This window comes from Chlorocebus sabaeus, chromosome 16, assembly GCF_047675955.1.
Source record: "Chlorocebus sabaeus isolate Y175 chromosome 16, mChlSab1.0.hap1, whole genome shotgun sequence".
Taxonomy (NCBI): Eukaryota; Metazoa; Chordata; class Mammalia; order Primates; family Cercopithecidae; genus Chlorocebus; species Chlorocebus sabaeus.
In genome coordinates, this window is record NC_132919.1 from 67,861,220 (window position 1) to 67,978,486 (window position 117,267).

The window sequence follows — 117,267 nt, forward strand, 5'->3', positions numbered from 1 at the left end:
GCAGCTTTGACCTCTTTGTAGAACCCTTGCTTCTTCATCACCTCCCGCTGTCCCCATGAGGCCCCGAACAGATGTGCGATAAATGACCACTCATTGGTTGATTAACTGAAAGCAGCAGGGATTGAGGTTAGACAGCCAGGATGGGGGCGGGGCAGGGGAATGTGTGTGACGGAGGACTCGGTGAGGGCCAAGCTGCTGCCCTGGGGTCGAGAATGTAGGGGCCCCCATTCCCTTTGCTCCTTTACCTGCCTTCATTCACTCTGTGACCCAGGTGTTTCTGGGGTGTTCCTCTCCTAGTCTCATAGCACTTACTCCATCCCCATCACCGCCAGTGGCCATCTGCCTTGTGCCAGAGGGCGTGGTGTTGGGCAGAGGAAGAGGTACCACTATCATCTTCATTTGGTGGGTCTGCAAACCAGGAATTGGTGCTTTCTTTATTTCTTTTCTTTTTTCTTTTTTTTTTTTTTTTTTGAGACCGAGTCTCACTCTGTTGCCCAGGCTGGAGTGCAGTGGCGCGATCTTGGCTCACTGCAACCTTCGACTCCCAGATTCAAGCGATTCTCCTGTCTCGCCCTCCTGAGTAGCTGGGACTACAGGCGTGTGCCACCACACCCGGCTGATTTTTTAAATTTCTAGTAGAGACGGGGTTTCACCATGTTAGCCAGGATGGTCTTGATCTACTGACCTTGTGATCCGCCCACCTCGGCCTCCCAAAGTGCTGGGATTACAGGCGTGAGCCACCGTGCCCGGTGAATTGGTGCTTTCTTTAAGCAGGGCTCTGTGGCAAGCACTATGGGAACGTTACCAAAAAGAGGTCCTGACCCAGACCCCAAAAGAGGGTTCTTGGGGCTCACGCAAGAAAGAATTCAGGGTGATTCCGCAGAGTAGAGTGAAAGTAAGTTTACTAGATAAGGAAACAAGGGCCAGGTGCAGTGGCTCATGCCTGTAATCCCAGCACTTTGGGAGGTCGACGCAGGAGGATCGTTTGAGCTTGGTCAAAAAAGTGAGCCCCCATCTCTACAAAATCAATTAATAAATAAAAGGAAAGTAAAGAAACAAAGAATGGCTACTCCACAGGCAGAGCAGCCCCCACGGCTGCTGTCTGGCTATTTTTATGGTTATGTCTTGATCATATACTAATAAACAAGGGGTGGATTATTCATGAGTTTTCCAGAGAAGTGGGGATTTCCCAGAACTGAGGGTTCCACCTCCTTTTAGACCATGGAGGGTAACTTTCAGATGTTGCCATGGCATTTCTAAACTGTCTGGCGCTGGTGGGAGCATCTCTTAGCATGCTAATGTATTATAATTAATGTATAACGATCAGTGAGGCCAGGTGCAGTGGCTCACACCTGTAATCCCAGCACTTTGGGAGGCTGATGGGGGCAGATTATTTGAGGTCAGGAGTTCGAGACCAGCCTCACCAACATGGTGAAAACCCATCTCTGCTGAAAAAGAAAAAAAGAAAAATCAGTGAGGGCAATCAGCGTCACTTTGATCACTCTCTTGGTTTTTGCGTGTTCTTACCTATCAGCTTCTCATTCTATCAGCAGGGTCTTGTGACCTGTATGTTGTGCCGGCCTCCTATCTTGTCCTGTGACTAAAAATGCCTGACCTCCTGGGAATGCAGCCCAGCAGGTCGCAGCCTCATTTTACCCAGCCCCTGTTCAAGATGGAGTCGCTCTGGTTCAAACGCCTCTGACAGGAACACATAAAGATGAGTGAGAACCACTGCTGTGTTCTAGACATAGTGATGTAGTTAGACTTTGTGTCCCCACCAAATCTCATCTTAAATTGTAATCCCCATAGTCCTCATGTGTCAAGGGAGAGACCAGGTGGAGGTCATTGAATCATGCGGGCAATTTTCCCCATGCTGTTCTCGTGATAGTGAGTGAGTCGTCACGAGAGCTGATGATTTTATAAGTTGCTCTTCTCCCCTTTGATCAGCACTTCTCCTTCCTGCCGCCTTGTGAGAAAGACGCCTTGCTTCCCCTACGCCTTCTGCCATGATTGTCTAAGTTTCCTGAGGCCTCCCCAGCCATGCTGAACTGTGAGTCAATTAAACCTCTTTCCTTTATAAATTACCCAATCTCGGGTAGTTCTTTTTGCTTTTTGTGTGTTTTTTGAGATGGAGCCTCACTCTGTTGCCCAGGTTGGAGTGTAGTGGCATGATCTCGGTTCACTGCAACTTCCGCCTCCCCGGTTCAAGTGATTCTCCTGCCTCAGCCTCCCAAGTAGCTGGAATTACAGATATGCGCCACCACGCCTGGCTAATTTTTGTGTTTTTAGTAGTGATGGGATTTCACCATGTTGGCCAGGCTGGTCTTGAACTCCTAACCTCAGGTGATCCGCCCACCTCAGCCTCCCAAAGTGCTGGGATTACAGGTGTGGGCCACTGCGCCTGGCCTCGGACATTTCTTTTCTTTTTCTTTTTTCTTTTTTTTTGAGGCGGAGTTTCGCTCTGTCGCCCAGGCTGGAGTGCAGTGGCCGGATCTCAGCTCACTGCAAGCTCCGCCTCCCGGGTTCACGCCATTCTCCTGCCTCAGCCTCCCGAGTAGCTGGGACTACAGGCGCCCGCCACCTCGCCCGGCTAGATTTTTGTATTTTTCAGTAGAGACGGGGTTTCACCGGGTTAGCCAGGATGGTCTTGATCTCCTGACCTCATGATCCGCCCGTCTCGGCCTCCCAAAGTGCTGGGATTACAGGCTTGAGCCACCGCGCCCGGCGACATTTCTTTTCAAAGGTATGAAAATGAACACACATGGCCATGCAGTGTAGAAAGCACATCTACTACCACTTCCTCCTGGATTGTCACCACATCCCTGAGAGGACCCAGAAGAGGAATCTGTTGTTTGCACAGGAGAAAAATGAAAGCTACAGTTTGGTTGACATTTGTGGAGTACCTGTTATTTGTTAGGCACTTAGGTTTACCTCTGCGACAGGACAGAACTACAAGTGGCCCTGGCATCTGAGTCAATCCCTAGATCCGTTGTCTGTCGAGTGGGGCTGGGTTCCCACATGGGTAGCAGCCAGAACAGGTCCCTCCAAGGCCATGGTCCTGTGGGAGCTCAGACCCTTTTAACTAGGGTTGGAGCCTGGCGCCCTCTGGCGGCAATAGCTGCAACCTCTACCTGCCAAACCCAAGGCCAGCCTGAGACCAGTCACCAGTTCACACACTTGTTTTGCAAGCAGAAAACCTCAGTCCAGAGAAAGGCCCGGGCTTGCTGAGACAGAACGACTTTCATATTTGCCTTGCGGAATGTAAGTTGTCTGGTGAAGCAATATTGCTCTTCTTGTTAACAAAAATCAAAATTGGGAGGGTTAAGGCAGAACACTGATGTTTGCTGAGCCTTCCTTTATTCTCCCTATCTTGAGATGGGTGTGATGAGCTCATTTTACAGAGAGGAAAACTGAAGCTTTTCCTTCTGTAGAGAGATTAAATCAATTACTGTAGAGAGGTTAAATCAATTACTTTCCCAGGCTCACACAGCCAGCCAATGGCAGAGCCAGGATTTGGTCCCAGTTCTGTCTGACTCTAACCCCACCCTGCCAGATCCCTGGAGTTTCACCTCCAGTCCCCTGTTCCCCAACAGTCCCCCCATCCCCCAACTTCTTGGTGTACTGATCTGGGACAGCAGAACGTCAGCAGTCATAAGTCCTTAGCTCCTGTACTCCGTGTCACGGTGTCATTCAGACACAGCCAGTTACCACTCCTTGCCCTAAGCTGGGGAGGGAGACTGGGGGTTGGGAAGAGGTGCTGGGCAGGGGAGATTCAGGGGCTTCTGGTGGGGATGGATTAGTGGGGTTGAGAATCTAAGCCAGAATTTGGGACCTCGGTAGCTATGAGATCTTCAGCAAGCATCTTTACCTCTGTGAGCCTCAGGTCTCTCAGCCACAAAGTGGGAAATTCTACCAATACTTTGACAGCCCCACTTAGGAAAGAAACAGTCCGGGTTTGGAGTTGGATTTTGGCGTTAGATTTTGTTTCAAACCCTGAATCTCCCACTGACTGGCTGTGTGGTTTGGAGCCAGTGATTTGACATCTCTGAGCAGATTTCAGATCCTGAATCTGTAAAATAGGTTGTTGTGGGGATTTAGTGAGGTGACTGAGCTGGAAGCACTTTGGAAAATGTGAGGCTTTACAAATGATGCTGGTTTTTAGCACTTCCCTGGAATGGGGGCTCTGAGATGGGGAGGGAAATGGCTACGGGAAACTGGTACCCCCCTCAACCTTTCCCCTGAACCCAAGCACATGAGTTCTCATTCTGCATTCTATGCACCCACCAAATGGGTTTCTCCAAGCCTGGTACCCCACTCCTTTCCACCTTGCCTGAGGACCTGAGGCGCCTTCCCTCTTCCCACCTTGTTCTAGTTGCAAGCTTCAGAGGATGGCCTGAGTTTCCATTCTTCATCCTGGAGGCTCCAGCTGCAGCCTCAATCTTCCAGCTGCAGCTTCAATCTTCTGCCCCGAGGGAATCTGTTGGATGATTTGGGTTGATCCTTGGGAGGCAGGAGAGCTAGTTCCAAGGCCTGTAACCAAAACCTTTCAGTCACTCTGAAGTTCCAGAACCCCATCTTTCTTGAAGCAAGCCTGCTCTGGTGCCCAAAGGGAAGGAGTGTCAGGGATGGAGGCCCACAGGAGACTTTTCTTGTGGTCCAGTTTTGTCTGTTATGCTGCTGGTCTGCACCCACAGCACTGCCCTGTCCTCCTCCTGTCTCTGGCCTCAGATACTGACAATATCGGGAGACAGTTGGAGGAGGGGCGAGGGCTGTGGAGCGAGAGAAGCTGACAGGAGGCGGGGACTCTGGGGGGCTGAGGGCTATAAAGCGGCCCAGCCGAGGGCAGGGGCCCATCCGGCCTGAGGCAGGTGCTTGTTTGGTCTAGTACCCATTTACTCTGGACTCCAGGTAAGCGGGCTCAGCCTGCCTGGGGCTCTGGGGGCCTCCCCCAGGCTGGGGCCTCGGATGGAGAGGAGTTGGTGCTTCACAGGGCCAGGGGCCTTGGGAGGCCTAAGGTCCTGCTTGGGTCTTGCTTTCTGCATCTGGACAGACCTGTCACGCTAGAAGACAGCACGTATATGTGCACACTCGTGTGCATGGCCATGAACCGGAATGTGTGACTGTGACCTTGTGAGTGACTGGGGTCCCTGTGTGAGTGCCTTTGCCGGTCTGTGCAGGACGACATGGGCAATAGCATCTTCTCCAGGACCCATATCTGTGTCTCTATTGCAGGTTGGAGGGCCAGACCCACAAGGTCATGGATTTCTGTCCTTGGCTTCCCAAGTTCATTCTGTGTCCCCCACCCTGTGGGTGACCTGGCATGGCCTTATTCCCACTAGCTGCTGCCTCCTTGGAGCCATGAGGCCCTGGATGTCATGAGTCCCATGTGTCCAGGACTCATGTCCCCATTTTCTCTGCTATGCTTTTCTAACTTGCAAGGCGCTGGCCTGCTGGGCTGCTCACAGGACAGGCTGTCCGCGCCTTCAGAGCAGTGTCTAGGAGGTGGAGTGGTCAGCTTGGAGTGGCCCTTTGCTCTGCCCCCTTGTCCCCAGGCTTGGAGAAATGGATGATGGGCTAAGGGGCTGGGTAGATGGACCCTGCTTCCTGGGCACGGGAAATCTGCAGCCCGGGCTCTCCACCTCCCCTCTGCTTGCTCCTCAGATGGCTGCCACACGCCTCTGCCTTTCCCTGCTGCTCCTGTCCACCTGTGTGGCTCTGTTACTACAGCCACTGCTGGGTGCCCAGGGAGCCCCGCTGGAGCCAGTGTACCCAGGGGACAATGCCACGCCAGAGCAGATGGCCCAGTATGCGGCTGATCTCCGCAGATACATCAACATGCTGACCAGACCTAGGTGTGTGCCACAGTCGGGGAGAGAGATCCAGCCCCTGGGACCCTGAGCCCACTCCACATTCCTGGCCACACCCTATCCCCAGCCCCAGCCCCAGCCCCTTCCAGGCCTGCTCTTGGGAAAACAGGGCATCTGTGCTGAACAGGCCTAGGCCAATGTGCCCTGGGAGACATGGTGCCTACAGGCAGATATGAAACGGGTGGGCTGGCACCTGGGCACAGTGCTTGCCCCTGCTGCCTCCTCCCTCCCAGGTATGGGAAAAGACACAAAGAGGACACGCTGGCCTTCTCGGAGTGGGGGTCCCCGCATGCTGCTGCCCCCAGGTGAGTTTGACTCCCTGCCCTGTCTGTCCAACTCCCTGGGGCTGAAATAGGGGTGGTGGGACCGAATCAGAGTTTGGAAAGGTGTAGTGGGGGGCGGGGTGGAAGAGGGAGAACAGGAGCCCAGAGCCAGCCTGAGGCCTCCTGAGGGCACGAGGCCTACCGCCTACACTGCCACGTTCTGCCCTGTCCTCACAGGGAACTCAGCCCGCTGGACTTGTAATGCTACCTTCTGTCTCCTACGACTCCATGAGCAGTGCCAGCCCAGCTCTCCCTTCTGCACCCTTGGCTCTGGCCAAAGCTTGCTCCCTGCTCCCGCACAGGCTCAATAAAGCAAGTCAAAGCCACAGCCTGTCCTGTGTCTCTGTGGACCCCTGGTGGGGGCAGCAGGAAGCGCCAAATGCATGGGAGAGAAAGAGGAGGGCAGGGCAGTGGAAAAGGGGATCATCCAGAACATTGGTGGGGTCATCAGAGTCGCTCAGCTCATCCTCTCCCTTTCACAGAGGGACAAGTGGTGGCCAGAGGAAGGCAGGGACTCCACTGAGCAGATGGTCCTGCATGGTCCTTCGGCAAGTCTGTGAAGTGGCAGTCTTGAATCTTCCCAGTTCAGCACCCATAGACCTTCCCGACATGGCCCGATGACAGCCCTTCCCCAAGTGCACCCCTCACCAGTGCCTTACTGCAGCCTAGGCAGCAGAAGCACCAAAAATTATACTAAAGCATCCTTGGCATGGGGGCAGGCGCACAGCCCAGCCTGGAAGAACGATTCTGGTGCTACAGCAGTCATGGCTGCATCCAGGGCCCAGAGCTGCCATCCAGAAGTTTGGAGAGAATGGGCTGCCCCGCGAGGTAGTGAAGTCCTGGGCATAGGAGGTATTCAAGCTGCTGTGGAAGGGGACGAGGCTAGATTAACTGAGAGTTCCAGCCAATCGAATCGAATCTGTAGATTGCACACTCCAGCCCTGTGAGGGCGAGGGCCTGGATCCTGCCCCAGGGAGGACTGCCCAGAGTCCCAGAGCACCCATCTCTTCCTGGCCCTTCTCAACCACCCTGAATAGGTGGGGACAGTGCGCGCATGCATGCTGTGTACGTGTGTGTGTAAAGGGGAGAAGTGAGGGAACTAGATGTGTCCGGTTCCTAGAATGGCTTCTCCTGCCTCCCCCACACGCTTGGCCTGGGTTTGGAGGCCAAACCCAGGGTTTGGAGGATGAGGGGTCCGCTTTTCTGGGCTTAGCACCTTGCACAGAAATGGAAATAGCACCACAGTTGTGTTTCTCCTCAAGTCCTACTCCATCTGGTGTGTGCAAATGACCTGGAAGTAGAACCAGATCCTAAAAGACAAAGAACTTCTAGAGGATGCAGCTGCTTGGCTCAGATTAATTTTTTGTTTTTGGAGACAGGGTCTTGCTCTGTCACCCAGGCTGGAGTATAGTGGCATGATCACAGCTCACCATAGCCCTGACCTCCTGGCCTCAAGCGATCCTTCTGTCTCAGCCTCCCAAGTAGCTGGAACTATAGGCACATGCCACCACACCTAGCTAATTTTATTTTTGTAGAGACGGGGTCTTGCTATGTTGCCCAGTGTGGTCTCAAACTCCTGGGTTCAAGCGATCTGCTCACCTCGGCCTCCCAAAATGCTGGGATTGCAGGTGTGAGCCACTGTGCCCGGCCTCTGGTTGATTCTTAAATCTAAGGGATGTCTGGATAGAGAGAGGGTTTTGCAAGAGAACGGTTTGGGTCTGGGAGAGGGTGTCTGAAGTCCCAGCATTTTCTCTGGCAGCTTAAGGGGATGGGTGGTGAATAGGGAGAGGAGTGGATACTTCTTAGGGCCAGGGGTTCACACCCTGGAGACATACCTGGATGTGAGGGTAGGATCAGGGCAGGGGGCTCTTCCCCCACCAGGTCTCTCTGATGGCCATGGGAGCCCCCAGAAGAGAGAGCTACCCTCACACCCAGCTTCTCAGGGACAGGCCCTGGCCAGGCTCCACCCTTTCTCCTGCTCTGCTCACCCCAGAAGGACTTAGAAGTCCAGGAGGCAAAGGTGGCCCCCTATATTCTGCATGCTGAGGGGCAAAGGCACCTCTTCTTGTTCCTGTGCCAACTCTGACAGCCCAAGCTGGGCTGTTTGGTAGAAACTTGAGCCAGGTGGCAGTTGGGGTGTGTCTAGCTGAAGCCCCTCCTTTGAGGTTTCTTCTCTCACCTCTGCTCTCCCTCCGGGTTAGAGCCCCCCACACTGGTGCCATCTGTGCAGGACTACCGGGGCAGTAAGTGTCTTCTCCAGGACCTGTATCTGTGTCTCTACCACGGGGTGGAGGGCCAGACCCACAGGGCCATGTATGGGTGACGTGGAGGAAGGTGGATGGGTTACCAGAGGAGGACCCCTAACAGCTGAGGTCTTTTTCTCCCACAGCAGAAACTCCAGAGTCCCCCTTCCCCTCCGATGGACTGGTCCCTCCCTGACCCCAGGCCCACAGAAGTCACTGAAGCAACAGAAATTTGTCTTTATTGTTTCCATTAAGGAGATGGGGAGGGGTTGAGGCCCCTCTCAATATAAAGGGGTTGGTGGGAGAGAGGCGTCTGGAGGCCAAGGCCCAGCCTGGAGCACGAAGCTCCCCCGCTGGGGCGCTGTGTCTCCCCGAATGCCCGCCCCCAGGAGCGTCCTCTCCCTATCACCCAAGCTTCCCCTAGTCCCGAGGCCCCTGGCTCGGTGCCGAGCGTCCAGGCTGTCCTACCTGGGGCCCCGGGAGGAGGTTGGTGGTCGGGGTTCCGAGGTATTCAGCCACTGGGGGTTCGTGGTGGTCCATGGAGGGTATTTCGTGCCTTTCGATGGGGAGGTGTTCGTGGCGTTCGCAGTTTTCTTGTGGTTTTTAGATTTCTTCGGGCTGGGAACAAGTCTTTGCAGTCATGAGGCTGCTCCCCGAGCCCAGCTCGGGCCACGATGTGCGTGGGGGTGCCTGGTGGCGTCCGTGTCCCCCCACCGCGCCCCCCCACCCCTCCACCACCTCTCCACCACCCGCTTTCCTCCCTACCTCACGCCCTCCGCCGGCCCACCTGCTGTTGAAGAGCTTCCCCATGTACTTCTTGAAGGAGCCTAAGTTCAGCCAACTGGCGGCCCTGGGCTGTGGCACTTGCAGCTCCTCGCCCAGGGCGCCCTGGGGCTGCAGCAGCAGCGACAGGAGGCCCGCTATGGCCAGAGCGAATACGCAACGCAGAGCCGGCGTCTGAAGGGGGCGGGGCAGACAGAGCCGCAGGCGGTCACGTGAGGCGGGGACTGGGGTCAGCTCTGGACCCGAGCTTGCAGGTGTTCCGTGCGGTGGGCAGGCTGGGGTACAGGGGTGCTCAGACCGAGGGACGCGTCTATTTCTGGGACACACACCAGTGCACAGACGCCATAAGGAACATCCTGGTGCCTGGAGGAATGATGCACACCTGGACATGCCCCGTGATGCAGGCAGAGCATCGAGGTGCTGTGGCTCACGCCTGGAATCCCAGCACTTTGGGAAGCCGAGGCGGGCGGATCACCTGAGGTCAGGATTTCAAGACCAGCCTGGCCAACATGGTAAAATCCTGTCTTTACTAAAAATGCAAAAATTAGCCAGGCGTGGTGGCGGGCGCCTGTAATCCCAGCTACTCAGGAGGCTGAGGCAGGAGAATTGCTGAAACCCGGGAGGTGGAGGTTTTAGTGAGCTGAGATTAGGCCACTGTACTCCAGTCTGCCCAACAGAGCCAGACTTCTTCTTAAAAAAAAAAAAAAAAAAAAAAAAAAAAAACAGAAAAGAAAAGAAAAAGAAAAAGAAAAAAATGAATGGGGAGACACACCCTAAGGTGGACGCATGAGGATGGCATAAAGCCATTGGTCAGCTCCGTAACCTCACCGGCCTCTCTCCCACAAACTCCTTGCTTGTCGCCCTCTTTTCTCCCTGCTGTTCCTGCAAAATGATAGTCACTCTGTTTTCTGCCTGGAAGACTCTTCCTCCAGACATCCTCATGGGCCAGCTCTGTCTCCCCTTGTAAGCATTAGCTCAAAATCTACCTTTTAAATGGGTCCTACCCTGCACCCCTATTTAAAATTGCAACCCGGTTGGGCGCAGTGGGATTACATGCCTGTAATCCCAGCACTTTGGGAGGCCAAGGTGGGAGGACTGCTTGAGCCCATGAGTTTGAGACTAGCTTGGGCAAAAGACAGACAGCCAGTCTCTACAATTAAAAAAATAAATAACATAATATTGCAACCCAACCCCTCATCTTTCTGTATCTTTTTCTTGCTCTATTTTTGCACTGTTTTTTCTTTTCTTTCTTTTTCTTTTCTTTTCTTTCTTTCTTTCTTTCTTTCTTTCTTTCTTTCTTTCTTTCTTTCTTTCTTTTTTTTTTTTAAGACAAGGCCTCCTTTTGCTTTTGCTTTCCAGGCTGGAATATAGTGTCGGGATCATAGCTCACCACAGCCTCAAACTCCTGGGCTCAGGCCATCCTTTTGCTTTGGCCTCCCAAGTAGCTAGGTCTACAGGTGCATACAACCATGCCCAGCTAAATTTTAATTTTTTTGTAGAGATGGAGTCCTGCTATGTAGCCCAGGCTGGTCTCAAACTCCTGGCCTCATGAGATCCTCCCGCCTCATCTCCCAGAGTTCTGGGATTACAGGTATGAGCTGCCACACCCGGCCTGTACTTTCTAACTTACTATATTCTGTACTTACTATATTTGTTGTCTGAGTCCCCTCCCAGCAGCATATCCTCCCTCAATGTAAGCATCATTAATTACAGCTGGGCTCTTCGCCTATTTTGTCTATTGATGGATTACAAGCACCTAGAACAGTGCCTGGCACTTAGTAGATACTCAATAGTACATATTAAATGAATGACTAACAGTTACACAGAGGAAAGCCAGTCTGAGGATTCACACATTCAATGCACAGAGAATTTTGTGCCTGCAACACACAATGATTCACAGACTATGGTGCCCATAAACATGATGCATACCCCCAGAGCTCCAAAGCCCCTCAGCCCTCTTTTAACCAGGAACTCCCCTCATCACCACCACCCCAAGCAGGAATAAGAAGCTGTAGTAGCTATCCTGGCCCTCAGAATGGCAGGCGAGGCTGCCCTGGCCTATCTCCTTCATGCCCTTAGTGGGCCTGAGGAGGGGCCCTTGGTGCCAGGCCCCATCCCCAAGCTCCTAGAGAATACAGCTGATGCGGGCCCAGACTTGGCCACCAGACATTACCATGGTGCTGGGCAGGTGCAGAGGAGCTCAGCAGAGCGTCACCGGCCCGGACCTGAGGCCCTTTATATTCCTAAGCATCCATGCCCCCTTTCCCTCTGAGGCTCCACTCCCAGCATAGCCTTCTTTTCCTCCCCGTGTCATGACCTGAAAGTCCAGAACAGAGAGAAGGTGGGGGTGGAAGCACATGGGCTACCAGCTGTTCTGACCAGGTCACAGTCCCTGCCGGGGGCCCAGAAGTGTGGGTGGCAGAGGCAGGGAGGCCTGGGGTATCAGGTAACTTTTTGCTCTGGGGTGAGAGGGGACTGTGCTTTTCCCAGGGGTTACTGTCAGAGTTTGGAAGGGGGTTATGCTGAGACCAGATACCCCTCCCCATCTGGCTAGATCCAAGGTACCTTTGCCTCCTTCCCCTGCAGGGCTGCTTTGGGGTCCCAGCATCCCTATTCCCTGCCCCTAGGCCTGCTGCCATGGGGAGGGGGTGGAGTTGCAGTTTCTGGTTTCAGGATTGCAGGCCCCGCTGCACAGCCTGGAGATTTTCTCAGCCTGCCTGACCATTTTGGAGCCCCTGAGGCATGACCTGCTGAGCCTTCTGGAGGGCGGTAGGTCTTGGCTGCTTGGATAATAGGCTTAGGCCTTGGCTGCCTCAGGCCACAGAGCCTCAGCTGTGTGGCTTGTCAGGAACCCTCTACCTCCTCAATATTGCTGCTTTTCTGGGGCAAGTTGTAAAATGTGTGCCAATTCTTCGTGCCTACCCCAACCCCAGAAGGGGCACAGTAGGAAGAGCAGGGACTTCTGGATAAGAATCCTGACTTCACTCCCTCCTGACTGTGTGACCTTGATTAGGGGACATTATCTCCCCTGAGCCTCCACATCCTCATCTGTGAAATGGAGCTGGTTGCATCCTGGCATAGGACTGTTGTGAAGATGGAGTTGGGTGATGTAGCTTAGCCTCTGGGCAGCTCCTGGCACATGCTAGGTGATTAACAGGCGTGAGCCCCTCCACTCATAGAAGAACCCCCTCCAACCTTTTGTTTTTGAGATGGAGTCTCACCCTATCGCCCAGACTGGAGTGCAATAGCGCGATCTCGGCTCACTGCAGCCCCTGCCACGCAGGTTCAAGCGATTCTCCTGCCTCAGCCTCCTGAGTAGCTGGGATTACAGGTGCCTGCCACCGTGCCCTACTAATTTTCATATTTTTAGTAGAGATGGGATTTCACCATCTTGGCCAGGCTGGTCTTGAACTCCTGACCTCGTGATCCACCCACCTCAGCCTCCCAAAGTGCTGGGATTACAGGTGTGAGCCACCATACCTGGCCCTAAAAGAACCCCTTTCTCCCATCTCTACTTGTCCCAGAAGTGTCTCATCTTCTGGCCTCTTCTTATTAAAACTTGCCCTTGGCCAGGCATGGTGGCTCATGCCTGTAATTCCAGCACTTTGGGAGGCTGAGGTGGGAGGATCACTTGAACCCAAAAGTTTGAGTATGCCTGTGGTCCCAGGTATTGGGGAGGCTGAGGTGGGAGGATGGCTTGATCCTGGGAAATTTAGGCTGCAGTGAGCCAGGATCGTGCCACTGCACTCCAGCCTGGGTGACAGAGCGAGACCCTGTCTGAAAACAACAGCAAACAAATATACAAACCAACCCTGCTCTGAGTGGGGGTGAGAAATTCAATGTCAATGTCACTGAAGTTTATGGCATGACTCAGTAGCCAAGTGAGACCAGGACCGCATTTCTATGGAGGCAAGAATCTCTAGAAAAAGAAATGAGAGTCCCGTGATACATTTCCATAGTACAGGTGGGAGGAGATATCTGGGGATCAGTGTACCCTAAATACCAGCACACAGGCTATTCCTTATCCCCATTAGTCACAGCCCAGTGCTGAAGAGCTCAAGAGCTCCCCTCCCCCAAGAGCTCAAACCATGTGTCCCTTGCAGCCTTGGCTGCCCATACAAACCCAGACTCTTCTGCAGGCACTGGAGGCTCTCAGGCCCTAGCTCTTCCAGACTCCCTTAGTCATTCCAGGAACTGTAGAGGGATACGGGGAGGGAGGAAAGGGGGAAGAGAGGAAAGGAAGCAGCTCAGAGGCTGCCTGCTGCTCTCTGAGGGCAGGAGGTGGCAGCCCTGCAACGGGCAGGATGAGTGAATGTGGCTTGAGGACACAGCTCCGGGTGGGTCTCCCTGTCAACTGCCTCTTAAACTCTGACTGCAAGTTCCCACTTAAATGGAACTTCCAAATTCACTGTGGAGTATGTGCCCAAATTCCCAGAGTGCAGCAGGCCAGGGGCTATGGCCTCCACTTTTCAGAGAAGAACACTGAGATGCAAAGAGAAGCTACTCAGACACCTGGTGCCGACACAGCTGGGGCTAAACCCACCATTTTGACTCCAAGTCAGTGTGTGACCATTTGGACCAGCCTATTTCTGAGGCCCCTGAGATAAGCCCCGTGGGCTTCCTGTGAGGCATGATGGTTCTCAAATATCATTCTCTGCTACCCACTGTGGAACAGACCCAATGATAGAGTGACCTTGAGTCTCCTGGCTGACTTGCCCCAGACTGACCATCCCACCCACTCCGAGACCACTGCTCTCCTCTCTGCTGGGTGTGGCCCAAAGCTGGCCTCCCACCGGCTCACTACTTCCTACCTGCCCTCCAGGGCATCTGGGTGCTGGTGACGTCCCATAAGAGATACAGAGAGAGGCCATTAGCTCGGATGCTGACTGTGGAGAGCAGCTGGCCTAGGAGGGGCATGGTTGCCCTGTACAGCATCACTGCATTTTTTTTTTTTTAATGTCCCATCAAAACCCTTTCTCCTTGGTGACCTGTGTTCTCCCTTCTAGACTGCATGCTTCCTGAGGGCAGCTGAGGTCTTGTTCAGCTCTGAACCTCCAGCATCTAGCACAGTGCCTGGCTCACTGTGGGCCTCCATGGATGCTTAGTGGGTGGGTGTAAGTGGGAGGGAGGCAGGAAGAAGAGAGAGAGGTAAAACGAGAGTGGAAGGGAGGGAGGGACTGATGGATCAATGGATGTGATGAACAAAGGGACAGATGAAGGAGCGAACAAATGCATGGCCTGGCTCATATCGTCGGGCCTGGAACCAGCTGCCGCCTGTCCTCATGTCTTCATGTGTCTTGTTTTGCGTGTGTGTGTGAAGAAGCAGAGGAAGGTAACTGGGGGACCCCCATCTCATCTGTGGGCTCCTCCAGGAATGGGCTGTCTTCTCCTCTCTTGGATCTTTCTTGCTCCTCTCCTCCCCCAAACCTGAGGCTGGGCCACACCTGGTCTTCAACTGTCCCTCATTAACTCCTGGGACTCTTCTCATTTGGAACTGTGCTAGGGTAGCAAGGGCAGTGTGGTCTGGGCACAGGTGCCAGGGAGAGGAAAAGGCGGCCTCTCCCAGCCTCCTTCTCCCAGAAGCCTTCTTCCCCCGCCCCCACCAGCCCTCCTCCTCCCATAGCCCACCTCCCCACCTTACTTGAGCAGGCCTGTCCTGCCCTCCAAGCTGTAGTTCCAGCGCTCCTGCTGGAACTGGAACTGGCACTCCAGGCTGAGGTGTACGGTGTCCCACAGGGTCTCAACCAGGCTAGGCTTCCTCCCACAGCGTTACTTCTCCCGCTAGGACAACTTCAGCAGGTTCACACTGCTTCTGGTGGGCCCTGCCCTGTGCCGGGGCCGCCGCAGTACCCAGTCCTGGGAAGGGCATCAGGACCTCCCGCCTGGTCAGGCAGGAGAGGGCGAGAGGAGGGAGACGGGTGAGCCTTGGGGATGGTGGTGAGGGGCAGGTGAAGGGAATGGGGCCTCCTTGGGTGCCCCCAGTGTGGGTGGAATATACGTCATTCCAGGGCCCACCCCAAAAGAAGTAACCTTGTTCTGGGACATCCTGGCCTCATAGCCAGGGTAAAAGAGCTAAGGTAGGCTGGGTGCGGTGGCTCACGCCTGTAATCCCAGCACTTTGGGAAGCCAAGGCAGGATGATTGCCTGAGTCCAGGAGTTTGAGACCAGCCTAGACGACATAGCGAAACCCCATCTCTACTAAAAATACGAAAATTAGCCAGGCATGGTGGCACAAACCTGTAATCCCAGCTACTTGGGAGGCTGAGGCAGGAGGATAGTTTGAGCCCAGGAGGTGGAGGCTGCAGTGAGCAGAGATTATGTGGCTGAACTCCAGCCTAAGCAACCGAGTGAAACCCTGTCTCAAAAAAAAAAAAAAAAAAAAAAAGAAAAGAAAAGAAAAGAAAAGAAAAGAAAGGCAAAGGTAGAACCAGGCAACAGTTCCTTTTGTTTGTTTGTTCATTTGAGATGGACTCTTGCTCTGTTGCCAGGCTGGAGTTCAGTGGCTCGATCTCCACTAACTGCAACCTCTGCCTCCACTTGAACCTCAGGTTCAAGTGATTCTCCTCCCTCAGTTTCCCGAGTAGCTGGGACTACAGGTGCGTGCCACCACGCCCGGTTAATTTTTGTATTTTTAGTAGAGATGGGATTTCACCATGTTGGCCAGGATGGTTTCAATCTGACCTTGTCATCCACCTGCCTTGGCCTCCCAAATTGCTGGGATTACAGGTGTGAGCCACCGTGCCTGGCTGCAGTAGCTCTTAAGGTGCCACATCCTGCTTAGATGTGGCACTTATGTTGCTGATGTGCCACTGGTCAAGGTAAGTCCTGTGGTCAAGCCAGGAGTGGTCAGAGAAGCCCACGTTCCTCTGAGCCAAGGGCACAGCTCTCCTGTTTGGAGCCACCTGCCTTAATCAGGACGTCTGACTGGATGCCACGCCCTCTCTGTATGCCCCAGGAGTTGGAAGCCTCACTGGAGGGTATGTGGCCTGACCGGGCCCCAGGTGCCCTCAGAAATCACCCATAGATTCCACACTCATCAGGTGCAGTCAGCCCACCATGGAGCATATCTCCGAAACCTCCGAGCAGAGACAGATGCTATCAGGCTCCCCCTGGCCAGCCTGGCCCTGGGCTCCTCTCCCAGACAGGGTGAGGGCAGGGACCCATTAATCATTAATCTGGGGGCAAATGGGTAATTTTCCAGTCCACCGGGTCTACACCCAAACCCCTCCCTGCAGCCTGGCAGGAAGCCCTCAGAGCCTTCGCAGGTCCAGAGCAGAACTGGATGTCAACTGTAGCTGAAGAGGCCACACCTTGACTGGCTTCTAGTGTGGAGGGCAGCTTAGGGGCTGCAGCTACCTTGCCCTCAAATGTCCTCCTCCTCACACTGAGGGCTGGTATGAATGGTGACTTCTGCTCACACAATTCCTGTGTTTCAGAAATTGGACCTCCCTGGTGGCAGCTGATTAACAGAGGGGAGAGCAAGCAGGGAGTGATGGAAATTTTGGCCAATGAAGCTTCATATCCTTCAAGACCTACCTCAAATGCCATTTTAAGAATAATAGCTATGATTGTTATATCATCATAGCTACATTATATGTCATATGATATGATATATAACACATTATTATTATTACTACTTTTTTTTTGAGACAGAGCCTCACTATGTAGTCCAGGCTGGAGTGCAGTGTCACGATCTCTGCTCACTGTAACCTCTGCCTCCCAGGTTCAAGCAATTCTTCTGCCTCAGCCTCCTGAGTAGCTGGGACTACAGGTGCGGGCCACCATGCCTGGCTAATATTTGTATTTTTAGTAGAGACAGGGTTTCACCATGTTGGCCAGGCTGGTCTCGAACTCCTGACCTCAAGTGTCCACCCACCTCAGCCTCCCAGAGTGTTGGGATTATAGGTGTGAGCCACCACGCCCAGCTCAAGCTGTGTTCTTGTCTGGGACTCCCCTATAATATAGAGTGGAGGCTCAAAGTTGGTTTGTCTAACTAAAGGCGTCATCCTTGATTATGACCTCTGACATCTAGAGAGTGCCAGAATTCCCTAGGCTGCCCTTGGGCCTAGGGAACTTCACCTCTACAAAAAAATTAGCTGGGCATGGTGACATGCACCTGTGATCTTCTTCCTTTGCAGTGCAAAATCTTATCTCTGCCTGCTGGCCAATCGGTCAGGAACATGCACCCTAGTGTTTCAATCTCCAAACATTAACATTTTGCCTAACAACCAAACTATTCAGATTCAGGTTCCTTTAGTAATGCCTATTTCCTCCCCCTACCCCACACAGCAAGTGGGCTGTACGCTTCATTCCCGTTAGCAGGACTAAACATCTCTGCTACACTTGGTACCAGGATAGCCGGTTGGAGGACCCCTAATTTTCTGCCTCCTAATACTAACAGTTGACCCATGTGTACTCACCTTCATATCCTGCTTTATCTCCCAAAGGCTGAACTCCCTTGTTCAGTCAACCACCCAGAAACACATGAATACTATCATTCTCCTCCACCAAGTCCAGTATCAGCACCTCAAGGAAAACAACTCTGAAGTGGAATGCCCACTGCTTCGAAACCCAAATGCTGAGTACAGCGCCCCTATTCAGAAGGAAGCAGCCAATCAACAACACCCCTCTTCCTTTTATATTAAAGTAAAAGGCAAAAATGTTAGTCCAAACTGTACCATGTTGTAAGCTCCCTGCTATTTTGCAGACCTCAGTCAAAGTGAAACATTTCACAGGGGTTCAGGCCATGAGAAACATCCTACCTAACCACCTGACCACAGGGCAGACAAAGCCCAACTAAAGAAACATCCCTGGCCTGGCACAGCGGCTCACACCTGTAATCCCAGTTTTGCCAGAGGCTGAGGTGGGCGGATCACTTGAGGTCAGGAGTTCGAGATCAGCCTGGCCAACATGGCGAAACCCCATCTCTACTGAAAACACAAAAATTAGCTGGGTATGGTGGTGCGCGCCTGTAATCCCAGCTACTCAGGAGGCTGAGGTAGGAGAATCGCTTGGACCTGGGAGGCGGAGGTTGCAGTGGGCTGAGATCACGCCACTGCACTCCAGCCTGGGTGAGAGGCTGACAGAGTGAGACTCCATCTCAAAAAAAAAAAAAAAAGGAAACATCCTTGTCATATCTTGCTGGACAAAGATCCAAGGAACACCATGATGACATCCTGCTGGAACAAGGGCCAGAACCACCTCATGATGGGAACATCTCATCAGTATCCTGCCAGGCAGCAAGCCCTACTGCCCAGATCCCTCTGCCCCTTACCTATCCATTGCCCCAGCCTGTAAGCAGTGGTGGGCTCTGGCATTAGGCTGGTCTCCCACTTCTGTAGGGTTTATGCTGGACGTAAAACCTGCATTTGCTGTTGAGCTGACCTCTTTCTGTGTGTGTGTCTTTCTTTAACCCTTGCTTTTTCTTCAAAACCTAACAACAGTAACATATGGTACAGGTTTGTAGCCTAGGAGTCCTAGGCCATCCCATATAGCCTAGGTGTGCTGTAGGCTACACCACCTAGGTTTGTGTAAGTATACGCTATGATGTTAGCACAGTGGTAAAATCACCTAATGACACTTTTCTCAAGCTCCTCACATGGCAGGCAACGCATGACTGCATATGAAAGCGCTTAAATAGGGATTAAGTTTCTAAATTAATCTCAAAAGAAAACAATCGTTATTTACTACATATGAAATGTTCTTTTTTTTTTTTTTTTTAAAAGAAAGGAGCAAAAGTGTTTCATTTCAGTGATAACTTAATCTGGAGCTAGAGTGTTTTATTTAACTTTCACCCCAAAGTTGCAAAGTGTTTTATTTTGAAGGTTTTCCCTGTAAAATAAATATTTTAATTCAATTTAAATAAAACCCACCAAGAAAACCTCAAGCTTTAAGAAGTCTCGCTTCCTGTGAAATGTGAGAGGAAGTCAGCACTGATTTCAGAAATCTGATTATAACAATAGATCCATCCCTAAATGAAGTGAATCTTGGAATCCCTTCCACTTTAAAACCATTACTATGCACCTTATGCCTCTGCTAGGCACTGGAGTAAGATGAAGCACCTTCTTGGAGTTTACATGCTGGTAATTGTGCCAGACAGTAATAAAATAGGTAAGTGGCTGTGGGGGAAGTCAGCTGTGTTCTTATTACAGTCGCATTTCAGGACATTATTTAACATGTTGACTTTAACAGCCTAAGCCTCTTCTCCATGTGTGCACGCAGGGTAGATCTCTGAAGGGTGGCGCTGTAACTTCTAGGGTAATGGCTGTGTTGAGTCAAGGCAGGATGACAGTTCAGCCTCCTCCCAGGCCAGTGCAAAGGGCTTTTCACTCGGATTAAAGCCTTCTCTCCCAGACTGAATTGTCCACCCCCAACACCCCTCCTACAGAAAATGTGGAGTCCTTGCTTATTCCCTGGCAGCCCTACCTAGTAGGGTGGTGAATTCGTTATCAAACATGCAACAAAAGATACTGAAAGTTTAGCGAAAATGGCAACATTTTGTAATAAATGACTGTCATGTGCGTCGTGCCTGCCACCAGAACTGGCGCCCATTTTGCAGGTCAGTTGCTCTCCCTGGAAGGAAGAGTATGCTCGGATTTCACCTTGGAGGAGGAAGAGTTCAGGCTGGCAGAGCCGGACTAGCACTTCTGAAGATCCTGAAGTGAGGTCCCGTGACTTCCTTGGGAAGCTCAACCTCGACCCTACCCCACCCGACCCCACCCCACCACCACAGGCTGCTGGAGTCCTGGGACCACCCAGGTCTGCGGCCCAAATCCTTCCTCACTAAGGGAAGGGGAGGGGTGTGCTGGCGGGGCCAGGGTGGGAAGGGGACGTTGGGCGGGATTGTGACATAAGATCGCCCTGGTGACAGGGAGCAGATCTGGACCGAGCCTAGTAACGGTGGCGTAAATAAAGGTGTCATAAAGGACGGGGCGGGGCGCGTTTGTCAGGTTTGTCTCAGGGCTGCCACAATGGCTCCCGCTCAGTGCAGGGCGCCAGCAAGTGTCATGTCCCAGCTGCATTTCTGGTGCCTATGGCCCCTCCTCACGTGGCAACTATTGTGGCTACTAGTCAAGGAGGCTTAGCCTCTGGAGTGGATCGAGGACCTCTAACCCCCTGCGGCCGTCTGAGCCCTGGTCTTCTGGCTCATCCTATCTCCCATGGGAATCTCCCCATGCACTTACTCCTCCGGCAGAACCGGGGGCTTTGATTACCTGGGGCCCTCCGCTTCCTCGAAGATGTCAGCCCCACCCCAGAAATTGACTGAGAATTTGGTTCGGTTCCTGGATATGGATTCAGCTGGAGAGCTGCCCCATCCCCCCACCAGAGCAGTTCTTGGCTGCACACCAGAATCTAAATGACAGACAGACTGGACAAGAAAGGCTCCCAAAGGTGGTTCCGATGCTCAGCATCCAACGTCACCCAGCGTTACAGTTCAACCTTTGGACCTGTGACTTACCATCACTCCAGAACCCACTATGGAGGTGGTTCCAATGCTGGACTGGCATCAGAACCAGACCCTAGTTCAGCCTCCTCACCTCAAAAGTAAGGTTCAAATTGCAGATCTAGGACCCTAGTTCAGCCTCCTCACCTCAAAAGTAAGGTTCAAACTGCAGATCTAGATCAGGCTGCAGATCATCAGGCAGATGAAATACTTGCTCCACCTCTAGACAGTAAGGATTCAAAAGCAGACAAGTTTATTGTTTCGCCCAAGAACACAAAGAAAGATCTAGCTCAGCATCGGAAACTTGCTAACGTTGTTGGAACTCCACACCGATTTATATCAAAACCTCAGCAGAATGAATATTCACGTATGAATATACTGTATCCCGGCTGCCTGCCCAGAAATCTGGGTGAACCCAGATGAGCCTCCAGGACTCCCTGAGCAAGTTGGACTTTGTCAATTCCGTCTAGAACCCAAAACTCAAACTGCAGAGACCCTTGAAGAAGAGACATCCAGTCCTCTTCACTCCATCAAGAAGCCCCAGCGAAGATTCCATGGCTCTCTGAGGAGGTAGAACCTTCTCTAACCCATCAGGAGGCCCCAGCTCTGCCTTCACAGTCGCTTCAGGGGGTCCACTCTTCTTCAACAGAGCAGGAGACCCCAGCACAGCAGCAACCTGCCTCTGAAGAGACTGTAGCTCCGCCATTGATACATCATGAGGTAAATATTCCATTGAAAAGTTAGAGTGAAACTCAGCACTCATGCTTGCCCAGTGTCACAGTCAAACCTGTGGATGTGGAGCTTGTGGTAACTCCAGAGCCAGGTAAGGAACTTACATCAAGCCAGGAACAGGCCGCTGCTCAGCCTCCAGAGCACCCTGAGGAGGTGGACTTTTCCTCAACCCAATTAGAGGCCCCAGCTCAGACACCAGAGTACCCTGAGGAGACGAAACCCTCTGTAACCCAGCAAGGGACCCCAGCTGAGCCTCCAGGTCCTCCTGTAGAGGCTGAACCTTCCCCCAGTGAGCAGAAGCAGCCAGCTCAGCCTTCTGAGTTTCCTGGGGGCGGGGGTTGAACCTTCTCAGACCCAGCAGGAGGCCCCAGCTCAGCCTCCACAGTCCTCTATGGAGAGTCTAGCTCAAACTCTACTGAATCATGAGGTATAGTTCAACCTCCAGGTGAGGATCAAGCTTATTATAACTTGCCCAACATTACAGTTAAACCTGCAGATATAGAGGTTACTGTAACTTCAGAGCCTACCAAGGAGGCAGAATCTACCCAAGCCCAGCAGGAGGCCCCAACTCAGCCTCCAGAAAAGGTGAAACCTGCAAGCCAACAGGAGGCTGCAACTGGGCCTCCCGGTCCTCCTATGGAGCCTGAACTTTCCCCCAGTGAGCAGGAGCAGTCAGCTCAGCCTTCTGAGTCTTCTGGGGAGGCTGAGTCTTCTCTAGCCCAGCAGGAGGCCCCAGCTCAGCCTCCAGAACATCATGAAGTCACAGTTTCACCTCCTGGTCACCATCAAGCTCAGCATTCAGATTTGCCCAGTGTCACTGTGAAGCCTCCAGACGTGCAGCTCACCATAGCAACAGAGCCTAGTGCAGAGGTGGGAACTTCTCCAGTCAACCAGGAGGCTACAGCTCAGCTCTCAGGGCCAGGTAATGATGTAGAACCTTCTGCCACCCAGCACAGGGGCCCACCTCTGCTTCCAGAGTCATTGGAAGAGACTGGGCCTTTAGCAGTTCAACAGGAGACTTCAGTTCAATCTCCAGAACCTATTAATAATGAGAACCCCTCTCCAACCCAGCAGAAGGCTGCAGCTGAGCATCCACAGATCCCTGAGGAGGTTGAGTCTTCTCTAATCCTGCAAGAGGCCCCAGCTCAGACTCCAGAGCTCCCTAATGAAGTTGTAGCTCAACCTCCAGAGCATCAGGAGGTAACAGTTTCCCCTCTAAGTCATGATCAAGTTCAACCTCCAACATTGCACAATGTCACTGTTAAACCTGTGGATCATGTGGTTACCATGACTCCAGACTTCACTAATCAGGTTGAAATGTTAACCCAACAGGGGGCTCCAGCTCAGCCCTTAATGTCCCCTGAGAAGTTTCAACATTTGAAATACCAGCAAGAGATTATAATTCAGCAGCTAAATAACCCTGAAAATGATGAACTTAGTTTAATCCATCAAAAGCCCACAACTCAGCCTCCAACTTAGCTCTCCTCAGACTTTGAAAGTTCATTGAATGATGATATTTTCACCTCTAAATCTATCTTCAATATTCAGAAGTAATTCAACTTTGCCTAATACCACTGTTAAAAATGTGGATATGGAGCTTACTCTACCTACAGCAGTCACTATGGAGGTTGAACTTTCTCCAATCCAGCAGGACAACCCTCCTATTCCTATTGAACAGGCTGACTTTTCTCTAGCCCAGCCTGATCTCCCTTCCCCACCTCTGCATTCTCCTGAAAAGACTGAATCCCCAGTCCAGCAAGAGGCCACAGCTCAGACTTCAGATTTCCCTAAGGAGGTAGAGCCTTCTCCAGTCCAGCAAGAGTTCCCAGCTGAGCCACCAGAGCCCCCTAAGGAGGTTGAACCATCTGCAACCCAGCAGGAAGCCTCAGGTCATCCCACGAAGTCCACTGAAGAGGTCAGTCCTCCATTGCAACAGGAGATAGCAGCTCAGCCATCAGAGCCACCTGAGATGGTTGAGCTATCTCCAGTCCTACAGTAGGCCCCAACTCAGCTTTTAGAGCCACGTAAAGAGGTAGAATCCTCTCCAGTCTAGCAGGCAATCTCTGCTCAGTCTTCAGAGCCCCCTATGGTGATAGAACCCTCTCTGACCCAGCAGATGATCTCATCTTTGCCTCCAGAGTTCCCTCAGGAGGTGGAACCATCTCTAACTCAGCAGGAGGTTCCAGCTCAGATTCCAGAGCCCACTATGGAGGCAGAACCTTCTCCAACCCAGCAGGAGGCTACAGTTCAGACTCCAGAGCTCCCTAAGGAGGTAGAATCTTCAAGCCAGCAAATGGTCCCAGCTTAGCCTCCAGAGCCACCTAAGCAGGTTGCAGCTCAACCTCCAGCTCATTATGAGGTGACAGTTCCAACACCAGGCCAGGATCAAGCTCAGCATTCAATATTGCCCAGTGTCACAGTTCAACCTTTGGACCTGGGGCTTACCATCATTCCAGAACCCACTATGGAGGTTGAACTTTCTCCAACCATGCAGGAGACCCCAACTCAGCCTCCTAAGAAAGTTGTACCCCAACTTCTAGTATATCAAGAGGTAACAATTCCAACACCAGGTCAGCATCAAGCTCAGCATCCAATGTCACCCAGCGTTACAGTTCCACCTTTGGACCTGGAACTTACCCTCACTCAAGAACCCACTACGGAGGTCAGACATTCTATACCCCTGAAGAAGACTATAGTTCCTCCAAAGTACCCTAAGGTGACACTTCCACATCCAGACCAGGTTCACACCTGACTCAAGTCACAGTTCAACCTCTGGACTTACCATAACTACAGAACCTACTACAGAGGTTAAACCATTTCCAACCATGGAGGAGACCTCAACTCAGCCTTCAGACCCGGGGCTTGCCATCACTTCAGAACCCACTATAGAGATTGGACATTCCACAGCCCTGGAGAAGACTACAGCTTCTCATCCAGACCAGGTTCAGACTCTGCATCGAAGCCTGACTGAAGTCACAGGTCCACATACTGAGCTAGAACCTACTCAGGATTCATTGGTGCAGTCTGAAAGTTACGCCCCAAATAAGGCTTTAACTACACCAGAGGAACAGAAGGCCTCCACAAGCACCAACATATGTGAGCTCTGTACCTGCGGAGATGAGACGCTGTTGTGTATTGATCTCAGCCCAAAGCAGAGACTCTGCCAAGTGCCTGTGCCAGAGTCCAACACCTACAATGGCACCTTCACCATCTTATAAGAATCACCTTTCCTCAATTGTCTTCTGTGTCCTGCCTCACGTGGCAGCCTTTTCCTGGGCGCCTTCCTGGGCCGCCTTTATCTCCCCAAGCCATACTGACAACTGACTCTGCTTTCACCTTTTCTTGTCAACTCTTCCTTCTCCTCATTCTCCTTTAATGTTAGGCCCCTTCTCCAATCTTTTGCTTGTGATTGCTCAGCAACATACATCTTAAATGTACAAACAAATTATTGAGTGAAAGAAGTGATACAGAAAATAGTATGTATAATATGATTTCATTTATATAATGTTATATAATGTTCAACATGGCAAAACTAAACTATGTTATTTATGACTGATATATAATAGGTAAAATTACATTTTATTTTATTTATTTTTGAGAAAGGTTCTGCGGTGGTGCAAACACGGCTCACTACAGCCTGGACCTCCCATGCTAAAGCAATCCTCCCATCTCAGCCTCTCCAGTAGCTGGGACTACAGGTGCACACCAACATGCCCAGCTAATATTTAAATTTTTCTAGAGACAAGGTCCTGCTGTATTGCTCAGACTGGTCTTGAACTCCTGGGCTCAAGCAGTCCTCCTGCCTTGGCCTCCCAAAATGCTGTGATTACAAGTGTGAGCCACCGTGCCCAGCAGAACTATTTTATTTATTTATTTTTATTTTTATTTATTTATTTATTTTGAGACAGAGTCTCACTCTGTCACCCAGGCTGGAGTGCAGTGGTGCTATCTTGGCTCACTGCAACCTCCGTTTCCCAGGTTTAAGTGATTCTCCTGCCTCCACCTCTTCTGAGTAGCTGGGATTACAGGCACACGCCACTACCGCCTGGGTAATTTTTGTATTTTTAGTAGAGACGGGGTTTCACCATGTTGGCCAGGCTGGCCTTAAACTCCTGACCTCAGGTGATCCACCCGCCTCAGCCTCCCAAAGTGCTGGGATTACAGGCGTGAGCCACTGCACCTGGCCAGAGCTTCATTTTAAAAGCAAGAATATTATTACAAAAGTCAGGATAGTGGTTACCTATAAGGGTTAGAGAGAGGGTTATGATTGGAAGGGGGCACACTGGGGGCTTCTGGGATCATTAATTTATTTCCTTGTTGCTGAAATGGTGAGAGACGTATAATCTCCATCCTCACCGAGTTGTCATCACCCTGGAGAGGAAGGAGACAGCCAAAAGAGACAAGTATTGTCTTGTAGACTTATTAGGTTCACACAGTATCGTCCTTCTCCAGTGTGCAAGGCGTTGTCTAAATAGGTCCAGTTAAAGCACTACAGAGTAGCCATCTTTTAAAAAAATTGTTGGCCACATTTTTAAGTTCACAGGGGAGGGGGAATGTCTCATCCTCTAGCCTTCCTGAGCCTAGGCCCTGCGTGAGATATGTCACCATTTCTTGGACACCATATTGAAACGAGAAACGTTCCTTTGTGCCCCTTGCAGGGCGTGGGACAGGGAGAGTGACTCGGTTCTTCAGTGCCCTGCTGCTCAAACCTTTAGGGGAGCATACAGACAGGCAGGATGTGGGGCTCCGATCCCATGGCAGTGTCTAGGGGTGAATGCTTACAGCTCCTGAAGCCCCAGTGGGCATGTGTTACCGTGTGCTCTTTTAGTTTTGCCGTCTATAGGCGGCTTGTGTTAACCAGCTCAACTGGACCCTCTACCTTGTCGCCAGGACAGAGGGCTTTCTGTATCCCAGGTTCTTGCCTTGGTGTACCGGAAGAATTGGATCACACCTGGGCTTGCAGAATGAGTGCAAGATTTTACTGAGTGAAGGTAGCTCTCAGCAGATGGGGAAAGCCAGAAGGGGGTGGAGTGGGAAGGTTTTCCCCTGGAGCCAGGCTGCTGAGCAGCCCGGGCTGTCCTCCCACTGCCCCAGCCAACCTTTGCCTCGTTCTGGCGGTTGGTGGCCTGCCCAGCGTGCTCCCCTCAACGCCCTCTCGATGTCCAGCTGCTTGTGTCTTCTTCCGCTGATCTGCTCCTGTCCATGTCCTTGTATGTGTGCCTGCAAGTGTCTCAGGGTTTTTATAGGCACAGGATGGGGGCGTGACAGGCCAGGGGAGGTCTTGGGAAATGTAACATTTGGGCTGGAAAATGAAAATGCCCGTCCTCACTTAGGTCCATGGGCACAGGCCTGAGGGTGGAGCCCTAGCCTGAGACCACACCCTCCTCTACCAGCACTCTCCTTCCCCAATTCCGTATCATTTAAAGGGACCACGCCCTTCCATATCATTTCCTCCCCTGAACAGGTACATCTAACTGTTGTTAGAATATGGACAATGACCGGTCTTTTGCTGGAGCATGGATGGAGCTAGAGGCCATCATCTCCAGCAAACTAACACAGGAGCAGGAAACCACATACAGTATATTCTCACGTAAGTGGGAGCTAAAAGATGAGAACTCATGATCACAGAGAAGGAACAACAGACACTGAGGCCTACCTGAGAGTAGAGGGTGGGAGGAGGAAGAGGAGCAGAAAAAACTACTGGGTACTAGACTTAGTACCTGGTAGTGATGAAATAATCTGTACAACAAACACCCGTGACACAAGTGTACCTGTATAACATACATGCACGTGTATCCCATAAGTTAAAAAAAAAAAGTTAGGCCGGGCGCCGTGGCTCACACCTGTAATCCCAGCACTTTGGGAGGCCAAGGCGGGTGGATCACGAGGTCAGGAGATTGAGACCATCCTGACTAACACGGTGAAACTTCATCTGTACTAAAAAAATACCAAAAAAAAAAAAAAAAAAAAAAATTAGCTGGATGTGGTGGCAGGCATATGTAATCCCAGTTACTCGGGAGGCTGAGGCAGGAGAATGGCGTGAACCTGGGAGGCAGAACTTGCAGTGAGCCGAGATCGCGCCACTGCACTCCAGCCTGGACACATAGCAAGACTCTGTCTCAAAAAAAAAAAAAAAAAAGTTAAATGTGCAATGTATCCCTTAAGTTGAAAAAAAAAAAAAAAAAGGAAACAATCTGGAAAAAAAGAAAAATGATAAATTAAAAAATAAAAAAAGAAGACAATGCTTCTAGCACCCCCATCATTCAGGAATTTCCAAGGGTTTTAGGAGCTTTGTGTTAGGAACTGGGGGCACAGACCAATATATATTTCTTCTTATGTTACACTACCCCAGATAGGAAAACAGAAATTACTCTAGCTATTTCAAACAAAAAGGGGTTGTATATAGGCAATTAGTGCTTATCATTGGAGGGACTAGAGGTGGTGAAGGTTGAGGAGGAGGGGGTTGCACCACTGGCTTTCAGGCTGCTTTACCACAGCTGATTTCCAGAGGGTGGAAGAAGTCAGGAAACTCGGGAAACCGCTGCTGAGGTCCTTGCAGCCCCTCGGTCCCTAGGCTGGTGACTGGTGGGGGAGTATGGAGTCCAGCTGACCAGAGCCTGCACATCTGCTGCTATGAGGGAGGAAAGGATGACTTCTACCTCCTTTCCACATTCCAAATCCCACGTGACTCCATTTTATTGGCAGCACCCCGCTGGCAAGGGAGCCTTGATGTGTGCTTCCTGGGCTTCCAGCAGCTGCACAGAAAGGGGTGAAATTGGTAGGTGTTTGGGTGTCAAAGGGTTTGCAAAAGAAGAAGGCGGGGAGTCTATGGTGGAGTCACATGGTGGAGACCTAACTCAGTCAGAGGCCTGGAGAGGTGTCACTCTAGCTGGGTTGCAGGTGACACACAATCATCCCGAGTTGATTGGAGAAACCCCTGGGATTGACCCGGAGTTTTTTCTGGAATGTTTTCACTGGAATGAAAGCTGAGCTGTCTGTAGGCCACATAGTATTGGAGAAAACATAGCCCTCATTGACAAAGGTTGCCAGAGAAAAGGTGTCCACAGGAAAATTCAGGGGTTTTCTTTGTTTGTTTTGGGGTTTTTTATTGGAGACAGTCTCACTCTGTCGCCTCAGGCAGTAGTGTGATCTCAACCTTCATCTTCCAGGTTCAAGTGATTCTCCTGCCTCAGCCTCCCAAGTAGCTTGGATTACAGGCACCCACCACCATACCCCGCTGATTTTTATTTTATTTTTTTGTAGAAACAAGATTTCACCATGTTGGCCAGGCTGGTCTTGAACTCCTGACCTCAAGTGATCCTCCCGCCTTGGCCTCCCAAAGTGTTGGGATTACAGGCTTGAGCCACCACACCTGGCCAGGAAATTCAGTTTCTGAAAATACACCTGTGGATCTCTAGCCTTGAACATCCTTGTATGCTGTTTTAAATGGCTGATCCTCAATGCCTCCCTTCCAACTCACACGCTTGCTTCCCTACATCAATCTCCCAGAAAAAGGGACCTATTGTATTTATTTTCTTTTGTAGAGATGGGTCTCACCTTGTTGCCCAGGCTGGTTTTGAACTCCTGGCCTCAAGTGATCCTCTGGCCTTGGCCTCCCAAGTTACTGAGATTACAGGCGCGAGCCACCACGACAGGTGAAGCCTATATTAAGCCCTTGTATGCTCACTCTGCGGTACTGCAGAGAGGGCAGGGAGGAAGCAGAGGTGCCCTGGAGTCTTCAGCTGGAGGTGAACAGGGTGCTGAGGATGGGAGAGGCCGGGAGCCTGGGGATGGGAGGCGGGACCGCACCTTCACAGGGACACTGCCACCCCTATCCCGGAGGTCAGGGCCTCTCGCCCAGCTCTGGCTCTGAGATCCTGGAGGAAGGGAGATGCTGTTGCGACCCAGAAGATCAGGGGAGGGCCACTCCCATTCCAGAAGAGTGAAAATCCTGAGCCTGAAGCAGAAGCGGAACCGGTTGGAGCCGAGGTTTTAAAGAGTGGCGTTGGGAAGAGGGTCTGGCGCCGCCCTGTGGACTGTTCCGGCTCGCAGGGCTGAAGGCTCCGAAGACCGCGACCTGCGAACCGCGGGGAGGTTCCACGCGGATGGGGGCCACAGCCCCCGCCGGAGCCCCAACACTAGCCCTGGACTTCTCCACCGACTTACGACATGAGAGCTCAATATCTCCTTATTTAACGCACTGTTGTATCAGGTCCCTGTCGCAGCCACTGGCCCTATACCTAATAAAGGAGCGGGTGCACGCATTGGGTTGGTGAGCTACCGCCACAGCAACGCGTCCTAATCAACCATCGCAAACGGCGGCTGTAATAAGGTTTTCGCAGGCTTGGGCTTCAACGCTGGGCCGGCCACTGCGCTCTGCGGCTCCCTGAAGGCCTGTGGATCGGCCAGGGGGCTCCGTTCTTTCTGGGCCGAGGCTGAAGAAGCAGCGGCTGCACCAGAGAAGGGCTTCTGGGTGAAGGTGGAAGCGCACGGGGCCCGCGGAACGGCCTAAGGCATCTTCAGGCGTGGGCTTGGAATTGGCAGGCTTTCATTTCTGCTTCATTCCGTGGCTAGTGCAAGCCATGTGGGCAAGCCCGAAGTCAGGGGGCGGGAAAGTACCCCCCACCCACAACGAAACCATGGCAAGCGGTGGGTGCACGTAGGGATGAGGAATGGGGCCAATAGTCTGTCTATCCCATGAGGAGCCCTGCTTTGGGGGTTGCACACTCGGTCTGCCCTTGCAGTGGTGTCTGTCACTATGAAGACCCCGCCACGGGTCGCCATCAGGTCAGGGACCCTGACAAGGTAAGAAGCACGTCTTCCTCTGCACACAGCCCCACTCCCTTCCCCCCATGCCTAACACAACACTCCCTTCCCCCATGCCTAACACCACAGTCCCTTCCCCCATGCCTAACACCACACTCCCTTCCCCCCATGCCTAACACCACACTGCCTTCCCCCCATGCCTAACACCACACTCCCTTCCCCACCCATGCCTAACAGAGAGAAAGGAGAGAGACAGTTCTTGAGCCCGGTTCTTCCTGCTTGAGCTTGGTGTGTCAACCAAAAGAGTCAAACTCTGTAAAATATTTGAAGGGATTTATTTTGAGCCAACTATGCATGACCAATGGCCCATGACAGCCTTCAGGCGATCCTGAGAACATGTGCCCAAGGTGATCAAGCCACAACTTAGTTTTACACGTTTCAGGGAAACATAGGACATCAATAATATATGTGACATGTAGAGTGGTTTGGTCTGGAAAGGCTGGACAACTGTAATGGGGTTGGGGAAGCGGAGGACTTCCAGGTCATAAGTAGATCCAAAGATTTTCTGATTGGCAATTGTGGAAATAGTTAAATTATTGTCTAAAGATTTAAAATCAACAGAAAGGAATGTTTGGGTTAAGATAAGGGATTGTTGAGACCAAGGTTTTATCATGCAGGTGAAGCCTCCAGGTGACAGGCTTCAGAGAGAATAGACTGTAAATGTTTCTTATCAGACTTAAAGAGTCTGTTCTATCAGTAAGTCCAAAAGGAGGGATGGTATAATCAGGCATGACTGGGCCCCCCTTCCCATCATGGCCTAAACTAGTTTTCATGTTAACTTTGGAATGCCCTTTGCTGAGAGGAGAGGAGGAGTCCATTCAGATGGTTGGGTGAGCTTAGAATTTTATGTTTGGGTTTCAGCTGGCATCCAGTACCCCTTCCCCCAAGTTTGGGGCCCCTCCCAAAGGAGATAGACCTGGGTCTCTCCTCACATCCTTGGGGGTCTCAGAACTGCAGACTCAAACCTTTGCCTCAAGGAATCCCTTTGATGATTTGCGTGAATGCTTGGAAGGGTTCAAACCTTTGGGAAGCTCGTGGGGCTGCTCCGGAGCTGAGACACAGCGAGTCTATCTCCCTCCATCCCCCTTTTGTCTTGTTCTCACCCTGAGGCTGCAGGCCTCAAGATTTTTGACTGGATTCTTCCCAAAGCCGGTTGGGGGTGCCCGTACTGTAATCACCTGATGGGTTCTTCCTGCCTGCTGCACAGACAAAACCAATCCACTGAGACCATGGCATTGCAGTAAAGAAAGAGTAATTGACACAAGGCCAGCCACACAGGAAACAGTTATTACTCAAATTAGTCTCCCCCAAAACTTGAAGATTAGTTTTTCAAAGATAGTTTGGTGAGCAGGGTCTAGGGTCTAGGTGTACAGGTGCTCCTGATTGGTTGGGCATACAGACATAGGGGTATGCAAAATGGTCCTTGACTGCTGAGTCTGCTTCTGGGTGGGGGCCACGGGACTGGTTAAGTCACAAGTCTGGGTGGAGCCAGAAATGCATAAAGAAACATCTTTCCTTATGCAGATGTTGAACAGCTGTGCTTACACATTCCTTTGTAAGGATAGGGCAGTCTCCCCTAAGTTAGGGGACAAAAGTGACTCCTAGTGATGGCATTAGCTCTGCCCCTACTCTCAGATACAATGCCAGGAACTGTGAGGACCAGAGGCCCTGGAGCTGCTGGCTGGGTGTGGTCGGGGGCCAGTTATCAGCCTCTCTGAACTCCATGTCTTTAGTACTAAACAGAAGCCCCTTTTGCAAGGTGGGCCCTGGGAAGCACTGTTGGGGCCATCCCTCGTTGATGGCCTCTTCCATCTCTGGGTTTTCACGGCTTTTTCAGGAGCAGGCCTTGCCACCCTGAGTGCCCTCCATGATCACAGCTACCTTCTGAGGAAAGAGGCCTCAGGGGTCCTCTCTGCATGTAGCTGCCTGGCAGGCCTCACCTGGCTGTACATGCGAATCACCTGGGGAACATTACAAACCACTGTTGTGTTGCCCTGCCCTCCAGAGATTCCGCACCTTGTATTAACTGAGCACCTACAGCCAGTGTGGTGACGCACACCTGTAGTCCCAGCTACTCAGGAAGCTGAGGTGGGAGGATCCCTTGAGACCAGGAGTTCAAGATTAAGCCTGGGGAACCTATTGAGACCTCAGCTCAAAATTAATTAATTAAAAAATACTGAGCACCTACTTGATGGCCAGCATTGAATAAGGTACTGGAGTTACAGTGATCATTAAGATATAATTTTTGTCCTCGAAGAACTTCAGTCAGGTGGGAATAGGTATTTATTGAATGGAATAATATTTCAAGAAATATCTACCAAGAGGCCACTTCTTGGAAATCCCTGTTGGGAAGAAAATTTTTATCTTTTTGATGAGCAGAGTGCAAAGTTGTCTCTTTAGATGGATGGATTTGGAAGGGAATTTAGTAATCTAGTTCCTATCCCCCAACCTCCCATTTACAGATGCAAAAACCAAGGCCAAACAGCTAAGTTTTTTGCCCTGGAGGAGGAAAGTGGCCTCTGAAAGCCAGAAGACTCTCACGTTACAGCATTCCTGCCGGTTGCTGTCAAGAGCTGCTAAGCTGTCCTCAAGTCCTGTGTCTGATGTCAAGCTAATAAAAGATTTAGGGTGCATTAGTAAAGGTATCTTAAGTCTAGATGCCTTCGAGATTAGATTCAGTCATGATGAGCAGCTAAGGATTAACAAGAAAGATTACAAATTGTTTTCAGGAATTTATTTCTTTAAACACTGATTATATATATAGTCTTAAGTCAAATTAACATGTTGTTTATGTTCAGCTGTTTTTGTGAGTTATCACGGTTTTGTCAATTGAAAAATAATTGATGGAAAACTAAGTCAATCTCTTTACTAAGCTTTTTACTAAGTTTACCTGCTAAGTGTGGGTCCACTACTCGCTTGCTGTGTGATCCTGGGCAAATAATCGAACTCTTCTGACCTTCAGCTTCTTCATCTATAAAATGAAGGTAATGGTAGTACCTGCAAAGCGAGGTGCAGTATCTGCAGTGGAGCCTGAGGCCAACGGCCTGGAGTCAAGCCCCAGCTCTACACTGACCAGTGTGATGCCTTTGGACAAATTACTTGACCTCTTTGCTTGTTTCTTTATCTGAGGTCTGCTGCCAAGAACTGCAGATTCCCAGTCTGCCTTGGGTGATGGTGGGTGCTCCTACAGTCTGTACTGGTGAGAGTGGGGACAGCCCCCCACAATGGCTCTGGCCTGGAAAAAGGCAATTTTGGGGGAGGGGTGGATGGTGGCTTCTCCCCTTCCCAGGGTTCCACATCTCCCCACACCAGTGCCTCAGGGAAGGGAGCTGGAAGTGGAGGTGCCAGAGAGCTTGAAACCCCTGTAGGGTGGCAGGGAATAGGCAGGAGGTCCCCTGCTCTGTCCCCAGGCACCTCAGAGAGGAGAGGTGCGCAGGGTGAGCCCAGGGTGGCTGAACCCCAATGAGGAGGACAACAAGAAGATCCCTGTGGGACATGGGGGAGGCTGGACCTGGGCAGTTGGTGCCAAGCAGGGCTGGGGACAGAGTCGCTGGGTGGTCAAGGCAGGGGAGGAGCAGAGAATAGCTCTGGGATGGGCTGTCCCGCATTTCTTTCCTGGCCAGGGCACGGCCTGGGTGCCCAGGGCTCCCCCATCATGGCTCACAAAGCATTTTTATCAGCCCAGGCAGTGGTCCAGTGGTCGCAGAGCCTGCAAGGTGGATATTATCCTGCCCATTTAACAGCAGGGAAAGCCCAGGACAAATGGCTTGCCTGAGGCCACCCAGTGTTCTCCACAGCCCCGGCCCCCTCTTCTGTCTGGGCTCCAATCTACTCTGTAAGCACTGCGTTGGTCCAGGACAAGTGGGGAGGGAAGCAGCATAGGATGTGTGCATACATGTACGTGTATGTGTATGTGAGAGTGTGTACAAGTGTGTGCGTATTTGAGTGTGTGTCTGTGTTTGTGAGTGTATGTGTGTGTCCAAGAGTGTCTGTGTGTCCAAGAGTGTCTGTGAGTGTATGTGTGTGTATGTGTATGTGTGTATGTGTGTACATATAAGTGTGTGTGTGGTGTATGTGTGTATCTGTGTGTGAGTGTGTACATGAATGGGTAAATGTGAGTGTATGTTATATATGTGTGCACTTGAGTGTGAGTGTCTGTGTATGTGAGTGTGTAGGTGTATGTGTGTATGTGTGTATGTGTGTGTGTATGTGTCTGTATATGTATGTGTGTCTGAGTGTGTAGTGTGTATATATGAGTGTGTGAGAGTGTGTATATGTGTGTATTTGAGTGTGAGTGCCTGTGTGTGTATGTGAGTGTATGTAGGGATATGTGTGTGTATATGTGAGTGTGTGAGGGTGGTGTGTGTATTTCAGTGTGTCTGTGTGTGAGTGTGTGTAGGGGTGTGTGTGTATATGTGAGTGTGTATGAGTGTGTCTATGTGAGTGTGTGTCTGAGTGTGCATGTGTATGTAGGTGTATGAGTGTGTATGTGTGTGTATATGAGAATGTGTGTATTTGAGTGTGTGTGCATATGTGTGTGTAGGGTGTGAGTGTGTGTGTATATGTGAGAGTGGGTGTGTATGTGTGTGTGTCTGTATATGTGAGTGTGTGCACACATGCAATGTGTATGTATATGTACAGCTCTCCTCCAGGTCACTAGTTCAAGCGGGGACACTCCTCTAATCTGTCTCCAAAGAGCAACTCAAGTGCCTCATGTGGTCCCCAGGGCGTCTAACTGGGTCTGCTTTGTGCTTTGATCCCCTCTTTAACTCCTACTGTCCAGAAGCTTCCTGCACTCCCTCACCCACTCCTTCATCAATCTCTGCCCTGTCCAGGGTCTATAGGGACACTTCAAATTATGGTTGGTTTGTAGGGGGGCTCCAGCAATAGACATTGGGTCATTGGGGTGGCTAGCAGGACTCCCTCTACTCCCAGAGTTTGCACTGACTTTTAAAAATTATTATTATTACTACTATTACTATTACTGAAATATTGGGGTATCCCTATGTTGCCCAGGCTGGTCTTGAGCTCCTGAGCTTAAGGGGTCCTCCTGCCTCAGTCTCCTGAGTAGCTGGGACTACAGGCATGCACTCCACACCCTGATGCACCGACTTTTGCAAGCTCTTCTCCACTTTGGCAATGGGCCACCTGTTACTGGTCCCTCACATGGTGCCCATATCAAAGCCCTTGGCGCTTCAGTGGAGGCACTGGAGGGAGAGGAGGAAAAGAGAAGTGGGTGGCACAGATGGATGTGGGCAAGGTGCCAGTAAAGAGTGTGTGGGCAGCGAGAAGAGGACATGCTATCTGTAACAGATACCTGGAGCTCCAGAAGCCCTGGGGTGGATCCTGCCTTCTGCAAGAGAACCTGAGGTCAGCCAGGACACATCAGACAGCCAGAGATAAGGACTAACCACCCACAGCCCACTGGCACCTAGCTAGAGCCTGCCTAGACCTACTCCCAGAATGGAACTGCATTTATGGAACACCTTCTGTGTGCCTGGCACGTGGCAGCCCCTCTACCTCCATCCTCTCCCAAAGTTGTTATCCCCATTATACAAATGAGGAAATTGAGGCTTGGAAAGGTTATTTAACTGGCCTAAGACACACACACGATGGGGTTGAGCCAGGATTTCAACACAAAATTGCCTGGTTCCAGAACTTCCCACCCCAATAGGGAAGTGGCCAGACTAAAATCAAGAGGCAAGGCAAAGTGCAATTGTTGGGCCAGGTGGAGGAACAGATGCTGCTTCCAAGAGAGGTTCTGGGGCTCTGCTCTCTAGAAAGGCAATCTGACATGAATGCGGGCCAGGCTGGTGGTAGTGGTAGTGGTAGTGGTGGAGGGGGCTTCAATTTCTGTCTTGAGGTTGCGTGATGAGCAAGAGGCCAGGAAATTTGGTCCTTCCCGGAGGTCTCAGTTTAGTCCTGGTGGCAAGGCAAAGCTGTCTGGATCCATTTCTGTTTGGATGCCCTGTTGAGGCAGGGACTAGGGAGGGCGGCACAGCTTTTCCTTTAGAACAGTGGTTTCCAAAGTGGGTGTGCACCTAGGGGTGTGCAAGATGGTTCTTTTGGTATGGGAAGACAAAATTGGAATTTCTATTTATAGTTAAAAAATTAATCCTGGCTTGGTGTGCAGTGACTCACACCTGTAATCCCAACACGTTGGGAGGCTGAAGCAAGTGGATCACTTGAGCCCAGGAGTTTAAGGCCAGCCTGGGCAACATGGCAAGACTCTATCTCTATAAAAAAATTTTAAAAAATTATCCAGGTGTGGTGGCACGCAGCTATGGTCCCAGCTACTCTGGAGGCTGAGGCAGGAGGATCGTTTGAGCCTGGGAGGTCCAGGCTGCAGTGAGCTATGATCACGCTACTGCACTCCAGCCTGGGCAACAGAGTAAGACCCTGTCTCAAAATATATTTATTTATTTATAAATAAATAAAAATAAAAATCCCTACATGTGTGATTTCTAATACACATACTAATTAATTGACTAACAAATATAGTTTATAGGTAAATATTTATATAATTTTATATAGTCCATTAAGGGCCCTACATTTACTTTTTTGTGTGTGTGTGTGTGTGACAGAGTCTCGCTCTGTCGCCCAGGCTGAAGTGCAGTGGCACAATCATGGCTTACTGCAACCTGGGCCTCCCGGGTTCAGGCGATTCTCCTGCCTCAGCCTCCAGAGTAGCTGGAATTACAGGTGCCCGCCACCACACCCGGCTAATTTTTGCATTTTTAGTGGAGACGGGGTTTCATCATATTGGCCAGGCTGGTCTTGAACTTCCGAACTCACATGATCTGCCTGCCTCGGCCTCCCAAAGTGTTGGGATTACAGGCATGAGCCACGGCACCCCACCCAAGTTTTTTTTTTCCTTACTGAGAAGTATAGTCCATAAATAAGGTTTCCAAAACTAAGCAGCCGCGAGTCGCAGGTGTAGAGGCGAACCACCGCAGAGGGTGGGTGTAGATAGACTAGGGATAGCTGTTGGTGGCCCCTGCTGGTCATTATAGGAAGTGCAACATCACTCAGTGCAAAGCCTTATCTGCTGAAAATTTGTAACACTCTTGAGTTTTATTTTTCTCTGCGCCTTGACTCCCAAAACTCTGGGCTGAACACCACCATAGAAAAATCTTGATTTTGGGGGAAGGAGAGATACTACCTGCACCCTTATGACCTCTGAGGCTGAGGCAAGGAGGAAAGCAGAGCTAATTACAGACCCCAGAGAAGGAGGACTCATTCCCCTCTTGAGGTAGGGGGCAGCCCTTAACTGCTAGGGGATGCATTGCCCAACCGCAAACCTGCTTCCCTTCCCAGCTACTCCATTGCCACATTGCCAACCATTAGCACCTCTATTCCTTTGGGGAACAGCTTAGGACACACTGCACCTTTATTATGGCATTCAGCTGTGCTACCAAGAAGCGCTTTTTGTATATGTAACACAGCCCTTCCTGACTTCAACCCCAGACTGTGAACTTTAGGAGGTCATGGCCCGTATCTATCTCAGTATCACAGAAAGTGGTACCTTGCCTGACACAGAAGAGGAGCATCCTATTCTGTATCAAGAAATGTTTCTTGTCTTTCTGTAACTGCACAAGGCTGTTGTGAGAATGAAACAATTTGTCAATTGTAAGGTCCTGAACAGATGTGAGAGGCTGGCATTCTGCAAAGCCTCTATTAGAGAGATACTTGTTGACTGACAAATGCAGCAGGGCAGCTGCTAAGAATAATGAGTTGGGCTCCACCTCCCCAGGTGGGCCAGAATCTGAGATCCCAGCCTGTCCTGAGTATCCTAAATAGAATGGAAGGTTTACTGTGGGTTACTGATTGAGAACTAATTAATATCTTATAGAGATTCAAATCCTTCCTCTTCCCAAATACAAATAGCTGCATGATTTCCAGCCCAGAGGTGGACAGGTGAGAGTGGAGGGTAGCCTTTATAATGGAAAGGGGAATTCTTCCTGAATTCAATTAGAAGGATTTTCTAGGCTGGGTGTAGTGGCTCATGCCTACAATCCCAGCACTTTGGGAGGCTGAGGCAGGCAGATCACCTGAGGTCAGGAGTTCGAGACCAGCCTGATCAATATGGAGAAACCCTGTCTCTACTAAAAATACAAAATTAGCCAGGCGTGGTGGCACATGCCTGTAATCCCAGCTACTCAGGAAGTTGAGGCAGGAGAATTGCTTGAACCCGGGAGGCAGAGGTTGCGGTGAGCTGAGATCGTGCCATTGCACCCCAGCCTGGGCAACAGGAGTGGAACTCTGTCTCAAAAAAAAAAAAAAAAAGAAAAAGAAAAAGAAAAAGAAAAGAAAAAAAGCTTGCAGGTAGAGGAGAGAGCTGCAAGCAATGAGCTCCAGGAACCCTCTTTGTTTAGAGACCAAAGCCTGTAATTCCTGTCAAAGCTATCTGGGGTCGATAACTTTCTTCTCTCAGTAAAAGCCTGGGGCACCTAAACAATGTGGTTTTCAGAAGTTTGGCCGCCTCTGTGGCTTTTCCCTATATCCAAACTTACACCCTTGGAATTCAGGGGAGAGCTGAGTCTTGGGACCTAGGGACCAGTTCCCTGCTTTCGGGATAGATTCCCATATCTGAGATTTCCAAGCAAGCTTCCAGGATGTAATCCATTTCTTTTCTTTTTGTTTCTTTTGAGACAGGATCTCACTCTGTTGCCCAGGCTGGAGTGCAGTGTTGCAATCTCGGCTCACTGCAGCCTCAGCTTCCCAAGTAGCTGGGACTACAGGCGCGCGCTGCCACGCCCAGCTAATTTTGTTCATTTTATCTTTTGTAGCGATGGGGTTTCACTATGTTGCTTAGGCTAGCCTCGAACTCCTAGGCTCAACCGACGCTCCCGCCTCGGACTCCCAAAGTGTTGGGATTACAGGAGTGAGCCACTGCGCCCGGCCAAAGATGCAGTTCATTTATGATCTTAGGAATCCAGTTAGCAAGGAAGAGGGATGACTCCCACATCTTGCTGAGGGTAACTGGACGGGGTGGCAGAACGCCGAGGTCGGATAAGTAGCGTAGCTGACCCCAAATGCCAGGCGCACTGCACAGAGCCTCCCGTATTTGGAGGCCCAGTATCTTTTACGAGCAGATCTGGGGTGGAGCCGGAGGCTGGGCGAAGGCGGGCCAGTGGGTTTAACCCTTTATTTACTTCTTGGGGCTGGGACTCTGAGGAAGGCTAGCCCGTTACTTCTTTATTCCATAGACAGGGAAATAGACCAGGCCTCCCTCACCCAGACCTAAAATAGGCTCTCGAATCCTTTCACGAAGACATTTCCTCTTTTTTGCAAATTTTCTGGAAAGTCTGGAATCCAGATACCCACCCTCCGAGTCCTTAAAAAGCTGTCCGTGATCCCGAGGCCTTCTGGGGCTGGTATCCTGCTTCCCGGGAGATAAAGTCTTCCTGTTCCTTTTCTCAATATGGAAGCAGGATAACCAGGAAAGGTGAGGCACATCTGGAACTAGAACGCGGGTCTAAGCCAAGAGGGGTGGGCGGAGTAATCAAGCCGGTCTCATTCGGCACTTTAACCATCGCCCTTTTAAGGGATCCTTGGGAGCCGAGGGACACCAGCGGGTACCGGTACCAGTCCTGCCTCCCTAACCCGTCCTAGTGGGACGGCGTCGTGGTCTGTGCGGTGCCTTCCAAACCACTACCTGGCTGCCCCCGTACCAGCTGCTGGGAAAGACTACTTCCTCCGAGTTGTGCCGGCCTCCGCGTTCTTCTCCCCTCCCCTCTCTGCCGGGCCTCCGCCCCCTCGCGGAGAGGCCTTGCCGCTTTAAGAGCCGGGCTAGCGATTGACAAGCAATAAACGGTGAGCGCCCGGCTGCGCTGGAGCTGCCCGGAGCTAGGGGCTCCCCGGGGCGCAGGTAGGCGTCCCCTGGCCCCCTGGCCACCACCCACCCCAAGACCTCCGCCTCCTTTTCGTCCTGGCACGGCACTTAGGACCCTATTCACTGGGTTTAAACTCCACAGGCCCCTTTCACCCAGGCACGTTCCCTCCCTCTCCACCCGCCCCCGCCCCTGGGCCCTCTTTCTGGGGTGCTGGTTGGGAGAACCAAGGCCCGCTGCCCATTGACGTTGGTCCGCGCCCCTGCGGTAGGGGCTCCAAAGTGGCTTCAGGCACCAAGGTGGTGAGCTGTGAGGGGCCCGGGTATCCGCGCGGCCTCCCTGGGGTCTGTGCGGGCTGGGGGGACTTGGAAGCCCGGCATTACGTAAGAACCGTGCTGTTAGCGCTTCCGGGGGTTGGGGAGAGAAACAGAGGTTGCGCTTTGTCCCGGTGGTCCCCGGTCCCCCTAGGCGGCCAACACCACAATCTTCACTGGGAGGGGGTCCCCAGAAGGGGCGCGCTGCTTCTCCCGCTTCCCAGGCTGTATGTAGCGGGGCGGGTCGGGAGCTAGGGTTAGGATCTGGAGACTTGGGAGGGGACAGGTGCCAGAAGCGAAGAGCCAGGGTTAGAAAGTTAGGTCAATTAAGCGGGGGGGGGGGGGGGGGGGGGAGGGGGGGATAAGGACGGGGTGGGGGTTGGTGGCTGGGGCAGTCATTTAGTGACCTCATCCCTGGTCTCCGGCGGGGCGCGCAAGCAGAGAGCCTTCTTTGATGGCTCGCAACACGCCCCCCTCCCCCAGGTCCTAGCGCCCAGTGTGTTAGGGCTGGGTCCGCTGGGGCAGGAGTGATCCGATTGTCCAAGCATGCACGTTCGCCTGGCTTTTCGACCCCATCCTCTGACCCTCAGTTCTGTCCAGGCCTCCCCGCGACCTCTCGCTCTTCAAAGCGCCTTTGTCAGACCTGTCTTCTCCGCACCTCTTTGTATGTGTACGGATGGAGGGATGGGTGGGAGGGAGGTTGGAAGAAACCTCTCCCTTTTACGGCTGGTCCGCTCGCCTACGGACACTTTGGGTGATGGGGATATCTCGGAGGCAGAGCTGAGAGGGCATCTGGGCCCAGGCTTTTGGAAGCCGAGGTGCAAGTTCCCAGATGCCTGGGTGCAGGACCTTGGCACGGAGCCAGGCTAGCTTGCCTGGCACTGCCGTTCTCTTGTGGGCACAGCCAGGCCCCGCCCTCTCAGAGGCTTGGACAGGCTTGGGGGAGCAAAGCCAGCCGATGCTGTGGGAACCGACTCCCCGGCAGAAAACCCAGGCAGGCTGGGCAAGACTTCTGAGCGCAGGGATTTCATACAGGATTCTCCCTGCCTTTTCCCACCCTCCGCGCTCTAGGGAAGGAGGACTTCTGGAGTCAAGAGTCTCTGACCTTATGAGGGAGAGCAGCAGCAGCCAGAAGGCTCCAGGTCATCAAGGCCTGGGGCGGTGAGGGAAGGGATCCCTCCTCCCTGCTCTCTAGAAGTAGAGATTGGCACCAGAGGCACGGGCCCGCACAGTGGATCCTGGGCATTTCTTCCAGCCGGGGTGTGGCCTGAATAGGGGTGCCCTTCCCCTTACTGAAAGCACGTTTCTTCCATGTCCTCAGGGGCAGAGCCGGGAGGAAAGGGAACCATCCCCCTCACTTTTGTAATTTCTGTCACCTGAGCTCAGGTGACCAGCTCAGGCCTGAGAGGGGAATGGGAGCAGAGAGGGTTTTATTGAAATCAGGTACGAGTCCTCTGGGAAGAATCCTCTTTGGGGGCAGGTGGAGTTGCTGTGGTTCCCTCATCCCCAGGACTCAGCAGGCATTCAGTCCTAAAGTAGGCACTGCCAGATGCTTCCCCCCACTCCCCACCCCTGCTGTGAGCCACTGCCTCCTGTTGTCATGGCAACTAGGAATTAGGGTTTTATCCAGCAGCACATGCCCAGGAAGGCAAAGGGAAGAAGGGTGGGGGGTAACCCCCTGCCCTCTCCTGAGAGAACGAAGGAAGCCCAACCTAGCCTGGGGAGGCCCTGGAATGGAAACTGGGGCTGTAGACTCCATGCCTGGTTCTGCCCAGAGCACTTGGTCTCCTTGTGCCAGCTCTGAGCTAAGAAAGGGAGAGAGGAGAGAGAGCCAGCCAGAGGGGCCATGGAGAGGTACATGTAACTTCTGTCAGCCCCCCGGATAAATGTCTGTGAAACATCGACGCTTTGGTAGGCCTAGGTTCCAGAAGCAAATAAAATCAATGTGGTTCTGGCTCTCAGGGAACCTACAGTCTGGGAGTACTCGTGTTTTCTACTTTGACTCAAATTCTGGACTCTTCCATTATTTTTTTAAATGACTTTTTTTTTTAAAGACAAGTTCTTGCTCTGTTGCCCAGGCTGGAGTACAGTGGCGCAATCATGGTTCACCACAGCCTCGACCTCCTGGGCTCAAGAGATCCCCCTGCCTCAGTCCCACAAGTAGCTGGGATCATAGGCACGCACTGCCACACCTGGATAATTTTTAAATTTTTTGTAGAGATGGGGGTCTTGCCAGGTTGCCCAGGTGGGTCTCAAACTCCTGGGCTCAGGTGATTCTCCTGCCTCAGCCTCCTAAAGTGCTGGGATTATAGGCGTGAGCCACCTTGCTCAGCCAAATTATGTTCTTACCCTCTAAAAATTGTACTTGTTCCTTCTTCAAACAAACAAACAAAAAAGACAGCAGGAAGAAACACTTTATTTATATACTTATTTTTGAGTCATAAAACCTGGATTTTCATTCTAGCTCTCCTTATTAGCTTTGTGATCTTGGGCACATCAGTTAACCTCCTTTATCCTCCCTGGTCTCCTCCTCCTCAGAGAAATAGGCGTGTAATACCTGCTCTTCCTGCTTCCCAGGACTGTTGGAATCATTGTTGTTCTCTAACCCCCACTTTCTGGGCAGCACCTTCTCCCCTACCTTGCTGACTGGTCCTGAAGGGGAGGCTCTTCCTGTTCCCTTCCCCATTGCTTTGCCCTTGTATCTGCTCATCCTTCTCTCTCCCCTCTCCAGGAGAGACGTTTCAGAGTCCTTGCCTCCTTCACCATGCCGGTTGCCGCCACCAACTCTGAGTCTGGTAAGAAGTGGGTGAGGATGTTAGCTTATTTCAGTGGTTCACAGGGTACCAGGCGAGGACTTAGGGGTGGGCACTTGCACAGGTCCAGATAAGGACCAACTGGCTCCACTGCTCTTCCATCCTACCACTCAGCCATTCCTTCTGGCAGCTGCTGTGGCCATCTCCTCTGTGTGGGTTCCTGTGCTGGAACGGAGAAGAGAAGGAATAAGACCTGTACCTGCTCCCCTGCTCCAGTGTAGGGCTGGAGCACAACTCACTTCTGTGGAGGGCAGGGGGATGCATGCTCCAGAGGTGACCCGTACTATTGCTGGAGGGCAGTGGCATGGGACCAGGGCTTTAGGAGGTGGCCTGGGAGCTGGGCCTTGGAGAATGGCTTGGGGATGGAGGGATTACAGCAGTACAGCCTGGGGCTGAGAAGTCCATAATCACTGCCCACTAGGCCAGCATGTGCCACAGGTGGACAGGTGGTACTGGGGGCCAGGAAGCTCTGAGTGAAGGAATGAGAGAATACCAGGTCAGGATACCTGGGCGTGGCTCTGTAGGAGACATTAGGACAAGGGAATGGGCCACTCAGATAAACTAGCAACGCCTCAGTAGCAAACTGCTTAACCTCTTGGAGCTCACATTTCCTCTTCTGTGAAGAGGCTGCTGTGAGACGCAAAGGCTGTGATGGGAGAGCACATTACTTTTAGGAATAGTCATACTTATTATACTGCTGTTGCTGCCACTGCCACCAAGTTGTTATTGTTGTTTTTAAGACAAGGTCTGGCTCTTTAGCTTAGGCTGGAGTGCAGTGGTGCAAGCTTGGCTCACTGCAACCTCTACCTACCAGCCTCAAGCCATTCTTCTACCTCAGCCTCCCGAGTAGCTGGGACTATAGGTGTGCACCACCATGCCAAGCTAATTTTTGTATTTTTTGTAAAGACAAAAATGTTGCCCAGGCTGGTCTCAAACTCCTGAGCTCAAGTGCTCCACCTGCCTCAACCTCCCAAAGTACTGGAAATTCAGGTGTGAGCCACTGTGCCTGGCCTGAGTTGTTATTTTGGCATTAACCCTGTGTCCTTGAAACAGTCACCTCCCTTTGAAGACCTGAGAATTCCCTAAGATGAGATGATGGGACAAGATCAGTGTCTTAACGTTTTTGGTTTTTTTGTTTGTTTGTTTTTTGAGACAGAGTCTTGCTCTGTTGCTCAGGCTAGAGGGCAGTGGTGGGATCTTGGCTCACTGCAACCTTCACATCCCAGGTTCAAGTGATTCTCCTCCCTCAGCCTCCCGAGTAGCTGGGATTACAGGCACCCATCATAATGCCCAGCTAATTTTTGTATTTTTGTAGAGATGGGGTTTCACCATGTTGGCTAGGCTGTCTTGATCCCCTGACCTCAGGTGATCCACCCACCTTGGCCTCCCAAAGTGCTGGGATTACAGGTGTGAGCCACCGCACCTGGCCTGTTCTTAACTTTTATTGGTCCTGAGTCACTTAGAATCTGGTGACAGCAGTGAGCCCTCATCGTAGACATATGCATCCATGCACAAAAGGTACATGCCACTCTAGGAGCTCATGGATTCCTGTAGTGCACGCAGGACCCCAGAAGGTTGAGTTCCCTGTGATAGAGGCTCTCTGAGTCCTGGGCAGCTGGGAATTGCTATGGTTCTGCTCTTGAGTTGTCTGAACTTCCCCCTGTCTGGATGCCTCCCTCCCATGCAGCTCCTTCCCTTGCTCGAGGCCCTGCTACTGCCTCTGCTAGAGAGGTTCCAGGGCTGCCACTTTGGGTAGAATGATTCCTCTGTCCCTCCTCTCTGAGAACGTGAAGGGAGTGAGCCAGGGTCTAAACTGTGGCACACTTGTCCAGGAAAGGCCTCTTCTTCTTGCAGTGGAGGGATGGCACCAATGTCCCCAGCTTCTGCAGCTTTGGAGGGCTCAGTGCCCCATCTCCCGTCCAGCCTGCTGGGCTCCCTGGGGTCTCCCCGCCTCTTTCAGCCTGCCTAGGCCCCACTGTAAGCTGCTTAGGGGTTAATTAAACCCACCCCTGAGTCCGTGCTTAATGGCCTGTCCATCGGGGCTGCCTAGTAAACCCATCAATGGTGCCTGACTGGGGTGTAGGAGGAGGAGCAAGCCCAGCAATTTGGCTTCCTTGTTGCAGACCACTTGATGGGGGCGTGGTGGGGAGGATGGGGGACAGGGAGTGGAGCCTTGGGGTGTGGCAGTGGGTTTTGCTTCCTCAAAGGACTCCTGGGGCTCCTGCTCCCCTTGTTCGAGGGGCTGCTTCTGGCTTCTCATATTCAAAGGAAGAAGTACAAAGTGTTTCTCTTCCTTCAGGCAGCCTCTGTCCTATCCCGAGCTACATTAGCTCCCAGCTTCAAAAATCTAATGCTGGGTTCTGCCCCTTATTATCTGGTGGTCATTATACTTCCCACAGGACAGAGAGACAGCTGTGTCCCTGCCTCTGAGTTCAGGCTCCCTTCCCTCCTCCTTCCCTGGGAGATCCCTGTCTTGGACTCTGTGAAGGGCAAAGCTGACAAGGTCCTTTTTCCGCCCTTCCCCATGGGTCAGTATGGTTGTTGGAAGGGAGGGAAAAGGTATAGGTGTATTCCTCTTGCAGAGAGACCCCATATCTACTTTGGGTAAAGTCAGGGGCCCTTTTCCTGAGAGTTGGGAGATAAATGGGCAATGGCACTGGGTTGAGAGCTTAGAGATCCTGAACCTGGCATCTCCTGATCTGTAGCCTTGCTCCCTCTTCCCCTGTCACCAGATTCCCTTCCTTCTTTGGATCAAGACTGGGATCTGTGGCTGCTTTCAGGTGGAGCTGTTCCTTTAAATCTCTCCTCCATCCCTGGGTTACTGTCCTGGTGTGTAATTCTGCTACCATGGAAACCCCAGGGGTGCAATGAGACCTGGTGCCACTCCTTGGGGAATGGCTGAGTGGAGGCTGCAGTACCCTGGTGGTGGCTTCTTGGGTACAAGATCTCAGAGGAATGGGGTCACCGAGGTGGAGCTGAATCCCTCCCTTCTGCCCACACTTTTCCCTGTGTGCAAATGTGCCCTCACTTTCCCTTGCTGGGGAACTGAGTTCCAAGATGCCTGACTTGCTTCCTGGGCATCACCCCCTTCATCAAGGGGAAGAACTCATAGGAGATAGGGGAGGGGAAGAAGCTGCTGTGAGGCGGGGGGTAAGCAGGGCTGGGGCACGGTCCCTACCCACAGCAATGTCACCCCTCGCCCCCTGTATCCTGCCTCCCAGTGGCTGGCCGCGGGCTGGTAGGGGGAGGCGTTTGGGGCTTGAGGTATTTGCCCCATGCCCAAGTGAGGCTGCCTCCCGGTGGAGGGCTGAGTCGTTCTTGGGGACTTCCTTCGATTGAGGGACCATTGTAAAGGAAGCAGGGCCTGGAGAGGGGACTGAGAGCAGAGGTCAGAGGGCATAGGCAGGAGTTGGTATGGGGTGTATCAGAGGAGGGACTTCTAGAAAAGAGGGTGCAGGGACAAGATGGGTCAAGACTTTTCTCCCTCGGGTCTCCTGAAGCTGGCTGTGAGGGGAGGGTCTCGGGGTACCTCGCCAGTCTTGAAGGGGCAGCATGCCTACCCCCTCCCCAAAACCTCCTGTTAGACGCTTCCTCCCCATCCCCACCGACACTGACATGCTGGGGATCGGGCCATCTGTGGGACTAGGGCTCCCTCCCACCACCTTTCTCCCACCCGGGTTACCGCCTGCTCTGCACAGCGCAGCGCCGGTCGGGGGCTTTAGCCAATCAGCAAGGCGATCACGGCAGCTGAGCCTTGCTATTGGCTGGTTCCTCAGAGGGCGCTCCCCGACTCCCGCTTTCTCTAGCCCCGCCAGGCTCTGGCTTGGGAGGCGGCAGACGGCGGTGTGGAGGACACTCCCGGAGTCCCTGGGGCTGGGGGCCGCCATGGCAGGCAGCCCAGGCAGCGGGGTCTCCTTGGAGGGTGTATCCCTGGGCTCTTCTGAGGAAGCGGAGCTCCAGAGGGAAGGTAGGGAAGGGTGGGCCAGATGGGGGCGGGGCAGCTGGCCCCTTAGCCTACCTTCCTCCAGCAGAGTTGGGGCATCTGGGGAGGGTGGCCTGGGAGAGGTCATCTGAGGGCACCTTCAGGAGAGCTGTCCTGGGCAGAGGGCACCAACTCCCTTGGCTCAGTCCTCCCCTGGATAACTGACGGAGGGAATCTGGCATACCCTGGCAGGGAGGGAAGGGTCCCTGCCCTGGCCTCTTTCAGAGCCCACTGGGGGCTTCGCAGGTCTCTGACCAATGCCAAGCCCTGGCCTGGGCAAGAGGGGTCTGAAGGCCAAGCTTGGACTTTTTTTCTGGAGAAGGCAGGGAGCAGGAGGAGGAAGGAGATGGGAGGCCAGGAGTCCCTGAACCATCTCTGACAGCTCCAGTTCTAGTGCCCCCTCCTCTCCACTCCTGTTCCTTCCTGGGGGAGGGGAGCACTGACAGGAGCATTGAGAGGCGCCAGGGGTGCATCCTCCCCCGTCCTCCATGGCTTGGGTTCTGTTATGTAGATGTAGGCATAGGTGGCATGGTGGCAGAGTAATGATACCCCCTGCCCATCTCTGCCCCCAGCTGGGCACATTCTGTTTCTCACTTCCTTTCCCCGGAACTTGCCACAGCCTGGAACTCCCACCTCTGCCAGTGAGTGAAGGCAGCCCCCACCTCCGATCTCGGGGGCGTTGTTGCGGCCCAGCTGCAGGTGTTATCATGTCCTCTGTTATGTCCCATTCCGGGCTGAGAGTTTGCTTATCCCTGTGATGACTTGGTGTGACCTTGGCCTTTGGGTGCCCACAGTCATTCCAGGCCTCCAGTGCCTGTTTCCCTAGCTCCTGCCAGCGTTCCAGGCTTCAGCTTTGACTTCCTATCATCTATGTTAATTTCTCAATTATAGATCATTGCCACTCAGAGCTGAAGGGCCTGTAGTCATCATCTAGCCCAACCCATCCATTTTACAAGCAGGAAAGACTGAGGCCAGTGAGGGACAGTGACTTGTACAATGTCACACTGAATTAGTGGTGCTTAGACTGGAGGCTCTGCAGGCCCTGGCTCCTGTGTGGCTGCCCGCTTGACTTTGGGCCTGTACTCAGGGACTTGCTCCAAGTACTGTCTGTCTCATCCTTAAGCCTGCCAGGTGCAGGTGGCTGAGTCCTGGGCTTCAGCCCATCTAGAGATTGAGTGAGGAACTTGTGGTTTTCTTTCCTTTTTCTTTTTCTTTCTTTCTTTCTTTCTTTCTTTTTTTTTTAACACAGTCTTATTTTTTAATTTTTATTTTATTTATTTGTTTGTTTGTTTTTCGAGACAGAGTCTCACTCTGTCACCCAGGCTGGAGTGCAATGGTGCAATCTTGGCTCACTGCAAGCTCCGCCTCCCAGGTTCACGCCATTCTCCTGCCTCAGCCTCCTGAGTAGTTGGGACTACAGGCGCCCGCCACCATGCCCGGCTAATTTTTTTGTATTTTTAGTAGAGACGGGGTTTCACTGTGTTGGTCCAGATGGTCTCGATCTCCTGACCTTGTGATCCACCTACCTCGGTGTCCCAAAGTGCTGGGATTACAGGTGTGAGCCACTGCTCCCAGCCAGAGACAGTCTTGCTCTGCCACCCAGGTTGGAGTGCAGTGGCGTGATCTCAGCTCACTGCAATCTCTGCCTCAGCCTCCTGAGTAGCTAGAATTACAGACCTACACCACTATGCCTGGCTAATTTTGGTATTTTTAATAGAGATGGGGTTTTGCCTTGTTGCCCAGGCTGGTCTTGAACTCCTGGCCTCAAGTGATCCACCCAACAGCTTGTGATTTTTCTGGTGCAGGGCAGGACCTGGAACCTGACACCTGCTTCCCTTTCTCCCTTCCCCCCACCTCAGAGTCTCTTCCAGCTGCCTGGAGCCTCCCACCTACTCAGGCTGGTGTTACCTAGGGTGGAGAGAACAGGCCAAGGAAACTGTCCCCTTCCTCAAGGACCCCTGTCCCAGGCATTCAAGGGCCTGGGGTGCCTGTGCTGGGCAGGGAGGGGAATGTTGTCGGGGAGGGGCTGTCTTCTGTGGGATATAGGGGTGGGGGAGTGGCAGGTATTGTGGTGTGTTTTAGTCTTCTGTACCCAGCTGGTACCTGTGTATCTCACTGCCCATACCTTCCCCCAGCCATGCAGCAAGTCCTGGACAACTTGGGATCCCTCCCGAATGCCACAGGAGCTGCAGAGCTGGACCTGATCTTCCTTCGAGGCATTATGGAAAGTCCCATAGTAAGATCCCTGGCCAAGGTACAGTGCTCCAGGGAGGTGGGCACAAGGGCACTCTGCCTGGGGAGGCACATTAGGGGATGGGGTATTAGCTACAGAGGGCCCTGGGAATGGGGCATGTGGCACAAGAGGGCCCCCTGAAGGGAATTGTAGAAGAAAATCATGCCCAGGTGGTGACCTGAGTGGCAGGTAGACAGGGCTGCCCCGGCACCTGTCTGGTGAGTGCGTGGGTGGATGTTTGGTGACCGCCAGCTTGTGGAGTGTATGATTGGTGTGGGCCAGCATGCACATGTTGGAGAACCTCTAGAATTCATCTTGCTTGTCCTTCTGCCTTTGGGCATTTTGTGTGCATGTCTTTCTAAGGTCACCTGCTATGTATCAGGTTGGGGAGAGATTCACTGAAAGAGAAAATTATAGGACAATTTGGTAATGACAGTGATAGAGGTGGATACACTAGGCATTTTGGGAGCATAAAGTACAGATGCCTAACCCAGCCTGGGGTGGGCAAGGAGGCCTTCCTGGAGGAAGGAGCACTTGAGCTGAGTGGAAGAATGAGGAAGAGGGGGAGGGCATTCTGGGCCACAGAAGAGCTTGAGCAGAAGCACAGAGGTAAGAAAAAGTCAGGAGTGTGCAGGGGATTGGAAGTGCTGGTGTGAGGCTGAGCCTCAAGCGTGAGACAATGCGAGCTGTGCAAAGGTTGGGGGCTGTGTGTGGGTGCTTGGGCGTCCTTCTGTGAGTGTCGTGAGTATCAGGGAGGCTTTACATGTGGTTTGTTTTTTTTTTTTTTTGAGACAGAATTTTGCTCTTGTTGCACAGGCTGGAGTACAATGGCATGGTCTTGACTCACTGCAACCTCCATCTCCTGAGTTCAAGTGATTCTTCTGCCTCAGCCTCCTGAGTAGCTGGGATTATAGGCATGTGCCACCATGCCCAGCTAATTTTGTAGTTTTAGTGGAGATGGGGTTTCTCCATGTTAGTCAGGCTGGTCTTGAATTCCTGACCTCAGGTGATTTGCCTGCCTCGGCCTCCCAAAGTGCTGGGATTACAGGCGTGAGCCACCACGCTTGGCAGGCTTTACGGTAATTAAGCAGGGATGTGATGGCCAAATGTGGGTGTTTTAGGCACCCACATGGAGAACTGTTGGGGAGTTATATCTGGAGTTGGAGAAGCCAGTTAGTGGCTCTTTAGTGGGTTAAGTATAAGATGCTGAGAGCCTGAACTGGAGCTGTGGTCCCAGACCTTAGGGTAAACTGGTGGAACTTGGTGTTTGGCAGTGAGGGCTAGGGGACAGCAAGGCACCTGGGGTCCTGCCCCAGGGAGTGTGGAAGGATGCCCCCTCTCCTGAGGAGGGGAGGTGGGGATGGTGCCCATGTCTGCATTGGAGGCAAGGCTGGGAGCTGTGGGAAATCAGACCTAATTTCTCGGATTTCTTGGTAAAGGTGGAGGAGTCCTCTCCTGTGAATTAAGAATCAGAGATGGAGCAGGAAGATTCAGAAGGGAAGGTCTGACTGGTCACTGAAGGGGAGAAGGAATTAAATGGATGGGGACCTCGACTGTCTATGTCAGGTGCCCGATTTCCCAGGGTGGGGGTAACTCCATCCAGGGAGGAAGAGAAAGGACAGGGGGCTTTCGTCCAGGGCATGTGCTGGCCTGGGGCTGTGGAAGTCGGATGCAGGGAATTGTGAAGGGAGCTGGTGAGAGAGGCTCAGAGAAAAGAGGCCCAGACTGGAAAGAGGTAGAACAGAGAGAAAATGGAGGTGAAGGCTCGGTGGCTCTCTGAGGTCACAGAGTATTTGAGGGGTAATGGTGAGGATATAGATGGAAGAGAAAAAGACCAAGGTCAGAGGAAGAGAGGTAGTAGGTGAAAGTTTTCCAAGGAGGACAGCTCTAGGGATGCCATGATAATGTAGGGCGGGGCTGCAGTGGACAGGTAGGTCATCAGTGTTGAAGACGTCCATAAATGGAAGGCTCAGGAGTGGGATGGGCTTGTCCACACAGCCATTGGCATGTAGGGCTATGGCAGGCATCAGGGTAGGGAGAAGACTGAGGCAGTCCACAGGGTTTTCAGTGCATGGTGGTGGAGGTAACCAGGAAGTCAGCAATAACAGCAAGGGTGGGGAGGAAGAAGGTACAGCCAGGTGATGGGTTTTCTATAGAGTGGGGACTCTGTCACAGCCTGGCTGTGTCTGGCCTGTAGTAGGAAGTTCTGGGGAAGAGAAAACTGAGCAGATTGGAGGAGATTGGAGAAAGGCAGGGTGCTTTTCATTCAGCAATTGAAGATCCTACTCATTTACTAAAAATAAAGACAAGAAGCTGGGAGTAGGGGCACGCACCTATAGTCCCAGCTACTCTGGAGGCTAAGGTGAGAGCATTGCGTGAGGCCAAGAAGCTCAAGTGCAGTTTGTGTAACATAGTGAGAGCTCGTCTTCAATAAATAAGTAAATAAATAAAAACAGGCCAGGCGCGGTGGCTCAAGCCTGTAATCCCATCACTTTGGGAGGCCGAGATGGGCGGATCACGAGGTCAGGAGATCGAGACCATCCTGGCTAACACGGTGAAACCCCGTGTCTACTAAAAAAAAAATACAAAAAACTAGCCGGGCAAGGTGGCGGCGCCTGTAGTCCCAGTTACTCGGGAGGCTGAGGCAGGAGAATGGCGTAAACCTGGGAGGCGGAGCTTGCAGTGAGCTGAAATCCAGCCACTGCACTCCAGCCTGGGCGACAGAGCGAGACTCTGTCTCAAAAATAAATAAATAAATAAATAAATAAAAACAAGGGATTATACATATTTCAAACATAGAGACGTTCCATGAAGGCAGGAATGTTTGTCTCTTTGATTCACTGCTGTATCCCCAGAGCCTACAAAATGCCTGCTCACTGAGTATTTGTTGAATGAATAAATACGAAAGAGTATAAAAAATAACATAATAAACTCCTGAGTACCCATCTCCAAAATGTTAATAATGTTTGTTTTGACTCTTGCCATTTCTTAAGAAATAAAAAGTATGAGGCGCACAGCACGGTGTGGCTTACAGCTTTAGTCCCAGCACTTTGGGAGACCGTGGTTGGTGGATCACTTGAGCTCAGGAATTCAAGACCAGCCTGATCAACATGGTGAAACCTTGTCTCTATAAAAAAATAAAATTAGCCAAGCATGGTAACATTCACCTGTAGTCCCAACTACTCAAGAGGCTGAGCGGGGAGAATTGCTTGAGCTGGGTAGGTTGAGGCTGCAGTGAGCCATGATCACGCCACTGCACTCCAGCCTGGGTGACAGAGTGAGACACTGTCTCAAAAAGAAAGAAAGAAAGAAAGAAAGAAATAAAATGTTTGACACAGTTAATGCCTCTCCTCCCCTTCTTCATTTTCACTGCATTCCCTTCCCACAGGTAACCATTGGCTAGAGATTGATGTCATTTCACTGAATGTTGGCTTATCTTGCCTGCATATGTGTTTAGCTGTAAACAATATACCTTGGTGTGATTTTTTTTTTTTTTAAAGACAGGGTCTTATTCCATATCCCAGGTTGGAGTATAGTGGACCCCTGTTCTATAGTGAAACAATTATAGCTTACTGCAGCCTGGAACTCCTGGGCTCAAATGATGCTCCTGCCTTAGCCTCCTGAGTAACTGGGACTACAAATATGTACCACCATGCCTGGCTAATTTTTAAATTTTTTTGTAGAGGCAGAGTCTTGCTGTGTTGTCCAGGCTAGTCTCAAACTCCTGGCCTCAAGTGATCCTCCCAGCCTCTCAAAGCACTGGTATTATAGGCATGAGCCACCATGCCTGGTTCTACCTTTGTTAGGTGTGCTTTTTTTTTTTTTTTCCCTGGAGTCTCACTCTGTCGCCCAGGCTAGAGTGCAGTGGTACAATCTCGGCTCACTACAACCTCCGCCTCCCAGGTTCAAGTGATTCTTCTGCCTCAGCCTCCCAAGTAGCTGGGACTACAGGCACGTGCCACCGTGCCTGGCTAATTTTTTTTTTTTTTTTTTGAGACAGAGTCTCACTCTGTCACCAGGCTGGAGTACAGTGGCACGATCGCGGCTCACTGCAACTTCTACCTCCTGGGTTCAAGTGATTCTCCTGCCTCAGCCTCCCGAGTAGCTAGGACTACAGGCACGTGCTGCCACGCCCAGCTAATTTTTGTATTTTTAGTAGAGATGGGGTTTCACCATGTTGGCCAGGATGGTCTTGATCTTTTGACCTCGCGATCTGCCTGCCTCGGCCTCCCAAAGTGCTGGAATTTTAGGCGTGAGCCACCGTACCCGGCCATTTTTGTATTTTTTTTTTTTTAGTAGAGACAGGGTTTCACCATATTGGCCAGGCTGGTCTCGAACTCCTGACCTCATAATTCTCCTGCCTTAGTCTCCCAAAGTCCTGGGATTACAGGTGTGATCCACCATGCCCAGCCATTATGTGTGCTTTAAAAATTTATATAAATGAAATGATAGTGTAAGGTGCTTCTGTTTTTGAGATTTCTATTTCATACAAGTAGTACAGCTGTCGACCTAAGTATAGATAGAGATAGGGAGATTCACTTGAAATGTTGTATGGTGTTCTGATACAGCAGTCCCCAACCTTTTTGGCACCAGGCACCAGTTTTGTGGAAGACAATTTTTCCACAGATCAGGGTGAGGGGGGTGGTTTCGGGATGCAGCTGTTCCACTCAGATCATCAGGCATTCGTTAGACTCTCATAAGGAGCACACAACCTAGATCCCTGGCACGTGCAGTTCACAGTAGGGTTGGCGCCTCATGAGACTCTAATGCCACCACTGATCTGACAGGAGGCGGAGCTCAGGCAGTAATGCTTGCTCACCTCCTGCTGTTCACCTAGTTCCTAACAGGCCACGGACCAGTACTGGTCCATGGCCTGGGGGTTGGGGACCCTGTTCTAATATATGAATAGAGCTGTTTGTTTATTGGTTCCCCCCACCGAGAGATGTGTATGTCACTGCTGATTTTCCTCTCTGAAAAACAGTGCTGCAGCATCCTTATATCTATCTGCTTCTGCATGCATGTGAGGGTTTCTCTAGAATGGACACTTGGCAGTGAAATTGATGAATATGTGCAGTTTTGAACCTCAACATCTGTAACTTTCCAAAGCGGATTTCAGAGTTGGGTTTATGAGACCACATCACCTCTGGGTACTTTAGCTATTGTCTCCACAGTGAGACAGTGAGATTTTGCTTTGGGATGGCAGAGTCTCAGAGTGAGACAGCCCTCTCGACAATACCCTTCAAAGCAGGATCCCCCTTGATAGCATTACTCTCTGGTCCAGTCCACTTGACAGTCCGCTCGACAGCTCTCTAATGATGGGTTTGCTGGCTGGCTATGTCATTCACTCATCCATCCGTCCGCCCATCCATCCATCCATCCATCCATCCATCCATCCATCCATCCATCCAACGAATACCTATTTTGCACTTACCACATACCAGGCACAGTGCTGGGGTTATGACAGTGAACTGCCAGATAGTTTGTTTTCCTGATGAAGCCCAAGTCTGTCTTCCTTTCACTGGACCCCACAAGCTCCAGTCCTGGGACCTCACAGTAAAGCCTAATTGAGAATGAACCATTGTGCTATGTCACATTGTAAGTAAACTCCCTTCTCTAGAAACATTTCTGGGGAGAAGTTGGTCAGGGTTTTTTCCAAGAAATTTCTGGTATGGTTCCGGATTCATAGAGCATAATAGAAGAGATTATGGACATTTCTTCCCCTCTGAGACCCCCAAAACGAGACTAATGGGCTAAGGCAATCCAGTGACTTCTCTCTCCCTGTGGTTGTGCAACAAACAGGAAGTGAATCTCCATAAAGGAGCCTACCTGAGCTCATTGAAAAAAAAGCCATACATTTCTTCTGTCCTTGTATAGGTGATCCTTTGCAATGTAAATTTGCCACTGCTCTCATCAAAGACAGTGTCTCTCAGAGCTCCCTGCATTGGACAATGGGACCTACTTCCTCCTTCTCACCAATTTTAATGATTTTGTGTACACAGACAAATTTCTAACCTAATAGACAAAGCACTGTGATTAAAGATCCAACTGCGAAAACTTGGTGAAGTGGCCCAGAAACCCAGAGGAATGAAATCAGATTGGAGCCACATGTGGTAGCTGTTGGCCTCCCTCCCTTACCCTGTGGAGCTGGGCTTGACTCTCTCTGGGGATGTGGCAGGCAGTGTGGGAGGGTCCAGGCTGGGTAGATATGGGACCAGGGAGGGGCAGGGCCTGAGGGTACAAATCTGGAGGGTTAAAAGCCCTAAGGGAAGTCAAGTCTGGCAGAGAGATCAGAAGTCCAGGCGGTTGACTGCACACAGCAGGTGGCGGCCCTGGCAGGTGGCTGGCATCTGGGAGGGCTGACATGGATCCAGTAGCAGGTGTTCCAGCTGCAGACAAGGCCGAGGTGAAGAATCCAAGGCAGGGAACATTCAGAAATTCAGAAAAATTGTTACTAATGGGGACATCTGCCAGGCAAGAGGCATGTGAAGGCTGGTGTAAACTAATTCACATGAGATGAAGAAGAAAGAACATAGGGCTTGGAGTCAGAAGATTCCACTGACCGGCTTTGTGAGTTTTGTATATCTGTCAACTTCTCTGAACTTGTTATTTCTTATGGAGGAATTTTTAAAAAATTAATTATTTATGTATGTATTTATTTTAAAAGAAAGATGAGGTCTCACTCTGTTGCCCAGGCTGGTCTTGAACTCCTGAGCTCAAGTGATCCTCCCACCTTGGCTTCCCAAAGTGCTAGGATTACAGGCATGAGCCACCATGCCCAGCTTAGTTATTTCTTTTGAGAAGTGGGGAGAATGATACCTATCCCTCAGAGTTGTGGTGGGGCTAGGTGGAGGTTATGGAAGTAGAAGTACTTTTTTTTTTTTTTTTGAGACGGAGTCTTGCTCTGTTGCCCAGGCTGGAGTGTAATGGCATAATCTCGGCTCACCGCAACCTCTGCCTCCCAGGTTCAAGCGATTCTCCTGCCTCAGCCTCCCGAGTAAGTGGGATTACAGGCCCACCATCCCCGGCTAATTTGTGTATTTTTAGTAGAGACGGGATTTCACCATGCTGGGCAGGCTGGCCTCGAACTCCTGACCTCAGGTGATCTGCCTGCCTTGGCCTCCCAAAGTGCAGGGATTACAGGCATGAGCCACCGTGCCCAGCTAGAAGTGCTTTTTGAGTCAGAAAGAGTTGTTATAATCTTAGCTTTAGACTGAAGTTCACAGGGAGGCCTCTTTCTGTGGGGAGGCTAGGGTGGAAGAGCTGGGAAAGCAAGACATGGCCCTAGAAGAATAGAGGTCTAGGGAGGTCACTAAGATAGGGGCTCTGACAAGGGGACATGACAAGCAGAGGGTGTAGTGGTGAGGCCAGTGTATCAGTTCACTTTTGCTGTGTAACAAACTATCCTGCTATGTAGTGGCTTAAAACAACTGTGATTTAATTCCCCTGATTTTGTGGGTTGGTTGGGTGGTTCTCCTCATCTGGGCTTGCTTAGCTGGGACTGGGTGGTCCAGGATGGCCTCACTCACATATCCGGTGTCTTAGCTGGGATGACTGCAATGTCTGGGATGGCCAGGCCCCTTTCCATCTGGTCTCTCATCCTCTAGTAGGGTCTCTCATCCTCAGCCACCTTCACATGGTGGTCTCACAAGCAAGGAAGGACAAGCCCTTAGTCACAAGCACTTTCTAAGCCTCTGCTCACATTTGATAATGGTCCATTGGCTAAAGCAAGTCACATCTATCAAACTCACATTAAAGAGTTCCTTTACTTTCTGACACACTACTCTCTGGGACATCTTTCAGCTTTTTATTTCACTATTTAATTATGAACCAGGGCTTCAAATAGGGATTCCCTGTCTTTTACCATGATCAGGGGCGTTGGAGTAGAGGGCAGAGGGAAAACTTTTCACTGAAATGACTGTGTAGTGTTTGCATCTGCAGCCTGCTACAGCTCTGGATTGGGAGGAAACAGAGCAGAATGCAGGCTGGCTCCACACGAGCTAGCTGTGTCTCCCACCCAAGCTTCTGGTCTACTATGAGCTTGAGCCCGTGCTTTGCTGAGGATGATTTTCAGAGCAGAATGAAATGAATGGCTACCACAGAAATTCAAATCACTCTTCTAGTTCTGGACCATGTGTCACCTAACATGAAAAAGAAGAATAAATTTTAGCAAAATAATAGTGAGTAAAAAAGTAGTAAGGGAAATAATTGTTCACTTAATAATATTAAGTGAAAAAAAATCAGGCCCCAGGGATGGATAAAATCATGATTCCTCCGTTTTTTTATGTCATAGAAAATGCATTTGGACAGACACTATTCCCTTTTTGTTAACTATATTCATTTCAGAAGTATGTAGAATATATACAGACACATTAAAACTCTTTAATTGGGAAGCCAAGGAATGACAAACACACTAAATCAAGATGGTGCTTTCAGCTGGGTGCGGTGGCTCACGCCTATAATCCCAGCACTTTGGGAGGCTGAGCTGGGTGAATCACCTGAGGTCAGGAGTTCAAGGCCAGCCTGACCAACATGGAGAAACCCTATCTCTACTAAAAATACAAAATTAGATGGGTGTGTTGGCGCATGCTGTAATCCCAGCTACTCGAGAGGCTGAGGCAGGAGAATCGCTTGAACCCGGGAGGTGGAGGTTGCAGTGAGCCAAGATTGCACCATTGCACTCCAGCCTGGGCAACGAGCAAAACTCTGTCTCCAAAAAAAAAAAAAAAAAAAAAAAAGGATGGTGCTTTCTGTAAGTGGGAGGGGTGAGTGGGGCATGTGGTTAGATGTAGGATATTGTCAAGAGCTTTGCTTTTTAGTTTGGGTGGTGGGTTTTCTTAGATCCTTGTTATATCATTTAAAAAATCTAATTTAGGCCAGGTGTGGTGGCTCATGCCTGTAATCCCAGCACTTTGGGAGGCCGACACAGGCAGATTGCCTGAGCTCAGGAGTTTGTGACCATCCTGGGCAACATGGTGAAACCCCGTCTCTACTAAAATATAAAAAATTAGCTGGGGGTGGTGGCGTGTGCCTGTAGTCCCAGCTACTCAGGAGACCGAAGCACAAGAATTGCTTGAGCCTGGTAAACAGAGGTTGCAGTGAGCCAAGATTGTGCCACTGCACTCCAATTTGGGCTACAGAGTGAGACTCCGTCTAAAAAAAAAAAAAAAAAATTAATTTTTTTTTTAGTTCAGCCCACTGAGGTGTTGGTTTTGTATTTGAATGAATAAATATTTAAAGTTTCCTCAGAGCTGTGAGGTCGAGCTTGGAGAGCTGTGCTTTCATATCTGTGGGTATAAAATGTCCAGGAGTGGCCACAGGAGGAGGAATGGATTAGCCCATGGTGGGAATGTCATTAAGTCAAAGATAAGAGGTAAGCAGCTTAGGAGGCACCCTGGCTTCCCCCTTGATCAAACACATCTCCTCAGAAAACTTGTCCTCCATCCATGGACCAGACGGTGCTAAAGTCAAAATGAGCGACCTCTCTAATGCTCACATCAGGACACCTGTGCCAGAGCTGGCTCCTGTTAACCCAAAAGAGCCATGCAAGGGTTGCCATGGTGAGATTGTTGCTGCCTGAGTGCCTTTGTTTATTCTTGACACTCAGTTGTTGGGGCTTTTATTCCCAACATTGTCCTAGGCACGGGCTGATAGAGCCAGAGCTGGGATGCCTCCCTCACTCTGGGGCTCCATGGGCTGGGCCCAGCTAAATGACTGAAAATCACGTAGGGCTCTGTGGAAGACCAACCCTCTGGGGCTTTTTCCTGTCCCCAAATGCTACTCCTTTGCCCCATTAGTTGTCTGTTTCCCCAGTAGGTTGTGGGTGTCAGTCTAAAATGCTGCCCACGTGGCAGAGGATGGTTTAGGAGGCTATGGGGCCATGTGGGGTGCTGTTCCCTGGCCTGTTTGGGGAAGGAGAAAGCAGAAAGGATCTAACCTTTATTGAGCACCTGCTGTGTGGTGTGCCAGGCACTGTGTCCATCTCACCAAATTCTCACAGCAGTCCTGTGAGGTGCTATTCAAATCTTACCATCTCATGGCTAAACAAATGTTCTATTATGAAAAAATTTAAAAATATATCCTGAACCTCTATCACCTAGCACCCCACTTCAACATTTAATAAGTCATGCATAATCTTATTTCATCCATACCTTCATCCACTTCCCTCTCTCCTCCATTGTTTTGGAGTACATCTCAGCCATAATAGATTGCATCTGCAAGTGTTTCATTGTGTACATAAACTACTGGGCTCAACTGAAAAGGATTCTTTTAAAAAGTTATACTACTATTCTTACACCTAAAAAAAATCAAACAATAGTTTTCTTGTGAATTTTTTAAATTAAACAAATTTTTAAAAATAGAAATGGGGTCTTACTGTCTTGAACTCCTGGGCTCCAGTGATCCTCCTGCCTTGGCCTCCCAAAGTGCTAGGATTACAGGTATGAGCCATTGTGCCCGGCCATGAATTTTTAATAAATGGTATTAGAACATCTGGATAGTAATTTTGAAAGATATCAAAGTATATTTATTCCTCACATCATGTATCAGAATAAACTCCAAGCAGATCAGAGATCTCTATGTGAAAATATAAATCATACACATCCTAGAAGAAAACAAGGCTGTGTATATGGGAAAAGCCCTCCCTTAAAACAAAACAAAACAAAACAAGAAAACAAAAAACTATGCCTCAAAATTCAGATGCATGAAAGATTATTACATTCACCCACATTAAAAACAATTTTTTTTTTTGAGCCAAGGTCTTGCTCTGTCACTCAGGCTGGAGTGCAGTGGTGCAAACAGTGCTCACTGCAGCCTCAATCTCCTGGGTTCAAGTGATCCTTCCACCTCAGCCTCCCAAGTAAGAGTAGCAGGGACCTCAGGTACATGCCACCATGCATTAAAATGAGCATTAAAAATGCTCAGGTGCATTTTAAAAATATTTTGTAGCAACAGGGGTTTGCTGTCTTACCCAGGCTGGTCTTGAACTCCTGGGTTCAAGCAGTCCTCCCTCCTCGACCTCCCAAAGTGCTGGGATTGCAGGTGTGAACCACCGCACCTGACCTAAATTTTTTTTTTTTTTGCATGCAAAAACACCACAAGCAGAGTCAAAAGACAAGTGGCAAACTGGGGGAAGTGATTTGCAAGAGATATCACAAAGGACTAATTTTCCCAATAGAGAGAAAACATTTTTTAAAATAGGGAAAAGAATAAAAACCAAGACCTGACAGAAAAATTGGGAAAGACATGAGTAGACAGTTCACAGAAAAGTATATACAGATGGCGCTTAAACATATGGAGAGATGTTTGACTTCACTCATAATAAGCAAAATGCAAAGTAAGCCCCACTGAGAGATCATTTCTCCTCCATGTGATTGGCAGACATGCAAATGTTTGAGCAACACTCTGGTGGTGAGCTTCAAGAATATCCCTCATACAGTGCTAGCAGGAAGGCAAACTGGCCCAAGTCCCATGGAGGGGAATTTGTCAATATCTAAGAAAATTACGTATGTATTTATTACTTGACCCAGCAAGACTTCTAGGAATTTACAAGGAAGATCTTCTCCACAGATATAGAATACTATGCCAGAGTCATTTACTGCAACATTATTTGCAATAGCAAAGTATTAGAAACAACCTAAATACCCATGGAGACTGGTTGAATAAATTACAGGAATCCAGTCATGCAATGGAGTCAAATGCAGTAATTAAAATAATAAGATGAGCACGGTGGTTCACGCCTGTAATCCCAACCCGGGAGGCAGAGGATGCAGTGAGCTGAGACCATGACACTGCACTCCATCCTGGGTGACAAAGTAAGACTCTGTCTCAAACAAACTAAAAATAATAATAAAGGAAGATCTCTATGCAGTTTCATGGAGTGATTTCTATGGCATATTTTTAAATAAAAAGCCAGAAAACAAACCAAATCAGTTAAATAAACAAAAGCCCCAAGGTGTCAAAGGGTATATACAGTGTTCTATGTTTTATGTAAGAAAGGGCAATTTATTTATTTATTTATTTAGAAATAGAGTCTTGCTCTGTTGCCCAGGCTGGAGTGCAGTGGCGCAATCTCAGCTCCCTGCAACCTTTGCCTCCCAGGTCCAAGTGATTCTTGTGCCTCAGCCACCTGAGTAGCTGGGATTACAGGCATGTGCCACCATGCCTGGCTAATTTTGTATTTTTGGTAGAGATGGGGTTTTACCATGTTGGTCAGGCTGGTCTCGAACTTCTGACCTCAGGTGATCCTCCTACCTCGGCCTCACAAAGTACTGGGATTACAGGCGTGAGCCACCTTGCTTGGCCTTTAGTGGTGATTTCTGAGATTTTGATACACCCATCACCCAAGTAGTGTACACCGTACCCAGTGTGTTGTCTTTTATCCCTTATGCCCCTACTACCCATCTCCGCTGATTTTTACTTAATAGATTTGTGATAGGTAGTAGCAGTTGTATAGCAATTCTGAAACTGCTTTGAATATTGAAGGACAGAACAAATAAGTAAATATATTGATGTTATTGGGAAATAAGTTCTCACTGAAGGAGAAGGGAGACACAAATATGGAATGGGGGAAGATGAGAAAAATCCTTTAGAGTTTGATTTTATTTGGAGCCATCAGTATCTACTAATGACTGCCAAAGAAATGATGCCCAGAAACAATGGGTACTGAGTGCCCACATCTTGGTTTCTAAATACTATCCCCTGCTAAAAGGAATCAGGGTTCTTTGGAGAAATTGCTGATTCCAGACCTGGGGTAGGGAACATATCAAATGAGCCTGTGCCAGAAGGGAAGGAGATGCTCAAGGACTGATGGGAACATGTCAGCAGGACAGAGGTGTGAATGGGGCTCCCACTGGACAAATTTGGGATAAACTGCATCAACGAAGATAGTGATCGTAATGGATTAGAACACACGAAATAAAAAAAAAACTCATAGTGATATCATGAGAGAGAGAAGGAGAGAAAGAGGAGTAGGGTGGTAGAGAGAAAAGAGCTCATTCTTTTTTTTTTTTTTTTTGAGACAGAGTTTTGCTCTTGTTGCCCAGGCTGGAGTGCAATGGCACGATCTCGGCTCATTGCAACCTCCGCCTCCCAGGTTCAAGTGATTCTCCTGCCTCAGCCTCCTGAGTAGCTGGGATTACAGGTGCCCAGCACTACCCCCGGCTAATTTTTTGTATTTGTAGTAGAAACGAGGTTTCACCATGTTGACCAGGCTGTTTTGCAAACTCCTGACCTCAGGTGATCCACCCGCCTTGGCCTCCCAAAGTTCAGGGATTACAGGCGTGACCCACTGTGCCTGGCTGAAAAGCTCATTCTTATAGTAGAATGCCAATAAATGTAGAAGGAATGATGGGAATTAGGTAATCACTATTTTGCAACCTCCAGTATAATAATTCATTTAGGCAAGGGTCATAAATTGACGCTGAATCCATTGGTGAAGGATTTTGGGGGAACAGAATAGTCACATAGTCTCAAAGTATGGGAAAGACACAAAGACACAAGATCACCTACGTAGAACTCTTGTCAAAAGGATTAACGTGAGTCTAATCATGAGGAAACAATCAACTAAATCTAGTGCTAAAGCATCCTAAAAACTACTGGCCTGGAGTCTAAAAATGTCTAGGCTGGGTGCAGTGGCTCACTCCTGTAATCCCAGGCTTTGGGAGCCTGAGGTGGGAGGATCGCTTGAAGCCCAGAGTCTGAGACCACCCTAGGCAACGTAGTGAGACCCTGTCCCTACAAAACAAAAACAGAAACAACAAAACAAAACAAAACAACAAATGTCCTGAAAGTCCAAAAGTTATTGGGATATGTTCTAGATTAGAGGAGAATAAAAAGATGTGTCAACCAAATACAACATATGATCATCAATTGGATCCTGAATCAGAAAAAAATAGAACTATAAAGGATACTTTTGGGACAAGAGTAGACATTTGAATATGGACTGTCTTACATAATATATTAATGAATCAATGTGCAATTTCTTGCAGGTGATAATGGTATTGTGGTTTATGCAGCAGAATGTCTTTGTTCCTATGAAATACATGCTGAAATACTTTGGGATAAAGTGGCTTGTGTTGTTTGCAATGATCTTTCAAAGATTCAGAGGGGAAAAAAAGGTCTTCATATATACTCTTGAAATGGAATTCCTTTCTTCCTGACCCACCTAACCTAACACTCCCCCCTGGGCTGGTCACTGGCAAAGGATTCCTTTTCCGTTTTCAGCGCACCTTGGTATGGAACCCGGACCCAGCAGAGCGACAAATAGGTGTGGGGCCTGCTCCTGGCACCATGTGCTGATTTCGTGTCCCCTCATTCACTGGGAACACTGAGTTGAGAGCCTGGAGATGCAAGTTCAAGTCCTAGTGACCCTGGGAAAGTTATTCCACCTCCCTAACTTCCTCATCCGGGGCTTCAGGGTCTTCAAGACCCCACCCAACCATGATGTCCGGTAGAAGAAGCTATTTTTGAATGCCAATGCATATAGGGTCCTGGGAGCTGGGGACAATTTGGTAACTTCTAATGACCCTCTGTGGCAAGGGGATGGAAAGGAAAGTTTGTCCTTTGGTTTCTTCCTTCCCTAAAGTAGGTCCTAGTCATTTTGGGGAAGAAAGGAGACAGCAAGGAAAGAATGTGCACGTGTGGGTTATTATTGTGTGTCAGTGAGTGAGGAGCTGAAGCTGGGGGCTGGGGTTGGGGTGGGGAAAATGCCTGGGGGCTGAGGAGGACCCTGCTTGGTGTCTCAGCGCTCCTGGGGAAGCTCCTAGCCACACCTGTTCTGCTTCCATCCCCAGGCCCATGAGAGGCTGGAGGAGACGAAGCTGGAGGCCGTGAGAGACAACAACCTGGAGCTGGTGCAGGAGATCCTGCGGGACCTGGCACAGCTGGCTGAGCAAAGCAGCACTGCTGCCGAGCTGGCCCATATCCTCCAGGAGCCCCACTTCCAGGTTCCTGGCCGCTGGGGCTGGGGTGAGGGAGCAGGAGGCGGGTGGACCGGGGCATGCTGCTGTTGGAGGGGCCGGCAGGAAGTTGGAGCTGGGATGGGAAGAGACCCAGGGCACTACCCCATTGTCCCTTCTTTTCCCACCACCCCCTAGTCCCTCCTGGAGACGCATGACTCTGTGGCCTCAAAGACCTATGAGACACCACCCCCCAGCCCTGGCCTGGACCCTACATTCAGCAACCAGCCTGTACCTCCCGACGCCGTGCGCATGGTGGGCATCCGAAAGACAGCCGGAGAACATCTGGTAAGGACTGGGCAGGGCCAGAGGCGGGGCTGGTGAGGGTGGGGGATTGAGAATAACCAATGAGGGGACAAAAAAGGCCAAGCGTGGTCTGAAGATGAAGATGGGGCCAGCTTTGTGCAGGGAAGGGCCCAAGCAGACCCAGGAGACCATAGACACTGCGCACTCACCTGTGTCTGCATCTCTCCAGTCTGCCCTCCATTAGTACCTGCTCTAAGTGAAGAATTTAGGCAGAAGGATGGAGGACGACTTTGTGAGTGCGGGGGTGGGTGGGTGGGGACAGGAATGGAGGTGCTATTAGGAGAGTATTTGAAGATTCTGACTTGGAGCAATCGGGTCCTCATCTTACACTCTCCCTCTGACCTCCAGGGTGTAACGTTCCGCGTGGAGGGCGGCGAGCTGGTGATCGCACGCATTCTGCATGGGGGCATGGTGGCTCAGCAAGGCCTGCTGCATGTGGGTGACATCATCAAAGAGGTGAACGGGCAGCCAGTGGGCAGTGACCCCCGTGCACTGCAGGAGCTCCTGCGCAATGCCAGTGGCAGCGTCATCCTCAAGATCCTGCCCAGCTACCAGGAGCCCCATCTGCCCCGCCAGGTGGGCCCCTCCACCAGCCCCTCTCTCAGCAGAAGGCCCAAGGGATGGCCGAGCCTCCTGGCTGTCAGGGTTGCAAGTCTCACTGAGGCCCTCCTCTCCTACTGGTTTCCTCCAGGGGAGATGAGGGTGGGACCTGCAGCCCAGGGGCAGCTGACTGCAGCCGCTGACAGGCCTCTGCCTCTGCTGCACCTGCATGTGCTCCCGCGTTGGCCGGCATTATGCATGCAGCCACAGCCTGGGGTAGCAGAGTGTATGAGAGAGCGCCTGCATCGTGGTCAGCGTTCTTCACATGTTTGCATGCATGCGCAGGGTGGGTGGCGTTGTCGTATGTCCTGGACAACTGTCTCCTAGTTGGTGGATTCTGGGGGTCTGGCTGCTCTGTCTACCTCTCCTATTGGCTCTCTCGCCCTCTGCCAGAGCCCTTCTCCAAGGGTAGAGGGTGAGTGGAGGGAGGGATCCAGGATTAGGTGCCAGGGTCGTGTCCCCTACTTGGTGGTCCCACATCCTTGGTCCTAAGATCTGAATCCTGTAGTACTAGATGTGAAGGGAGGTTGGCACCAGGGAGGCACATGGGCGGGCCTGGAGGCATCACTCCTGCAGGGGGACAGTTCCATTTCCCCTTGTGTCTTTGTGAAAAGAGGGGGCACGGGGTAGACCTCCACCTGCAGCCTTCTACTGCCCCTTCCCCCGACCCTTTGCTGATTCCTGGGCCCAGGTATTTGTGAAATGTCACTTCGACTATGACCCGGCCCGAGACAGCCTCATCCCCTGCAAGGAAGCAGGCCTGCGCTTCAACGCCGGGGACTTGCTCCAGATCGTAAACCAGGACGATGCCAACTGGTGGCAGGTGAGCCCCGGGCACCCCTGCATCTCTCCAGGTGTGGTGCATGGGAGGGCAAGGGCACAGGGAGGGGTCCTCTTGCTCAGGCAGATCTTGGTCTCATGTCCGTTTCAGGCATGCCATGTTGAAGGGGGCAGTGCTGGGCTCATCCCCAGCCAGCTGCTGGAGGAGAAGCGGAAAGCATTTGTCAAGAGGGACCTGGAGCTGACACCAAACTCAGGTAGGAGGTCCCCCTACCCCACATCTCCAATCTGGGATCCGACAGGGCCCTGTCTGCCTCACTCACCCATCTCCCTATGGCCAGGGACCCTATGCGGCAGCCTTTCAGGAAAGAAAAAGAAGCGAATGATGTATTTGACCACAAAGAATGCAGGTGGGTATCAGAGTGTCCCCCCTTTTGTCCTCCTCTAACATGGCTTGCCTTTCCCTGTCCCCACGCATCACCTGTGAAGATGTGTGCCTGGCTCAGATGCTGCCAGCCGTGTCCCTAGGCCCTGCCCGACTCCCCCTTGCTCCCCTGTTCTAAGCCCTCTTGCCCTCAGCCTCCCTGAGAGCTCCGCCCCTCCCTCACCGTGCAGCCTGGTGAGCAGCACCATCTCCCTGTGTCCAGAGTTTGACCGTCATGAGCTGCTCATTTATGAGGAGGTGGCCCGCATGCCCCCGTTCCGCCGGAAAACCCTGGTGCTGATTGGGGCTCAGGGCGTGGGAAGGCGCAGCCTGAAGAACAAGCTCATCATGTGGGATCCAGATCGCTATGGCACCACGGTGCCCTGTGAGTGGGAGCTGGGCCCTGCTGAGTCGGGGACAGGGAGCAGGGGCTCCCCTGGGGGCCAGGGCTGAGCCTACCGAATGGGCATCTTCATGGGCGCCAGGCCAGGTGGTACCTTTGGGTGTACGGGTTGGGGTGCACGCCCTCTGTGGGTAGGTAGGGGAACTTCAGGCTCAGGAAGGATGAGGGAGGTGTCCTGCCAACAGGTGGCCTAGTGGGCTGGGCTGGCGTCCCCTTTCCTTGTTTCACTTGCTAAAAGCCGTGAAGAAAGTGAGTACCCAGCTGTGCACCCGGGTGAAACAGGCTATGAGCTGTGTATGTGTAGCCTTGTGGAAGACAGGGCTTCTAATAGTGGCAGAACCAGCGGGGGTGGTGGAAGCTCCTGGCTGCCAGAGGCAGGACTAAGAGCACTGCCCTGGTCTGCTTGGCTCTTGCTGTGTGGCTTTGGGCTGTACATTGCCCTTTCTGTACCTCAGCCTCTCATCTGTGGGCTCTGGGTTGGACCAGGGTTACCACCTCATGTCTCTGTGTGTGCCAGTGGGGAGGGTGGGGGGCAGGTGTGTGCAAAGGCAGCAGTGCTGGCAAGATGAGGGGCAGACTGCACCCCCAAGACTGGGAAACGGGGGCTTGGGTAAGTGTGCATATATGTGTCTGAGGCACTGTGACCTGCCCGTGCCCATTTGGCCCAACCTACCCCCATCCCCCTAGACACCTCCCGGCGGCCCAAAGACTCAGAGCGGGAAGGTCAGGGTTACAGCTTTGTGTCCCGTGGGGAGATGGAGGCTGACATCCGTGCTGGGCGCTACCTGGAACATGGCGAATACGAGGGCAACCTGTATGGCACACGTATTGACTCCATCCGGGGCGTGGTCACTGCCGGGAAGGTGTGCGTGCTGGATGTCAACCCCCAGGTACTGCCACTCTGCTCCTTTCCAGCCTGCCGTGTCCTCTCTGCTGCCTCAGTGTTCCCCCATAGTTCCAGGTACCTGTCACCTGAGCACACCCATGTACCCCCTCTGCCCTCAACTACTGCTTGAAACCCAGCCTACCTGGAACCTTTCTCAGCCTTCCAGAGCCCCCACTCCTCTAGTCTCCTCCAGTCACCCAGCCACCTGCCAGCTATTTGTCGTTTGTCCCAGGACTCATGTCCCAGACCCCTAGGCACCCTTTTCCACCCACTCCCAAGTGCCTACCCCAACCCCAGTCACCCTCACAGCCTTTCTCTGGTTCCCAGGACAGACATGGGGATATGCTCCCTACCCTTCCTTCTCCTTCTGCAGGCGGTGAAGGTGCTACGAACGGCCGAGTTTGTCCCTTACGTGGTGTTCATCGAGGCCCCAGACTTCGAGACCCTGCGGGCCATGAACAGGGCCGCGCTGGAGAGTGGAGTGTCCACCAAGCAGCTCACGGTGAGGGCTCTGAGGTGTGGGGGAGGCGTCCAATGGCTAACTAGGGTGGTGGGGGACAGGCCTGAGCTGACAGAGAGGAGGTGGTGGTGTTGGGGAGGGACAGGGGCCTGCTCCAGTTATCGGTGAGGCAGGACGTGGTCCCCCACTGCATAGATGTGGAAGTCTGAGAGAGGAAGTCCAAAGTCTCAGAGTGAGCCAGGCACACAGCTAGCCTGTGGGGCACATGTGCTTCTGACTCCAGGCCCCCAGCTCAGCCCACTCTGCAGGGACATAATGCTGGCCAGAGAGAGTTCCAGAGGGCCAGTGGAAGAGGTGGGCAGGAGGTGGGCCAGGTGAGCTTGGGTTGCTTATAACTGGGGGAAAGCTGAAAGGTAGGAGAAAGCCAGAGGCGGGAAGGCTGGCTGGAGGGGTGAGTCAGTGTAAGAGAGCAGGCAGTGCCTGGAGGAGAGGCTTCAAGCCTGCATTGCAGGACTCCAGCCCCTTCCTCCTTCCTCCCTGTATCTTGCTGTGCCTTCCCGGGAGGTGGAGGGTTTGCAGAGCTCTGAGCGCAGGGGTCCCTCTGCTGGCCATGCCTGGTGCTGCTGCACTCAGGCCCCGTGTACAAAGGGTACAAAAAGGTCACACAGAGAGTCAGTGGCTAAACAGGGTCTGCCTGACTCTCAAGTCAGTGCTCCCTCAAGTCTGACTAGGCTGCCTTACCTATGTAGCATGACAGGCTGGTACCAGGGCAATCCACAAGTACCCAGGACAACCCCACCCTCTAGCATGGCTGGGGCCCAGAAGAAGCTGTTTAGGCTGGCACCCTTCTGCCAGTGACCCCCTTAGGAGCTCTGGACCCTTGCCTGATTCCCATTCTGGGCACCTCCTCCTTGGCAAAAGGTTTGGCCAACCGGAGCTGCTGGGATATAGCTAGCTTCAGCTTATTTAAGTCAATTGTCAAGTACCCTTCCCCACCCCTGCCCAGCCAGCTTCCACTGGGTTGAGGGTGGGGTTGTCCTGGGTACTTGTGGATTGCCCTGGTACCAGCCCGTCATGCTGCATAGGTAAGGCAGCCTAGTCAGCCTTGAGGGAGCACTGGCTTGAGAGTCAGGCAGACCCTGTTTAGCCACTGTCTGTGTGACCTTTTTGTACCTTAATTTTCTGTTATAAATGGGGAAGAATTAATCCTACTTTGCAAAGCTGTAGTGAAGATTATGTGGCATGCAAAGCATTTAGGGGTGTGATTGGCAGTTACTAAAGCTTATTTCCTCCCTTTCACTCATCATCTGTTTGTGGTTGATGGTGAGCCACTTTGAGGCAAACAGAGAGGGGCCCCTCCCTTCCTAGCCAGGGAGTCCACACCGGGGTTGGGCTTTGGGGAGGGGGAGTGGGGGAGCTGTAGCTCCTTCTGACAGTGGGGGTGAGTTGTAGGAACTGACTGTAGGGAGGTCCCCTTGTGCCTGGGCAGGAGGCGGACCTGAGACGGACAGTGGAGGAGAGCAGCCGCATCCAGAGGGGCTATGGGCACTACTTTGACCTCTGCCTGGTCAATAGCAACCTGGAGAGGACCTTCCGCGAGCTCCAGGCGGCCATGGAGAAGCTACGGACAGAGCCCCAGTGGGTGCCTGTCAGCTGGGTGTACTGAGCCTGTTCACCTGGTCCTCAGCCCACTCTGTGTTGAAACCCAGAACCTGAATCCATCCCATTCCTGACCTGTGACCCCCTGCCACAATCCTTAGCCCCTATATCTGGCTCTCCTTGGGTAATAGCTCCCAGCAGGCCCTAAGTCTGGCTTCAGCACAGAGGCGTGCACTGCCAGGGAGGTGGGCATTCATGGGGTACCCTGTGCCCAGGTGCTGCCCACTCCCAATGCCCATTGGCCACCAGATATCTCTGAGGGCCAAGCCATGCCCAGGAATGTGTCAGAGTCACCTCCATAATGGTCAGTACAGAGAAGATAAAAGCTGCTTTGGGACCACATGGTCAGTAGGTACACTGCCCCCTGCCACCCCTCCCCAGTCACCAGTTCTCCTCTGGACTGGCCACACCCACCCCATTCTTGGACTCCTTCCACCTCTCACCTCTGTGTCGCAGGAGCAGGCCTTGGGCTGTTTCCATGTGGCCAGGGGAATGCATGTCCCACTGGCAGCCAGACAGGCCTGGGTGGTGGTGCCAGCCTGGTGCCATCTTGAAGGCTGGAGGAGTCAGAGTGAGAGCCAGTGGCCACAGCTGCAGAGCACTGTAGCTCCCAGCTCCCTCAGAAAGGGGCAGGGTCACAGGGCAGATGCTGCTCGGTCCCTCCCTCATCCACAGCTTCTCACTGCCGAAGTTTTTCCAGATTTTTCCAATGTGTCCTGACAGGTCAGCCCTGCTCCCCACAGGGCCAGGCTGGCAGGGGTCAGTGGGCTCAGCCCAGGTAGGTGCAGGATGGAGGAATGAGCCTTGTGACAACCTGCTGCTACCAACTGAAGAGCCCCAAGCTCTCCATGGCCCACAGCAGGCACAGGTCTGGGTTCTGTGTCCTTGACCTTGGTCTATTTTGGTTTTTTCTCTAGCCAGGTCCAGGTAACCCACTTGTGTCAGGGCTGCCGGGTTGGAGGGGCTGAGGAGGAGTTCAGAGGGGACCTTAGGAGCCTAGGCTTGAAGGACAGTTGCCCACCAGGAGGTTCCTCACACACAACTCCAGGGGGCGCCATTTACACTGTAGTCTGCACAGCCTGTGGTTCCATGTGCATGCTTGGCGCCTGTCTGTGCCTCTGGCACTGGGGTGTGTGTATATGTATGTGCGTGTGTGCGTGTGCACGTGTGTGTGTGTGTGTCAGGTTTAGTTTGGGGAAGAAGCAAAGGATTGTTTTGTTTTGGAGGTCTCTCTTTGGGGCCCCTTTCTGGGGGTTCCCCATCAGCCCTCATTTCTTATAATACCCTGATCCCAGACTCTGAAGCCCTGGTCCTTTCCTGATGTTTTCTCCCTTGTGCTATTGTTCCTCTACCCTAAATGCCCCCCTGCCGTAACTTGGGGAGGGCAGTTTTGTAAAATAGGAGACTCCCTTTAAGAAAGAATGCTGTCCTAGATGTATTTGGGCATCTCATCCTTCATTGTTCTCTGCATTCCGTCCGGGGTGAGCCTGTCCTCAGAGGAGACAACCTGGGACACCCCAAGTCCAAACCCCTGTGCCTCCCAGTTCTTCCAAGTGTCTAACTAGTCTTCTCTGCAGCGTCAGCCAAAGCTGGCCCCTGAACCACTGTGTGCCCATTTCCTAGGGAAGGGGAAGGAGAATAAACAGAATATTTATTACAAATGTTAGAATATATTTCTTATACTAGGAATCTCATTTGCATTTGCATAGAGTATACACATGGGGTGGAAAGGCCAGGCCTGCCCCCATCTCGTTGGTGTGCCTCTGCATATACTACACACTCATCTTCCTGCTCCTCTTTTCCCTTGATCAGTGTCCTTTCCTCCTGGTTCAGCTGTCCCTTGCATCACCCTCAGCCTAAGGGAGTGGGAAGGAAATGGGGTGTTTTCCTGCTGACTTGAGGCTATGGGGTCACTTGCCACTTCCTACCTTCCCTGGGGGACTTGAGGGTAGAGGCAGGGGAAGATTTGTTGTTGCAGCTGCCTCTGCCCCCTTGGTCCAAATGACCATCTCTGATGGAGATGGGTTGGGTACCTGGCCCTCATGGCACCCTCACTGCTAGTGATGCCAAGGGGCAGGCCTGGAGCCCTTCCCTCCTGTCTCTTCTCAGTCCTTCCTCTCTGAACAGCCTCCTACCTCCCCTGCCTGAGCCCCACTCCACAGCCCTCCCAGGTACCTATCAAGTGGGAGCGGAGGCTGTCAGTCCTTGGCTCATTTGGGACAGGGCTGGGGCTGGGTTGGAACAGGTGTGTGTGCCCACCACATTAGCTCTGTGACTCTTCTCCCTCCCTGCCATTGTGGACTCTTGTATTTGAGGGATCTCAGGAGAGAGAGGACCCTACCATCCACTGTCCATGTTCAGTCCCAGCCCCAGTGCCCTTCCTCTGTCCCCTCCCTCAGCCATCCAATTCTTGAGTTTTCTCACTGACGGGTTTTTTCTTTTCCTTGGATTAAATGTGAAAGCAAAGGCTTCTGGCTCTGCTTGTCTTTGGTTGGGGTTGGTGGATGGCTTTGGGAGAAAGTGAGAGCTGGGGAGCACAGCACAGATGACTCTAGAATGGAAGTCAGAGTGACATGTCTTGTTTTCTGCAATGTCTTCCTTTCCTGTCTTGCCCCTGCACACTCCCCCATCCCCAGAAGATGCTCCTTCTAAGTGCTTGTACCCAAGGACATGAACAGACATTTCTCAAAACAAGACATACAAGTGACAATGTATGAAAAAGTGCTTAATGTCACTAATCATCCGAGAAATGCAAACCAAAACCATGTTGAGTTACCATCTCACACCAGTCAGAATGGCTATTATTAAAAGGTCAAAAAATAAGATGCCGGTGAAGTTGCAGACAAGAGGGAGTGCTTATACCCTATTAGTGAGAATGTAAATTAGTTCAGCCCCTGTGGAAAGCAGTTTGGAGATTTTTCATAGCACTACCATTCATTCCAGCAATCCCATCACTGGGCATCTACCCAAAGGAGAATAAATAATTTCACCAAAAAGATACCTGCACTTGTGTGATTGTCACTATGGGGCTGAACGTAGGACGAACGCCACTTGTGACAGTTACTACGGGACTGAACAAAAGAGGATGAACGCAGAAATGAAAACTTAACACCAAAGAATCTGCTTTAAAGAAGGGGTCCTTGCCTTTGCTTCTAGTGAGCAAGGGCCCTGAGCTTCCACAGCCCTCCGTATTTATTGGGTAGGAAGAGCAGGGAGGAGCAGCTAACCATTGGTCAGCTGCTTGATTTATCACAGGTTCACATAATTGCTAACAGGCTTCAGGTATGCCTGTAGGTAATCACAAACACTGCGCCTGGGGCGTGACTGCCCTCAGCATTCCTTCTGAGCAGCAGACACAGTTTGTCAGTTTGCCAACATTCTGCATTTATGAGAACAGTTTGCTGTTTGCTCATATAGCCTTCAGTGGTATACTGAGTTGATCACGACCCTCATTCTTTCGGCCTCCAACATCTCCCCCTTTTTGTTTTTACATTAATTGAACAAAATCTGTCCTCATGTTATGGGGGTTGATGTCAGTGTGACTTTGGTCAGTCCTCATTCCGTCTTCACATTCAGATTCAACTGACTCATGGCTCGTACCAGGGGAACCAGGCCCATGGTTGGGATCCATGGTTCCCTCCAGTCTCCTGTTCCATGGCTGCACACACCTTGAGGGCACCCACATGGTTTGTCCATCTCCTGTAAAAACACGAGCATACCCTTGTCCCCACGTTGGTAAATCTATAGGCAGTGGGAAACATATTCTGAGGTTCCTTAATGCTTTTCCTACAAAATGCTGACATAACGTTAGGACTGCTGAGCATGCCTTGGTGTGAAACTTTCCATTGATAATGAGAAACAGGCTTTCTCCAACAGAAGGCACAGAAAACAACTCGAGGCTTATCCTTCTCATGTAAGGGTGTAGAAAAAAAAATCTCCAAGATCCATTACTGCAAGAGGCCAGTCTCTTGTTCCTGTATCCATAAGCCTACACGACTTCTTTTCTTTAATTTGCACTGTACAAGTGGGTCTACTAGATGCTATTGGTTGTGATGAATAGATTTCCCTCCTAGTTGTACTTCCAAATCCTTGATTCCCTTGTTTCTTCTTTCGTAGAGAAGGGTGTAATTTGCAGGGGATAAGCAACAGATGAGCAATATGTTCTCCCACTTCAAAAACCCAAAGATCTTGTAACATTACCACTACTTGAATTTATTCTTCATAATCTGAATCAACAACTCCTGGGACTACAGTAATGCCCTGTAAGTTAAGACAGCTTTTGCCTAAAATTAATCCCATGTATCCTGTTGGCAAAGGTCCACAAATACCAGTGGGAATCTTGGTGAGTTTGTCTCCTCCAACTAACGTAACGCATTCTCTGACTGGGAGATCCAATCCTGTCCTTCCAGGTGTTCCTGGGGAGAGGGAATCAATGTGCCTTCCGAAACCCACCCCTGAAACAGAGTTGTGTCCTGGGCTGGGGATGCCCTCATTGTTTGAGGTGCCCGGGTTCAGGCCGCCTTCTCATTTCCCCACAGGGGGGTGCTGTTTTGATGAAAATTTGAATGGCATTGATTAGCCCAATGATTTCCTTTATGGCAACAAGGGCAAAGTCCTAGTGTTTTTGCTATTGTGGGGGAGGGAACTGTGTTATAAGATCCCTTCTTTCTGGAGATCTGACTGCATTCTTTTTTGAAATGTCCAATTTTTCCACAAATATAACATTTTTCCACTTTAGGGTTTGACCCTTGGCTCCTTTTAGGTTTATCAGTTACTAAATTAGCCACTGCTTGAGCCAACATTGTAGAGCGATGAAGCTCAATTTCCCACATCTTGACAAGCTCTGAGAAAATTTCCTAAGCTTCTTGTACATCTCACAGGTGCCAGTGCATGTTTACAATCCACGTTTGCCTTCTCAAAGCCAAAGTTAAAGTTAGTATTTCTGCAGCCACAAAAGAAGATGGTACAGGCCAATCTTCACCCTCCCTCTTCTGTTCACCACCCTCGATAGGTGCTGTGGGTGGGGCAAAAAATTCTTTCAAATTTTGAAATAATGACAAAAGGACAGTACAGACCAAACTCCAAACAGAAAAAACAGAAAGAATGAACAAATTCTGCCCATGTTACCCTGATTCAGAAACTTCCCACTCCCAGTACCTCTTTAGGTCACTGACCTTATATCCACTGCCGGCAGACTCGTCCCGGAGTTTCTTGTTCATCTGGTCAGTTTCACTTTCTCTGCTCCAGCAGACCTTCCTCGTTCATGTCCCCGTCTGTCCCTGTCTGTCTCTGCCAATCTCTACTAGTCCCTGCAAGTCCCTATCTGTCCCTGTCCATCCCTGTTTGGGTGCCACTTGTGACAGTTACTACGGGACTGAACAAAAGAGGACGAACGCAGAAATTAAAACTTAAGACAAAAGAATCTGTTTTAAAGAAGGGGTCGGGGGCTCCTTGCCTCTAGTGAGCAAGGGCCCTGAGCTTCCACAGCCCTCCATATTTATTGGGCAGAAAGACCAGGGAGGAGCAGCTAACAATTGGTCAGCTGCTTGATTTATCACAGGTTCACATGATTGCTAACAGGCTTCAGGTATGCCTGTAGATAATCACAAACACTGCGCCTGGGGCGTGACTGCCCTCAGCATTCCTTCTGGGCGGCAGACGCAGTTTGTCAGTATTTTGCCAACATTCTGCATTTATGAGAACAGTTTGCTGTTTGCTCATATAGCCTTCAGTGGTATACTGAGTTGATCACGACCCTCATTCTTTCGGCCTCCAACACACTTGTATGCTTATCGTAGCACTATTCACCATAGCAAAGACAATGAATCAATTTAGGTCCCCATCAGTAGTGGATTGGATAAAGAAAATGTGGTACATATACACCATGGGATACAGTGTAGCCGTAAAAATAATGAAATTGGCTGGGCGTGGTGGCTCACTCCTGTACTCCCAGCACTTTGGGAGGCAAAGGCAGGTGGATCATCTGAGGTCAGGAGTTCAAGACCAGGCTGGCCAACATAGTGAAACCCTGTGGCTGCCAAAAATACAAAAATTAGCTGGGTGTGGTGGTGCACACCTGTAGTCCCAGCCACTCAGGAGGCTGAGGCAGGAGGATTCCTTGTATTGCAATCTGGGAGGCAGAGGTCACAGTGAGCCAAGATCGTGCCACTGCACTCCAGCCTGGGCGACAGAGTGAGACTCCGTCTCAAAAAATAAAATAAAATAAAATAAAATAAAATAAAATAAAATAAAATAAAATAAAGAAATCATGTCCTTTGCAGTAACATGAATACAGCTGGAGGCCATTACCTGAAGCAAATTTACATAGAAACTGAAAATCAAATACCATATGCCCTCACTTCTGAGTGGGAGCTAAACATTATAGGTACACATGGACATAAAGATGGCAACAATAGACACTGGGTATGATGAGAGGAGGGAGGGAAGGAGGAAGGGAGACAAGGGTTGAAAAATGACATATTGGCTGGGCACAGTGGCTCATGCCTGTAATCCCAGCATTTTGGGAGGCCGAGGCGGGCGGATCTCCTGAGGTCAGGAGTTCAAGACCAGCCTGGCCAACATGAAAACCCACCTCTACTAAATATACAAAAATTAGCCAGGTGTGGTGACACACACTTGTAATCCCAGCTACTTGGGAGACTGAGACAGGACAATATCTTGAACCTGGGAGGCAGAGATTGCAGTGAGCCAAGATCGTGCCATTGCACTCCCACCTAGGGGACAGAGCAAAACTCTGTCTCAAAAAAAAAAAAAAAAAAAAAAAGAAAAAAGAGAGAAAAAAAGAAAAATGACATATTGACGACATGTTGGGTTCTCTGTACACTATTTGGGTGACAGGTTCAATAGAAACCCAAACCTCAGCATCACACAATATGCCTATGTAACAAACCTGCACATGTACCCCCTAAATCTAAAATTTAAAGAAAAATGCCTGCACCCGGGTGTCTGCGAGCATCCATGGGGCTAGAGGACCCAGACACGCTGTGGCTAATCCACTCAGCTCCACCTGGAACTTGTGCGGCCTCCAGCAGGTCCTTTTACCTCTCTGGGCTTCAGGTTCATCTTCTGTAACAGTGTCATGGACTCTTCCAGTGGTAACACTAGGATTGCTTCCAGGTGCTCAAAAACAGGGGACATAGGTGACATCAAAAGACCACCCAGGGGCAATGTTTGGCAAATCCTTCAGGGTTAAGAGGTCAGCTTTCTTTCTACCTGAGTTATTCAGCGAAACTGCATACCACTCCTTTGGGATCATTGAGGATTCTCAGGAGCTTTGGCGGTTCCCTTCTCCTTGCAATGGCCAGATGAGCAACCATCCTTTTGGGAAGTGCAATGATTTCCCCAAAGCATCCATGGGGGTTCATATCACCTCATAGTTCTGATGGGAATTTGGCATTGATTGTTAAACACCTCTATTCCAAAGAGCCCCTGACCATTCCTAGCACAAAGACTGTCTTTCTGGTCAACTTCTCTTTTGGTCGCTTGCCTCCACCATGTTGCTGGGTCCTCTCTGCCCTCTCTTTTTTTCCTCTCGTTTCTGGACAACTTTCTTCCCATTTCCTGGGGGCATTCCTGGAAACTCAGTATTTCTCTACTAAGCAACTCAGCACTTGTATTTCTGTCCCAATCCAGTGGTTCTCAATTCTCGCTGCCCATTAGGATCACCTGGGGGGCTAAAAAAACAATTGCCCAGGCCCTTCTCCAGATCAATTAGATCAGAAGTTCAGGAGGGGCCAACCCTTGTAACAACCACCACATCTCAGCAACTTAATACCTTTGTTACTCATTTCTTGCTCATATGACATCTCATGTATGTTGAGTGGTGCTACTAGCATTGATTCAGGGATCTAGCCTCTTTCCATCTTGTGACTTCATCTTTTTTTTTTTTTTTTTTTGAGTTGGAGTCTGTTGCCCAGGATGGAGTGCAGTGGCGCAATCTTAGCTCACTGCAACCTCTGCCTGCCAGGTTCAAGCAATTCTGCTGCCTCAGCCTCCCAAGTAGCTGGGACTATAGGCGTGCACCACCATGCCTGACTAATTTTTTGTATTTTTAGTAGAGACGGAGTTTCACCATGCTGGCCAGGCTGGTCTCAAACTCCTGACCTCGTGCTCTGCCCACCTCAGCGTCCCAAAGTGCTCAAAGTGCTGGGATTACAAGCGTGAGCCACTGCACCCAGCCAACACTATCTTTAATGAGTGGACTCCATATATGTAATTGAAGAGGAAAATAGTCCTTTTTTTTTTTTTTTCTTTTCTGAGATAGAGTCTTTGCTCTGTCACCTAGGTTGGAGTTCAGTGGTATAATCATGGCTCACTGCCGCCTCAACCTCCCTGACTCAAGCGAACCTCCTGCCTCAGCCACTTGAGTAGTTGGGACTATGGGTAAGTGCCACTGCATCTGGCTAATTTTTTTATTTTTTGTTGAGATGGGGTCTTGCTTTGCTTCCCAGGCTGGTTTTGAACTCCTGAGCTCAAACAGTTCTCCCGCCTTGGCCTCCTAAAGCTCTGGGATTACAGGCATCAGCCATCATGCCTGGCCCCATGGTTTCTTTTAATTTGGTCTTGAGGTCTCTCTTGACAGTGGCCATAAGCTGAGACAGCAATTTTCTTTCTTTCTTTTCTTTCTTTCTTTCTTTTTTTTTTTTGAGACTGAGTCTCTCGCTGTCACCCAGGCTAGAGTACAGTGGCGTGATCTTGACTCACTGCAGCCGCCACCTCCTGGGTTCAAGTGATTCTCCTGCCTCAGCCTCCCAAGTAGCTGGGATTACAGGCACGCACCACCATGCCCGGCTAATTTTATATGTTTAGTAGAGATGGGGTTTCACCATATTGGTCAGGCTAGTCTCAAACTCCTGGCCTCAAGTGATCCATTGGACTCGGCCTCCCAAAGTGCTGGCATCACAGGTGTGAGCTACTGTGCCCAGTCTGAGATAGCAATTTTCGAGGAGAGCCCCAATCAGGGGAAAGTTAAGTTACAGTGCATAGGTCAGATGAGACACAATGAGAAAGTGAAACCCAAATGCATGAAACAGAAGAAATGTATTACTTACAGTTTCCCAGAGACATTAGGGGCGCCTACTGGTTCCCAGTGGGAAGTCTGGAGGTGGCAAGGAGCTCAACCAGTGGGTGGCAGCAGGAGAGAGAGGGTGACGGACCTTGGGCCAAAGCCTTTATTGGAGTCCAGGAGTTTACTGAAGCAAGTTTCCCGTAGGGAGTTCTAATTGACAGGTTTAGAACAAACAGGCATGAGTTCCGTGGAGTCATGCTGTGACTGTGAGGTAGTCACTGTGGCATATTTGCACAGTCCATGTGGGGTAAGAGGGTCAGTAGTACAAGTCAGATAGGTCGTATCTAGCTGTCTCATAGAGAGGTGATCACCAGGAAGTGGTTGTATAAAGCAGGAACTGGGATCAACCATGTTGAGGAACTGCGAGAGGGCAGGTACCTGAAAACTGTGGCAAGGATGACTAAGCCCTGCTTCTGATATGAGAAAGTCCAGTTTATACGTAAAATGGATGCCAAGGCAACATAAAATCATAAGAATTCAATGCACCAAAAGAGGGCTTTCACCAAAGCCTGGTCATGCTGGCGCCCTGATCTTGGACCTACAGCCTACAGAACTGTGAGAAATAGATTTCTGTTGTTGAGAAGCCACCAAAACTATAGCACTTTGTTATAGCAGCCCAAATTAAGATAAAGACCTAAATAAATAGAGTTATACTATATTCATGGGTTGGAATCAATGTTGTTCAGATGTCAATTCTCCCCAAACTGATCTATGTAATCAATGTAATCCCAATCAAAATCCTAGCAAGATTTTTTTGGTACAAATTGATAAGCTGATGCTAAAATCCACATGGAAATACTAGAAATCTAAAAGAGCAAAAACAACTTTGACAAAGAACGAAGTTGGAAGATTTATACTACTTGATTTTGAGACATATTATAAAGCTACAGCAATCAAGACAATGTGTTATTGGCATAAAGATAGATAAATAGGTCAATAGAACAGAAAAGGCCAGAAACAGACCCACACAAATATGTTTAACTGATTTCAAAGTAGTGCAATATCAATTCAGTAAAGGAAGGACAAGGTAGTCTTTTTTTTTTTTTTTTTTTTGAGACGGAGTCTCTCTCGCTCTGTGGCCCAGGCTGGAGTGCAGTGACCGGATCTCAGCTCACTGCAAGCTCCGCCTCCCGGGTTTATGCCATTCTCCTGCCTCAGCCTCCTGAGTAGTTGGGACTACAGGCGCCCGCCACCTCGCCCAGCTAGTTTTTTGTATTTTTTAGTAGAGACGGGGTTTCACCATGTTAGCCAGGATGGTCTCGATCTCCTGACCTTGTGATCTGCCCGTCTCAGCCTCCCAAAGTGGTGGGATTACAGGCTTGAGCCACCGTGCCCGGCCTAAGGTAATCTTTTTAACAAATGGTGCTGGAATAGTTGGATATAGCCATACACAAAAAAAGGAAGAAGATGAAAGAAGAAAGGAGGAGGAGGAGAAGGAGGAGGAGGAGGAGAGAAGAAGAAAAAGAAGAAGGAGGAGGAGGAGGAGGGGAAGGAAGAGAGGGAGGGGGAGGGGGAGGGGGAAAAGAGGGAGGGGGAAGGGGAGGGGAGGGGGAGGGGGAAGGGGAGGGGGAGGGGGAAGGGGAGGGGGAGGAGGAGGAGAAGGAGAAGGAGAAGAAGAAGAAAAAGAAGAAGAAGAAGTTGTTCAACTCATACTCACACATATGTGAAAACTAACTCAAGTTCAATCACAAGTCTAAATGTAAAACCTAAAGCTATAACACTTCTAGAAGAAAACATAGGAGAAAATCTTTGTGACCTTGGGTTAGGCAAAGATTTTTTAGATACAACACCAAAAAGCATGATCCATAAAAGAAAAAATTGACACACTGAACTTCATCAAAATGTCAAACTTCTGCTCTGTGAAAGACATTGTTTTTCCCCCTTTTTCAGTGCAGTAAGCTAAGAAGACCTTTTTAAGAGAGTGAAAAGACAAGTCACACACTGGGAGAAGATATCTGTAAATCACATAGTTGACGAAGGATTTATTTCTAGAATATATGAAGAGCTCTCAAAACTCAATAAAAATAGACGAAATATTTGAACAGAAATTTCACCAAAGAAGATAAATGGATGGCAAATTAGCACACAAAAAGATGCTCAAAGTCATTAGTTATCAGGGAGATACAAATAAAAGCTATAATTTTGGTGCAGTTTATACAATTATTAGAATGGTTAAAATGAAAAAGGCTGATAGTAGCGAGTGTCAGTGGAGGAACTGGCATTCTCCTACATGGCTGGTGGGAATGCAAAATGTTATGACCACTTTGGAAAGCATGAGCATATACCTACCACATGGCCCAGATGTTCCACTCTGAGGTATTTACCCAAGAGAAGTGATAGCACCAAAGACTTGTACATGAGTATTCATAGCAGCTCAATTTGTAATAGCCCCAGACTGGAGAGAACCCAAATGCCCATCGACTGGTGAATGAGGATGGGAGTGAGGCAGGATTACAAAGGGGCCGAAGAAAACTTTTAGGGGTGATGGATATATTCATTATCTTGATTGTGGTGACTGTTTCACAGGCATATACATAATACAAAACTTATCCAATAGTATAATCTAAACTTGTGCAACTTATTGAATGCCAATTATGCTTTTTTTTTTTTTTTTTTTTTTTGAGACAGTTTTACTCTTGTTGTCCAGGCTGGAGTGCAGTGGTGCGATCTTGGCTCACTGCCACCTCCACCTCCCGGTTTCAAGCGATTCTCCTGCCTCAGCCTCCTGAATAACTGGGATTACTGGCATGAACCACCATGCCCTGCTAATTTTTTATTTTTAGTGGAGATGGGATTTCACCATGTTGGCCAGGCTGCTCTCAAACTCCTGACCTCAGGTGATCCGCCCGCCTCAGTCTCCCAAAGTGCTGGGATTACAGGCATGACCTAATGTGCCCGTCCCCAGTTATACCTTAATAAAGCTGTTAAAAATAGTAATTAACAATGATGTCCAGTTTGTTGGGAAAAAAAAGAAAGAGAAAGGACAGAATTAAAAACTGGAAGAAAATGGTCTGCAAGATAGGAGGGAGTGATGGGAGTCAAAGGGTTTGAGAATCCTATATTATTCAAGGAAAAATTAAGGATTGTGAGGATATTAACTGTAGTCTTTGTTGAAAATCTATGTATAATACAAAGTTCAAGATTCAAAATAGAGGCTATAACCTCCAAACTGTAGAAGGAGAAAGAATGGCGTAAGAAAACAAAAATAGAACTTAGTCAATCCAGAAAAAGGCAAAAAAGACAATAAGGAAAGGGCCACTGGTTTTGTCTCTTCTGTCCCAGCCCGTGTGTCATTGCAGATGGGCAGATCTGCTGCTCTGCATCAGACTCAGGGCCTTGGCACTCACATCCAGCCCCATGGTGCCATCCCAGCTGTCAGCCCGAGGTGCTTGCTTGCCACACCTTGAAGTGATACTGGCAGAGAGCTCTTCCCTGCTCCTGGGAAGATTCCCCCAAAGCACATCACAGCCCCTTGCATGTCTTAGGCGCTTTCCACCTTCTCTGTTTCTGTTTTCTTTCCCCCTAGATGCACCTCCCTCGCCTACTTCCTGGATGAATTTACAAATTTCTCCTTAATAGACCTCAAGGGATTAGAATCATAATATCCAATTATTTGTTAAGAGTAAGGAGGGGAAAAGAGGCCTTAAATAATCCATTTTGGTGTTAAAGTGTTTCTTTTTGGCCGGGTGCAGTGGCTCACACCTGTAATCCCACAACTCTGGGAGGCCGAGGCAGGTGGATCACCTGATGTCAAGAGTTTGAGACCAGCGTGGTCAACATGGTGAAACCTTGTCTCTACTAAAAATACAAAAATTACACGGGCATGGTGGTGCACACCTGTAGTCCCAGCTACTTCGGAGGCAGGAGAATAGCTTGAACCTAGGAGGTGGAGGTTGCAGTGAGCGAGATTGTGCCATTGTACCCCAGCCTGGGCAACACAGCAAAAACTCCATCTCAAAAAAAAAAAAAAAGTTTCTTTTAAGGAAATAGCTGGACTGGTAAATGATAGTTTATTATTTTTGTTATATTTACTGTCCTAATTTGGCAAAACTAAGTGTTTGCAATTCTTCAATGTTCCTCCATTTTTGTCTGAAGTTTTACCTCCCAGGAAAAGTCTCCAAACTGGAAACTCTCATTCTCAGGATAGGTGAGCGGTGACTTTTTGCTTCTTTTTGTTTAAGGGGGAATGAATAGAATCTCACGTAAATACCAAAGACTGCAGATCTGAGTATTTGAGTACAAACATAAAACCAAGGTGTATCAAAATAGGGGATTGCAAAGTGGCAACTGGTAAGGGAGTGGTCTTTCTCCCCTACCTGTCAGGAGGGAGCTGGGACCTCTTGGTGGTACTGTGAGAATAAGACAGTGTCTCTGAGTAATATTTGCATGTCTCATAAATCCACTGAAACTTGGAATTCCACGGATGGCAATCTTAGGTTGTCCGGGAGAGAACTCTGCCTCTCAAATGATGTCAATTTATTTAGCCTAGTCTGCGAATGGGCAAGGGATGGGAGTGGGATGGTCCAGCTGACCGCCTCCTGGTTCCCAGAAAGCCCTGGCTCCAGTGGAGAGATTCAGAGGACAGGAGGATTCTTTCCTTCCAGGGAAACCCCAGCCAAGGGATTTTTCAAGGGGGAAGCCTGCTTTTGATGCCCTTCTAGGGTGCATTCTGACAGTGTGTGTGCCCAGGTCCCAGCGGAAGATTTGGGACCATCTGAAACTTGCTGCTCCCTATGTCCCAAACACCTTGGTACACACAGTGCCTGGAGCCTGGGTGCAGCACACAAAGCTCGGGCCTGGGAGCTCACTCTCCACCAGGAGAAGGTATTTGGTGCAACCCCAGCGCAGGGGCCTCGGGCACAGGCTGGCACCTTCTGGTGAGCTGTTCTTGCTTCATCAGACCAGTTCCACCTCCACCCAGTACCCCAGACCCTTGAGGTTCTGACCACAGGGCCATTATTGAACTGTTTCTCCTGCCTTTCCAGCAGGGACAGGTGCAGAGGACTTCAAGAAACATTGATTGCAAGGGTCTGGCGGGAGTGAAATTGGTGCTGCCACTCCAGAAAGCTGTTTAGCAAGAGGTATCAGTCACTTCAGAAATGTTCACTCCCTATGACCTGGCACTACCACGCATGCAAATCCTTCTTTAAGAAATCTCCCGGCCGGGTGCAATGGCTCATGCCTGTAATCCCAGCCCTTTGGGAGGCCGAGGCAGGCGGATCACTTGAGGTCAGGAGTTCAAGACCTGGCCAACATGGTGAAATCCCGTCTCTACTAAAAATTCAAAAATTAGTGGGGCACGGCGGTAGATGCCTGTAGTCCCAGGTACTTGGGAGGTTGAGGCAGGAGAATGGCTTGAGCCAGGGATAGATGAAGGTTGCAGTGAGCTGAGATCGCATCACTCAACTCCAGCCTGGGCGATAGAGCAACACTCTGTCTCAAAAAAAAAAAAAAAAAGGGAAAGAAAAAGAGAAAGAAATCTTCCAATGCAGACAAAGCCCCAGGCAAAGATTCACCCACACTTGTCTACAATAGCGAAAATGGAAGCAAATTAAAATATCGAGTGATAAAGAATTGGTTAAATAAATTGAGACACACTGATAGGATGGAATATGCAGCTGATGAACATTTTATTTATAAAAAGTTCTGTAAAACACAGAGAAGTGCTGGAATAAAGTGATGGAACAATAAAGTGGAAAAGGCAGGATACAAAGTTGTATATACAAGATAATTGCTCTGTAAAAAGAACACCGGCAAATTATGTGGAGAAGAAAAGAGTGGAAGGAAATACAACAAAATGAAATAATGATAGTCTCTGGTGAGACAATGGGTAACATTTTTTCTTCCTTTTCTTTTTCCTCTCCATCTTTGCAAGTTTTGCATACCGAACAACTCTTAATTTCACTTTTTAAAGGAAATAGGGCCAGGCGTGGTGGCTCACGCCTGTAATCCCAGTAATTTGGGAGACTGAAGCAGGAGGATCATATGAGGTCAGGAGTTCGAGACCAGCCTGGCCAATATGGTGAAACCCTGTCTCTACTAAAAATACAAAAATTAGCCTGGTGTGGTGGTGCGTGCCTGTAATCCCAGCTACTCAGGAGGCTGAGGCAGGAGAATCGCTTGAACGTGGGAGGCGGAGGTTGCAGATCAGGCCACTGCACTCCAGCCTGGGTGGCAGAGCGAAATTCTATCTTAAAAAACCAATAATAATAGAAAAAGAAAAAAAACAGTAGTTGTGCTACTTTACCCCCACTCCCTGACCCCTCCTCCAGGGGGCTGGACTTGGAGTCACCTTCAGGTATCCACCCTGTTCCTACTCTCCTCCGTGTTGGACACCCACATGCACTCTGGTTTCCTACTCTTCTCTCTAGCTACCAGAACCCATAGGCAAGTAGCCCTTTCTAGACAAGGAAGGAGCCAAGATTTTCTTCATCATTTTTCCAAAGGCAAGAAGGCATGGCCAGGGAGGGCGAATGGAAAGCAACTACTCTCTGCTGGTCCTGGGCTTATCCCTGCAATGTGCACCTGACCTGATCCAGGCTTGGACTTAGGTAGGCCTCAGGGGAGTGCCCAGCTGGGTCATGGTGTCATGGACAGAGCAGATCTTATGGGGGCAGGTGGGAGACGTCACAGCCCAAATGCAGACTCTAAGCTGGAGGGGTCTGAGCGTTCATCAGGCCCGCTGGTCCTCAAACTCAAGTGCGACAGTCACTGGGCATTGTTAGAAATTCAGAGTCCTGCACCAAGTCTCAGAGATGGTTTTGGTGGGTCTTGGTTGGCCCAGGAATCACATTTTTCACAAGCTTCCTGAATAGTTGGGATGCACGGGGTTCAAAGAGGAGCCAGAATCCCAGTCTCACCCCAGCATGCTCCTCGTCATCACCAGCTGATGCAGGAGACCACAGGACTGAGTCTGAGGACAAGGGAGGACAAGGTGGGGTCTGGAGCGGGAGGAAGGCAGGCCCGACACTGGCCATGAGGCCCAGGAGAGTTTGTGGCAGATAGAAACTCAGAACAGATCCACTGAGCCTTGCCTGGCCCTGCTGAGGGTCAGCACCTGGTGCCCTGCCTAGGGATGTGAACCTATCAGGGATGTCCCAGTCTCCAGCTGGAAGGGCAAGGCCACCGCTCTGGGCTTCAGGGCTGACAAACACTTCTAGGTCAGGCTGGAGCATGCAGGAGGAGAGCCTGGGGAGGGTTGGGAGAGCCTGGAGTCCAGGCAGCTGGACTCTGAGGCTGAGGTGGAAAGCTTTCGGGAATCAGTGCTGATCCTGCCAGCCACACTGCTTCACGGCTGGCCTGGCCAGGAGGGCCTCCTGCCCTACACTGAGACAAACTTCGAGAAACCCAGCTCCTCCTCAGATGTGTGGAAGGGAGGCATCGAGATCACGTCCCCCTCGGGGGCCTGGGAAGGGGCTTCCTCTTCCTCTGTAGTCTGTAAAGACAACAGTGGGGTTTGGAGAGCAGAACCCAAATGAACGGGTAGGGGGTGTGAGGAGTGGTCCCCAGGTAGCTGCTGTGTCCACCCAGCCTTTTCCACAAATTCCAGCCCTCCATCCACCTGCAGGGGCACACGACCTAACAACTTCTCCTCCCCAGAACTCCCAGGCTTTGATTCATGGCCTCTCATGACCCCAATCCATCCCTCCCCCGGGGTGCCCTCAAGGCCCCAGGCTGGGTTCTGGTGCAGTTGTGGCCTCCTGCCAGCCCACAGGACTGTCAGCTGTGACTCCCAACAAGCTATTCAGGAATTTTCTGGACCGGAAAAAAGAGGACGTGAGGTCAAAAGCCCTGGCTTCCCTGGTGAAATGGGCTAGGGCTGTGGCTGTGATGGGGAAGGTGGGTGAATGCGGGGGCGTGGGGTTTGGGGAGCAGATGCTGAGGAAAAGGCCTTCTTCCACTTCCTCCAATTGTCAGAGTGGAGGCAGGCAAGGTGGCTCTGCAGCCCCTCCCTTCCCAGGGCCCTTCTGTCCATACCTGGCTTAGATACTGGATCTCTGTGTGGAGGTTGGGAGAGGGCTCGGGGATGGTGAGAGGCCCCATGGACCCTGCAGTGTTGATCACGGCGTCCTCTGTGTCCCGGCCATTCCCCAGTGGCTGTAACAGAGACTTGGTCAGAACAGCCTGTTCTTGGCAGCAGGGATGGTCTATGAGCCCAGCCAAGCCCAAGCAAGGGGAGGGAAACGTGGGAGGGGTGGGCAAGGCAGGGAGGTGCTGGGATGGGAGAATATTAAGCTCCTGCGTGCCTCTGCCACTTCCTTCCTGCCTGCCTTGTCCAAAGAAGGACGAGCTGTCTCACCTCTCTGAAGCTCAGTTTCCTCAGCTGTAAAACTAGGTAAGAATTTGTCCTTTGGGATTATAATATTCATAATAGCATCCTACCACTCAACCAATGAGAACTTCTGGAATGACTGGTTTGTTTTCATTATTTTCTATCCTTTAAAGCAGAAAGATCATGCAGGCTGCAGGTTCTTTGTAACAGGCCAGGAGAAAGCAAAGTTGAACATGCCAAAGATGCATTGAATAACAAGGGGCACATGAGCTAATGGGTCTGAGCAATCCATTATCCATCAGATGAGGAGACCACGGCCCAGGGAAGAGAGAGGTAGTCCAAGATCAGTGGGGAGGCCCATATTCTGACCCGGGCCTGGCTGTTCCCATGGGTCTCAGATCAGGAACGCCAGGCCCATCCATCTCGGGCCTTGCCCTAGCAGGTGGGCAGAGCAGAGGCTGGAGCCGGCCAAGGTCCCCAGCCAAGACTCCCAAGGCTACAGGCTGCCCTGAGGTTTCCTGGACAGTGAATCCCATGGTCAAATGGGCACTGATGCTAGAGAAAGAAGCTCCCATTTTTTGGGCATCTATGGGGTATGTCATCTCACTCTTTTCTACTTACAACTATGTGAGCTACGGCAATAGGGGCTCAGAAAGGTAGTGCAACCTGCTTGACATCACACAGCTGGCAAATGGCTGAGCCGGGACTCATACCGGAGACTGTCTGACTGCAGACCCAAGTTCTTCCCCTATACCCTGCTGCCATCCTGGCAGGGTGTGTGACACATTTCTCTTGGGCTTGGTGTTCGTGGTATACTAACCAGGCCCCAGCTTCACTCAATACCTAGCTTCTGGGGATGGGGGCAGAGGTAGATGTTTGAACCATCTCTTGTTAGAAATGTCTAGATGAAGGCTGGGTGTGGTGGCTCTCGCCTGTAATCCCAACACTTTGGGAGGCTGAGGCTGGAGGACTGCTTGAGCCCAGCAATTTGAGACCAACCTGGGCAACATAGTGAGACCCTGTTTCTCTAAAACTTTAAATTAAAAAGATAAAAATATACTAAAGACACTCTGGGAGGCCAAGGCGGGCAGATCATGAGGTCAGGAGATTGAGACCAACTTGGCTAACACAGTGAAACACCGTCTCTACTAAAAAATACAAAAAATTAGCTGGGCTTAGTGGCGGGCGCCTGTAGTCCCAGCTACTCAGGAGGCTGAGGCATGAGAATGGCATGAACATGGGAGGCAGAGCTTGCAGTGAGCCGAGATCACGCCACTGCACTCCAGCCTGGGTGACAGAGCGAGACTCTGTCTCAAAAACAGAAAACAAAAAACAAACAAACAAACAAACAAAAACTAAAGAAAAGAAAGAAACACAGGATGACATCTTCAGCCTTCTGGAGACAAGGATTAGAGCTGAATTCCTTGGGGGAAATGTGGGTGGTGATGGGGGCACTGGGAGGGGTAAGGCAACTCCCAAATGCTGCCACTCAGGGCTCTTGTCCCTCCTAGCCCTGCCCATGGTGAAGACAGAGGGGGCCTTGGTGCAGGGCAGACCTGGGGCTACTCCAGAGGACTCCTGACATCACACCCATGAGTCCATATTTACAGCTTTGCAGTCTGGTTATAACCCAGCCACTGCTGACCCTGGACCACCAGCAGCTACAGAAGCGTCACCTGTTCCTGGGTGACCGAGTTTGAGGAAAGAGCCTCTCAGTGCAGAGGCCAAACCACACACAGTAGTAGGCAGCAGCCAGGCCCACTACTGTAAGTCTGGTGTGATTCCATCTCTCCCCTGTCCCTCTGCCTCCACTGTGGACGATCAACCCTGTTCCAGCAAGCACAGAGGCATTTTCTGGGTTGCTAAATATGCAAGATATATATCAGAGCCCCTGTTTCTAGGTACTAGTAATAAACGTAGTAAAGAAAGAGGGAAGTCTTGGGAAGCCCGGTTGAGTTCTGATGGGAGCTTAGCAGGCTATTCATTTCCAGGAGCGAGGGTCTGCAGCTGTCCCAGGGTCTTTCTCCTGAGTCTGGGGGAGGAATCTTGGGTTGTGAGCTTGGCTCCATTCCTTAAACCCCTTGTACTTCAGTGCAGCAGGGTGGAGGACACAGAGGGCTCTGCAGCTGGCCCCATAGACCTGTCAGTTTCCCCAGTTCTGCCACTTTCAGGCTGGGTCACTGTAGGCAAGTTCCCTTTTCTCTCTGAGCCTGTATTTCTTTTCTTTTCTTTTCTTTTTTTGTTACTTAGTTTTTATTTCATAAACATAAACTTAATTCTGCAATCCAGCTAGGCATGGGAGAGAACAAGGAAAACATGGAACCCAAAGGGAACTGCAGCGAGAGCACAAAGATCCTAGGATACTGCGAGCAAATGGGGTGGAGGGGTGCTCTCCTGAGCTACAGAAGGAATGGTCTGGTGGTTAAGATAAAACACAACTCAAACTTATTCGAGTTGTCCACAGTCAGCAGTGGTGATCTTCTTGCTGGTCTTGCCATTCCTGGACCCAAAGCGCTCCATGGCCTCCACAATATTCATGCCTTCTTTCACTGCCAAAGACCACATGCTTGCCATCCAACCACTCAGTCTTGGCAGTGCAGATGAAAAACTGGGAACCATTTGTGTTGGGTCCAGCATTTGCCATGGACAAGATACCAGGACCTGTATGCTTCAGGATGAAGTTCTCATCTTCAAATTTCTCCCCATAGATGGACTTGCCACCAGTGCCATTATGGCGTGTGAAGTCACCACCCTGACACATAAACCCTGGAATAATTCTGTGAAAGCAGGAACCCTTATAACCAAATCCTTTCTCTCCAGTGCTCAGAGCACGAAAATTTTCTGCTGTCTTTGGAACCTTGTCTGCAAACAGCTCGAAGGAGACGCGGCCCAAGGGCTCGCCGTCGACGGCAATGTCAAAGAACATGGTAGGGTTGACCATGGCTAGTAGTACAGGACTTTCCTCGGCGGCAGCGTCTGCAAAGCCGAGCCTGTATTTCTTCATCTGCAAAATGAGGGGGATAATAATCTACCTCGTGTGGGAATGATGAGGATTCAATGGCATATATAAAGCCCCTGACATGAATGGATGGATGGCAATCCTTCTAGCAAGATCTCTTTGGGAAAGAAAATGCTGGTCTGACCCCTAACACTTCCCTCAGGGTTTTCACACCCCTGTGAGGTTCTCTCAGAGTATGAGTAATGCATCCCCCTCCCTCTTTGACCTGAATGTGGGCAAAGAAAACCCCAAAGCCCTTCAATTCCATCTCCAGACTCTGCTAAAACTTATGGAGAAGCCATAAGGGAAATAATCAAGAAAAAGCAGAACCTCCCACCTGATCGTATTTACAAGGTTCTTGCCTCTGACCCTCTTGGGAGGCCCCGTTCCATCTTTCCCTCAACAAGGGACTGCCCCTAGAGACCCTCTACCTGCTGGCCCTGTGCCCCTTCCTGTTCCCTCCCTCTTCAGCAGAGCCAGGGTCAGGTGCCTCAGGCAGGAAAAAGCCCAAAGCAGCCCTTCCCAGGGTTGCCAGAAGGCAGTAGCATGGGAGCTGTGGCTGGTACAGGCGCTCTCAGCATCCTTGGACCCAAACCCCTCTTCTGGAGCTAGGTGGGGTGAGACCCAGGCCCCAGGCCACAGAGCCAGGAGGCCGGACGTGGAGGCGGCCAGTGGCACCCACCATCCGTCCATCCATGTGTCTCCATGACTTTTCCCTTACTCCCCTCCGCTACCTTTGGCCCTGTTGAGCTTCCTGACACAACAACAGCTGCTTCCTAAGCCACAGCCCAAAGTCCCATTTCCACCCCAGACCATCCTTGGGGGGATCAGGCCTGAGTCTTTTGTCCTCACTGGCGCCAGGAAAGAAGGCAGTGGTAGCCCTGCTTTCCTGCCCTTGTGTTTAAAGGAATGGAGTGGAGGCATCTCAGTAAACAGCGGAGGGAGGAGGGGCCAGAGGCTTCTGTTTCCTGAAGTGCAATGCTGCAGCCCCCTCCATTAGAGTGCTGGCCTCGGAGGGCACAGTCTCTTCTTGCAGCAGTAGCCTTGGGGCAGGTTCCCTGCTCCAGATAATGGGCACAGGGACCCTTATTCTCTTGCCCCTGGTCCCCAGAGCACCACCCTCAGCCTGGGTCCTAGGGCAGCCATGTCACCTTGGTCTCAGAGCCAAGGAAGGCTCAGAGAAAACATCAGGGAGTACTGGAAAGAGAAGAGCAGAGAGTCAAGAAATCTGGATCCTGTTTTCTATTTGGGCCACCACCTGCTGTGTGACCATGGGCAAGACCTTTACCCTCTCTGGGCCTCAGTTTCATCTTTTGTAAAAGCACACTAGAGTCTGTAGCACTGCCAGAGTCCCTGGACCACACCCCTGGAAGGTTCAGCGGGGGCTGGGGCCCTGGAGAGTGCATCTCTAAGAGCTCCCTGACTCCTGGGCATTCTGAAAGGGGATTTGCTTTAATCTGAGAGAAAGATTGGGCTAGAGATCTCAAAGGCTTCCTCTGGATCTAGCTCCGATGTTCTGTAATTATAAAAGGAGGCATGGAAAGAAGGCGCCTGGAGAAGATGCTCACATGGCTCCTGGTGCCCACCCTGCCTGGCACCTGGTGCGAGATCAGGTTCCCACCTGTGAGTCCCCCACGGGCACTCTGTCCAGCTCACACCCTGAAGGACTGGTCTTGGGGCTCACAGAGGTTCCTCCAAGATGGGGAGCAAGTGCTGCCTCCAGGTCAGGCATGCAGGCCCAGGTAGGAAGTTACAGAAGCAGAGCCCAGAAATCTTGACTTGCAGCCCCAAGGGGATCTCAGCTTGGGCTTCCTTACGCCTCTGTCCTTACCAAGTGTGAGAGGTAGACCTTCTCGTTCCTCTGTGTCTCCGTGGCCTGTTGAGCTGAAAGAGATGTAGAAGGAGGAGCTCCTTGAAGCCAGGTGTAGCCGGGAATGGCCTGGAGCTCGGCCCAGAAAGGTGTACTGGCCCACTTGCATAAGGGAGCAGGGGCCTCCCAGAGGCAGGAGGCAGCCAGATGGGCAGAAGAGCCCCTTCCAGCTCAGCCCCTTGGAAATGACCCAGTCTTCTGAGATCAGTGCATGGAGATGATCTCATGAGGGTCAGAAACTGGCTGGGAAAATAAATTTATGTGCTAAGGTCACTGCTACTTAAGCCTTAGTGTGCACATAGGACCCCCTGGACATTTTCATACAGTGCAGAGTCTAATTCAGTAGGCTGAGGTGAGAGTCTCAGGGTCTGTATTTCTAACAGGCTACCAAGGGTTGCCACCGATGCTAGCTGGCAATCAAAGTTTGGGAGGCAAGGTGCTAAGTGGCTCTGAGGTTGTGACCAGGAATGCTCCCACCCTGGATTCCTCAGAGGGGACCTGGACAAAGCCCACATTTCCTCCTAGGAGCCACATGGAAGAGACGGAAAGCGGGCCCAGGATTCCCCCATGGCCACCTCCACGGGGACGACATTGTGATTATCTTCCTGGCTTCACCACTTCCTAGCTATGCAAACAAAGGGCAAGCTGCTTAACCACTCTGTGCCTCAGTTTCTCCCTCTGGAAAATGGGTGTACTCCACAGTGTGGAGGAGATTAAAGGGGATAAGCAAGATAAGCTGGGGATAGTGCCTGGCACATGGTAGCTCTTATTACTGAGATTTTGGTTAATCCTTTTAGTCTTTGCCATCCAGCGCAGCAGCCAGAGGCCACACATGGCCATCAGGCACTGAAATGTGACTATTTTACATTAGACTGGGTTTTGATGGCTCAATATGAAAAACATGAAAGTAGAATACATATCATTGATATTTTCATATTGATTCCATATCAAAATGAGAATGTTTTGGATATATTGGGTTAAATAAAGTACATTATTAAAATTAACTTCACTAGATTGGGCATAGTGGCTCATGCCTGTAGTTCTAGTTACTTGGAAGGCTGAGGCAGGAGGATCGCTTGAGCCCTGGAGTTCAAGGCTGCAGTGAGCCATGATCACACCACTGCACTCCAGCCTGGGCGACAGAGTGACCCTATCTCTAAAAAAATAAGTAATTAAAATAAAATAAAATACACTTAACTGCACTCATTTCTTTTTACTCTTTTTCATGTGGCTATTCAAAAGTTTTAAATGACATTTGTGACTTGTATTCTATTTCTGTTTGATGTATATCTGTGATTTGAGATAAATGAGGCTTAGGGCAATTAGATGACTTGCCTGAGCTCACACAGCTAAAAAGTGGCAGAGCTGGGATTTGAGCCCCAGCCTATGGAAGGGACTGAGCAGCTCTAGAGACCCAGTGGCAGGAGTGGGGTTACAATGTCTGTCCTGCTCAAGTTCAAGTGCTTGGTCCTGCATTGCCCCTGGCAGTTGGTTCCCACACAAGGAGCTGGCCATGAATTCCCTGGGATCAACAGGTAGAGAAGTGTTTGATCAGTTCGGATAGGCAGGAAGAAGCTGAGAACCCTTCATTCTCCCACTTCCCCTTGTGAATTGCTTTCCTAATGTTGATTACCTCGTGGCTCCTTCAGAAGGGAGGCCACAGCTCCTGATGCCCACAATTCAGACAGACACGCTGAGACTCACAGGGTCTTTCCGGGGCTAGATGGTGAGCTGCAGGTCTCAGCGAGGTCCCTGATCCAGTGAGCCTCCCACCTTCCTGCCACCCACCTTTGCTCACCTTCCTTTCTCCACAGGAGCAGGTGGTTGCTGAAGGCGATCAGGACTGCGGCTGACAGAAGGCTCAGCAGTACCAGGACTGGGGCCAGTATGCGGACCATTGGGATGGACACCCTGGAGATGAGACACAAGGAGCCTAGTGGCTGTTACCAGATAAGCCAGAGTCTATGTCCTTTGGGGGTCCCAAGTACAGGCTGAGAAAGCCAATTCCTAGTGTGGAATTCAATTCAATGCAGCAAAGACTTGTGGGGGGTGTGGTGCGGGAGGGTGATATTTAGTGCTATTGGCTCTTGATAATCATTATTTAATTAGTGCAGATCCTGAAGCCAGGCTGTCTGGATTCAAACTCTATCTCCACCACCTTCCTATACCTTGGGTAAGTGACTGAACCTCCCAGGGTGTCAATTTCCTCCTTTGTAAAATGGCTGTGGTGAGGATCAAATGGGTCAGGATGTGTAAAGCACAAAGTTCAGTGCCAGACACATGCCAGGTACCATGTCAGTGTTAGTTGTTAAAGTCCACAATCCCTGTGTAACTAGGTAGGAGTGGCTCAATTTCACACTGGAGAAACTGACACCTGAAGCAATGAGCGACTTGCCAGGTCACGCAGTGGTGTGCGGGGAAGTTCTCAGTGGCCTTTATCTGGGCTGGTGTCACTGGCACAGGCAAGTGGGGCATCCTGGCATTCTTACTGTGAGTCAAGCCATGTCCTTTATCCCTCCCAAGGAGATCAGAGGGCACTAGGGACCACGATGTCCCATCAGCCCTGTCTGGTGTGGGAGGGATCCCTGCTCCCATTGCCAACCCCAGGATTCACTTTCAGCAGGATCTGAACCTGCCAGCGGCTGCCTGGATGTCGGTAGCGAAGTGCATTTACAACCCCCAAGAACCAATCCTTCAGGCTGGGACTCCAGTTGTAAGGAAAAAAATTGTTTTGTTTTGGATTCTGAGTTTTCATGTTTGGCACAGGGCTTAGGGCAAAGTATACAGGCAAAAGCCCCCGAACTGGGGGGGCCATCCCTGAGGCTGGGGCAGGGAGAGAGGTGGGGACTGGGGCCCTGGTGGACCCTTCGCCTTGGACAGGCAGCAGAGCTGCTGGCTCCTATAGTGCAAGCTGTCCACTGCTCAGGGGCCCCTGTGAGGGACCCTCTGTGCTGCAGGCTGTGGCCATGACACAAGGATGTGTCTGCTTAGAGGAAAGACCACTGGGTTCCTATTTGCCCAAAGGCAGCTTATGGTTTAATGATGGCCTGAAAGATGATGTTCGTCACCTGGGGCTCACCTGGGCTTAGAGCTGCCGCTGCTGAGAGCTGGACTGGCATCCTCTGCTGAGGTGGAGTCCAGCTGCTTCGGGGGGCGGGAGCTCCCTGCAGGAGGAGAGGTCGCTGCATGAGGAGAGGTTGCTGCGTACTGAGAAGTTCTTTCGTGCCCGTACCGGGAAGTCCCTGGGAATGGAGTGGCCTCAGCCCCTGTCTTCCCCTGCTTGGCTGTGGTTCCTGCTGGGTAGAGCCCAGGAGAAGCTACAAGTCCAAAAGCAATGCCTCAGCATCCTTCCTGACCCTTGCATTCCAGCATCCCAGACCTCTGACCCTTGACCCCTGAACCCTAGCCTCTCTGGGACCCATTTCTCAGAACATCCCCAGCTAAAGGATATCCCAGTAAGCAAACAGATGTAGATGAAGCCATTCTGAGGAAGGAGACCGTAGATCAGACACACCCCACAGCTGTGTGTGATGTTCAGTCTCTTTCTGTGCCCACAGCCTGTTCCCTCTGTGGGGAGGTATAAGCACTCCCCTTCCCTGCTTCCATGACCCTTTCCAGTGACCATTCAGTGGACATCTTCCTGCCCTCCCTCTACCATCACAGTCAATTGTCACCTCCTTCCTCACCAGACGGGCAGGTCCTCCCCTCACCACCATGTGCCCCCTCCCCACCACCCGTGCCTCAGTAAGGCCTTGACTTCCTTCTGCAGCCATGAGACCAAGAAGGGCAGGGTGGCAGGGATGAGTCCAGAGGTCAGGGCCCAACACCCGGCCTTTCTGGCTTGACCCCGAGACTCTGGATGGCACAGACAGAACACGAGCTTTGGGGTCAGGCTGTGACCACTTCCAGGCTCTGGCGCTTCCTGCGTGACCCTAAGTGAGTGACCTGACCCTAAGCGAGTGATCTAACCCTGCTGAGCCTGTACTTCCACAGCTGGACAACCCAGTTCCCAGGCTTGTGGGGACACCTAAGTGGTCATAAAGTATTGTGTCTGGTACCAGGCAGGCACTCACTGGCTGCTTCTGTAAGAAGGGTGGCAAGGGACGGGGTGGAATCGCCATTCACTCACTCAGTCCTGGGGGCTGGGTTTGCTGAGTTTTTGCCTTGGGCTGCAGGCGTGTTGTAGCCAGAAGCTGGAAGGTGGGAGAAGGGGAGGGAGGACAGCAGGGTCCTAGAGGAAAGGGAGAGGCTGCTCTCAGGGGCGGCACCACTCTGAACCCCTTTTCCTTCCTTGGGAGGAGCTGGCAGCTTTCCTACCCCCAACTTCAGCACAGAGCACTGCTGTCTTTCGCCTCAGCCAACCAGGAGCCACGTGGCAGGTTCCAGCAGATCCCTGGTCTTCTCCTTCTGCAGCCCCCTGGCCTCTCACCTCGCTCAGACCCTCAGTTTCCCCTGTCCCCCCCTGCCTCTCAGCCTGCTTCTTCCCTGCCACCCTTCACATTATGCCAGTTTTGTCTCAAAAGTCTGTGTTGGATCCCATCCCTCTCTGCCTTAGAACAGTGAGTGGCTCTCCATTGCCTATAAGCCGAAGTTCAAACTTTTTTTTTTTTTTTTGAGACAGAGTCTCGCTCCGTCGCCCAGGCTGGAGTGCAGTAGCGGGATCTCAGCTCACTGCAAGCTCCGCCTCCTGGGCTCACGCCATTCTCCTGCCTCAGCCTCCCAAGTAGCTGGGACTACAGGCGCCCGCCGCCACGCCCAGCTAATTTTTTTGTATTTTTAGTAGAGATGGGGTTTCACCGTGTTAGCCAGGATGGTCTCGATCTCCTGACCTGGTGATCTGCCCGAATCGGCCTCCCAAAGTGCTGAGATTACAGGTGTGAGCCGAAGTTCCAACTTTTTAGTATGCCTTTTGAGGCCTCTTAAACTCAGGCTTCAGGCTGGGCGTGGCAGCTCACACTTGGGCAACAAGAACAAAATTTTGTCTCCAAAAAAAAAAAAAAAGCAAAAAAAGCAAAGAACAAAACTCAGGCTTTGAACCACCTTGTCAACCTCGCCTCTTTCCCTGTTCAGTGCTCCAGCCATAGAGTTGTCCTCTATTCCCGACTAAGCCAGCCTCCCACCCACCTCTGTGCCTTGGACGTGCTGTTCCTCTGTGTACGATGGCTTTCGTTTCCATCTCTGCCTGAAGCACTTCTTTCTGTCCTTCAGCACAAGCTCAAGGTCAACTCCTCTGAAATGTCTTCCCCAGAAGCAGCGAATCTTTTTTCCTTTGTGCACTCACAGTCCCCTGTGCATGCCTCCAGTGGTGCTAATGCTTACTTACACTGCAATTTCTTGTATACTGGGTCTCCCTGCTAGGCTGAGACTCCTTAAGGGCATTAAGGGCAAAATGCCTATCCTCTGTGCCCAGCACAGTGGGCAGAAGCCTGATACAACCAACCCCCCAGGAGCTACTCCGGTCCCCACTTCCCCAAATCTGTCTGTCACCTCCCCAGTCCTTGCTGACTGTGTACCATCCTGGACTCTCCCTCTTTGTCCACCACCTTCTCTTCTTCAGATTGAGTATCCCCTATCCAAAATGCTTGGGAGCAGAAGTGTTTCAGATTTCAGAATATTTGCATTATATCTGCTGATTCAGCATCCCTAATCTGGAAATCTGAAATCCAAAATGCCCCAATGAGCATTTCCTTTGTGTGTGTGATGCTGGCACACGAAAAGTTTCGGACTTTGGAGTATTTTGCATTTTTGGATTAGGGATACTCAATATGTAACACTAGATCAGTTTATTCTTGGATTTTTCTAAGTAGATAATAAAATCTTTTGCAAATGCAGAGTATTTATCTTTTCCTTTCCAACATTTATACTTCTTCCTTTTTTTTTTTTTTTTTTTTTGAGACTGAGTTTTGCTGTCTACCAGCGAGTGCAGTGGCATGATCTCGGCTCACTGCAACCTCCGCCTCCCGGGTTCAAGCAATTCTCTGCCTCAGCCTCCTGAGTAGCTGGGATTACAGGCGCCTGCCACTATACCTGGCTAATTTTTGTATTTTTAGTAGAGACAGGGTTTCACCATTTTGGCCAGGCTGGTCTTGAACTCTTGATCTCATGATCCACCCACTTTGATCTCCCAAAGTGTTGGGATTACAGGCGTGAGCCACCACGTCTGGCCTTATACTTCTTAATCTTGAATATTTCATTGCCTAGGGTCTTCAGACAAAGATGAATAAAAGAAAATGATAGCAGGCTGGTCAGGTGCAGTGGCTCATACCAGCAATCTCAGTACTTTGAGAGGCCGAGGTGGGCAGATGGCTTGAGTCCAGGAGTTTGAGACCAGACAGGCCAATATGGCAAAACCACATCTTAAAAAAATCAAAAAACAAAATGTAGCTAGGCACAGTGGCTTGTGCCTGTGGCCCCAGCTACTCTGGAGGCTGAGGTGGGAGGATTACTTGAGCCTGGGAGGCAGAGGTTGTAATGAGCCAAGATTGTGTCACTGCACTCCAGTCTGGATGACAGAGTGAGACCCCATTTCAGAAAAATGAATGAATGAATGAATGATAAATAAATAAATAATTAATTAATTAAAAAGAAAAGAAATGATAGTGGGTACATCTGTCTTTTTCTGACTTTCTTAGAAATTCTTCCCATGGTTCACCATATTCAATGGTGTGCTGGAGATGGCTCGCACTGGCTCACAAGAGCTCATTGTCAACTTTTCAGGAATTGGTGAGACCGTTGTTAAACTGTCGATGGCTGGAAATTGGCCATGGGAATTGGACCACAGAAATGGACACCACAGAAATTGGAAAACACCACAAAATGAGAGCATCAGCATCCCCAGCCTGCTCAATATTTACCAGCACACCACTGTCGTGAGTCTTCTTCATTTTCAATATCCCAACTGCCATCAGAGAGAGGCCAACAAATTCTGATACAGGAGGATAATATAGCAATACACATATCATACGCAAATAAAGAATTACAAATGAGGGTAAGTCTAAAACACAGGTGAACTTGCTCATAACTTGCAGAAATGACATATGAACACTGATAAGAATTGGAAGAGATAAGAGAATCTTGTAAATAATGAAGAACAGATTCAACGTAGTTTGATGCTGCTGCTTTTTGGCAAGTTTACTTTTATTTCCCCAAATTAAAGATCCATGGATAAGGGAATAAAAAAAAATTAGGGGATATGGTGGTAGGGATGGGCCTGGGATTGGGATAGGTCCCAGCTATGGGGCTAGAAGAGGAATAAAGCAGACATCAAAGCTGGAAATGACTTGTGTTTTAATCCTGGTTCCACCACTTCCTGCTGTGAGATCTTGGGCAAATCACTTAGTCTCTTGGACTCTCAGTCCCTCATCTGTGAAATGGGGATACAAAGACATACTTCGCCCTCACTGGCCAGCAGACCAAGGCTCCCACTCCTCTGGGCCCTCTCTGGCTTCTTTCTCCTTAGCTCATCAGGTCCAGGTGGGGTTCTGGGCTACCAGAGAGGTGTTCTATCCTCTACCAGTTCCCACAGCTCCAGCCTTGGTCCCCTAGTGTCCCTGCATTTAACGATCTCTCCTTCAGGCACACTACCCAGAGGCTGGTGTCCAGGCACTCTAGCACCTGTGGCTAGACTTCAATATCTGGGGAGGTGACGTCACATGCAGGGTGAGGCCAGCATGACCAGGGCTGAGGTGACGCTGTGGGCTGGGTCTGGAATGCAGCAATTGTTGGCCCAGCCTCGGGAGGCCTCAGGAATATCTCTGACACCAGGCGAGGAGTCTTCTTTATCCCCTGATATGTCTATCTTGTACCCAGCCTATGGAAATCTCCTTCCAGCACATCTGGACAGAAAGGAAAGGCACCAAGTCCAGCCCTGGACAGATCTGGGTCCAGTCCTGCTCTGACATCTACCAGTGGTGTGACCGTGGGCAGCACGAGTGAAAGAATGGCCAAGACTCATGCAGCTCCCTCTGTGCCCCAAGCCTTGCTCAGCGCTTCACCTGCGTGATCTCCCTAAGGACTCAGTGCCCATAAGGTTTGCACCAGGATTATGCCGCACCGCCCCTCCCACTTCCCTCTGCAGCTCCTGTCCCTAGCCTGGGAAAGGAGAGATATTTGTTACCTGGAAAGACGAACAGAGATATCAGTAAAGACTCATCGGGGCCCCGTTTTTCGATCCCACACCAGTACTTCCCAGCGTCTTGTAGGGTGAGGTTCCACAGTGTCACAATTAGCGAGAGCTCCTGGCGGCTGTCATAGATGGACACCCTGCCCTCTGTCGTCTCCTGGCCTTCTTTTCCCGCATAGATGGTGCCAGAGCAGCGAGGGAAGAGGAGCCCACCCTTCCTGCACCAGTACTTCCGGTGGTCCCTCAGCTCTTCCCTATAGGTGCACCGCAGGGACACAGTGTCCCCTTCGAACCCACTGATTTCCTTCGGGCCCTCCAGGGCTTCATAACCTAAAATCAGAGCAGGAGTGGAGGTTGGAATAACCAGGCTCCATGTACCAAGGTCAAGGCCAGAGCTTCCATTTTAGGAGGAGGAAGGAAGGCTTTTCTCAGTCATCCCTTCTGGGGACAGCCTTGGAAGAGCCATTACTTCCTTCCTACTCTGGGCGAACTTGGGGCAGGGCTGTTGCTGTTTCCCTAACCCTGGCCCATTGAGGAACTGGGGCTGGGGGAGTGTTCTAGGTTCAGATGGAATCTGACAGTCAGATAGCCAGCAGGGTTTCTGGGTGTTTTGTTTTGTTTTGTTTGTTTTTGAGATGGAGTCTTGCTCTGTTGCCCAGGCTGGAGTGCAGTGGCATGATGTCTGCTCACTGAAACCTCTACCTCCCGGGTTCAAGCGATTCTCCTGCCTTAGCCTCCTGAGTAGCTGGGACTACAGCCATGTGCTACCATGCCCGGGTAATTTTTTGTATTTTTAGTAGAGACAGGGTTTCACTGTGTTGGCCAGGATGGTCTTGATCTCCTGACCTAGTGATTCGCCCGCCTCAGCCTCCCAAAGAGCTGGGATTACAAGCATGAGCCACTGCGCCTGGCCTTGTTTTGTTTTTAGACAGGATCTCACTCTGTTGCTCAGGCTGGAGGGCACTGGTGCTCATGGCTCACTGTAGCCTTGACCTCTGGGGCTCAAGCGATCCTCCCACCTTAGCCTCCCACTAGCTAGGACTGCAGGTGTGCACCACCATGCCTGGCTAATTTGTTTGTTTGTTTTTTTTGTAGAGATGGGGTCTTATCATTGCCAAATGAACAACTGACATCAGTTGTAGGATGCATCCTGATTTTGTGTTAGAAGGTAAAGAAAAAGAAAGCAAAAGAATTGACGAAACGTGATAATTCTTCATCTCTCAGGGTTGTGGGGAGAGGCACAGCCGAGATTCAACAAATATATGCTGAGTTTAACAGAGCAACCAGACGGGGTGTCTTGTCTGCCTCCAGGATTGGCAGAGGGTAGAAAAATTAAGATTAGAGAGGCAAAGCAACTCTCACAGCCACAATGCCATGAGGGGAAACCCACAGGTCTGGGAGAAAACCGGCTCTAGGTTCCAGAAACAGCAAGTGGGGCCCGGCGCCGCCCCCACCTCCCCCCACCCCCAACCCGCCCCTCTTCCCTAGGGTTGAGGAGGCTGAGGATAGGTGGGGTGGGCTATCAGGCAGTCAGGAGGTCCTTCCCCTGCAGACCCCAAGGGTGAGCCCCACATCCCTCCCAAGACCCCCTCCCCATCTCACCTGGGAGCACCAGGCAACCCCATAGCAGGACCAGAAGCCGCATTCTGGGCGCTGGACACCGCCGGAGCAGACGCTGGGAACTGTGAGCTCCTCTTCAGCCACGCGGGTCTTTAACTTCCTCTAGTCGCGTGAAACCAGGCCAAGGAAGCGAGGGGAGGGGCGTGTGGGTCACCCCTCCGCAGGCCCAGCCGGAGAGGCGCCTCTGCCTTCCCTTTTCTGAGCGCCCATGCATGCCTACCCCTCGACTCACCTCCCGGGACTGAAAACCCACACTGGCGCTTCTCCCAAACTCTTGCCCCTTCAAGGGGACCTTAACCTGTGGTCCGTGCGCCCTAAGGGGTCTGTAAGTCGAATTCGCATGGGAAAAAGTTACATATTGACTTTCATCAACTTCTAATATTTAGCTTTTCCTCGTATTAACAGTGTACTGTTAGCAGTACCTGCAACTTTGTCACCAATTACAATCACAGACACTGGCACATCAGGTTGTGGATATCTTGAAACCTCGTGTGTACTCCTCACTGTTTAGAAAATAATGAGTTCTGAGACCTGCCTCTAGAGCTGGGTATTAACCATAATGAAACGGCTATTCTTATATTACACATTTATAAAGAGTTTTGAGAATCATCTCACCAGTATTAGTTTTCTTTTCAGCATATATATTTTATTTATATATTTACGCGCCATTATACTGAGAGAGGGGTCCATAAACTTCAGCAGACTGCCATGTGGTCAGTGGGACAGAAAGAAGCTTGTCCCTGGGGCAAGGCCACGGGCCCCTCCTCCGCCATCGCCTTCTGGAGGGCGCAGTACTGCCCTTGGCCACGGGGCGGCGGTGCAGACGGGGCTGAGCAAAGCCGTAGGGCTGAGCTGAGCCGAATTCCCTGGAGCCTTGGGCCCGCAGGGCTGCAAGATAGATCTTCCCCACGCCTGCGGAGTTGTTTTGGCGTTTAAAAAAGTGAATTGGTGGTTTCTCCATCGCGGACTTGAATCCTCCTTGAAAGGAACAAAACAAACATGCAAACTATTGGGAGCCCAGACACACTGGCTTCAAAAATGAGTTTTTTTTTTTTTGGTCTGTTTGCAAAGTTCATACAGATTGTAAGCAAAATTTTACACAATACAGAACGTAAAAAGGAAAGAAAGAAAAAAGGGAGTGTTTCTTGTAATTCCCCTTCTGCTGTAGAAAAGCACCATTAATATTTTGGCATATATCATTCCAAATGTTCAGTTGGAATTTTTCTCACTTGTCAGGTTAATATTTGAAGCATTAACTCAGTGGTTCTGGGAGGGGAGATTGTGTGTGTGTGAGTCTAGTAATGTGGGGAGAAGTGTTTTAATTTCACAATGACTGCGAAGCACTGCTGCCATTTCTGGGCAGGGGCAGCTGTTCACGTTGGTGAAAACTCTGTTACCATGATCTCAGCCCCTTCCTCCCTTTTACATGTACAGGCTACAAAATGTGATCTGTTCTTGCAGTTAAAAAAAAAACACATATTAAAAAATATTTGGCCGGCTGCCGCGGCTCACACCTGTAATCCCAGCACTTTGGGAGGCCGAGGCGGGCGGATCACGAGATCAGTAGTTCAAGACCATCCTGGCCAACATGGAGAAACCCGGTCTCTACTTAAAAAAATACAAAAATTAGCTGGGCATGGTGGCACATGCCTGTAATCCCAGCTACTCTGGAGACTGAGGCAGGAGAATTGCTCGAACCGGGACCCAGAAGGCAGAGGTTGCAGTGAGTCGAGATGGTGCCACTGCTCTCCAGCCTGGGCTACAGAGTGAGACGCTGTCTCAAAAAAATAAATTAAAAAAAAAAAAATTATGACCCAGCACGGTGGCTCACGCCTGTCATCCCAGCACTTTGGGAGGCCGAGGTGGACGGATCACCTGAAGTCGGGAGTTCGAGACTAGCCTGACCAACGTGGAGAAACCCAGTCTCTAATAAAAATATAAAATTAGCCAGGCGTGGTGGCACATGCCTATAATCCCAGCTACTCAGGGAGGCTGAGGCAGGAGAATCGCTTGAACTCAGAAGGTGGAGCTTGCAGTGAGCTGTGCCATTGCACTCCAGCCTGGACAACAAGAGTGAAACTCTGTCTAAAAAAAGAAAAAAAATTATTTGTTTATTTATTTACTTATTTTGAGACGGGTCTCACTCTTGTTGCCCAAACTGGAGTGCGGTGGCATCATCACAGCTCACTGCAGCCTCAAACTCCCAGACTCAAGTGATGCTCCCACCTCAGCCTCCCAGGTAGCTGGCACTACAGGCGTACACCACCATGCCTGGCTAATTTTTTATTTTTAGTAGAGACAGGGTCTTGTTATGTTGTCCAGGCTTGTCTCAAACTCCTGGTTTCAAGCAATCCTCCCACGTTGGCCTCCCAAAGTGCTGGGATTACAGGCACGAGCCACCATGCCTGGCCTTAAAATAATATTTATTCTAACATTTGATAGCATATCTTTGCTCTTTTATTTATTTATTTTTGTCCTTACACAGAACAATTTCTGATCCTCTACGTTTCTTAAATTCAGACTTATTTATTATATGCAAGATAAGTATCTGACACTTCATTACGCCTTCTAGTATCATGGGACCTGAGCACTGACAGACTGAAATATGTGTCATTTGGTTATAAATCGCTTTCCTTTTATTTTTTTCTCCCTAGTATAGCTCAGGCACTAGAGTGTGATTTTAAAAAAAGTAAGTGCATGAGAAGGCATATTATTTACGATTGTCATTTTAAGAGAGTAAGTGAGGTGTTACCAAATGTTTATCTATATAAAGAGGGTGTTGAGTGGGTCCCTACCCTCTTCCTGCACATTTGAAGGTCCTACCCCTCCACTTCCCAGCCCCACACCTAGCTCAGGAGGCTGGCTTAAGAACTCCATTAGAAACAGATTCACCAGGCTGGGAAGTGGAGCAAGGGCTGGGGAGAAGGGTGAAAGTGAGGTACTGGCATGAGCCTTGCACCTAGTTCTACCCTTAGGCCACACTCTGGGGTAGAAGGGGCTGACAGGCAGACCGCCGTGGTGGGCTGGGGATCTGAGGAGAGAGGACACTTTCGTCCTGCTTCCCACCAGAAGCACGGGGAGGTGCCCCACCATCACTGCATGTGGGAGAAGCAACGGGGTACAAGGGCTCCCGGACAGATCACTGGGCTCGTGGCAGCCTCATCGCATCCTCAGGAAGGGCTCTGTGTGCCGAAGAGGTGCAATTGCAGGGATGAGGGGACTGAGCTGCTTGATCTTCGATGGCCACCCTGGTCCAATTCCTTTCGGTTTGGACTTGGACTAAATCACTTCAGCTGCTCCAAGAGGGTCACTTGCTTCTCTTAGATCAAGGTTTCCCCAACCTCAGTACTATTGACATCTTGGGTTAGATAATTCTTTGTTGTGGGAGGCTGTCCTGTGAATTATAGGATGTTTAGCAGCATCTCCAGCTGTACCCCCTAGATGCCAGTAGTCCCTCCCCAGTTGTGATGATCAGAAATGTCTCCAGGCTGGGAGAGGTGGCTCACGCGTATAATCCCAGCACTTTGGGAGGCCAAGGTGAGTGGATCGCTTGAGCCCAGGAGTTTGAGACCAGCCTGGGCAGCATGACAAAACCCCATCTCTGCAAAAAATACAGAAAATCAGCCAGGCATGGCAGTGTGCACCTGTGGTCCCAGCTACTCAGGAGGCTGACGTGACAGAATCACCTGAGCCTGGGAGGTCAAGGCTGCAGGGAGTCGAGATCCCACCACTGCACCACAGTCTGGGCAATGGGAGTGAGACCTTGTCTAAAAAAAAAAAAAAAAAGGCCTCTGGGCATTGTCACACATTCCACTGGGAGGCAAAAATATCCTGGGTTAGAACTGCTGTTTTAGATGTGGAATAAGTCTATGGACAAGTAAGTGCACTTTCGTGTAAGTTATGTTTATTGTTTATGTAGGTCAGGGTGTTCCATTTTTCGGCTTCCCTGGGCCACAATGGAAGAAGAAGAATTGTCTTGGACCACACATGAAATACAGAAACACTAATGATTGTTTTGGGCAGCCTTTAAAGCCATCCTGTGCTGCATGCAGCCCGTGGGCCGTGGGGGGACAAGCTTGATGTAGGCGTAGTAACAAGGTTTCGGAAACAGGACAGTGGGCAGAACCTAATGCTGAACCCCAGAATCAGGTAAAACTGCATCCCTCTTCCCTCAGTGGAGCTGGGGCCATGCCTGTAATACTCAGGGTGAGGTGTGGTGCAGCAATTTAGAATACATACTTTTTGCAGGTGGGCCAGCTCCCCAGAGAAAAGGAATAAGAGGGCTGGGTTACACACGCCTCGTTCCTCCTTCAACATTCATCCATCAAATCAGCAGAGGTGTGGAGAAGGGCATGGAGAGAGGTGTGGAGAGAGTCCTAGAGTTCTGGGCCAGTGGGGTTCTCTGCTCGTGGAAGGAAACATCAGCAGTGGGGAAGATGTGTCCCCAGCAAAGACAAATGAGCCACAAGACAGGAAAATTTGGATTCCTGAGCTACCACTTGGAAGACAACTGCCCTGGACAGCCACCAAGCGTGCGGCAGACTTGGAGTGAGCAAGCGACAGACTTTTCTGTGTTTAGCCACTGAGATCTTGCAGTTTGCTCGTTGCTGTAGCACAGTGTAGACCACCACCATGCTTTTTGTTTTCTGTCATACATTCATCCTCTAGTCTCCCCTCAGCTTAACTACCCTAGCTGGTTGCAAACTTGATTTTTCAACTTTCTCTGTCAAACAAATCTGAAAACTCCCTTTCTTTTCTTTTTTTTCTTTTTTCTTTTTTTTTTTTTCTTTGAGACAGCAGGATCTCACTCTGTCACCCAGGCTGGAGTACAATGGCGCGATCTCGGCTCACTGCAACCTCCACCTCCTGGGTCCAAGGGATTCTTGTGCCTCAGCTTCCTGAGTAGCTGGGATTACAGGCATACATCACCATGCCCAGCTCATTTTCTTGTATTTTTAGTAGAGACAGGGCTTCACCACATTGACCAAGCTGGTCTCAAACTCCTGACCTCAAATGATCTGCCTGCTTCGGTCTCCCAAAGTGCTGGGATTACAGGTGTGAGCCACCGCACCCGGCCCCTCTCAAATTTTTTATGTTGACCAATTACTTCTGGGAATGGCAGGGAATATGATGGAGGAGGGCAGTCATGGGAGACTGGTAATGCCTTGGAAGCTGAATCAGTAAATTCCCACATTTACTGATAGGTAAATTTCAAATCTCAGAAACTTTGAAGGCTAACTGCAATGTATTGTCCTGGACTGGATCCCAGAACAGAGAAAGGATGTTCATGGAAAAACTAGTGAAAGATTAATAAAGTCTGGAATTTCCCTAATAATAACGTACCAGTGTTCATGTCTTAGTTTTGACCAATGTATCATGATTACGTAGGATGTTAACATTAGAGAAAACAGGGGGAAAGGTGTTCAGAAACTCTCTGTACTATCTTTGCAACTTTTCTGCAAATCTAAAATTATTCCAAAATATAAAGTTTGTTAAGAAAAAAGAAAGTATACCGGGGAGGCTGAGGTGGGAGGATCACTTAAGCCTGAGAGGCCGAGGCTGCAGTCAGCCATGAGCATGTCACTGCACTCCAGCCTGGGTGACAGAGCAAGACTGTCTCAAAAAAAAAAAAAAAAAAAAAAAAAGAAAAAGAAAAAGAAAGAAAGAAAGAAAAAAGAAGAAGAAAAAGAAAAAAAGCAGTGAAAAGCTAAAAAAAAAAAAAAAAAAGCTAAAAAGAGCATGGGGGTTCCCAGGTGTAAGTCTGCATGCAAGTGGACAGGAAGCCAGAAAGATAAACTCAGCATATGTGCTTGCTTTCACTGTGGACATTTACTGATTCCAAAGCAGCAGCTGAGAGGATGAACTAGGAGTCTAGGGCCCTCTGGGGACAGTGAATGAAATCTGGCATATTTTTGGTCACATTAGGCTGGGACCCCAAAAGGCTGTACAAACCAGGCCACCGTGGACTTCCACCCAACTTTCTGTCATTTAGGTGCCCCCAGAAACTCCAAGCTCTGAACTTGAATTAAAAGTGGTTCTTGTCTGGCAGCACCTTCCCCATCCCTACCCTCGGGTACTTAAAGGTATCAGCGAAAAATCCTTTCTGGAGGAAAATAGCATCAGCCTAAGCTGATCATTTTTACAAACAGTTTTTTCAAATACCATCTAATATGTAATCAAAGATAACCAAATCTATGAGAAGACTCAATAAGCAATAATATGCAGAGACAACGAAACAGACCCGTGGGGACTCCATATACTGTGAAAAGCAGGATCAGCCTTAACACAACTGTTCTTACTGTGCTCAAGGAAGTAAAAGTCAAGCTTGACATTTTTGGCAGGGAACTGGAAAGAATAAAAAGTGACAGCAGATTTGAAAAAAGAACAACATAAGAATTCTAGGACTGGCTGGGAATGGTGGCGCATGCCTGTAGTCCCAGCAACTTGGGAGACTGAGGCTGGAAGATAGCTTGAACTCAGGAGGCGGAGGTTGCAATGAGCTGAGATCACACCATTGCACTCCAGCCTGGGTGACAGAGCAAGACTCTGTCTCAAAAAATAAAAATAAAAATAAGAGAAATAGGTAACAAAAGCCACGAACAGCAGGAAGAGTTATCAAAAATCTCAAAAAACAAAACAAAACAAAAAACCCCCAAAACCCCAGTACAGTAATTTCCCTTCTCATTGAGAAGTAAATGGAGCTGAGCCTGCCCTTTCTCCACTCTCTTCTGACTTGCCCTCTTGCTTCATGCCTGGGCACCAGCCCATTGCTCCTCTTGGAATTATTTCTGGTTTCCTATGGTGTCTGGGCTGAAAGCCAAATGCAATGACAATGCACACCTGTAGCCTGAAGCAGATTCTCTCTGTCACCTCTTCAAGGATCGTTGGCATTCTTTTTTTTTTTTCCAGAGCATGCTTGGTAAACTCTCTTCTCCCTGTCCAGATGGACCCAAAGTCATTCATTCCTCTGGCATTGAGTTCATCTTCCTGTTCCCTCTGCAGCTGCTCTAAACGAGCACCTTGACCGAGCCCTGGCTGGGTGAGGCGACTTCTGCCGTGGGCTTCCGGCCATCTGGTCCAACTCTGCCCACGCTGCACCTGCCCTGTCCTAGGATGCAGCATCTCCCAGCACTCCCGCTCCAAGCTCTCATTCACTCAGACAGCTCTCTCTGCTTATCTTTTCTTCCATTCTGCTTGCCCAAATATCCTCTGGACTAAAGGACATGTACAAATAATATTTTAACAAACATTACCAGATCATGTCCCAGAAAGTTCGCACCAAATAATATTCCTTCCAAATGTGTAAATGATTTTTATTCACCACATCCCTGACAGCACTGGATGTCAACAGACATAAACATTTTTGTCTTAATAGGTGACAAGGGACATCACTTCCTATTTTGGCTTAGAATTATTTGATTATGACTGAGGTTGTGCATCTTTTGGATGTTTTTTTCCTTTTCTTTAAAATGGGAGATCTAGCATCAGTTTTCTGTGTTTATTGGCTATGTTTTTTTTGTATTAGACTATTTTCTTTGTTTTAAATTTTTTCATCTTTTCTCATTTATTTGTGTAAACTCTTTTAAATTGAGGAATTTATCATATTGCATATGATATCATATGTTGCAAATAATATTTTTACCTATAAAATGTTTACCCTTTTTTTAGTCACACATATCCACCTTTTTCTTTATAGATTTGGACTTGGAATTTACTTAGAAATGTTTCCCTCACTGCGGCCGGGCGTGGTGGCTCACACCTGTAATTCCAGCACTTTGGGAGGCCGAAGCTGACGGATCACGAGGTCAAGAGATCGAGACCATCCTGGTTAACTTGGTGAAACCCCTTCTCTACTAAAAATATAAAAATTAGGCTGGGCGCGGTGGCTCACGCCTGTAATCCCAGCACTTTGGGAGGCTGAGGGGGGCGGATCACGAGGTCAGGAGATCGAGACCATCCTGGCTAACACGGTGGAACCCCGTCTCAATACAAAAAATTAGCTGGGCGTGGTGGCGGGCGCCAGTAGTCCCAGCTACTCTGGAGGCTGAGGCAAGAGAATGGTGTGAATTGGGAGGCGGAGCTTTCAGTGAACGGAGAGCGCGCCACTGCACTCCAGCCTGGCATCAGAGCGAGACTCCGTCTCAAAAAAAAAAAGCGAAGCAAAGCTGGATCCCTACCTCACTTCTCACATAAAAATACTTTCTCGGTAGATTTATTTTTATAATCTTGCGGAGGACGGAAGGTGATCTGCCCGTCTCCGCCTCCCAAAGTGCTGGGATTACAGGCATGAACCACTGCACCCAGCCTTTTCTCTCTCTCTCTCTTTTTTTTTTTCATAAAGAGTAGCTAGTTGTAATTGTCGCCATACTTTATTTTATTTTGAGACAGGGTCTTGCTCTGATGCCCAGGCTGGAGTGCAGTGGCATGATCACGGCTCACTGCAGCCTCTATCTCCTGGGCTCAAGTGATCCTCCCACCTCAGCCTCCTGAGTAGCTGAGTCTACTTGCACATGCATCAATCTTTTTAAATTTTTTTATTTTTAGTAGAGACGAGGTCTTGCTATGTTGCCCAAGCTAGTCTTGAATTCCTGAGCTCAAGAGATCCTCCCGCCTCAGCCTCCCAAAGTGCTGTGATTACAGGTGTGAACCACTTCCCTGGCCTGTCCCCACATTAAAAAAAAAGAAAAAAATTCCTCTCCTTCCACTTAAATGTCACCTTTCTCAAATATTAAAAGACAATATACATGAGGACTATTTCTGTTCTTTCAGTTCTGTTCTATTTGTCTAGCTGTTGATTGCCTCTTTAGTACTAAACTTTATTAATTAATTTTTTTTTTTTTTTGAGACAGGGTCTTGCTGTGTCACCCAGGCTTAAGTGCAGTGGCGCGATCATGGCTCACTGCAGCCTCAATCTCCCGGGTTCAAGCAATTCTGCTTCAGCCTCCTGAGCATCTGGGACTATAGGTGAGCACCACTACACCCAGTTAATTTTTGCATTTTTTGTAGAGATGGAGTTTTGCCATGTTGCCCAGGCTGGTCTTGAACTCCTGGGCTCAAGTGATCTACCTGCTTCGCCTCCCAGAGTCCTGGGACTACAGACTCAGTACTAAACTTTAAAAATTGTTTTCATATTTTTACATTCCACCTCCCCTGGGTCCCATAACTCTTTTTTTCCCCGGAACTTTCCTATTATTCACCAATGTTTATTTTTCCTGATGAATTGTGGTAGCATTTAATAAATTCCCTTTGAAAAATCATTCTTATATTTTAATTGGAATTGGATTGGGTATAAAGATTATTTCAGAATGAATTAATATAATTGCACTATTGAACTGTTCTTTCCCTAGCCATTTGAGGTATATTTTGTCTTTTATGTCCTTCACTAGAATTTTCCAGTTTTTTCCCTCAAATATCAATAGGTCTTTCATTTTTCCTATTAAGTTTATAACTTGGAATTTAATCTTACTCTTGATATTTTAGTTTGGATTTTTTCTTTCATTATACTTTATAATTATTTTTATTCATAGGAAAGTCATAATTTTTTTTTTTTTTGACAGAGTCTTGCTCTGTCACCAGGGTGGAGTGCAGTGGTGCAATCTCGGCTCACTGCAACCTCTGACTCCCTGGTTCAAGCTATTCTCCTGCCTCAGCCTTCTGAGTAGCTGGAATTACAGGCACGTGCCACCAAGCCAGCTAATTTTTGTATTTTTAGTAGAGATGGAGTTTCACCATGTTGGCCAGGATGGTCTCGATCTCCTGACCTCTTGATCTGCCCACCTCAGCCTCCCAAAGTGTTGGGATTACAGGCGTGAGCCATCGTGCCCAGCCGGAAAGTCATAAATTTTTAATATCAATTGTATACTCTGCCATCCTAAATTTTTGTCATCATTTCTACTAGCTTTTCAGTCAATTTCTTTGCGTGTCAAGGTATACTTTTTTATCACCTTTTTCTAATATCTATGTCTGTTGTTTCTTTTTCTCATCTGCTGATATTGGCCGACATTCAGAGTGATATTAAATGATTCATATTGGTAGGCACTTTGAGGCTTATTAGATTCATACACAGGGATTCATAGGATTCATACACATAAGATGCGTCCTCTTGATCAACTGATTGCTTATCATCATGAAATATCCCCCTTTATCCCTGGTAATATTCCTTGTTTTGAGGTCTACTTTGCCATATATATATATTTTTTCCTTTTTCTTTTTTTTTGGGGGGGGGGGATGGAGTCTTGCTCTGTTGCCCAGGCTGGACTGCAATGGCGCAACCTTGGCTCACTGCAACCTCCGCCTCCCAGGTTCAAGCGATTCTCCTGCCTCAGCCTCCCAAGTAGCTGGGAGTACAGGCGCACGCCACCATTCCCAGCTAATTTTTGTATCTTTAGTAAAGGCGTGGTTTCACCACATTGGTCAGGCTGGTCTCGAACTCCTGACCTTCTGATCCACCTGCCTCGGCCTCCCAAAGTGCCGAAATTACAGGCATTAGCCACTGTGCCTGGCTCACTTTGCCTTATATTAATGTAGTCATTCCAGCTTATTAATTAGTGTTTCCATGGTAAATCTTTTTAAAATTCATTTTCTTTTAGGATATCCGTGTCTTTATTTTTCAAGTGAGTTTATTCTAGAAAGCACATTAAGTCTTGCTTTTTAATCTAGTCTGACAATCCTTGCCTTTTAATTGGAGGATTTAGACCATTTACTTTTTCTTTTGTTTTGTTTTTGTTTTTTAGAGATGAGGTCTCACTCCAATGCCCAGGCTGGAGTGCAGTGGCATGATCATGGCTTATTGCAGCCTCCATCTCAGGGCTCAAGCAATCTTCCCACCTCAGCCTCCTGAGTGTCTGGAACCACAGATGAGTGCCACCACACCTGGCTAGTTTTGTTTATTATTATTATTTTTTTAGAGATGAGGTCTCATGATATTGCCCAGGCTGGAACTCCTAATCTCAGGTGATCCTCCCGCCTTGGCTTCACCTACACGTGTGAGTCACTGCACCAGGCCTAGACCATTTACTTTTAATAAGAACAACTTTTTTGTTTTAATTATTTTTTTGAGACAGAGTCTTGCTCTGTCACCCAGACTGGAGTGCAATGGCATGATCTCTACTCACTGCAACCTCCACCTCCCGGGTTCAAGCAGTTCTTTTGCCTCAGCCTCCCAAGTAACTGTGGTGGCATGTGCCACCATGCCCAGCTAATTTTTGTATTTTTTTAGTACAGATTGGGTTTCACCATGTTGGCCAGGCTGGTCTCAAACTTCTGACCTCAAGTGATCCGCCTGCCTCGGCCTCTCAAAGTGTTGGGAGTACGGGCGTGAGTCATTGTGCCCTGCCTAACTTTTTATCCTATTAATAGATTGTCTTACATGGGGTGAGAGTAATAGCTTTCCAAATATTAAAAAATTTAATTTCCAAATATTAAATCATTTTTAGAATACACTCTACTTCCTCATGGGGTGTTATTATTTTTATGCTCTGGTGAATTTGTTAGCTGACACAGTTTTTAGGATTTTTGCACCAATATTTATAAATGTGACTCATTTGCAAGTTTTTTTTTTGGCCTTTTTTGACAGGTTTTAGTATCAATGCTATTACAAAAAGAATTTTGAAGATTTCCCTCTATTTCTATCTTCTAGAAGAGTTAAAATGTGTTTCTTCCTTAAATGTTTGGTGAAGTTATCCTGCAGAACTAGCAGGACCTAGTGATTTTTGAGGGAGCACTTGACAGCTCTACTCTAGTAACATTGATCTATTAATATTTTATCTTTCTTTTGAGGTAGTTTTGGTAATTATTAAAAATAATAAAGTGGGTTTCTGACCTAATGAAGGCCTCTGACCTCAGTCATGGCACCAAGATGACAACACACCAGTAATCATACAGTATGTACTTCTTTTGTGTTTGCCTTCTTGCATTCAATCTATCTATCATCTATCTATCTATCTATCTATCTATCTATCTATCTATCTATCTTCTATCTATCTATCTATCTATCTATCTATCTATCTATATCTATCTATCATCTATCTATCTATCATCTATCTATCTATCTATCTATCTATCTATCTATCTATCTATCTAATTTTTGAGATGGAGTCTTGTTCTGTTGCCCAGACTGGAGTGCAGTGGTGTGATCTTGGCTCACTGCAACCTCTGCCTCCCAGGTTCAAATGATTCTTGTGTCTCAGCTTCCCGAGTAGCTGGAATTAAAGGTGCCTACCACCACACCTGGCTAATTTTTTTTTTTTTTTAAGTAGAAATGGGGTTTCACCATGTTGGCCAGGCCAGGCTCGTCTTGAACTTCTGACCTCAAGTGATCTGCCTGACTCGGTCTCCCAAAGTGCTGGGATTACAGGTGTGAGCCACTGTGCCTGGCCCAATCTATTTTGACGTTCATCCGTGTTGTTGCATGGTAGGGATAGTCTTTGAGTTGTAGTTTGTTTGTTTTTATTGGTGAGTAAATATACCATTGTATGGATATACCACCAGTGAATGGATATTTATCCATTTACTTGTTGATGGACACTTGAATGGGATTAATGCCCTTATAAGATAACTTGAAGGGAGCACCCTAACCCCTTTGGCCCCTTATGCCACATGAGGACACCGTGTTCATCCCTTTATGCCCATCTTTCTCTTCCACCATGTGAGGATACTTATCCAATGCCATCATCAGAGAGGAACAGGCCCTCACCAGACACTGAACCGGCTGGCCCCTTGATCTTGGACTTTCCTGCCTCTAGAACTGTAAGCAATAAATTTGTATTACTTATAAATTACTGTGGTATTTTGTTATAGCAGCAGGAACTGACTATGACAGGTTTTAATTTGCATTTCCCTGATGACAGATGATGTTGGATGAGTGCTTTCTCATATGCTTATTGGTTATTTGTATATCTTCTTTTATGAAGTGAGTGTTCATATCTTTTGCCTGTTTTTTTGATTGGGTTGTTTGTCTTTTTATTGAATTACAGGAGTTCTTTATTCTGGATACAATTTCTTTGTCAGATATATTTCTTCCTAGTCTCCCAGTCTGTGGCTTGCTTCCCTTCCCTTGCCTTCCCTCCCCTCCCCTCCCCTCCCTTCCCTTCCCTTCTTTCTTTTCTCTTTTCTTTTCTTTTCTTTTCTTTTCTTTTTGAGACAGGGTCTTACTCTGCCGCCCAGCCTGGAGTGCAGTGGCACAATCATGGCTCACTATAACCTCTGCTTCCCAGGCTCAAGTGATCCTCCTGCCTCAGTCTCCTGAGCAGCTGGGACTACTGGCACAAGCCAACACACCTTGTTAGTTTTTGTAATTTTAGTAGATACCGGCCGGGTTTTGCTGTGTTGCCCATGCTGGTCTAGAACTCCTGGGCTCAAGCCATTTACCCGCCTTGAACTCTTAAAGTGCTTGAAGGGATTACAGGTGTGGGCCGCTGCACCTGGTCCCTGGCCCTATTTTCTTAATAGCTTTTTTTTTTTTTTTTTTTTTTTTTTTTTTTTTGAGACGTAGTCTCACCCTGTTGCCCAGGCTGGAGTGCAGTGGTGTGATCTCCACTCCCTGCAACATCTGCCACCATGCCCAACTAATTTTTTGTATTTTTAGTAGAGAAGGAGTTTAACCATGTTAGCCAGAATGGTCTCCATCATCTCCTGACCTCGTGATCTGCCCGCCTGGGCCTCCCAAAGTGCTGGGATTACAGGCGTGAGCCACAGCACCCAGTCTTTTTTTTTTTTTTTTTGAGATGGAGTCTCACTCTGCCACCCAGGCTGGAGTGCAGTGGCCTGATCTTGGCTCACTGCAACCTCCAGGGTTCAAGCAATTCTCCTGCCTCAGCCTCCTGAGTAGTTGGAACTACAGGCGTGTGCCACCATGCCTGGCTAATTTTTTGTATTTTTAGTGGAGATGGGGTTTCACTGTGTTAGCCAGGATGGTCTCAATTTCCTGACCTCAGGTGATCCACCCGCCTCAGCCTCCCAAAGTGCTGGGATTACAGACATGAGCCACTGCGCCAGGCCAATAGTGTTTTTTGATGAGCAGGAGTTTTAAATTTTGATGAGGTCCATTTATCAATTGTTTTCAGGGTCCATGATTTTTTTTTTTCTTTTTTAAGAGATGGTGTCTCTTTATCACCCAAGCTGAAGTGCAGTGGACCAATCATAGTTCACTGCAGCGTTGAACTCCTGGGCTCAAGCAATTCTCCTGCCTCAGCCTCCTGAGTATGTGGGATACAGGCTGATGCCACCATGCCTGGCTTTCTTGCATCCTTTCTAGGAAATCTTTGCATACCCCAAGATTTAAAAGATACCCTCCTGTTTTCTTCTAGTAGCTTTATCAATTTGCTTTATATTTAGGCAAATGCTCTCTCTTAAATTGTGTTTTGAATATGGTGTGAGGTAGGGATTGGGTCCCTTCAGGCACATAAATATCTACTTGTTCCAACACCACTTCCTGGTGTTCTTGTCCAAAATCATTTGACCCCATATCAGATGGTTCTTGTTATCTTTCCAACACTAAGCATTGCAGCTAAAAATGTGTCTCATGCAGTCTGTCTCCACTCAAAAAGTGTGGTCTGCAGACCAGCAGCATCACATCACCTGGGAGCTTGTTAGAAATTCAGAATCTGGCACCACCCCGGCATTACACAACCCCCTAGTGAGTCTCAGGCAAGTTACATTTTGAGCGGCAATAATGTGGATATTTTTTGAGGAATGAGGATAATTTTTGAGGAATGAGGGGAAACGTCATCATGACATTTGCTGCCTCTCGCAGCCTCCCCATGCACTACAGCCTGTGGGGCCTGCCAAACCATTTTCCCTGGTTCCTGGGAAGGATTTACTTCCAGACTTAACCTCTGGGTCCACCTCTCCTGACATGTGCTGTGCTGTTCTTTGCTGCTGGGATTGAGGGAAGGGGGCCCACTCACTCACCCACTCCTCACTTTCTAATACCCACAACCACCTGTTCACTCGCCCAGCAGTTCCTATGCTCTCCCCTATACACATTCTTCCACCTGGAACCTCAGTTTCCTCAATTGCAGAACCAAAATAATAATGGTCTTGCTATCAGGAACTACTGTGCAGGGAAGTGATCTGAGGAGTACCTGGGCGTAGAGACAGCACAATGGAAGTCAGTTATCGTCATGGCCATTTCAGAGCTCTTTTTCCAGTAAAGCCCTTGGATGCTGGTCGCCTCTGCTATGTAGCCTCACCCCCCTGCAGCCGGGCAGAATGGAGTCCCCCTTCTCTCCAGCCTGACTTCTCCTCCCCTGCTCCACGCCCCCAGGGCAGCGTGCACTGATAAATCTTTCCCAGCGCGTTGCATTGTTACAGCGAGTTGCCCTCGCAGCCAACCGGCCCCCAGCCCCAGCTCGGCAGATCTTCAAACCCAGAATCTCTGCCTTGGTCGTCTTTGAAGCCCCGGCCCCTGGCACAGCGCCTGGCACCTGGAGGG

At 50.0% G+C, this 117,267-nt stretch overlaps 3 protein-coding genes, 1 long non-coding RNA gene and 1 pseudogene across 8 annotated transcripts; 4 read left to right on the forward strand and 1 right to left on the reverse strand.

The window, feature by feature from the left end:
• Positions 1 to 5,054: 5,054 nt before the first annotated feature.
• PPY (pancreatic polypeptide) lies at positions 5,055 to 6,516 on the forward strand. The gene is made up of 4 exons (XM_073005576.1): positions 5,055 to 5,130; positions 5,662 to 5,852; positions 6,101 to 6,172; positions 6,368 to 6,516. Exons 1-4 carry the CDS (start codon positions 5,113 to 5,115, stop codon positions 6,390 to 6,392), a joined length of 306 nt encoding a protein of 101 aa, XP_072861677.1. The 5' UTR covers positions 5,055 to 5,112; the 3' UTR covers positions 6,393 to 6,516.
• Positions 6,517 to 23,597: 17,081 nt separating this feature from the next.
• On the forward strand, positions 23,598 to 24,711 carry LOC103243346 (leucine-rich repeat-containing protein 37A2-like; annotated as a pseudogene).
• A 15,100-nt stretch (positions 24,712 to 39,811) lies between these two features.
• On the forward strand, positions 39,812 to 72,948 carry MPP2 (MAGUK p55 scaffold protein 2). Of its 4 annotated transcripts, none has more exons than XM_008012493.3 (13): positions 39,812 to 40,088; positions 43,096 to 43,159; positions 49,295 to 49,413; positions 64,182 to 64,334; positions 64,485 to 64,634; positions 65,001 to 65,228; positions 65,944 to 66,075; positions 66,184 to 66,289; positions 66,374 to 66,442; positions 66,680 to 66,841; positions 67,547 to 67,749; positions 68,119 to 68,247; positions 69,695 to 72,943. In XM_008012493.3, exons 2-13 carry the CDS (start codon positions 43,129 to 43,131, stop codon positions 69,869 to 69,871), a joined length of 1,659 nt encoding a protein of 552 aa, XP_008010684.1. In that variant the 5' UTR covers positions 39,812 to 40,088; positions 43,096 to 43,128; the 3' UTR covers positions 69,872 to 72,943. The 4 variants fall into 4 exon arrangements, with proteins under 4 accessions (XP_008010684.1, XP_072861355.1, XP_008010685.1 ...); XM_008012494.3 differs by lacking the exon at positions 39,812 to 40,088 and adding an exon at positions 40,290 to 40,349 and having other exon boundaries at positions 69,695 to 72,944; XM_073005254.1 differs by lacking the exon at positions 43,096 to 43,159 and having other exon boundaries at positions 69,695 to 72,944.
• A 16,595-nt stretch (positions 72,949 to 89,543) lies between these two features.
• On the reverse strand, positions 89,544 to 101,874 carry CD300LG (CD300 molecule like family member g). Its single transcript, XM_037993768.2, is given in 8 exon segments — positions 89,544 to 89,775; positions 89,777 to 90,228; positions 92,054 to 92,106; positions 93,891 to 94,003; positions 95,172 to 95,256; positions 96,222 to 96,323; positions 100,209 to 100,544; positions 101,817 to 101,874. Coding segments are annotated over 8 exon segments (1,290 nt in total). The 5' UTR covers positions 101,860 to 101,874; the 3' UTR covers positions 89,544 to 89,669.
• On the forward strand, positions 94,160 to 102,169 carry LOC103243348 (uncharacterized). Of its 2 annotated transcripts, none has more exons than XR_005238811.2 (4): positions 94,160 to 94,265; positions 98,810 to 98,961; positions 99,902 to 100,121; positions 101,310 to 102,169. It is a non-coding gene; the product is annotated as an uncharacterized lncRNA (long non-coding RNA). The 2 variants fall into 2 exon arrangements; XR_005238812.2 differs by having other exon boundaries at positions 99,923 to 100,121.
• The last annotated feature ends 15,098 nt before the right edge of the window (positions 102,170 to 117,267 follow it).

What these genes read in the sequence shown, in the direction of transcription:
- PPY (XM_073005576.1), top strand. An exon ending in AACATGCTGACCAGACCTAG is followed by an intron (nt 5,853 to 6,100) that starts GTGTGTGCCACA and finishes CCTCCCTCCCAG; the next exon opens with GTATGGGAAAAGACACAAAG. An exon ending in CCGCATGCTGCTGCCCCCAG is followed by an intron (nt 6,173 to 6,367) that starts GTGAGTTTGACT and finishes CTGTCCTCACAG; the next exon opens with GGAACTCAGCCCGCTGGACT.
- MPP2 (XM_008012492.3), top strand. Translation starts at nt 47,063, where the DNA reads ATGGCAGGCAGCCCAGGCAGCGGGGTCTCCTTGGAGGGTGTATCCCTG. An exon ending in TCCAGGAGCCCCACTTCCAG is followed by an intron (nt 64,335 to 64,484) that starts GTTCCTGGCCGC and finishes ACCACCCCCTAG; the next exon opens with TCCCTCCTGGAGACGCATGA. An exon ending in TGTCCACCAAGCAGCTCACG is followed by an intron (nt 68,248 to 69,694) that starts GTGAGGGCTCTG and finishes GTGCCTGGGCAG; the next exon opens with GAGGCGGACCTGAGACGGAC.